A 144,179-nucleotide genomic window follows, 5' to 3' on the forward strand; every position below is an offset into this window, starting at 1 on the left:
ATTACAAAGAAACTGAGCCATGTGACACTACAACCAATACAAAAACATTGGTTGTTAATATAGTCTAATGATTATAGAAATGGAGTTTCAGTCAGCATACAGATTATAAACTCCTATCCAAGACTCACAGTATTTTATATTTAAATCAGAATCCTCCCAATCTTACCTTATCAACAAAATTCTTGACCTATTTTTAGCTTCAGTACACAGATACTGCTTCAAGCAACATCCTTGTTTCTTAAGCTCTGTTCTATTAGCAAATACCAGAAAACAAAACAAGAAAATATGATGTTTCTAATGGGGCATTTCAACCAAGTAGGGGGTGAAAGCACAACACTGGTAAATCTAGCTATCAGGATTAAGCTAATTTAGGGAAAATTCAACCTTATAGTGAACAAATCAAAAGGTATATTTCAGTCCACTTATTTTTTAAAAAAGTATAAAAAACCCAGTTTCCAAATGCTACAAAAGTATAACACTCCATATTTTTTTAAAGGCTTTAAAAAATAAATTTAAAAAGTATTACTACCCTAGCTTCCAAATGTAGGGTCTTATTTAAAATGAGATCACAAACTTTAGTGAGAACTCACATATTCCTCTGCAGAGTCAGAAATCCAAATATAACATCAATTGGGCAAAGAGGTAAATTAGTAAGTATAATCCATAATAAATGAAAAGCAAAACTAGACTTTTTGATCACAAGGCCAAAAAATTTTTTTCCCAAGTTATCCACAAACTGGAATCAAAGACAAAAATTTTGGCTTTCAACGTCTATCATACTCTTGTAATGGTAAAAATGATTTGGCAGGTTAAGGATAGGTTTCTAATCATCCTATCTTCTACTTAACACCATTTACCAAAATACTGCACTGCGTTAAGGGAATTATCTCAATGGCAACGAAAAAGAGATCTTAACACTAATAACTTCTGGGTCCCTCCGAAAATATCAGTGAATCTAGAGCTTATGCAGTTTAAGGAAATTTTGTGGATTTCCACCCCTCAATCCTGACAGCTGGGGTGTGCACATCCGATCTGAATACTTTGTTAGGCATACAGGAACCGAATTTCTGACACTGCAGGTAACTCCTGCACAAACTCTTCTTTCAACTTCTGGCATCTGGTCAAGTACCCATCCCTAGTCCACATGCCCTAGAAAAACACAGGAACCAGTTCTAGGACGTGGTTATCCACCTAGCACCCCACGCTCCGCCCCGAGACTACTCGCCTCTCGCCCTAGCTCAGCCCACCCCGGCCTGCCCAGCCCAGCGGAGCCGGACCCAGCCTACTACAGTCCTACTGCTCCGGCTCTCCGAACTTCCCCCGCCCACTCCGTCCACGAGAACTGGACCCCGTCCCTCCCGCGCCGCGCTCCACCAATCAGCAGCCACCTCGTCCAGGATCCAGTCTCCTACGATACCCTTTCAAAAAGTCAGCTTACACCTCCCGCCTCAGTCCCGCCCCTTTCCTACCTCCCCGCCCCTCTGGCCCCTCCCACCTCCCCAACTACCGGTTCCTCTCCTCCCCTCCCGCTGCCCCCTCCCGCTCCCAGGCTTCGCCCCGCCCCACCCGGGACAGAGCACTCGCTCTCTTCTCGCGAGATCTGAGCGTCCCCCGCAGCGGCCGCTAGCTTCCCCTTCTCGTCCTCCCACCCCCCTCCTCCCAATCTCTCCACTCTCCGGCTCTCTTCCCTCCCTCCTCCCCCCTCCACCCTCTGGGCCGGATCTCGTCTCGCTGAGGCGGAGGAGGAGAAGGAGGAGGAGGAGGACGTTCGGCCTGCGCAGTGAGATGTTTGTCCGTCGCCGCCGCCGCCGCCATCGCGGAGGAGCGCGATAAAGGGAGCCGAGCCGGGCGTGAGGGGCATCCCGTGGAGCCGCCGCGCCAGCGCAGCCCCCCAGCCAAGCACGAGCCGCCGGAACCCGAGCCGCCACCGCCGCGGCCGCCCAGGGGCCGGCCAGGTCCCCAGCCCAGCCCGGGGGCCGCGCCGCCGCCCCCAGCGTCGCCCCTCGCTTGCCCGCCCGCCTTAAATGTGACACCGGCGCCTCGGAGTGCGACCCGAAGCCGCCGCCGGGGAGGGGACGAGCACCATGTCGAATCTGAGCAAAGGCACGGGCAGCCGGAAGGACACCAAGATGCGGATCCGGGCCTTTCCGGTGAGTCTCTTCTCGGCGCCTGGGACCCCGGGTTAGGGGCCCGGCCGAGAGCCGCACGCGAGGCCCGGGCTGAACTCCCCCAACAGGCCGCAGGCCCGGCCTCCCCTCCCCCACGCCGCCGGCCGCGGGGCGCTAGCCTTCCCGGCAACTGGGCGGCGCGGGGCCCCGGCGCGGCCGCCCTCCCGGGCCGTTCCCCGCGCCCGTCGCCCGAGTCTGGCGCCGCTCCCCCGCCCCGGAGCTGCGCCTCCGGTCGCCCTGCGGGCGTCGGCTGCGGCCGGGGCCCCTTCGCTGGTCCCAGAACCTCCCCACGCTCCTGGGGTGTAGGCCCAACCCCTAGTACTCCGCTCCCGCTCGGTTCCCGGGACTCCCAGCCCTGCAGGGATGGGGACTGTCCAAGTCCTCCTTGTATGGGGCGTGTGTGTAACTTCTCACGTGGGGTTTCGCTGCGGTTGAAAAAATCACCCATCCTAAAAGATGACCAGCCCAACGATGAAGGGGACTGTCCTCTCCCGTTCTCCCCCTCCTCAGGAAGGGCTATGCCATCCACCTGCTCCCCATGCAGTGACAGTGGTTCCACGTAATGCCCCATACTAATATACCAACAACGTCCTGTGTGTTTACAGCATCTTTTATCCACAAGCTTCCAAAGCACTTTACAAACTCTCTTGTGCAGGAATTGCCTTGCCAATCAAGGGGAAATAAGAGAAAACAAATTGGACGATTGGTTCTCCATTTCTTAGCCATGGAATCCCAAAAGAATGAGTAGTCACCACCCTGAGTTGCTTTACTCTTAGGGACAGCAAACGTAGTCTGTTTAGAAACTTTTTCTTTTTTAGCATTACGTTGAGTCATACTCTTGCAGTGTTTAGTATATAGGGTATAACTTTGGATGTCATATCTGATTCAGATAGCCAATGGCAAACAATTAAAGTGTACTGTTGGAACAGAGGAACTGGACACACTTGCTCATGTCGCTACAGTAACAGGTATATGTCAAGATAGACAAACTACCAATGGAACAGAAGATTTTAAAACAGTAAAACTAGAGAAAGATCTTGGGTTTCCTTTCTTAGAATCACAAACACAGTATATCATGCGAGGAGGGAAAAGAGGGTTTGTATTCACTTCATGAAGCATGCTTTTTCTAAAGTGTAGTTTGCACTTTAGAGGGAAGACTTATTAATATAATTGTCCTAGTTGAGTGAGAAAGCGACCCAGAGAACTTGAGGACCTCTCTGAATTCTTAAAATGTAGAAGGAAATACACCTTATGCAGAACTCTGAAGTTGTAATAACATAAATATTAATATCAATGTGAAGAGTCTTCAGGCTTTATGTAAATAAATGTAGGATATACTCAGGAGAATTAAATGTTTTGATGCTCATTAAAGGGATATTATATTTTTGAAGTTTTTATTCCTAAGTAATCATGAGAAAGTACGAAGAAAGTGAGAAATGTTGACAGAAGAGAACTGATGAACTTCATGTGCACGTTTTTCCTTATAATGAAACAATGAACTGGGTTTATGAATTTGTGAGTAATGTTAGTTCTCCTGCTAAACCAGTGCTGAATATTTTTAGCAGAATCTAGAATTACTCAGAATTTTAAATAGTTTAATACAAGAATTTTTAAAGAAAAATTAGCCATTCTTAAAGTCTGAGTTCTTCGAATTCACATTATTACTAAAATGTGGAGTAGTTCACATCTGACATCAGCTTACTTACGTGGATATTCTGATTAACCAGTTGTACCTTTATGTGTAGTCAACTCTTTGCTCTCTTGGTTTTGCCTGTTCCTACCTGTTCTTCCATTCCTTCATTCATTCAACAAATATTACTGACGACTGTGTGCCAGGCACTGTCCTAGGATCTTGGGATATATCGGTATAGTTTGAAAGACCAGTATCCCTCCTTTCTGGATCTTGTATTGTTGGGAGGAAGTGGTTGGAGAGAATTTCATTATTCCTTTAGCTGAAGAGTATAATAGTATGCTACTGAAACTGATTTTTTTTTAAGCAGCATTATGTTCATGAGCTAATTTAGATCCTTTCTGTCTATAACTTGTTGCCCTCTAAGTTTTTCTAAAATCCTTAAATGAAGTTTGTTAAGTGGCTAGTGTTTGATATTCAGTACTTAATATCTGCTAATTTTTAAAAGCATTAAGATTTTTTTTATTTCTTAAGTATTAACATCACTCATAAGTAGTTCCTACTGAAAAGAACCATTATATTTTTTAATGTATAAATTTTAAAGTCATAGTTCTTTGATCCTTCATTAAGGATGGATACATACCTCAGTGGTGTGGTATTTCACTGATGAATTTGGTAACTGAGTGCTTCTAGAACTTCAGAATTTTTTTTTTCTTCCAGGTTAGAAGTCTTTTACAGAACTATAGTCTGCATGGATTGCTAGTCAGAAGTAGTAAATGCATATTATTCCATAAAGAAAATACTGTGTTTATATGTACTCTTGTGTGCATACTTAAAACTATTGTATTTTACATTACCATTTGAGATAGACAGTTACTCTAAGGGAAGTTACAATGTAATCGAAAGCCTCAAGTGCTCTTTTCAGAGTGTGTTTTATAAAATTGATGTGTAAAAAGTATAAAAATATGTTTCGGGATTGTTTTGTTTTCATTGCAAAATAGTAAGTGAAGGTACAGGATATTTTGTAAATGTGTAAACCTACTCCAGCTATAGTCCCATCAGTAAAATCAGTTTCTGAGAAATTGGTTCTTTTTAAGGTGGGAAACAATGAAGAGCTTTCTGTACTTACAGATGGGTGATGGAGGAAATATTTATTCCAGTTTGTAAACTTCCCTGCAGTGGACAAAATACATATCATTTCACATCCTTTGGGGGTTTTTGGTACTCAGAGTAACAGCAAGGGCCACAAAACTCTTTTAAGGAAGAAGTCTGTGGTTGGGAAACTTCTGGAAACGATATGGATTTGGACCAAAGAATGCTGCCCCCGGAAGTTCCTGGTCCTCTTTCCTTGCTGTTGCCGTGTGTCTCACTCCTGAGCTTTTATTCCACTATGTAGGATTAGTTGCTGTCAGGTGAACCTTTTGTCCTTATCTTTGAAAAGCCATTACTCACCATCTGTACTGTCCACTGTTTGTCCACATGGGCTTGAAAAGCCTGATTGGTTTGGAGGGGATATGGTTGAATGGAAATACTGGTCTCCTCTGATTTGCCTTCTTGGCTGAGCCTTCAGAGTTTAGGAGACGTGTTATGAAAGTGATTGTCTTTAGAGTGTGATCTGGAAATGGTTTCAATTATTGGTTTATAGAAGCATGCTAAATCATGATAATGAATCTCTGGTTGTGATGTCCACTCCATAGTTCTAGCTGAGCTTCACAGAGCACCACCTGTGTGGCGTGAACAGTTGCTGATGTAGAAGTTATTAGATGGAACCCGCAAAATGACTGAGATTAGAAAGAGATGAATTTTAAGATCATTTGTGATGTACTTAAATACTTAAGAGCACAAGAATTTAACGACAAATGGGGACAGTTAATGTTTTGTTTTGTTTTGTTTTCCTGGCTATAGTGATATTTGCTAGATATGGGGGAACAGCTTTGATCTTCAAAATAGGTTTCTCTTACTTAGGGAAAGTAGTTGTTGCCTAGAACTAGATGGACTGTACACATAGAGAAAGGCTGAATAATAGTTTTGGAAATCACACAGGGCGGGGAATTAACTATAGGTTTGTTTTTCATTCTCTGGTATTTTGTTACAGAGATGTTATGGAGTAAGATATAACATTCATTAAAGTGTTGCTTTCGCTTAGACTGATTTTGTTCTATTTAATGGTTTTAGGACAGTCAGCTGTGTTGTAGCTGTTAGTACCTCTCAGGCTTTAGAAGTTTAAAAATAAAAAGATAAAGTAGTTACCTATAGAAGTGTTTATTTTGCGTTATCTCCCTAGAAAGTTCACAGGAGCCAAGAAAATTATTACTGCCAAATTATTAGTACTAAAGTTACTGAATTTGAAACACTTTTAGTAGTATAGAATATAATGTGAGAATTTGGCCTTTTAAATAATACACTAGTCACAAAGTCAGTTCTTTCAAACAAAATAGAGAAAGTGTCATTTGTTTGTACATCATTCATTCATTAAATGTAGCTAAGTAATAATAGCATTTCTCTATTTCAACAATATATAATTAAGACTAGAAAAAGTAGTATTTCTTCCCTTTGTGTTATAAATTGGGAAACCTTAGAGATAATTTTTTGCTGTTATCTTTATTCAAGAGTATCTGGGTGTTAACAGTTTTGTTAGATTTTTATAAAAGTTATTGGACAATTTGTAGTTTTAAATAATGGAACTTTGAAAATAGTTCTTGTTTGTCCATTGTAAAGTCAGCAAAAAAAGTAAAAGTGCTACTAGTAAGAAATCACTGAGATAAAACATGAAGTACAGTTAGTGTCTTTCTATTGTGGAAACTATTCAGTAGTAGTCTGTCAAAGCTATGAATTCATTTTAGTAGCTTTTCTAATTAGAAAAGTGATGCATATTCATGATAGAAAATTTAATAAATATCTAAACTTATAAGTAAGGAAATAAATATCACCTGTAACCCTACCACTTGGAAATAAGCCATATTAACATTTTGATGTGTTTCCTTTTAATCTTTCATAAATGTGTAAGCACACAGTAAAATTGAGGTACGACCTTTTCATATGCTGCGTTTTAAAAAATATATAGTATCTCACTGTACATTCATTTCCATGTTAAATATATTGAAAACATGATTTTGAATGACTGGGTAATACTCTCCAGTACCTTGGCTTATACATTTCCCTACTGACAGGTATTTTGATTGATTCCAGTGAATTCGTATTTTCTCTATTATAAAGAATGCAACTGTGACTATTTAAGCACATAAATATTTGAGCCCATCCATGATTATGGAATTACTGGGCTCGACATAATCGATACATATTACCAAATGGACCTCCAGAAAGGTAGGAGTAATAATAATACCACTCACCGAATGCTTATCATATACCATACACTTGTTCTCTGTACTTTGCATGTATAAACTAATTTCATTTGCACAACTCTATAGAATACTACTATTATCATCTTTCTTACCTAAGAGCCCTTGAAAGGTTAAGTAGTTTGCTTAAGATCCCTTTGCTTGTAAGTGGCAGAACTAGGTTCTTTCTAACCTAGGCAGTCTGGCTCTAAAGTGAATGCTTTAAGAATTAATTACATCTCTCAGGCTTGTATCAGTAATGTCTACCATGTAGCAGTGTCTTAGCTAACATATCTTTAATTTTATAGGTGAAAAAAATTGTACTTCAATGCTTTATTTTGCATTTCTTTGCCTACTTGAAAGAGTAAAACTATGGATAGTCTGTAGGGAATTTTCATTTAGTTTTACATTAGAGTATTCAACATATGTTTTAGAAGTATGACTAAAAAGTAAAGAGACTGAGAGCATAATAGTTAAGAGGGTGGGCTCTGGACTGTCAGAGTTTGAATGTCAGCTCCACCTCTTTCTTGTTGTGTTATCTTTAACAAGTTACTTAACACTTCTAGCCTCAGTTTTCTCCTCTGTAAAATTAGAATATTTATAAGACCTATCTTACAGGGCTGTTGTGAGATTAAAAAAAAAAAAGTATTAGAACAGGACCTAGCACACAATTAACTATTGTTATACCAACATTTAGCCATGATTATGCCACAATTTATATATTAAAATTGAATGTTATTTTTGTAACTTTATTTACTGTACAGTTATTTTAGTGATGCCGCCATTTTTGGTGCTTACATTTTTAGAACTTAGATTCTGAAAAGCTTACAGAATCAATCTGTGAACCACATTAAGAACTCAGTGTCAGAGGATATAGGTTTGGTACCACTGGGGTGCTTCGAAAGCATGCCACTGGCTCTTGGGTGGGGGGTAGATTCAAAAGAGAAGATCCAATAGTGATTATCACATAATCATTAGAATAAGTATGTAATCTTTCTGGGGTAACTTTATTGAAGGAGTAAACACTCATTGGTGTGTACATTCTAATATCTACATTAAGTGTTTATCTAAAAATACATTTTGTTTTTATTTCCTTCCTTTTTTTCTTCCACCCTCTTTTTTGTTTCACTCATGAACTAGGCTGTGCTCCCTGCGCAAAGCTTATACCAGACACCCTTTTGAACCTCGAAGTACTTAGCATATAGTATTAGACACAGTGTGGGTGGTTAGTGAATGATCGATTAAATGAGAAACTAGTCCTTTAAGACAAACCATTGAACTCTTTTCAGCTGTAAGTGAAGTCTTAATTTGTAGGTCATTAATGATCATGTGGCTCTTCCCTTAAAGGTTACTCAGCCTAATCTCCTGAAACTGTAATGACTTGAAAGTAAAGGTAGTATGTACTGGCAGTAACCTTGGATTTGCGTGTCAGAAGACTTAATCTCTGGCCTAGTCTTTTCTGTTTACTAGCTGTACTCTACATTTTATTCCTTCCACCATGACACCTTCCTCCCAGCCTGTTAACTATACATGGTGATCCCCTACTTCCATTGCAGGTTGACTACCCTGTATCATCAGCCTGTTCTGTGAATTCTTTTCATCTGAAATTTACCTTTGCCCTGAGGATACAGGCTTATATTCTTGAATTGAGGTGTCTTTTTTCCTTATAATCCTTGAATCACTGGGCCCAGATGCCATTTATTGCCACATTTATGATCCTTTTGTGTCTTGGGCGCTTGTGAACTATTCTTTTGAGTGCTTCTTGTGACCATCTCCTAAGTTCATACACGTGCTCCCTCAGTCACTGAAGACTTCAATACCTTATTCACAGACATTCTCTCTAGCTTAACTTGTAACTTTATCCAATGCATGTGGGCAGAGTCATTCTTTTATTCATTCTAAAGTGTATTTATTGTGTGTTCCTACTAGAGGTCTGGCACGAAATATACAGTGATGATCAAACAGATCTGGCCTCTTCAGTGATCTACAGTGATCTTCACTTTGTGTTGGAGCTTGTCATCCCGCTACTTTAGAAATCTTAAACTTCAATATTACATTGTATACTAGCTCCTTCATTTATTAGATGTAGGACTTGAACAAGTCACTTAACTTCTGCCTGTTTTGTTTTCTCTTTTGTAAAAGGGAGAAAACAATATAATACCTACCTCATAAGATGGTTGTAAGGATAGAGTTAATACATATAAAGCTCTTAGTGTCAGGCACATAGTAAGCATTATAAATAAATACAAGCTGTTATTATTTATTCTATCCTACTTGTTGCTTGTTTCCTTCTCACATTAAATGTGCTCTTGGATTTCAAGAAGACCACTTTCATTCTCCCAGGCTGTGGCGCCTGTTGCTAGTTGCCCCTTCTTTCCTACTGCCTCCCCAGAGCAAGGCCAGAAATATCAGCAAAAAGCATCTTGAACCATTCCATTCATCTCCCTTCACTGCTCATATTTTTTAGACTATTGTGCACTCCCGGAGAAAATTCCAAGACTGTGGTCTCTAAGCTAGCTGGACTCTCAGTGCCTCTGGGCGATATTTTTGTGTCCCTGGTAAACTCCCTCTCCCCTTTCCTGCATGAGCTATTTCAGACTTTAATCACTGTCCTTAAGCTCTTTATTGAGAATTCTCTTATCTCTCTTTTTCAGGAAACTTAACTACTAAAGTTATCTTGTGTAAGTTCCTTCAGCTTGCTTCTCTTTCAGTTATATTCATTAACCTGTATCTTTACTCATTCTCAACTCCTTCCCTTGGGTCTCAGAGAAGGAAGATGTTCCTTTTTCTGTCTTCCCTACCATGGTAACTACCATACCATCTCCCTTCATAGCCAAAATTCTTCAAATAGTCAGTATCTCCTTTATTAGAACATGATTTTCTTTAGAGGAGGCAGCAGGTCTTTTTGTATTGATCTTTGTCAGTGCTGCACAGTAGTAGCCAACAATGTTGAATGAATAAACTGACAAGACTCTGGTTTGTTTTCTCATCCTTAAGATGGGAACTATGGCAATCTTTCTCACAGGTTAATTGTGAGGGTTAAAAGAAATAATGTCAGAAAGTGCTTGCTAATAAACAGTGGCATCATTGAGACAGTTAAAATGATTTTCTAATCATAAAGTTAGTATTTTCAAGTAAAAGTAATATGTTTCATGTAGGACATTTATTTTCAAACTTGTATAGGGTCTCCAGGACCCAGGAGGCCTAGGAGGAGTGGAGTAGGTATCTTCAGAAGTTTCCCTCTCTAGTCATTTAGAACAGTTTGTACATTGTTCTATGTGTAGAAGATTTCTTTTTTAAAAAGTTCTCTATTGCTTTAAAATCAGTCATTAGTCCAGCCTTTTTAAAGTTGAGGAGAGTCCTACTTTCCCATGTTGGTAACATTAACCAACTGGGAAATTGAGAACTGATCCTGTAGTTGTTGTAACCACTAATCCAGAGCTTTTGCTACTAGAAGAGCTTTTGCTCTTTATTTTTTTAAGTCAATTTTAAAGTTGAAAATTAAGTAAAATTTCTTAATTTGACTTCCATTTATCTAGTGATCATTGAGAAAGGAATGGACCTGAATTTGCTCTTTAAATGAGAAAGGTTACTGCTAAGCAAATGAATAAAGACTTCAAAGGGATATCTTTTACCTACTTTAAGAAAATACAAGATTCCTTAGAGACGGTTTTCTATAAAAGCAAGCCGTCATTGCTAAGAGGAATGCTTTAACGTACTGATTGCAAGTCATCCTTATCTAAAGCAGCTCTTAACGGAGCAACACTTAGCCTCTTCTATTTGCCCTGTCCTCTTGAAAGTAATCATGAAAAATTCTTTTTCTCCTTCCCTTTTCAATTTATTTAATAGTATGAGAAGTTGCTTTATAAGATGAGTAACTACAACTTGTTCAGTGTCTACCTCGTGTTAGGCTCTTTGAACTATAATTATCTCAAATTCTCAGAACACTCTTTAGATGTTACTTCTGTTTTAACTCTATCCTGGGGCTCAGAGAGACATAGTAAAATATGTGTATTACATATATACCTATGGAAGGGCAGAGCTGGAATTCAGATCCCAGGTGTATCTGTCTCAAAAATTCATGTTCTTTTCATTACACCACACTGCCTTAATTATATTCCGTTAAGAATTTGCTAGATTCTGAAATATTTACTTTCATAATAGGAATATATTGGAAAGTTAATTCTAAGCTTGCCGTTTAAATGATTACCCAGGGGCAGATCCAGGGCCCCTGAAGCTTGTACACTGCAGTACTCTTTATAAAAAGGATTCAAAATTAGTTTCCAGATCTTGGAAGGAGCTTTTGCAAGCTTTAAACCTCACTAGATTCAAAGTATATGCACCTCTCATAAGAGAATACAAGTTATAAAAACTTTGAATCGATGGATGCCTATGTTGTTCAGTAAAATTTGAATATATAAATTGCTTAAGGGGGTCATAGTGTGTATTGACTTGAATAAAGCAGTCAGAATCATAATCAATAGGAAAGATATATTAGTTGACGTATTTCTAAGTTAACACTTCCCTTTTTAAGTTAAAGACTAATAGTACACATTTTTAAACTTTTTTCAATTAGAAATTTATCTTGTTAAATATATGTTTAGGGCCTCCCTGGTGGTGCAGTGGTTGAGAGTCCGCCTGCCGATGCAGGGGACACGGGTTTGTGCCCCGGTCTGGGAAGATCCCACATGCCGCAGAGCGGCTGGGCCCGTGAGCCATGGCCGCTGAGCCCCCGCGTCCGGAGCGGGGGAGGCCACAACAGTGAGAGGCCCACATACCGCAAAAAAAAAAAAAAATATATATATATATATATATATGTTTAGAAAAAAGTGATTTTATGTCTTTCAGAATGTATTAAGAAGTAGTAGATTCAACAATGAAATGAATTTTGAAGTACAAAGATCAGGTAGTTTAAAATAAGCAAATGAGACATGAAAGAAGTGTATTATTTTTGATGAACGTTATCATTAGCCAAAAAAACAAGTAATTTATTTGCTCCTATTTGTTTTCCTATTTAATTTTTAAAAGCCAGAAAGGACTTTAGAGAGAATACGTTCTAATCTTATTTAATACATGGGGAAGTGGAGAACTCCAGAGGGTGATTTTACCCAAAGGATACTTATGGCTTGAATTTATGGAAGAACATGACTAGAAGCCTGATTTCTGGTTAAAAGCTCTCTCCTCTAGACCAAACTGAAATAAGCGTAATAATTCAGTGTTAATATTAGCCTGTTAATTATAAATTGATTTTGTAATATCAGACACTCAGGTGATTTGAGTTGACATGGTGTAACGGAAGGGTCCTTAGCTCAGGACACATGGATTCCTTCATTGCTCTAACTAGCTGAGTGATCTTGAATAAGCTACTTAGCTTCAGTTTCTTCATTTGTAAAATGAAGAGATTTTAATTTGGGGTTTTCTTAGACTCATTTCCACTCTTAAAATTTCAGTCTAGAAAGCGAATGCTGGTGTGTTCTCCTTTGCTCTAAAACATTTTGTGATGTTGCAAATGTCACCTCTTTAAAGCCTTAGAATTTTCTTTAGAATAAGAATGGTATATTTCAGTGGTGATGATTAAATGCTGATATGAAGCAGTGGAAAAGTTAGCTATGTTCTTACATGCTTCTTTTTGTGTAAGTTGGTAGTTTTAGAGAAATTTTGAGATTTGATATCAGATTTTTGTAATAATTTTATGTTATAGGCCTTTTGCTGTCATATCACATTTAGTTTATGGTTAGGTTCATTCAAAGACAGAGCAGTTTGTGGCAATTTGTATTGTTTTACATGTTTTTTTCTCTTTGGAGTGTGTGTAGCTGATTCTGGTATAAACTACTTTGTTACTGTCCAACAGTTCTATACATCTTTACACTTTATCATAGTTTTAGAAAAACTGGGTTTATCCATTTCAAAAATAAAAAACCATAGCAATGTAAGCTAAATAGAAGAAAGTATTGTCATTTTTTATTAAAATTCATAGTTTTAGATTGTAGGATAGAAATATGGAACTCAAACATGCACTTAGATATGAAGTATTTTTTGTCTGTAGCATTACTACTACTACTTTGAGATTCCATCCAAAAATATATGATTCTTGCTTTTCTATTATTTTTGTTTTCCAGATGAATGTTTAAGAGCTAGTTTATACACGAGCCCTTACTATTATTGGGATTTAATAGTATATTGAGAAATACAGCAAATGTTTTTATAATTTTAAAGTGTTGATCTTAGAGACATAATAACTAATCTTCATAATAGGGAGAGTCTCTATGTTTGAAGAGTTCTAGTCAAGATGATTATTGTATTCTCTGGATAAAACGTATTTCAGGGTGCCAATAGCATCTCTTTATATCAGCGAAAATAGCACCAATAGGACAGTGACAAACTTCTTGACTCAGAGAGAATACTTACGATTGCATATTATTTTTTGTGGTCATCATCAGACTATGAAATGTTACATATACATTTTTCACATATGTAAAGATCATTCACAGAGATATAGTTGTTAGAATATTGTTAGTACTCTTTTTTTTTTTTTTTTTTTTTGCGGGCCTCTCACTGTTGTGGCCTCTCCCGTTGTGGAGCACAGGCTCCGGACATGCAGGCTCAGCGGCCATGGCTAACGGGCCCAGCCGCTCCGCGGCATGCGGGATCTTCCTGGACTGGGGCACGAACCTGTGTCCCCTGCATCGTCAGGCGGACTCTCAACCACTTCGCCACCAGGGAAGCCCTATTGTTAGTACTTTTAAGTCAGTTGTGACTTAACTGGACTTTAACAGGCTAATGTGAAAGCTTGAACTTTGTCTTTGAAAGAAATTGTTCCAAATTTTTAAATTGATTTTTGAACAGCCTACTCATGTTCAGAACTGAAATGCAGATTATAATTGAACCGTCTATTGATGATTTAACTTTCTCATTGTAAATGTTACTGTTCTGTAATTTAGTGATATTAGAGGCCAGTTGAGTGTAGCTCAGCCTTAATTTGTGATTTCATAGCATTTTCCCAGGCTACTGTGCTTTTCTAATTGATAATTGTCATTATCAGTCATTACTTTTGGCAGCACAATTCCAGCACAGAAGGCTGTATGTTTCTTCCTTGTAGTAAAGAAAAAGAAATTTATTGAGCAAGTGATGGGTGTCGGATGCTTTCACAAACTTTCTTAATTGCCACACAATACACCATCTTCTCCCATTTCTCTTGTTACAAGCAGATGAGGAAAGTGAAGTTTGGAAAGTTAAATAACTTGCCCAAAATCAGAATGTGTCCCACTGGGCTGTTTCCTCAAAGCTTGGATCTTTGGCTGTCTTTTGATGGTTGAGGATGTTTAAAGATTAACTAATGAATAAATGGGATTATTGGAGACCTCATAAGTCATTGTGTAGCCATTGGTCATCAGATAGGTTCATCATCATTACTAACTCTAACGGGACTGCATTCAAAATCATCTAAGAATCATAACATGTATTAAAGAGGATACAATAAAATTAGGGAACAGAGACTTGATATTAGTCTAAGGTGCTTATAACCTGGGAGGGAACTTCCTTACAAAATTTATGGCTTAATTGTATTTATCTAGAATATTGCCATCCCTCAGATATTTGTACCAAAGCAACTATTTTGAGGCTGAAGCTCAAAATTAAGATCAAGCATTTTTCCTTGTTTATTTTTTTCTAGCTGTGTCATTCTGAATTGCCTGGAATTTCAAATTCTCACCCTTTTCCCCCACCCACCCTGTTCTAAATTTCTTGTAGAAAATTATTCACAGGGGACTAAAGACTTTTTGTCCTTTGTATGTAGTGGATGTGAAGAGTACAGTTCTCTTCCTTTTAGTTTTAATTGGCTCATGCTGTAGTTCTCCAGCTCTCAGTAATTACAGAACCTTCAAGATGTGTAAGTGTATAATAGACTGACATCCTTTTAAATGCAGCATTTTGAAGGTTTATGTTTTTGTATCTTTTAAAGTAATGTAGATGAAAAACCAGAGATGTTTGTGAAAGAAAATAAAGATTGTTAGTGTTATTTTTGTTATTGATACTTACTAACGAGGGGATTATAATCCTGGATTGGGGACAGGGAAGTGGGCAAAAGTCACTTTTAAAAAATAAAGTCTTGATTTGGTTTCTGAGAGGTCTCACTAAACCATGGACATTTAAGAATACTCAATTATATTCTTCCTTTGAAAAAGAGCTTTTGTTTCTTTTCTTGCTAAATGAATTTACTTTGCTGAACACTTTGTAACTTGAGCTTGTTGGGGAAAGATGCAGTATATATCTAAAATAAGCAGACATTAAATGTTTGTGTATATATGTAAGTGTGCATTTTATCATTTTATTGTTTTGCTGAAGCATTGTTACCAGATCCCTTCCTGACTGTATTTGTAGTTATTGCAACCTGAGTAAGTCAGTTTCATCAATGGGATTAAAATCCTGCTCAAATACTTTGGAATATTACTTTAAAGTGTTAGGGCTTTTAAATGACTCTGAGTGAAGTCTAGACTGATGTTCTTAATGGTTAACATTGATGACATTAGAGTTTATCATCTAGTCCTTTTAACTTTCATTGACAGTTAATGTTGTATTCTGTATCAAGGATGGGTGAGAAATTCACCCATCAATTCATCAGTAATGTAATTATTTTGCCACTGTTGTTAACATGTTCATTTGATGCCAGGACCAAAGCGGGTATGTAGCAATATGTACTTGAAGCCTGTTTCCTTGGGTGTATTGTTTTTGGACTTATTTGATTTAGGGAAAGACTGTAACTTGTAGATCTCCTCCTGAATGGCCTTTTTTTATCTACTATTTTCCTCCTAGTTAACATTTAGTAATAAAGTTAATGATTAAGCAGCCTTTTGAAGCATTTAGTTAGGTGAATGTGAAAATACTACTTGATATATGAAATTTGAGAGTCTTTTGCTTGTACATTATTGTACTTTATTTCTGTTTGGAAAATATATTTTTATTTTAAAATTACATTAATCGTTATATAAACACATTACATTATTTTTCAGTATCATTGTGCTTAGTAATTCAAATGTTCATGTTTTCAAAATTGCATTGGTATAACATAGGTAAAACAACATTCCCCAGACATTTGTTTATGGCCTTCTAAGTAACATTTGAAGAAAAATGCACAATGCCTCGACTATCTCATAGTCTAATGGAGGAAAAAGATTCACAAACAGATAATTATGCAGCAGTATGGTAGTGTAGTGATAGATATAACCTGAGTATTATGAAAGAGCGGAGGAAGAGTTGTTAGCTTTGCTTGAGGAGGTCAGGGAAGGATTTTTGGAGGATGTGACACCTGAGCTGTGTTCAGAAGCTATGTAAAGAATCAAAGAGGCAGAAGAGGGGTGTATAAAGAAGACATGAGAGGGTGGTGTGTGGAGGGGAGGTGTGACAGTGGACAGGAATAACCACTGGTTTAATGTTGCCAGGAAGTGAATGTAAGATAGGTAGTAGTTAGTGAAAGATGAAGTTAGAGAAGTAGGCATAGACCGACTAGATCATGAAGTGTTATGTTCCCTTTTAAAGCGCACCCCCCCCCCCCAGTTGCTAATGAGAGGTAGGTTTTGAACAGGGGCGTGATGCTGATGTGGTTATTTTAATGATTTTGAGGAAGATGGATTCCAAGAGGTTTTTAGAGTTCATGGTGGCTGGAAGGCTGTTGCAGTAATCTAGATGAAAGTTTTAGGGCAACAGTATTCAGGATGAAAGATTGGGAGCATATTTGAGAAATCTCTTGGGCCTGATGTTGGTAGCACTTGATGATTGGATGAGAAAGGGATGAGAGAGGAAAGAAGAAAAGTTAAGGCTTACGCTTCTAGCTTGTATAACTAGGTGGTTTGTGTTGCCGCTACTGAATTAGAGAATACAGAAAAAAGATTTGGGTGTGTTTGGAGAGTGAGTTTACCAGAAATTTTGGACATGATAAGTTTGATATGTGTCTGGAAAATTTGGTTGGGCATATCCAGCAGGTGGTTGAATACAGTAGTTAAGGCTTTGGGGAACTTCTGGGCTGGCAGTATAGATTTGGGAGCAATTAACATGTAAGCCACTAATTTATCTTCTTTGAGATGAGGACCAAACTTCTTGGGAAATCTGATAAGAGCTAGTGACCCACCATCTAGAAAAGAAGTGCATACATATTATATTTGCAAAATTTCATATGCAGTTTTAGGAGGCTCCAGAATCCCTTGCCAATCTAGAGCCTTGTAAATTTTAGAACCCTAGAAGTATATATAGTAGTTGTAACTATGATAATGAATGGAAATGCAGCCAGTGTAGAGTGAAAAGAAGAACCAAGGACAGAGCTCTGGGGATGAAAATGATTTAAATGACACTGGAAGAATAGGAGATATGAAGTAGGGGAATATTGTTTCTGAAGGAAGGCTACATTTTACTGACTTTCATTTAGCATAGTTGTCCTCTTAAGGTACTTTTGTTTTAGCTGTTTATTTGCTAAGCCTAAAAACTGTATTTTTTTTCCTGACATTTGATGCCCATAGATGAGAGTTCAAGAGATTCTGTCACTGTTATTCAGCCTGTGAGGGATTATACCGTAGTCCCTTGGGATCCGTGGGGGATTGGTTATAGGGCCTCTTCAGATACCAAGATCTGAGGATGCTCCAGTCCCTTACATAAAATGGCACAGTACAGTCAACCCTGTATCTGCGAGGTCCATGGATATGGAGGGCTGACTGTACTGTGCCCTAGGCTGGGCTGAATTCTACTGACATTTGCATTTAATCCTTATGATAGTCTTTTGAGATAGGTATTGTTATTAAACCCACTTTTTTTTTTTTACAAGTGAGGAAATAAATGTTTAGAAGAATTAAGTAATTTGCCCAAGGTTGCGTGGCTTATGAATTTAGCAGAGCCGTGATGCAAATCCAGGCCTGTCAGACAGCAAAATCTATATTCTCTACTAATATACTGTACTGTGTTTACCAAGATAATCAGTGATTATACTGTAATATTACTTTACCCTATTAGCACGGTGGGATGGGAGGTGAGTTCAGTGGTTTGTACTGGATTTGAGAATATGAATTCCGATTCCAGCTCTGTGATTTTGGGTAAGTCATTTAATCTCTCTCGGTCTATTTTGTTCTCCTTTGTTTGAATATTTTTATACCTGAGCAATCACCAGAAGAAACATTTTTGCTCTCTGTCTTCATTTCTATCTATAAAGCACAAATACTGAGGAAAATACTACATACCATTTTGGATTTTAAAATAACCCTTGATTTATATATGTGAGAAATGATTCTTTTATTACAGTGTAAGAGTATTTGTACAATATTTGAAGCCTCTTAGTTTATATCTTTAAAATACTTTAGTTTCTAATAGAAAATTTAGTAATTCATGCTGAATAGAGACTTTTTTTATGTTTTCTAGCTTTCATGGGATCTTATGTTACAGAGCCTGAAAAGATCATTTTAAGTTTTTGGTCAACTATTAGCAGTATAGTTATCTCTGGAGTTTTTAGTCAGCATTAACTTTACTCTTTTTTGAAATTGGTTTGAACGTTCTGCTTTATATGTTCGTTATTTAACCGCAGGGATGGTGCCTTAGCCTGCTTTATTGTAACCTCTACATATGCTGTCAGCAAACTAAAACCACATTGCACATACATGGAGTATTTGAAGCCATCATTATCACGTTGTCTTGTGGGCTTTATTTGTGGAAAGTTGTAAATAGCTACATCTTATTTATATTTTATATGGATGGCATCCTCTGTATGAGAATATCTGATAAAAATAGGTAGTAGTTTAGATGTAAGGGTGAATTCTCTTAAGGCCATTTCAGAGAAGTCTCTGCTAGACCTGGATTTGAATAATATTTGAGTAACAGGAAAGAATTTGTTTTCTGAAGAGTTCCTTTTTAAGCTCTCCAGAAAAGAATAATAAGACTCAGTTTGAGTCACCTGCTTAAGAATCCTCTTGATTGGGAGTTGAGCTTGTTTGACTGAATGAACTGTTTTGCCTACCTACTTCTTCCTCTTTCACATTCATACTCATTGTACAGGACTTGGAGAGGATTCTTTTTTTTTTTTTTTAACCACTTTATTGAGGTAAGCTGTACATATTTAATGTATGCAACTTGACGAGTTTGGAGGTAAGTATTCATTTGTGAAGCCATCACAATCTGTGCAATAAACATATCCATCACCTCCAAAAGTTTCTAGCTGGAGAGGATTTTTTTAGCTCAGTATCTTTTATCTATTTCAGGTCAGAAGTGTGCATGAATCTGATGAGTAATTGATGCATTGTTTCCCTGGTTGTGAACTTGGAACTTGTAGGTTTTTTGAGCATGAAGAGGGCTGCTTAGTCAGAGATTAGAAGAAAATCAATCAGCAGGTGTAAGTGCTTGTTATATGCCAGGTATTATTTTAGTGGCTGAGGTTATTCAGCAGTGAAGAAAATCCCTACCTTCATGGAGCTGACATTTGACTGGAAGGAGAGAGGCCAGGAAAAGAAATAATGTGAGGTTGGAATTTGAGGGTCACTAGTAGGAGGAGGCTGCTGTTGTAAATAGAGTAGCTAGTTAAAGCTTTATTTTAAGGCGACAGTTGAGAAGAGTTTTGAGGTTGATCAGTGAATGAGCCACTTAGATATCTTGGGGAAGAGCATTCCAGACAGAGTGAGTAGCAAATACCAACTTGAAGTGAACTTGTTTGCCATATTCCAAGGAGTAACAAGGAGGCTGGTGGGGCTGGAGCAGAGAGAGCAAGGAGGAAGAATAGATGAAGTCAGAGAGATTATCAGGTTGAATAAGGCTTTGTAGAATAGCATAAGGACTCTGACTTTAAGTCCAAGAGAAATGAGAAGTCACTGAGGGTTGTGAGCTGCTGAGTGACATGATTTGGTTTATGTTTTCAGAAGGTCACTCTGATTGCTCTATGATATTGGGCCAAGAGCAGAAACAAAGACCAGTTAGGAGGCTGTTGTAATAAATCTGAGAGATAATGGTGGTTTAGGAGCAGTGGAAGCAATGAGGAATTAGGTTCTGGGTACATTTTGAAGGTAGAGACAACAGAATTGCCTTTTGTTTTACAAGTGAGGTGAGAGACTATAGAGGACTTGATTACAAACTTTTTGGCCTTAGCAACTGGAAGGATGGAGTGGATATCTGCTCAGTTGGAGAAGATTGCAGGGGAAGCCAACTTAGGGGAAAAGATTAGGCTTTCTGTTCTAGACTTGATTGAGATGCCTAGTAGATTTTCAAGTAGAAATATTGAGTAGGTAGCTGAACATAAGACTGTGGTACTAAGGTGGTGAGGGCCCCAAACAGGATATATAAATTTTGAGGTTAACTTAAAGCCATGAGACCAGATGAGTTAACTTCACCTAAAAACCGAACGTGGATAGGTAAGAGGTTCAGACAAGAGGTTGGAGGTTGTGGTGATGAGTAAGAAGCAGTAAGCAGGCTGACAAATAGGAGCAAGTGGAATAGGAAGAAAAACAAGAGATTGTAGTGCTTGGAGGGCAGGTGAGGAATCTGTATCAAGTGGTAGGAGTGATCAGCTCTTTGAATTAACTGCCAGAAAGGTCAAGTAAGATGAGAAGTGAGACTTTGTTAGATTTAGCAGTGAGGAAGTCACTGGTGACCTTCTCAAGAGTAGTTTCTGTGAAATGGTAGAGATGAAAGCCTTATTGGAGTGGATTCAAGATACAACGGGAAAAATGTGACTTGGAGACAGTGAGTATAGAAGTCTTCTCCGTAGCCCTGTGATTTTGTTGTAAATGAAAAAGAGAAAAATTATGTGGTGCTGGAGTAATATGTGGGGTTGTGAGGATTTGTTTGTTTGTTTTTTTTCAAGATGGGAAACTGAGGATATTAAATGCAGGTGGAAATTACCTAGCAGGGAGGAAAATTTTGATGATGCTGGGAAGGGAGATTGCTGAAGGGAGGTCCTTGAATAGGTGAGTTGGGATGGAACTAGAGCAATACTTGATAAACTTCATTTTGTATAGGTATCACCTGGGGTTCTTGTTAAAATGCAGATATGGTTCTGTAGGTCTGGGATGGGGCCTGAAATTCTGCATTTCTAACAAGTCCCTAGATGATGTCTGTGTTTCTGGTCCCTGTGCTATAATTGGAGTATAAGAACTTGGCACTTCAAGCACAAGAACTAGCAGGTTATATTGGTATACAATCAAATAGGTTAGTGGATATGGCCAGAGTTTGTGCAGTGTCTCATCAGGTTATTTCTGTTTTTTCAGTGGAACAGGAAGCAATTCATTATCCTAGAGTGGATGGAGGAGATGGTGTAAAATCATCTAGGAAAGTAGAGTCCGTCTAGAAAAGTAGGATTGTGGGGTTGTACTAAGGGCCGACTTGTGGTTAGTGGTTATGAATTTAAATTCAGATGGATTGAATATGGTTGTATGTGTGTTATTCTGTAGTTGCTTTCAGCTGTGTGGGTGCATGTGAGGCGTAGGTGGGCAGTTGGTGTTTAGAATGGCAAGTATTTTGGAGGGGGGGAAGGGGGCAAGTTATTTATGGGTGTATCCAAGGTGCTTAGAAATGATGGACCATGGAATCTAAAGTGGGGAAGGAGGAAAATGAGAGAATGCTAGGTTAAACAAAGAAAATGTGTGGTTTTATTGTTTTTTAATGACAGATCTCCTCATCTTTAATTTGCTAAGGAGCTCTGCACATCTTCAGGAGAGGAAAATAGTGTTCATGTCCCCAATTTTGTTTCATCAAGGAACCCTTTCTGTCTCTCTGAGCTTGTATTCTACTAAATAAACTTAGGGAAAATATGTCTTACACTTTTTGGCTAAAGCAAGTATTAACATCAGGGATTATGATTTTATTTAAAGTGGAGGGTTGTGCTGCAGATAAGAAAGGAGGGAGGTGTTAAAAGGATTTGTTAAAAATTGCTTCTATCAGCTCTAAAAACTATTTTAAAATGTATCCCTTTATTTCTGTTAAAATAGATCGTTAACATCCTTGTAAGTCATGCAGATTTATAATCATAGCCATATAATAAAATATTTACTATATGGACAAATACAGAAAGATTTTCAACCATTGGTTTTTTTTTTTTTTTTTTTTTTTTTTTGTCTCTTTCTCTCTTTTGGATATTACAGATGACCATGGATGAAAAATATGTAAACAGCATTTGGGACCTTCTGAAAAATGCAATTCAAGAAATCCAGCGTAAGAATAACAGTGGTCTTAGTTTTGAGGAGCTCTATAGAAATGCATATACAATGGTTTTGCATAAACATGGAGAAAAGCTCTACACTGGACTAAGAGAAGTTGTTACCGAACATCTCATAAATAAGGTATCCAACTTTAAAGGACTGTTGCTAACTATATTGAATCTAGAAGTATTATTTTTAAAGGTTCCCGGAAGCCTATAGAAATAATAATCAATTAGTAGCTATATTATGAAACGTCACTTAAAACTTATAATCAGCTAAACCAGAATTTTTGATAATTGAGAGAAGGTGAAGTTTGTGATCTTTGATAGATATAATCTTGGAAGCAAACTTTTAAATTACATATGCTTGTTTATTAATATGTTAATTACAGATCATTATTTCTTTCTTTAAAATGCTTAATCAATCAGACCATTTTAGCTTTCTCTTCTTTCTCTATATATTTGAAAATAATAAGACTACATTGTTTAAAAAATATTGTCTAAGTCTTTTCACCAAATGAAATTAACTTTATATAAAATTTTTAAGATAAATTAGTGTTGGACTGTTAACATCATAAAATGGTTCTTTGGTTCCAAAAAGATGTATTTGTTTTTTTAGAGCAAATGTTTTTATAAAGCAGACTCTTCCACTGAAAGTATGTCTTGCTTTAAGATTGTCAGATAAGATGTAAAATACCACAGATAAATAAAAACTTCTCAGAGTTTTTGTGTGGTATTAAGGTATTTGTTTTTTAAATTTTATTTTGAAAAAAATGGAAAGTTGCATCAATAGTACAGTGATTTACCAGTTGTCAACATTTTGCCACATTTTAGCCAGTCTTTCTATTGGTACTTGTTATTACTGTTACTGGTATTATTATTATTGCTCGACAGTTAAGAGAATACGTTTTAGATTCATTTACTCTTAAATACTTTGGAATGTTTCTCCTAAGAACAAGGAAATTCTCTCACTTAACCAAAGAACAATGTTCAAAATCAGGCAGTTTAATATAAAACTGTTATCTAATATGGTCCACATTCAAATTCACCAGTTGTCCTGTGTGGAGGTGATGTCATTTATAGCAGTTTGTTTTCGGATCCAGGATCTAATCCAGGATCACACACTCAATTCCTCAGCCTTTCTTTGTCTTTCAGCACATTGACATTTTTGAAGAGTATAGGTCAGTTGTTTTGTAGATTGTCCCTCAGTTTTTGGTTTGTCTGATTGTTTCCTCATGACTAGTTTCAGGTTATGCATTTTTGGCAGGAATAATACATAAGTGATGTTGTGTCATCAGTGCATCACATCAGGAGGCACATGATGTCAGTTTATCCCATTATTGGTGATGTTAACTTTGATCACTTGGTGTCCGCCAGATTTCTCCACTGTGAAGGTACCTTTTTTCCCTTTGTAATTCATAAGTAATTTGTTCAGATATATTTTGAGACTGTATAAATATCCTGTTCCCCAAGAAACTTTCATGTGATGGTTTTAGCATCCATTGATGATTCTTGCATGAATCATTATTGCTACGATGGTTACAAAATAGTCACTTTCTATTTCTACTCTTCCTTCTGTAATTCTTTTCTCTTAAACGGGATTACATGAGCAGGTAGCTAGTATCTCATGAAGCAAGGTGATTATGTTCTTCATGCATTCAACAGTTTTTTGTTAAGTGCCTGCCATGTACAGCTTTCTAAGAAAATCTAGTAGATGCAAAGAGATATAATGCTGTCCCTTCCTAGGTTTGTTTTTGCTTTTATTCTGATGGAGAGATGATACACACATTTAGGTAACAGTGTCAGGCATTATATAATTCAATGGCAAATGAGTTGTATAGGCAATAAATGGCTTAGGAATTCAAATGAGGAGAGATTACCCTGGGCTGTAAGATTTCATGGGAGAGGATGAAATTGAACTGAGCCATGAAAAATTTGGGATATAAGTGAACAATGTGGAAGGTGTTCCAGGATGGCAGATGTCACATGATTATACAGAAGTAAACTTGGGTGATAAGTAGAGTTTGACTGAGGTGTATAATAATTTATGGGGATTAGTGGGGTATAGTGTTGCGAAGTTGGTTTGGGCACAGATTGGAGAACTTCAGTGCCAAGCTAAGGAACTTGGACTTCACAGTGGAGGTTTATCGGAGGTTTTTAAGTGGATGATAATGTGACAAAATATTTTAAGAAGAATAAGATGAGAATGATATAAATGTAAAATGGGGGGGATGTGTGCTCTAAACAGGAGAAGACCTTGAAAACTCTGCGTTAAGGTGATAGTCTAGAAATGAGTGGATGATGTCAGAAATTCTGAAGACCAGGTAGAATTCGGTTACTAGGAGAATTATGGTGCCACCAATAGAATTATTGTGAGCTTATAGTGGAAAACTTATTTGGAATGCGTAGAGGAGATGACAGATTCTGTTTTAGGTTATGTTGGAAATTTTTATGGTTAGAAAGCACCTTAAAAATCATTTTACATGCGATAAAATTTGAGTGTGAGATTGTAATAAGATGTCCAAGTAAAAATATGATGTGTTTGGAGATATACAGGCTCAGAGCTTGGGCAGGAACTCAGAACTGGAAATCAAGATCTGACATTTGGTAGCATGTACTGAGGAATATGTGTTGGAGTGCAGAAAATGAAAATCCCAGAGCCAAGGGATGTCATCTTCAAAAGCAAACTATGGTAAATAGGTGTGGGAAATGAAGACTAATTTAAGAAACTTGACATCAAAAGAAGGAAGAGAAATAGAGTGGGGGAGTTTTGCTTAAAGCTGTTGAAGAGGAGAAGATTGGAGCAACTGAATTTTGGGGTATGGAGAGAGTGTGGAATTGAACAGTGGAGAAGTGAAGGTAGAAGAGGGGCATGTTCTCATTTGCCAGAGGTTCTATGCGGTGTGATAATAATATCCTCAGCTAACTCTTATTTAGCATTTACTATGTGCTAGGTCCACTTCTAGTGCTTTTAGATGTGTTCACTCGCATAATGGTCACAACCCAATGAGCCAGATACTACTATTATCTCCATTTGAAAGTGAAGAAGCAGAGGGCACAGAATTGGTGATTTGTCCAGATGCATGTAGCTAGTAAGTGGCCTAGCTGGAACAGTATTGAAGCAGTGCGGCTTCAGGCTGAGTCCTTAACTTTTCTATAAATCTGCTCCTGAGGCATAATGAATGGATCAAGATGCAGTAAATATATGCTGAAATTGAGGGTGCATGTGGGGTTTTAGGGAAATCGGTTCAGTTTTTGTAAAGCTATAGTCCTTTAAACTTTAGTTCTTGGTTTATTTATAATTAAAATGAAGGAGTTGGCAGTAATAGCTTTGAGATCCTTTAGTTCTAAGACTACCATGAATCTAATAATTAAGCAGTGCAAGTTCTGAAAATGAGATGAAGAGACTTGGAGTAGCTCCTGTGGGGAATATACTAAGGAACTGGCAAGTGAGGAAAGAGATAGCTCAGTAGGAGTTGGCCTGAATGTGTGATTTATCGTGTTTTTGTTTTTTTTCTTAAGCAGCGCTTTGCAGCTTGGGCACAGATGCAGAAACAAACGTTTGTAGTTATTTGGTTTGGTTGAGAATTGGCTCTTTCAAAAAGTGAAGAGTGGAGGGGAAGCCAGAGTGTGAGGTCAGTGTTGATGTGATTGATATTTGGACTCAAACATGGTTAGGTAGAAATTGAAGTCATGTGAACAATAACTCCATGGTAACTGTAAGAGCTTCAGCATTTTGTAAGTCTCTTAAAGTGGTCCCATATCTAAGATTAACTATCATTTCAAAATATAGGCATTTCCCTATAATATATTCCAGAGAACATGTATTCAAGTTGGTTATGCTAAAGAATTACAAAGTGTATATGCTAAACTTTTATTTCTCTTACAGATGTTAATGATATATCAACAGCATCTGAAAATGTTCTTTAATTTTTTTTTTCTTTCACAAATACTCATTTGACCACCTTAAGCTAGTCAATTTCTGACTAGGGGATGTACCATTGTCAGCATATCTAATGATTGATTTCTTTATTTAAATTGAATTAAGTTTTTGAACCTCTGCTAGTATCTATGCTTTCATTTTTGTGTTTTCCATTGATCTTATTTCATTTTTACTCTTATAAGACACTTTAAAAAGTCATACAAATATGGTACTGTCTGAAAGGGACACTGTTAAAGGAAGTCTATTAACTGACAGGGCCATCATACAGTAGACCAAAATGTTTGTCCCCTGATGTCGGAAGTCTCCATTTTTTACCAGATGGGACTTAGGGATGTTTTTGATCTAATGTGCAGAAATATAGTTTGCATGGAAATCAATATTGCCTGTCTCTACATTGCACCTTCTGACTGGAAGGTAAGAGAATGGTTTAGGGTTCTGTGGTATCAAAGTAACTGTCTCAATCTCACAGAATATATCCCTTTTTATGGTTCTGAAAGCATTCCTGTATGGTCCACTCCTCATTTTTTTGTTTACTATGCTTTTAGCAGTTAACTGAACTGCCTAAGTAATAATATATTTTTTAAAGCAAAGTTATTTTCCACTGAAGTGAACTTTTTAGTGCTATGGTATATACAGACAGCCAGGACCTATCTTTTCACATTGAAGAATTCAGAGGAAATACAGTTTTTTCATGCAATCAGAGTTTGTTGGTACTCCGATTTCAAGATGAGAATAGTGAACATTTTGAGGAACATTTTTGGTAAAGCAGAGTGGTATAAATTATAAGAGGGCAGCTGATGGGAGGATAGTTCTTTGCAATGAAAGTAGCTGATTATTGGCTTTGGAAATAAGTTTACAGAATTGAAGCAGGCATAGAAAAGCTAAATGCTGTTTCTCTTTCTTAGTAGTATATTCTTCCTATCTCTAGAAGAATGTTTCCCCAAGAAACTGAGACCCAAAGGAATTGAGTAAATTTCTCAAGACCACAAAGCAAAACTTAGGGTGTGATGTGGCCTTTGTGCCTTGTCATTAAAAAAAAATTCTTGTCTTATTTAGTAAATATGAAGACATTTCAGAATTCACAGGGATTGTTTTCTTCTAAGTAAAATACCTTTAAAAGTATGGTTATGTTGGAGAAGAAAAGTTCTGCTACTTTCCAGTTTTACGGATTTTTAAATTACAGGTCATTTTGTCAGAGCCTCAAAAGTATCCCTGTAAGATTTATCATCCCAGAATTTAACATTCAAAAGTATTTATTATCTGCTAGGCTGTAGCTCTGGTGTAAGAAATATATTGATAAATAGGTTGCATCTGATCCCTGCATTCATGGAACAGATAAACAAGTAAACAAGTGTTTAGTTATAAAAAGTAATGAAGAAAACAGGATACAGTGATAGGGAAAAATGATGAGAGCAACTGCATAGGCCAGGGTAGGGTTGTTTGAGAAAGTGGTGATGTTTAAACTGGGACTTGAAGGATGAGAAGGTGCTCATGAGAAAAGTGGGTTGAAGAGCATGGTAGGCAAAGGGAATGGTTATGGAACATTTTTTTCTATAAAGGGCCAGATAGCCAACATTTCCAGCTTTCTGAGCCATATGTTCTCTGTCGCAGCTCCTCAACCCCTCTGTTGTAGCGCGAGAGCAACAATAGACTACGCACAATGAACAGGCACAGCTGTATTTCGATACAGCTTTATTTTTAAAAGACAGAAGGACTTCCTTTGCCCGTACCTGGACTAGAGAAATTTGGAGGGGGGGGGCATGTCGTGAACAGGGAATTAAGAGTTGGCGGGGAAGAATGGAACAAGATGCGTTTGGAGAGAAAAGTGGAAGCTGCATCATGCCAGGCCTTGAAGCCATGCGATAAGGGGGTCATACTTATTATATGTACTGTAGGTAGCCATTCAAGATTTTAAGCAAGACAGTGATATGATCCGATGTAGTTTTTTTTTTTTTTTTTTTTTTTGGCGGTACGCAGGCCTCTCACTGTTGTGGCCTCTCCTGTCGTGGAGCACAGGCTCCGGACGCGCAGGCTCAGCGGCCATGGCTCATGCGCCCAGCCGCTCCGCGGCATGTGGGATCTTCCCGGATCAGGGCACGAACCCGTGTCCCCTGCATCGGCAGGCAGACTCTCAACCACTGCGCCACCAGGGATGCCCTGATCTAGATTTTTAAAATATTACTCCGGTCTCTATGTGGTGAATAAGCTACAGGGCCCAAGAGTTGAAGTGGGGGCAATAGGATAGAATAATCCAGTAATTCAGATGAAGGATAGTGGTGATTTATACCAGTCTAGTGACACTGGGGATAGAGAAAAGTTTTCAGATTCAAGATTTATTTTGGATGTAGGAAGCTTGTTAACTGTGGTTAGGTTGATTGTATGGAATGAGGAAGAGGGAAGAATCCAAGATGACTTCTAGGATTTTGGCTTTTGAACAACTAGGAGTTTCCATTTTTTGGTATAGATTTGGGGTAGAAAAAGAAGCTCCATTTGGCAGGTTAATTTTAAGATGCCAATGAAATGAGATATGTAAATCTAGTTCTCTTGAGAAGTTTGGACTGGAAGTGTAAATTTGGGAATTGTGAGCATATAGATGATACTTAAAGCCCTGGAAGTAGATGAAATCACACAGGAAAAAAAAAAAAGAAGAGGGCCCTAGGTTGAACCCTGAGGAACTTAAACATTTCAGGTAGATTGAGGATTGCAGTGGAGACTGAAAAATGGCCAGAGTTAGTGGTACGTTAAGACTCAGCTCTAACCTTGAATTATAAAATAATTTAATTTTGACCTTTATTTAGCAGGGTTTTGGTTTTCACAGTGTGTGTGTGCGTGTGTGTGTTAAAAGACCATTTTAAATTCAAAAATAGTGCTAATCAGGGACTTCGCTGGCAGTCCGGTGCTTAAGACTTCGCCTTCCAGTGCAGGGTTGTGGGTTCGATCCCTGGTTAGGGAGCTAAGCTCTCATATACCTCGTGGCCAAAAACCAAAAAAACATAAAACAGAAGCAGTATTGTAACAAATTGAATAAAGACTTTAAAAATGGTCCACATTAAAAAAAAAATCTTCAAAAATAGTGCTGATCGGTTCTGTTACTTGAGGGCAGGGTTAGGTTAGGGTGGAGCCATCTTTTTTTATGTTCCCCCCCCCACAGCTTTATTGAGATATAACTGGCCAAATTGTCAGATATGTAAAGTGTTTTGTTTGTTTTTTTGGAGTCATCTCCTTTTAGAAGATTCCTATTTGGGATTCAAACTTAATAGAAATTCTCTAAGCTCATAGTAAAGTAACGGAGGACTTGTCTTTTTTTTCTACACACTGCTAAGTACTCCATAATAATAAGAAATAATAATATCAATAGAAGTAATAATAGGAGTTTAATAATAAAGAAATTAGAAGTAGATGCAGTGGAAGAAGTACTAGATAGAAAGTAGGGAGAGTTAGGCTTTAGGCCTGATTCTACCATTAACAATCTTGAACAGATTACTAGATTTTTCTGGACTTCAGTTTATTAATGTATAAAATGAGATTGGGATTGGTTTTGTTAAGCCTCAATGGGCATTAAAATTGTATAATGACTAAGACTTAGGAAAATCATGGTTTTTGCAGTTACCATTGTCCTTTCATGTGCCATAATATGTGTTCAGAAGTTTTTTCATTTTTGTTTCTTAAAGTCAGGGGAGAAACTTTCTTTGGTTTTAATGTGGCAAGAACTTTATTATCCCAATTTTGTGATGATTAACAGGTTTCTTAGATTTGACTGGTGCTTAATTTCCCCTTTTCTTTCAAATTATTAGTCTATAGAAATAACTAAATAATGTGGCAGTCTCATAAGTTAGCTTATAAAAGCTAATTCCTGTACTTTGAAAGTTTGTTCTCCTCTTAGAAAAATAGTTGGACAAAAAAGATGTTGACTTCTTAACTCTAGTAGAAACAGTTTATTATTGCTAAAAAGAATATTTATTCCAGTGGTTTTCAAAGTCTTTCTTTCCATCTTGTTCTTCAAATAACATCTTACTTTGAATGTGAGGAAGGCAGAATAAGAGGAGCTTCATCCTCCTCACTTTACATTCATTCAGAAAACTGCCTATTGAGGACCTGTTACGTGCCAGGCACTAGGCTAGTAAGCATTTGTGTTACATCAAAGATGCCTGTCTTTCTGGAACTTATATTACGGACTTACATACTTGAATCTGTGCCTTGTAATCCTGATCAGTTCTCAGCACTTTGCTTTCCAGGTAGGAAAAATGAAGCCTTGAAGGGAAATTTCAATTTTTAAGTGACTTTCTTGTTGAGTATTTTTTTTGTAAAGTCTCCTTGTAGAATAACATCCTACCATTTGTATTTTGTATGTAGGGTCAATGATGTTTCTATGTAAACTACTTGTTCAGTATATTAATTTTTCTCCCCATTTTTAGAGGGAGAATGGGAAGAACCAGAGTTTTAAGTATTATGCTTATTCATAGTTATATTTAGATGTTTCTGTAGTAGTACTAATTGCCTGAGGGAATGAAGTCGGTAATTTTATGGTAAGCTCTGGACTATTTTGTAGACCAGTTATTTAAACAGATTTAGCTTTTATAATAAAGCTTTTTTAGTGCTTTTCCTTTCTTTCTAGGGAAATGTGAATGAATGTAGAGACTTTTAAAATGGCATTTATGTACAACACATAACATAAATACAGTGATTGCAGTTAATTACGAAGGACATTGATAGAAACACTAAGGACTAAGATTTTCATTAGCAAAGACAGATTCACTTTAGAGGCCCACAGATACTGAGTCTCTCCTGTGTTTTATCCACCAAAAAATAATTAAGACACCATGTGCCTATCAGCAAGAAACCTCCCGATTTTAGTGAGGGAATCAGATTTGAAGGGGAATTACTTTGCCTGAAGAATTCAGGACAAAGGAGAAAGAGGAGGTCACTTTTGATGAGCCTTAAAGGATTATGAAAGATTCATCATGTAAACAAATGCAAAAGATAGTCTCAGTAGGGAAAATCGCATGAGTAAAAAAGGCAGGTAGGTATGAGCATTGTGTGGTGGACCAGTATAAGTGTGAATGGAACATAAAGGACTTCGCATGCATTTGTAGGAAGCGAGAATGGTAAAGTTAGTTGGACTAACATTGTAGGGGATTAGGCTTTTATTCTGTGGGTGGTAGGAGCTGTTGTGTTTTAATTTTAAAAAAGAAACGGATTGAAACGGAAAAGATGGAGTAAAAAGTTTAGTAGGAGTGCCATTTTCAGTGCTTCTTTGCTACTTTCATTCTCCTGCCATCTTGTCTTGTCCTTTTTCCTAATTTAAAGTTGTTGGAAGAAACTAAGAACCCATTACATTGAATATTGGAGCAGCTTAAGGTGATGACAGGAGTCAGAAAGAAGACGGAGGCTCTCAGCTAGGTATACAAACCCTTAAGGAATATGATTTGGAAGAGTAACTTGAATATAAATAGGATAATCCCAAAAGAGAAAGAGATTGTTAGGGATAAAGTGAGGAAAAAGGGCTATTAGAGAGTCAGAAAGATAGCAATCATAGAATATGAGGGGCTTAGGAAATTGAGTAGTTTCTGCTTTGAAAAGATGGAAAGAGAAATGATGTTGGGGAAGAGCCAAGTTTAGAGTGTTATTTAGCAAGTTCACCCATGTTCCATACCAGCTGTTCCCACTTAAATTGTGGAATAGACTGTAAGCACTGTGAGAGCAGGTACTGCTCTCTATTTAGTATCTGGTGATGTTCTTTTAACATTTATTAAGCTGAGACCTGTTTCATTCATTTTTGTGTCTCCTGCTCTTCATATTTGCTCTCCGTAATTGTCTATTGAAATGAATCTCTAAGAATAATACTAACAGTCAAGTGGAAACCATCATGGTTTATATCCATGAACTGCCGAGATCTGTTTTGTCTTCTGTATGTGGGGTAATACTTCTGCCTACCCAAGTTAATTACTCCTGGATCTAACCACTTTAAGCAGAGTGTGTTTCACCATTTAAAAGCACAGTGTAGTTTTGGGGCTGTATACCTCTGATTTCTTGAGGCTGGAGCCTGTCAGTCTGTTAGGAACCAGATTGTGTGATCTTGTGGAACTGAGTTTTTTCCCTCCATGGTATTCAGGAGAACAAAAAGACTAGTTGCCATATTGCCATGCTTTGTATATATTTTACTGTTTATTATGTCAGTGTCCCTGTTGTTCAGAGTTTAACTATGGTATTAATGCTATAATGTACTTGATGCCTTTTTTTTTTTTTTTTGGCGGTACGTGGGCCTCTCACTGTTGTGGCCTCTCCTGTTGTGGAGCACAGGCTCCGGACGCACAGGCTCAGCGGCCATGGCTCACGGGCCCAGCCGCTCCGCGGCATGTGGGATCTTCCCGGACCGGGGCACGAATCCGTGTCCCCTGCATCGGCAGGCGGACTCCCAAGCACTGCGCCACTAGGGAAGCCCTACTTGATGCTTTTAATGTATCTCTTACTGTCTTAACCATTGGGAATGAAGTACTTTACAAATGATTATCATATTGTCCTTCTGTGGTATACTGCTTTTTTATTTCTGTTTTCCTTTCCAACCATTAGGTAAAAAGCTACCATTTTTCATGATACTACTTTGTCCTTAAATCCTGATTTTCCAAGTTGTGTTACTTTTTTAAGAAGTTCAAAAGAATATTTGAACTAAGAATGTATTTTTTAAAATCCCAAATTTGGATGTTTTTATTTTCTTTAACATGTAGCAAATTTTCTTTATGAAACTATGAAAATCCATTGTCCTAATTGCCATCATGTGCCCCTGCTTTGAACCTCACAACTTCTTTAGTACTGTTCATTGGATTTCACTTTGTGTTGAGGCCATATGAATGCCAATATTAGGCTCCTGTTTCCTCCCCTCCTTTATACAGATGGTAAAGTGACCGCATTTTGTATTCTCCATGGTGCCTAGCACCCTGCTTCACTTTTTGGAAGTAATCATTAAATATTTGAACTGTCAGTTCAGGGAAAGATGTTTATGTATCCTTTTGAATTAAGAGCTTCGTTTTGGACACTTTGTGAAATTCTTAAACCTATGTCACTAACTATGTATACATTAGTAAACGTATTTATAGAAGAATCTTCTGACAGCAGTCAAGAAAAACGTTTTCCCTGTAGTGGCTATCCTTAGTTTTGTTAATGATACTGGTATGATTCCTTTGATCAAGATGGCCACCTTTATTCTAAAAATTAGTGAAAATAATGAAAACAGTACTGTCAATGTAAAAAATATGAAGAGGGCAGTGAATTTTATTCCATTCAGGAATCTCTTGTCATTAGTGAATTCTTAGAAAGTTTAAAATATCTACAAAAGTTAAGGTTAGCTCTCCTAACCTTTAGTAGGAGTTTGCTTTGAAATACAAAAATCTTAAGGTTGTTATATGTATTACGAGATAGCAACATCTATTCACCAAACTTAATGGAGGTTGGCTCCATTACGAACTTCTCAAAGTATGAAGTAAAAGAATTCCTTCTAGTTGTGGAGAAATTTCTGTTCTTTAGAGGAAGGAAAGCAAGAATCAAGTGGAAATTGAGAGTTTAGAAAATACTGTATAAAATATGTGAATATATAGGTATATGTGTTTTATTTATGTTGCTTGTTTCAGAAAATTTAAGGCACTTATGAATTTTCTGAGTATCTTGTTAAAATGCAGATTATGATTCAGTGGGTCCGGCTCACCAATGATGATGATGATGATATTGACCATGATTCTGCTCTGTGCATACCACACTCTGAGTAGCAAGATTCAAATATGTATATGAATAATTTTATGAATATGTAATACAAGTAATATTATAATAGAAGCAAATACTTATACAGCATTTACTGTGGGCTAGGCACTGTTCTAAGTATTTTGTGTATACTAATTTTATCTACACAACAGCTCCTTGAAGTAGGTGCTATTTCTGTTTTTATAAAAACTGATACGTAGAGAAATTAAGTAAGTTGCTCAAGGTCACACATCTGCTAAATGTGTGTCTGTGATTTGAATCAGGCAGATGGGCTTTTTAGCATTTGTATTCCTGTGCTGCCACTATTCACCATGTAATCTTTTAAATCAAGAATTCTCGGCATAACGGGAAGAGCTGTGGAGCTTTTTTCAAAGGATGTGTCGGATTAGGAGACATATCCTCTACACTCCATGGCTTGGCTTCCATTGAGATTTACTTATACAGTAAGCCACTTTTATTGATAGATTTATGTCACATCACTTTGGTGTGATGAAGTGAAAAATATTTTGAGATCTTCAGGAATTATTCTTTAATGGCATTTCTAGGAAAAACAGGGTTTATATAACTGGTAAAATTTGTAAAGTGACAAGTCCCCAGATCACATATGCAGGGCTCTGAAAAATTCAAATGTTGTGAGAACTTACATGCTATTTTTGATCATGGTAAATGTTGCATATTTATGTAAATACTCTGGTTTCATCAGGTGCGACAAGCAGTATGTTTTAGAATTTAGAGCCAAGAACCATACTTAGCAAGTATCCAGTGGCTGTCTCAGTTACAGGCACACCTTGTTGTGTTTAGCTTTACTGCACTTAGCAGGTAACTTCTTTTTTTTTTTTTTCCCACAAATTGAAGGTTTGTGGCAACCCCCTGTTGAGCAAGTAGGTCAGGCACCATTTTTTCAACAGCATTTGCTCACTTCATGTGTCTTTCACATTTTGGTAATTTTTGCAGTATTTCATACTTTTTCATTATTATTATATTTGTTTTGGTGATCTGTGATCGGTGATCTTTGATGTTGCTGTTATAGTTTTGGGGTGGGAGGCACAAACTGTGCCCAAATAATATGGCGAACTTAGTTAATAAATGTTGTGTGTGTTCTGACTGCTCCACTGATCAGCTGCTCCCCTGTCTCTTTCCCTCTCCTTGGGCCTCTATTCCCTGAGACGTAACAATATTGAAATTAGGCAGGGCTTCCCTGGTGTCGCAGTTGTTGAGAGTCCGCCTGCCAATGCAGGGGACATGGGTTCGTGCCCCGGTCCGGGAAGATCCCACATGCCGCGGAGCGGCTGGGCCCATGAGCCATGGCCGCTGAGCCTGCGCATCCGGAGCCTGTGCTCCACAACGGGAGAGGTCACAGCAGTGAGAGGCCCGCGTACCGCAAAAAAAAAAAAAAAAAGAGGCAAATTAATAACCCTAATAATGGCCTCAAGTATTCAAGTGAGTGGAAGAATGGCGTGTCTCACTTTAAATCAAAAGCTAGAAGTGGGGCTTCCCTGGTGGCGCAGTGGTTGAGAGTCCGCCTGCCGATGCAGGGGACACGGGTTCGTGCCCCGGTCTGGGAAGATCCCACATGCCGCGGAGCGGCTGGGCCCGTGAGCCATGGCCGCTGGGCCTGTGCGTCCGGAGCCTGTGCTCCGCAACGGGAGAGGCCACAACAGTGAGAGGCCCACATAACGCAAAAAAAAAAAAAAAAAAGCTAGAAGTGATTAAGCTTTAGTGATGAAGGCATGTTGAAAGTTGAAATAGGCTGAAAGCTAGGCCTCTTGTACCAAACAGCCAAGTTGTAGATGCAAAGGAAAAGTTCTTGAAGGAAATTAAAAGTGCTTCTCCAGTGAACACATGAATGATAAGAAAGTGAAATAGCCTTATTGCTGATACGGAGAATGTTTGAGTGGTCTGGATCGAAGATCACACCAGGAACAACAGCATTCCCCCAAACCAAAGCCTAATCCTGAGCTAGGCCCTAACTCTCTTCAGTTCTGTGAAGGCTGCGAGAGGTGAGGAAGCTGCAGAAGAAAAGTTGAAGGCCAGCAGAGGTGGGTTTGGAGGTTTACGGAAGGGAGCTGTCTCCGTAACATACAAGTGCAAGGTGAAGCAGCAAGTGCTGATGTACAGACTATCAGGTAATCCAGAAGATTTTCAGTGTAGACAGAACAGCTTTCTATTTGAAGAACATGTCATCTAGGACTTCTATAGCTAGAGAGGAGAAGTCAGCACCTATCTTCAAAGTTTCAAAGGATTGGCTGACTCTTGTTAGGGTTTAATGCAGCTGGTGACTTTAAGTTGAAGCCAGCACTCATTTACCATTCTGAAAACCCTAAGCCCCTTAAGAACTATGCTAAATCTACTCTGCCTGTGCTCTATAAATGGAACAACACAGCTTGGATGTCAGTATGTCTGTTTACAGCGTGGTTTACTGAATATTTTAAACCCACCGTTGAGACCTACTGCTCAGAAAAGAAAGATTCCTTTCAAAGTATTATTGTTCCTTGACAGTGCACCTGGTCACCCAAGAGCTCTGATGGTGATCTACAGACGATTAATGTTGTTTTCATGCCTGCTCACACAACATCCATTCTGCAGTCCATGGATCCAAAGAGTAGTTTCAACTTTCAAGTCTATTTATTTAAGAAACACATTTCATAAGGCTATAGCTGCCATGGATAGTGATTTCTCTGATGGATCTGGGCAAAGTCAAATGAAAACCTCCTGCAAAGGATTCACCATTCTAGATGTCATTAAGAACATTCATGATTTGTGGAAAGAGGTCAAAATATCCATGCTAACAGGACTTTGGAAGAAGTTGATTCCAGCCCTCACGGATGACTTTGAGGGGCTCAAAGGGTGGAAGAGGTAACTTCAGATGTGGTGGAAGTAGCAGAAGAACTAAAATTAGAAGTGGAACCTGAAGATGTGACTGAATTGCTGTAATCTCTAAACAAAATATTAATGGATGAAGAGTTGTTTCTTATGGATGAGGAAAGAAAGTGGTTTCTTAAGATGGAATGTACTCCTGGTAAAGATTCTGTGAAGGTTGTTAATGTGACAACAAAGGATTTAGACTATTACGTAAACTTAGTTGATAAAGTAGTAGCAGGGTTTGAAAGGACTGACCCCACTTTTGGAAGAAGTTCTACTGTTGGTAAAATGCTGTGAACAGCACTGCATGCTACAGAGAAATCATTCTTGAAACAAGGAAGAGTCGATTGATGCAGCAACTTCATTGTCATCTTATTTGAAGAAATTGCCACGGCCGCCCCCGCCAGCCTTCATCGAAACCACCACCCTGATCAGTCAGCAGCCGTCAACACCAAGGCGAGATCTTCCACCAGCAAAAGATTATGACTCCCTGAAGGCTCAGGTGATGGTTAGCATTTCTTAGCAACAAAGTATTTTTAAATTAAGATATGCACATTATTTATTTAGACATTTATTTAGTCTATTGCACACTTAATAGACTACTGTATAATGTAAACATAACTTTTATATGCACTGGGAAACCGAAAAATTCATGTGACTTGCTTTATTGCGATATTCGCGTTATTGCAGTGGTTTGGAACCAAACCCACAACATCTTCGAGGTGTGCCTGTATTTTTAAAATAGTGGAAAACCCCACTTTTAAAATCACACAAAACCAATATAAATCATATTTAATCAGGGGAAACAGTGCCCGCCCTGGAGTGGTACTGAGACATCTTAGTGGAGCATTGCATGAGTGCCATCGGATCTAATCAACCCCAGCCATATTACAGGGAAGAGGAGCTGCAGACTGTATAAGTCAAAGTCAAAAGTCCTAATTAGTAACTGCCCTTGGTAACTGTCTGCAAATACTAATTTTTTTAACGTCTTTATTGGAGTATAATTGCTTTACAATGGTGTGTTAGTTTCTGCTTTATAACAAAGTGAATCAGCTATACATATACATACATCCCCATATCTCCTCCTTCTTGCATCTCCCTCCCTCCTACCCTCCCTGTCCCACCCCTCTAGGTGGTCACAAAGCACTGAGCTGATCTCCCTGTGCTATGTGGCTGCTTCCCAGTAGCTATCTGTTTTACATTTGGTAGTGTATATATGTCCATGCCACTCTCTCACTTTGTCCCAGCTTACCCTTCCCCCTCCCGTGTCCTCAAGTCCATTTGCAAATAGTAATTTGATTGTTTTAGCTCCTGAGTAAACATTACAATACTACAGATTTCTAAGAGGTTGCACCTCTTAACATTATATCAGTAGTATCTCTGTGATTCTTTTAAATGTTCGTTTTTTAGCATGTGTGCTAGATTATGCACCATTTTATGTTTTTAATACATGGTGTATATTTAAGTGCAAAATAATGCTAAATACAAATATCTGTATTTACAGAGATTTATCTGTGTTGGAATTAAGTATTGTCCTGAGTTTTAAGACTTTCTAAGAAGGAAGTCCGTATCATCATTAATTATATGGCTCAGTTCTGGTTTCAGTAAACTTTAGAATTAAAATCTTTATAATTAGTTTTAGCTGATAAATTTCTTTGTGTTACCTAGATATTAGGATTGGCTTGCTGGGACTTTGCCCCAGGCATTTAAATTTAGGTGAAAAAATTTTAATTAATGATTAAAAATAAATGTGTGTATGTTAGAGGGTGGGGGGATACTGTGTAGATTATTAATATCCTTCAACTCTCCATCCAGCCAAGAGCTGCTGCCCCAAGGTCAGCCTCCTTGTCATCCTTGTAGCTCCCAGTCATGCTCATGGCTGCTGGCCTCTCCTGTCATCCCCTTTCCCATCCTTCTCGCCCTCCCTTTGCCAGAGTAATTTGATTGATTTGAGGATGTATTTCTTGCAACTTGGATGTTAATTTATCAGTCAACAGGTGTTATTATTGATACAACATTGAAAAATAAAGGTGGTTTTTTTTTTGATTTAGTAATCTACTTTAATCTTTGCTAAATGTGTAATAAAAAGGACAGGGAAAGCTCTATTCACAGAAATGGAGGATGTAGTATGTCAATTTGAATTATTGCAGAGGCCTTTGTAAGGTTGGTATACTCAAAATAACAATTCTTCATTGTTTGGCACTCAGGTTGCTTTTATGAATAAAAATTGTGGCATCATAGCTTACATTTATAATATAATAAAACAGGACCCAATTTGAGAATCATAATTACTGCAAATTTTAAAAAGTCAATATACAATAAAATTAACCTTTCATGTACAGGTCTATGAATTTTAGCACATTTATAGATTTATGTAACTGCTATCACAGTCAATATAGAACATCCTTCACCCCAGAATATTTGTTTTCCCTTTATAGTGACATCCTTCTCCCACCCCAATACCTGGCAATAACTGATCTCTTCTGTCACTGTAGTTTTGTTTCCTCAAGAATGTCCTGTAAGTGGAATCATACAGTTTGTAGCCTTTGAGACTAACTTCTTTCATTCACATAATTATTTTGCAATTGAGCCAATCTGTTGTATATATCAATAGTTTGTTCCTTGTTATTGCTGAGTGATATTCTGATATATAAATGTATCAGTTTGCTTATCCATTTACCTGTTTACTTGTTGCAAGACATTTGGGTTGTATACAGTTTCTTCTGATTATGAATAGAGTTACTATGAACATTTGTGTACAGCTTTTTGTGTGAATATAAGTTTTCATTTCTCTAGGATAAATTCCTAGGAGTGGGATTGCTGGGTCACGTGTAAGTGTATGGTTTACTTCATAACATACTGCCAAACTGTTTTCTGGTAGGGCTGTACCATTTTGCATTCCCACCAGCAATGTATGAGAGTTCTAGTTGCTCAGAATCTTCACTTGGTATTGTCAGTATATTTTATTTTAGCCATTCTAATGGGTGTGTGTAGTGGTGTCTCATCACGGTTTTAATTTGCATTTCCTTAATGGCTGATGTTGGTGAACATCTTTTCATGTGTAGAATTGTCTGTTCGAGTCTTTTGCCCATTTTAAAATTCTGTTGTTTGCTTTCTTTACTGAGTTGTGAGAGTTTTTTTGTTTGTTTGTTTGTTTTTATTCTGGGTACAAGTCATTTAATATTTTCTCCCAGTCTATAGTTTGTCTTTTTATTGTTTTAACAGTACCTGCAGAACAAAAGCTTTTAATTTTGATGGGAGTCCAGTTTATCATTTTTTTCTTTTATAGTTCATGCTTTGTGGGTGTTAGGTTGGAAATTGCTTAAATCTCAGATGACATTGTGTCTTTCTTATATTTCATTCTGCTATACACTTTTTCTTTGAATTATTACAGTGCTTTGGAAATGAAATGATATAGCTAGAAACTTTTCTCCTAAAGTAAAGTTTAATGTTGAATGTTAATGGATGGCTTAAAAATATCAGGACTCAGAACCACATCAGTATGATTATTATTATAACTATATAAAAACATATTCATATTGAGGAAATTCTGCAAAGGGAAGGAACAGAAATGGCTAGTGTGGTTCTTTTAAGTCAGTGGTTTCCTAATCCTGGCTATTGTATCAGAATAATTGGGGTAGCTTTAAAAAGAAAAATACCCAGATTCTCTTTCTTTTGATCAGTTTTTTTTAGATCAGTAAATTGGTGGGCCCTCCAATTTTTTTTAATAGACTTTATTTTTAGAGCAGTTTTTGATTCACAGCAAAATTGAGCAGAAGGTACAGCGATTTCCAGTATGCCCCCTGACACATGTACAGCCTCCCCTACTATAAGCATCCCATACCAGAGTGGCGCATTTGTTAAAATAATGAACCTACACTGACATATCATTATCACCCAAAGTCCATAGTTTACGTTAGAGGGTCATTCTTGGTGGTGTTTATTCTATGCATTTTGACAAATGTGTAATGAAATACCATTATAGTACCATACAGAATATTTTCACTGCCGTAAAAATCTGTGCTCTGCCTGTTCATTTATTTATTTATTTATTTATTTATTTATTTATTTTGTGGTACGCGGGTCTCTCACTGTTGTGGCCTCTCCCGTTGCGGAGCACAGGCTCTGGACGCGCAGGCTCAGCGGCCATGGCTCACGGGCCCAGCCGCTCCGCGGCATGTGGGATCTTCCCGGACCGGGGCACGAACCCGTGTCCCCTGCATCGGCAGGCGGACTCTCAACCACTGCGCCACCAGGGAGCCCTCTGCCTGTTCATTTCTGTTCCACCCTAATCCCTAGCAACCACTGATCTTTTTTAGTTTCATTAGTTTTTCCTTTTCAAGAATGTCATATGGTTGGAATCATGTGGCACGTAGCCTTTTCAGATTGTCTTCTTTCACTTTGTAATATGTACTTAAGGTTCCTGTGTGTCTTTTCATGGCTTGATAGCTTATTTCTTTCTAGTGCTGAATGATACTCCATTGTCTGGATGTACCACAGTTTATTTGTTCACCTACTAAAGGACAGCTTGGTTGCTTCTAAGTTTTGGCAGTTATGAATAAAGCTGCTGTAAACATCAGTGTGGGGGTTTTATGTGGACATAAATTGTCAACTCCTTTGGTATTTATTCCAGGGAGCATAATTTTCTGTATCATATAGTAAGAGTATGTCTGGTTTTGTAAGAAGCTGCCAAACTCTCTTCCAAAATGACTTAGCATTTTGCATTCCTACCAACAGTGACTGAGGGTACCTCTTGCTCTGCATCCTCACCAGATTTGGTGATGTCGTTGTTTTGGGTTTTGGCCATTCTAATAGATGTGTAGTGGTATCCCATTGTTATTTTAATCTGCAGTTCCTTACCGGTCAGATGTTGGACATCTTTTTATATGCTTATTTGCCATCTGGATATCTTTTTGGTGAGGTGTCCAGGTCTTTTGCCAGTTTTTAAAAATTGGGTTGTTTGTTTTCTTATTGTCGAGTTTTATCAATTCTTTGTGTATTTTGGATAACAGTCCTTTTTCAGATTTGTGTGTCTTTTGTAAATATTTTCTCCCATTCTGTGTCTTATCTTCTTATTCTCTTGATTGAAATCTATTAGTCTCCATGGGATTCTATTTATTTGCCAAGTTTGTGATCTACTGTTTTAAATTACTGTGTCTTGCTTTATCCTTTGCAAGGCTAGATGTCTTGCATAGCCATCAGTTTTCAGCTACTCGTTTATCCTCTTTGTCACAGCTGGTCCATCCTGCTCTCAACTTCCATGGTTCTTCATCGTTTCACTCTTCAAATTCCAGCTCTTCATCTGGATAATCTTCATGTAGATTTTCTAAAGTAATGATGCTGGTCGTACTTGATCTGCAGGTCCCTTTGGTTCTGGTACCACCTCTCATCAGGGTTGCCTTTGCTGGTGCAAAGATTAATCATGTTACAACACACAGTTCCCACTTCCTATTTCAAGTTTTCTGTATTTTTATGTTAATAATTTGTAAAATAAAGGTTAAATCTTTTTTTCACTTTATGTGTATTTTGCTTTATATGCGAACTTAATCTTCTTTTGAAAAGCCTGTTTTGATCTTCATAAAGATTGAATTTTCACCTCATTCCTACCATTTTGTTGTATATGTTTGAACAAATATGAATTCACTTTTCATGTATCAGCGTATGAAGATATTTTTCTGGGGCAGTTTTAGAGGAACAGTTTTTTGCTCATAAAGTGATCTGAATAATTAAGAGATGATTGCAGCAAGTGTGCCTAAGGGTATTTATCTTTCATCTTTTAGTCCTGTCCGTGTGTGTAATCTTTCAAAAATAAATATAGCAAAATTAACAGTTTATAGCAGCTTATTTTCTGCTAAGTAAAATTCACTGTTACTGATTTGTCAGCATAATTTTTTGAAGTATAATGCAAATAAAGCAATTTTATCATTTATGACATGTTGTGCTGGTTGATCGCATTTTAATTTTGTTGAAAGGCAGGTATCCTATACTTGTTGCTCTGTTTTAGTGTATAAATCATTGATTTTAGAAAATATGCCTTATTTTATAACTTTTAAAATTTAATTGGTAAATTTTTCATTTATCCAACAAATATACCAAGCATATTCTTCCATTCCAAAATCAGGGTGACTTTAATACAGTTAACATATAACTTGATTTTATAACAAAGGGGGTATATAGAAGTTCACTTAAGTCCTTACAAATAATTAATTCCTAGATATGGTGTTTGGAATATATAATTTAATTTTTGTTATGTGGTACAGTTTCTCTAGTATTGTCATGATTTTGATTTAATTCCTACTCAAAGTTTATTGGTTCAGTGAAAGAATATGAAGGTTGAAGAATTTTGTAAATAGGTACATTTTCAACTTGCTGTGTTTTTGTTTTTGTTTTTAGTGTTAGCTACCTTGGGAACTTGCATATGATGAGTGGTAGACTTAATGAGTTGAAATAATTGGTATATTACCACTTTGCATGAAAGTGTTTGTTTAACACAGTGCTGTCAACTAACTGACATGGATGTTTATCACTTTTGATGTAGTCAGCATATTTATGGAGTAATCTCTGGGTGATATATTTGAAGTCAAGGAGCTGAGTCTGAACAAAAGATTATATAATAAAATTCTAAATTACGTGGTATAGGCTAGTGGTTTTCATACTGTATGCTTAGTAGAATAGATTTATTGTCCCATCACTAAAATCTCTCACTGACTTCTTTTCCTCTATAAATAAGAAAATACATAGTTTTCTCAACTTCAACTTACTCTCCCAAGTGTTGAGAGTAATGTGTTACGTGTATTTTTTTTTAATCTTTGGCACTTCGAACCACTTTATTCTAGTTCTAATATACAGTGACATTTTATTTACATGTATTTATAATTTGGGTTTACAGGTGTCTATATATCTCAACACACATATTAAATAATTTGTTTCTCAGAGAACACCATGACTTCAGATTCTCCCCAACCTGAAAAAGTTGAACCACTACTGCAGATTATCTATAGTGAAGAATGTTTAGAGATAGAAGATGTCTCTTTAAGCCGGAGTTATTGAGAGTTGAGCTAGACCATGGAGGATTGGTTGGATTTGAATAACTGCATAGGTTGGCAGTATAGTCCCAAAGTGTTGTAGGAACTTAGAGGACAAACACACTACTTTTTCATGACAAAGCTAGAACCAGAGTCTAGATTCTATTTCCTAGTCAAATAATCTTTCAGTTGGACTGATAACATAGCAGGAAAAAGTAGTGGTCAGTAACCTCATATTGGAGAAGGTGTCAATATGCTTGTGGACTGTGAAATTCCTGAGTTCTTATCAGGATTGCATTAGGAAGGCATTTCAGACTGAAAGGAACTTTATGTGCAAAGGCAGATATCCTGAAAGAGCTTACCTTGTTAGAGGTGGATCACGGTATTGGAGGGTGGGGATGAAATAAAGGGTCTTTTATATGCCAGGCACTGTTCTAGATGTGGAAGGTACACATGGAAAAGACAGACTCCCTGCTACTGTGGAGCTTACATTTTAGTAGGAGAAATCATAAACATAAATATGTAATATACTAGTAATTAGTGATGAGTACTTGAGGAAAAATAAAGTGTAGGGTAAAGGAATAGAGATAGACGTTACTGAAATAGGGTGTCAGGGAAGACCTTTTTGTGGAGGTGAAACTTGAGCAGAAAAAAAGGCAGGGAGTGAGGTATGTGAACCAGCGCAGAGGAGAGGGCAGAGCACATTTGCTGTATGCAGCTCCATGGTAGCTGGAGTGCATTAAGTTAATAGTTTATGCTCACTGAGTGTTTACTGAGTGCCAGACCCTGTTCTACCTGTATTACTAGTGGTAATTCAATCCTTAAAACAATCCTATAAAATGGATACTATTTCACATTTGAGGAAACTGAAGCACAGAGATTAAATACTTTACCCAAGGTTGCACAGCTAGTCGGCGAGCTGGGATTCAAGCCCAGGTAGTTTGACTCCAAAATTAGTGTTTTCGACCATTCTTCAAAGATGGGGGAGGGGAAGTGTAGTAGGAAATTTAATTGGAGCAATAGCCTGGGGCCAGTTCTGTGGGGCCTTTGTGGTTCCTTTACAAAGTATTTAGGATTTTATGCTGACAGTGAGGTTAAGTCATTGGCGGGTTGAGAAATGCCCAAGAGGTTGCTTTATGATTCTGCAGGTCAAGAGATGGGTCTGGACTATACAAAACACATTTGTTAGTTATCTGTATATAGGTTGTATTATAGCTTAAAGTATTTCTACTGGTCTACAACATGTTTCTTTGATCTAAAATCGAAGATTCCACTTCATTATTTTGTTGAACAGATATGTGCATGTATACATATGAGTGCGCGCGTGCTTGTGTAGAAACAAACTAATGAAATTTTCTGTTAATAGGTGCGAGAAGATGTACTAAATTCATTGAATAACAACTTTCTTCAAACGCTAAATCAAGCTTGGAACGATCATCAGACAGCTATGGTGATGATTAGAGACATACTAATGTATATGGTAAGTAGAGCTTTGTTGTTTTTCCTTTAAGTTAAGCATTTCAAAACACAGTGTCTTTTTCTGTCACATTTATTTGGATAGTACAACTCAGTGTGGAAAGCTTTTTTTCTTTTCTTTTTTTTTTAAATACTATTTCCTTCATAAGGGCCAACCTTAGCTTATATGAGTAAAATCTTAGTTGCTCCTGTACTTAATGATTAGAATGGAAAACTGAAAGGGAAAGATTTAATATTTTTCTAAATATCTAGCACTTATGCTTCAATATGTGAAATACTGAAAAGGCCATTTCTTCTTGAGTAAGGGTGATTGAGTGACAACATGAGAGATGAAAGCTGAATATTCATTCTCTTGCAAGTTTTTAAACCCTAATGTCCTTATATCTTCAGTTACAGGGGATGTCATATTAATACAAATATATTTGTAATAGCTGCCATCTATCACTCCTAATAATAAATCTCTCCCAATCTTACAAGGACTGTAAGTCCTTTCAGTATATATATAAATTCTTCAGATATGTATTGCCTTTTTCACCTAGTATTACTGTTTTTTAATCATTCAAGAAAAATATCTTGTTCATCAAAACAATTTGGAAAACATGGACCTGAGGTAGGCTGTTTAATAGCTTTCAAGGAGATTAAACTCTCAGGGTTTTTTTAACTTTAGTATGATTATTAAGATTCATCAAGCTTAATTATTGTGTCTGCAAAATCATCAAGCCCAATAACTTGTTACTTCATTGTTTATGTTTGAGAATTGGACATAATGATTTTCTTCTAAGATTTTACTCTCTGCTTTTCGAATTTTTATTTTCAGTTTCTTTAGTTTTGATTATTAGTTGTAATGGTGAGAGCGTGTCCTGGTTTCTTTTACTTGGTAGAATAAAGCAGTGTTTGGAAAGAATTTCCAATGAGAGCAAACAGCTGTAAAGTTTTTTGTTCTGCTGAGTGAATTCAATCAGACCTATTACCCCAGGTTTTATAGGGCTTAGTGGCAAGAGGGTCAAGGAGAAGCTACTTCATTTTTCAGGGTTTTGATGAAACGTTTAACAAATTATTTAGCCTTTCTGAGCTTCATTTTCCTCTTCAGGATATAGATTCATTTTATGTTGATATTTTGAGGTAAATGTGATAGCATGTGAAAACATATAATGTCTGGGATGTAAATGTGAAATAAGTTAACTTACTGCTGTCCTCTTTAAGTTTTGGATTTGGTGAGTCTTTAAATTCCAACACAAACCCTGAGATAGAAAATTACTTGAGATTTCATGGTCCATCACTTTATTGATAAAAGGAGTATTTTAAAATTATTTATATACTTTTTATACCATGCTGTTTTTAAAATTTCTGTTTTATTTCAGCACACACACATACCACTTTTTTTGTTGGCTGGGGGGGCAAATGAAATCTCAGACCTTGAATCCTGGCTGTTACGTGACCATAGTCAAGGAACTAATTATCATTCCTCAGCTTCCTCATTTATAAAATGAAAATAATATTGTGCTGATTGGGTAGAGTAGCCATGAGGCTTAAAGGAGCCGCTCCTTTCATATGAAGCACCTATATGGCCTGGACTATAGTAATTGCTCAGTAAAAATTAACTAGTATTAATATTTCCCACGATCTTTTCATCAAACCCAGCTGGTAGTACCACAACCCTAGATAAACCCAGCAACTTGCCTTTCCTGGGCTTCTGCTGGTAGAAACCCCACTTGGGAAACCTCACACAGGGTAGCTCAGTGCCACTATTTGTCCATTTTCACAAACCTCTAGTCAGCCCTCCACACTGCTCAGTAGTCTCATTCTTTCTCTATTCAGCTCATTCCACCACTTTGAAGGAGTTATTTCTCTTCAAACCTCCAGCTATCCTGCTGGTCCCCTTACTCTTACAGTCTTGCCTTCTGCCTCTCAGAGAGAAGGAGAAAGCATCAGATGGAAGCTGGGTTCATCTCTTGCCTCTGAATCTACAGGTTTCCCTCTACTTTCTCCCCTTTTGTTTTTCTCTTTTTCCCTCCCATTTTAATGGAGGGCAGTGTTTCCTCACCTATCAAATGCCATTTCTTCACCTGTGCTAAGAATCTCATTTCTTTCTGCTTTGTCAAAAAACAGAATTATTTTCAGGTTCTGCCTTTTTACTGGTCTTACTCATCAGCATTAGACACATTCAGGTCACTGGTATCCTCAAAATAAAATCCTACTACATTTTCGGTTGGACCCCTGCACTGCTTCCCAGGGTCTCTCATTGCCATGCACAGCTAAATGTCTCATAGGAAATGTTGACACTTGCTATCTCTTTTTTCTCATCTTTTATTCATCTTGAATATGTTTTAGTCACGCTTCTATCTCAACTCTTCTATTCATTCTTGCTCTTACTAGGATCACCGCGTCTACGCATCTCTGAAAGCAAAGCTCACTGCTAATCCTCATGCTCCTTGACTTTTCCAGCAGCATTGGCACAGTTGACTACCTTTTCGTCTTCTAACACGTTGGGTTCTTAATTTCTGTGACCAAACACTCCCTTGGTATGCCTCCTACCTTTCTGTTTCTTCTCAGTCACTCTTCCTTCTCCTCTGCCCTTTAAAAGAGAGGCATTCTTGAGGCTTAGTCCTAGGCTTCCTTCTCCTGGTACCTGTTATTTGCTTACCTTAGCTCTCTGTTGTGCCTCTGTGCAGGTGATTCCCACATTATGTCTCCAGCCTCATTTTCTGAGCTTCAGACTCGTAAATTCATTTATCTAGTTGGTGGCTCCCTTCATTGTCTGAGAGGTACTTCAAACTTGGCATTTCCAAATGAGCTCATAATCAGTGTCATTCCATCTGATCATGACAGAAACCTGGGAATTATTCTTGTCAGTTTCTCCTCCCTCTCTCCCTACATCATGTATTTCTAGAACCTGAAATTTCTCTGTTTTCGTATCTACTACCTAAGACCAAAGCACCTTCATTTCTTAGTAACTAGTCATATAACATTCACTGTGCTCCCCTCTATCCTCTTTTTTATATTGCTCTAGAATTATTACTTTAAAGCACATGATTATGTTACTGCCCTGCTGAAGTCCTTCTCTCTCATCTCGGAATTTTCACACGTCTTCTGTCTGGATATGTTTCCAGAATGTTTCCTCCCTTTATGTAATTTTTTTCCTATTTATCCTTTAAGTCTTAGCTTAAATTTCTGGTAAGCTTTCCCTGACTCATGCTGTGTACTGCACACTGGCACCAGCTGCTGTCACTGTACTCAGTACTACTACTTTTGTAGCATTTATCATTATTAACAACTGTTTAGTGCCTCGTTTCCTCACTAGACTGAACTTTATTGGGGCGGGGATGTCTGTGTCACCACTGTGTCTCCAACAACTAGCACAACTCCCTGCACAAACAAGGCACTCACATACATCTTTGAATTAATATACACATTCTTTTTTAATATATCATGCTTTTTTCAAAATGCTTATTAAAATATGCAGTTATAGATTCAGAAAGAAATTTAAATGTTGATAAGGTATCTTCATGTTCTATAAGGTAGACTTCTTTCATCCTTCATTCTCTTTATTTTTCCTTTTTATGTGTAGTATTCTGGGCTTAGTTAAATAAGTGCTTTTAAAAATTAAGGTAAAATTTATATACATTGAAATGTGCAAAACTGAAGTATATAAAGTTATTTTTGACACATGTGTGCTCCTTTGTAACCAGTACTTCAGTCAATATAAATAAATGCTTTTAATTTTCCAAAGATCAAAAAAAAATTTTCTGGGGCTTCCCTGGTGGCGCAGTGGTTGAGAGTCTGCCTGCCGATGCAGGGGACACGGGTTCGTGCCCCAGTCCGGGAAGATCCCACATGCCGCGGAGCGGCTGGGTCTGTGAGCCATGGCCACTGAGCCTGTGCGTCCGGAGCCTGTGCTCCACAACGGGAGAGGCCACAACAGTGAGAGGCCCGCATACCGCAAAAAAAAAAAAAAAAAAAAAAAAATTCTGTTGACATCTGCATTATTTTCTGTGAAGATTTTTACCCTCAATTCAGACTTATCAGATCACTTTACCTGCTTAGATAAGACATGCACCTGAGGTGTGCAGGTTTCTAGACAGATTTCTCTTTCCTATGAATTCTGACTCTAACTGTTGGAATTTTAGATCTCAGGCTCAGAGGGAGGAGAGAAGATGCTACACTGTCTTCCCACCTCCCTCCTACTCAGCTAGTTGACTTTTTCTCTAACAAGGAGGCGTCTGTATTTAAAATGCCCTGCGTGAGCCTCAGTGTATATAGATAGCATGGGACACACTGACTCTTGAAAGTGGAAGTGGAATCAATCACAGGTTACGTGGAGGCAGCCGTTGGTCACAATTTGTCCCCACTCACTTTGTTGTTGGCAGGTTCAGCGTTCCAGAAAGAAAAGTGTACATGTCTCTAGATGGAACATGTGATCTATACCCCTTTCTGACATTTGAGACTTGCATTATGTATTTTGCCCCTGAAGGTGCTGGAGTTTGTAATCTCTGCTTTGTTTGTTTCTTATTTTTAATTCATTCTTTTCTTTAAGAAAAGTTAACATGTTAAACTTTTAAGATTGGTTTGAGCCTACTTAGTATAAGTTTCCTTTTCAATTTTTTAATTGTTTAAAAGATGAATGATTGGGGAAAGATCTGATTATTTTATGGAGAAAATGTGTTATAGGTTATATAATAGCTTTATCAGAATAATCCACAGGTATATTAATATTCAGTTCATTTCCCTCCCCCCCTTAAACTATAAAATGAATACAGTATCAAGGGAGAGTTAAATTTATGGATGGTATTCTGTAGGTTACTTTTGAGCAATTAGAATTAATGTCAAAAGATATAGGAAAGCATTTCCTGTTGTGATATGTAGGCTAATAGAAGGTTAATAGAGGAATTTTCTGCATAAAACTGGTTATTTTCAAAGATATTTTCATGTTTTTACTTGAATTTATCTATATTCCCAGTCATTTTCACAAATAACAAAGATATAGTACGATTGCAGGTTATCCTTAAAGACTAGAGGCTATAAATTCAAAGTCCTGGGGTGGAGAGTTGACCCAGGAGAGGAGGGTCACCTCTTCTTTGAGCTCTATGGGAAGTCATCAAGGATGGTGGGTGAAGAGGTGAAGTGGGATGTAGCAGCAACTTTGTGACGAGGAAAGAAGCTGAGGAACTCTTCTGATGCTCTTGGTCTCCTTAATAAAGTAGAAGGCGGGACCATCAGTTATGGGTGACAGAAGCATGTCAGGTGTTGAGGAGTGTGGTAGACTGAGTAATGGGCCCCCAGATATGCCCATGACTAACCTCTGGAACCTAGGGATTGTTACCTTATATGGCAAAAGGAACTTTGCAGATGTGATTAGGTTGAGGATCATGAGATGTTGTTTTCCTAGGTTACCCTGGTGGGCCCAGTAGAAGTGCAGGGTCTTTATAAGAGGGTCGCAGGAGGGTCAGAGTAAGAGAAGTCAGTATGATGACAGAGGCAGAGATTGGCGTGATAACGCTTTGAAGATGGAAAAGGGGCTATAGCCAGGGAATACAGGTGGCTACTGGAAGCTGAAAAAGACAAGGAAGTGGATTCCCCCCTCAGAGCCTCCAGAAAGAACCAGCCCTGTCGACATCTTGATTTATCCTAGTGAAACTGTTTTCAGTCTTCTCAACTGTAGAACTGTTAGAGAATAAGTAAGGTACTAAAGTTGCGGTAATTTCTTCAGCAATGATAGGAAACTAACACATGGGGGAAGTTTGGAATATCCCCTGTGCTGGGGTCAACTATCTATAAATAAATAAGTGGATCATCTGTAATTGTGAGGGGATAATTTAGGGTAAGTTGGCACAAATTTTGTATAGCGGAGGCAGTCAGCAGCATTTGTACTTTTTTCGGAGGTACTTAAGCAGTCTCAGAGAAGAATATTCAAAAACTAAGGAAAACCTACTGATATAATTTGGCTTATTCGGTATGGGGAAGAATTCTAATAAGATAGTAGCATTGTTAAAATTGTTGATCGTGGAGCTGTGCTGTTTAATAAGCAGGCAAGTGAATCACAAGGTCCCAGGAAACAGAAGTATTAGGTGTCAGGTATCAGTAGACCTGGAGGTCCAGTTAGAATGCGGAGCAGTTGAAGTGTAACCGAGGAGAGGCGGGAGGAAAGAGGGTCTGTAATACCAGGGACACTTGATGTCTTCTATGATGAGTCTCAAGATTTGTCCATATCAATATGTGGGTAAAGGGAATCCTGATAATATGGGAGATGAAAATTCAGGCATCTGTAAGGAGTGTGTCAGATTGGTCATTATTATGAAAGTTGCAGTTACCAAAGGTAATAGATGTCAAGGCGTAGAGTTGAGAGAAATAATGTAAGCTGCTTGCTGAAGCTACCAAGGATTTGTATGTCCTTGGAGATCAGAAGACAGGATGAGAACATGGAGATGACAGAATCTGTGAGTCTGTTTTTTCTCGTAGATGTTGATACTGTTAGTTCCAAAAAATACTTCTTTACTGTATTCTAGATTGCACATTGAGAAAAGTTTGAAAATAGCTGTATTCTGGAAGAACATAGGTAGGTTGCTTAAGAGTCTTCTTGGTACTTTCTGTTTTCAAAATAACATCTTAGAAGAAAATAGGATCCAGTGGCTTTGGGACTGTTAAGCTTCACACTTGTTCAATATATTTACTTACTGCTTTTGCAAGAAAGGTCTGTGCAAGACAGGTTCCCCATATGTGCTCTAGTGTTTGCATTTGTGACTGACAGTATAATACCTTGGCATCTTTTTATGGTTAGGTCAAAAGCCAGGTACTAGGCCTTTATGTAAAAATAAAACTAGGGCAACATCATAAATACTGTAAAGGTTAAGAGTATTGTGCTTGATAATTAGGATTTCTTCCTTGCCGTCCATTTTAGCTCCTCTTTCAAACAAATTAATAGAACCATAAACACCTTGATTACTATGCCCTATGAACTGTTTCTGTGTACTGATTATGTAGCAGTCTATGACTGAGTTTAGGGAGGCAAGTATTAATTCAGCCAGAGGTAGGCCCTGTGGTGGTGCAGTCATATCTTGCTGTAGGAAAGGAAATGAAACTTTTGTCCGTAAAGGGGACTGGTCCCCATATATATACGTGTGTGTGTGTGTGTGTGTGTGTGTGTGTGTGTGTGTGTGTGTGTATGATAATTTTGTGTAATATCATATATATATATGATAATTTATTTACACAGAGTTGAGCCAACATTCATTCACCTTTGTGCTTATGTGGATAAATTCATTCATTCAGCAGGTATCCAATGACGGTGTATTATGTATCAGACACTATATTCTAAACAACTGTGTTCATTTTTCCAGTTTCTTCTATCACTGGGCAGTTTTATGATGTGGACATCCCATTTGGGCAGATAATCCTGGTTTCCCAAGCCTAATTTAAGAACAGTGATTTTATCAATGATCCATCCAGATGTAAGCTATCAAAGCATATTAGAACTCTTTAGTATTGTTTCTTTTCTCATTTTCTATTTTGAATTTGATAATAAAATTCTCATGGAAGAAGTGACTTTCTAAGGCTTTAGATACCTAATTGTCATCAGAAGTTATTTAAAACCATCATTATTAGAACACTTAGAAACTCAGCAAAAATATTAGATACTGTAGCAATTATTCTAACCACTTGATAGTATATTAGCCTTAAACTAATTTGAAAGTCCTCTTCAGTTTTTTTAGAAACACTTTTGTTGATATATAACATAAATTAAACTACACAATTGTTTTTTGCCCGTTTTTTTTTAAATGTGGGTTTTCTGGGGTTTGTTTTTTTTAGTAATTTGTGAGAGTTCTTTATATGTTCTGGACAAATGTTCTTTGTCAAATAATATATGTATTGTGAGGTAGTGTCTTCCATTTTGGGCTTGCCTTTTCTCTTAGTGGTGTCTTTGAAGAGAAGTTTTTAATTTCAGTTAATTTCAGTTTTTCAATCTGCAATTGTTGGATAAAGTGTTGTAAACATACCAGTTAGTCAGATTTACTAATCAAGTTCAGATCTTCCATGTCTTTACTAAACTTTTTGTCTGCTTGTTCTATCAACTACCAAGAAATATTAAAATCTTCAGATTTGATTTGTTTGTTTATTGTTTTAGTTTATATATTTTGAGGTTTTGTTACAAAGTGAATATCAGTTTAGGGTTTTATCTTACTATTGAATCGACTTTTTTATTTTTCTGAAATATCCTTCTTTATCACTAGTAATACTTCTTGCTTAAAGACTACTTTGTCTAGTGTTACTATATGAGCTTTCTTACAATTAATGTTTGCATGGCAAACTTCATCTCATCCTTTTCTTTCCACCTTTTTGTGTCCTTATATTTAAGGTGTGTCACTTGTAAGTACCATATAATAACATGCTTTTTAACCTATCTGATAATCTTTGTTTTTAAATTGAAGCATATAATTCATTTACATTTAATGTGATTACTGATGTATTTGGGTTTATATTTCCCATCCTACTGTTTTGTTTTTTTCCTGTTTGTCTTATCTGTTCTTTTGATTTTTTTCAGCTTTCTTTCCTCCTTTTAGGTGAATCAAGTATGCTTTATTATCCTATCCCCTTCCCCCACTAGCTGTTATTTATATATACATTTATTATTATTATTTTAAGGATTACCTTAGAGATTACAACATAGATCCTTGACTTATAGTTTACCTTATATTAGTTTTTTTTTTTTTTAAACCACTTTTGGATAGTATCAGAGTCTTAGAATACTTTGACTTCCTGGGGCTTTTCCCCCTTAGTTTTTAGACATTTGATCCTGGGGTGCTTGTTTTGTTTTGATGCGGGGACAGGCCTGGTAATTTTTCCAACATTGTGTATGAAAAATTGTGGAGGCCCTGGATGATGATGTTTTCCTTCATAGGATCAAAGATCACTGTGATCTAGTTGAAGCTGGCTTTTAGGCTTTGTTAAGGTTGATCTATTTTAGTTTGCCTTTTTTTCCAGGGCATGTTTTTTACACACAGGAAATAACCCCTTCTGGGGTCTCAGTTAAAAGCCTGAGTTGTTTACTGGTTCACTCTACACAGTTACTGTGCCTTGAGATACCAGCTTTTGTCTCTCTCTACTGCAAGTCTGCCAGCAGTCTCTGTTCAGCTCTTTAGTCTCCCAGTGCTGCTTTCTATTTGGTATTCTGGTGTCTCATCCACGCTTAGGTGATGTGTCAGTAAACATCTCAGTGAAAATTGCTTGCAGAATTTCTGGCTCTTCTTTACATTTCTCTCTTCTTCAGACTTGTGCTGCGTAAGTCTTAGCTGCTTGATAGCCAGCCCACCTGTGACTTTCTGCTTGGCCTCTTTCCAGTCCTCCAAATACAGCAAATGACCCAAGGGAACGAGTGAAGGTGAACGTAGGGCTCCTCTCAGTATACTTGTCTTTTCTCCAGAATCCGGGCCCCGCAAGTCCAGGTTGCTTTTGGTGCTCTTTGATGCTTTTAAACAGTATTTGTTCGTTTGTTTTAATTGTTGTAAAACGCACATAACATAAAATTTATTATCTTAATCATTTTAAAGTGTACAGTTAGTTCAGTGGTGTTAAGTACATTTATACTGTTGCACAGCCATCACCTCCATTCATTTCCAGAATTTTCATCTTGCAAAACTAAAACTTGACACCCTCTAAATGATAACTCCCCATTCCCCACTCCCTGGTCACCGCCATTGTACTTTCTGTATGAATTAGACCACTCTAGCTAGCTACCTCATATAAGTGGAATCATAGAGTATCCGTCCTTTTGCAACTCAAGTTTCATCCATGTTGTAGCCTGAGTCTGCATTCCCTTCCTTAACAGATTCGTGGTTACCAGAGGGAAAGGGAGATGGGGGCAGGGCAAGGTGGGTAAAAAGGAGGTTGGCTGTATGACGACAGAAACTAAACATTTGGTGGTGAGCACGTTGTAGTGTATACAGAAGTCATAATATAATGTTGTACACATGAAATGTACGTAATGTTATAAACCAATGTTGCATCAGTTTTTAAAATTGCCCCTCTTTTTCAGGCTGAATAATATTCAGTTGTATGGCTATACCACATTTGCTTATCCATTCATCTGTCAGTGGTCACTTGGCGTGTTTCCATCCTTTGGCTATTTTGAATAATGCTGCTATGAACATGGGTGTATGAATATTTCTTTAAGACCCTTCTTTTGACTCTTTTGAGTATAAACCTAGATGGTAGAATTGCTAGATCATATGGTAATTCTGTTTTTATTTATATTTATTTATTTACCCTTTTTATTCAAAATTTTTTTTTATTTTTAAAAAATTTATTTAATTATTTTATTTATTTGGTTGCGCCGGGTCTTAGTTGCAGCATGCGGGCTCCTGCCGCTTTTCTAGTCTCTTTTTTTAAAAAAAAGATAAACGAAAACAGTTATAGATCTTCTTGCCTTGAGGACAAGAAAGTGAAAGAAGAATTATTTAAGTTTAATTAAGCTCCTTGACAGTGTGCTTCATAAACCAACTTTCAGAGCTATTCACTTCAATTTAAACAGTGGTCTTTGCCTAAATAAATAGCTACCATTGGTCATAAGTGGAATCAAGGAGGGAAGTGTAGATAAATGAGTACTAATCCATAACTGCCCTTAGTTCATTAGTGGTGTTGTTAAAAGTACTGAACTGCTGGTATTTGAAGCAAAAATTTTATAACAAACTCCCTCAAAAAATAATTGAGACAAAGGACTATTGCATTTATATTTGTAGTACTGAGTGTTCAGAGTTGAATGTAACCCAAAGGTTAGTTTTAGAATTTGCTTCCCAAATACCTATTTAATCTTACAAGAAAACATTCTTCAAATGAGATACTAGATATGAGTGATATTGATGAAAGAGCTTATAATTTGTCCTTTCCTTGGGTGCATCATTGATTCCTATGCCCAGTACACATTTATCCTAGTTTGCTTTTTCGTGATACAATGACTGTTGGTTAAAAATGTTTCCCGAACCATTTCTTGTGGATAAAGTAGTAAGAGTTATTTTTTGAGGTTCATTATCAAATTTTTGTTGTTTTATTTTTATTTAAATACCACTCCCTGAGTCATGAAGCTTTTTAGCCCACTTAAACAGTCACTCCTTGACTTTGCACAGGTTTAGCTTTCATAAAATCTATATTTTCTCATAGTGTGTCTTGACACACCTAAGAATACTTTTGCATGCTGAGTTTGATCTCTCATATATTAGTTAAATATTTAGGTATCTTGGTGGATTAGGTGTCTTGGTGAAGCCATCAGTTAAGGGGAAAAGGTTTGCTTTGCCTAGGAATAGCATCTCCCAAGAGGGAACCATAAACAGAGATTTTAAATGTAATTTTATCTCTGTAGTTAGGAAACTCACATCCCTTAAGTAAAGCTAATGTTTGATCCAGACGTGAGGCTTTCAAATGGATTTTTCAGAACATTTTATATTTAAAATGCCTGTATTTTGGCTTTCAAAAGGCAAATAGAAGCAACCACCAACTTTCTATCTCTGCTGAGTTCTCTTCAATAGTTAAATGACTAATGTTGGACTCATACAAACTACCTTTTGGTCAAATTAAATATTCACATAGAAAGGTATACAAAATAAAAAGTTCTCCAGTGATTTAAATGATTAGAGCTAAATTGATATTGTATTACATAAAATTAACCACTTATTTTTTTAACAAAGAGAGATTCCTGTTAGAATCTATTATGAAAGGCTGTTGTGTACCCACAGGCTGAATTCCTTCTGGTAGTGCTGATAAACAGTAAACAGCAGATTTAGCGTGTTCATTCAGCAAATAATCACGTGCAGATCACAAGTTTATTGTGAATATGTGCCTGCATTAGTTTAATGTACGCACACATAAACACTCAGATGTATGTATGTATAGCTTTTATTTTACTTGATGGTAATTAATCATATGTACCAAACAATATAAATGACTATTTGGTATTACTCATTTAAGTAGCTATACTCATGTTTGCAGGTTTGCCCTTCTCTATTTATTAGCTCTCTGGTATCTATAATCATATTTCAGGGTTAACAGCTTTTCTTAATATTATGTCATTTAATTATAATCATTATACACCTTGACAGTCTCACATTAAAAGACAAGGGTTTGGCTTTTATCCTACAACATCTGTACTTCCCTTATCTCCAGTCATCCTCCATGGATGTAAATTTTCTATGCTTTGCTCAGATACTCCAACCATGTGTTCCCATCATACCTGGCTTCTTTTACTCTGAAACATTGTTCTCTCCCATATGCATTATGCCTGCAGAACTCATCAGCTGCACCTGGCTCTCTTTCTGTCTTTTTGCCACAGGGCTTAAGATAGCAGATATTATAGGCCAATACGGTTATAGACTCACCTGCTTTGGTAGTGATAGCATCACTGTGTTTAGGATTGAGAAGAGAGTAACCCAGGCCAGGGGAGACTGATAACAGAAAGGGAAGGAGTAATATTGAAATGTGTCTTGATCCCTAGTGTATGTTAATTTTTTTTTTTTTTTTTTTTTTGCGGTACACGGGCCTCTCACTGTTGTGGCCTCTCCCGTTGCGGAGCACAGGCTCCGGACGCGCAGGCTCAGCAGCCATGGCTCACGGGCCCATCCGCTCCGTGGCACGTGGGATCTTCCCGGACCGGGGCACGAACCCGTGTCCCCTGCATCGGCAGGCAGACTCTCAACCACTGTGCCACCAGGGAAGCCCTTATTTTTGATCAGAGAGTTTAGCTTCAAAGGAAATCAGAGTTTTAGAGACTGTCTTTACCAGCCCTTTATGTTACCCGGAACTGGAGTGGGTAAATGACTTACTCAGGGTCATACCACCAGTTAATGGTAGAGCCGGAGATAATCCGAAAAATTCTGTAACTGACACGTCCACTTTAGAAAACAATTTGGCAATTTTCATATAGCTCAATAGTACTTCTACTCATAGAAATCCATCCAAGAGAAATGAAAGCATACGTCCAACAAGAAGATTGTACCCAAGTGTTCATAGCAACATTACTCATAGTAGGCTGGAAACGGCCAGTAAACTGGAAACAGCCCCAAATATCCATCAGCTGATAAATGGATAAGCTAAATGTGGCATATCCAATACAATGGAATACTTCAGCCCAAGAAAGGAATGAAATACTAATATATGTTATATTAATGAACCTTAGCAACTTTACGCTTGATGAAAAATCAGACACAAAAGATTACATGTTCTGTGATTCCACTTATGTGAAATGTCCAGGAAAGGAAATGTATAGAAAGAGTAAGCAGAGGTGCTGGAAGTGAAGATTGACTGCGGAAGGGCTGGAGGGATTTTTTTCTTTTCCTTTTTCCTTTTTCTTTCTTTTTTTTGAGTGATGGAAGTATATTCTAGAACTGGATTGTGGCAGTGACTACACAATATAGAAATTTACTGTAAATTATTGAACCATGCTCTTAAAATGAGTGAATTTTACAGCATATAACTGCAATAAAGCCAAAAGGGGAAAACTTTAAACATTTTTCACTTTAACACTCTTATAAACGTTTACTCTGAAGATTACGTTGCATGTGTCTTTTGTTCTGTAATTCTTAAAAGTAGTTGCCTTTCACCAAAAACAATAAAATCTGACTTGGTTCTTTGACATTTCTCTTAGCCTAAATTAAGAACATTTGGTTTCCTAAGAAAGAGGTTAGTGTCTTAGTAGACATATGTTAAGTTGGCTTATATCATATGTATGTGATGTTATATATCCCCCACAAGATGTGCTGAATGTCACAGAGGCATATCGTACAGTTGAAACTTAACAGTACCTGCCCGAATTAACAGTACTTTCTGTTCTAGCTGTGAAACAGCGTGATTGATACAAAGTTCTCTCAGTGCTGTTCCACTACTTTTCAGTGTATCTTCTCTGTTTTGCTCTTGTCAGTTGAGCTTTGCTTACTGAGAGTCAGTTGTATTTGTTTTCAAGCCTGTTTATGCTAGTTGTACTTCTTGTTATTACATCATTTTTTATTGTGTAAGTCAATAGAAGTACGAAAAACAAATTTGTTATTTGGCAAACTAGATTGAATGTTTTGCAAAGACTTGACAAAGGGAAATCACTAAATATTGGGTAATTTGGTAATTTAAAAGACTGGAGTGGAAATTGTAAAAATCTAGAAGGCCATTTACATTGCTTCACAGTTGTCTCTGGTCATTAGCCATCTTAATGAAACTGAACGTAGACAGGCTAGACATTTATGATGTATGGGTATATGTGAGAAAGACAGCGTTGACTTCTAATCACAGGACTCATGATCAAAGAAAAAGTCTTTATCTCAGTGAATGCTTATATGTTTTAAATTAAAATGTTTAAGGTGCTGGTGGTGTGTGTGTGTGTCTGTTTAATAGTTTTCCTCTTTTACCACTTTAGCTAGCTTGTTACTGGTTTTGATTGCATTGGGTAAGAGTGATTCTGTATTCGGTACAGAATCTGTACCATAGAAACTTATAATCAAAATTGTAAAAATCAAATTTATAAATAATTTACTCAGTAATTGGAGTGATTATTTTCTCATTGCTTTATAAATTATTAGATTTATGCCAGTTTTTATTGAATGTGTTTTGTTTTATGCTGAAAAGTAAGCCAGAATCAGGATGGTAGTGGAGGGTGGGGAGTGTTGGACCTGAAGGTCATGAGAGTAAAGAGTAGCTTCAGTACATAGAAAACAGTGAGGCCATCAAAAAGGAGGAGGGATGCGGTCAGGGCAAAACTCAGAATTTAAGATCTTGAGGAAGGAAGTGTGAAATTCAAGAATTTATTGAAGAAGTCATCAATGAAAATTTTGAACTTAACTGAAGTTGCTGTCAGGATTTGAAAAATGTGATATAAAATGTAGAAAGTGAGCACCAACAATGCTAATAAAAGAGGAGCTTTCCTTGTAGCCATTAGGTATGTACCATTGTGTGAGATGAATGAAAGTTGGAGGATAGTGTCTGTGAAGAGAGTGCTCCTCATGGAGAATTTAGAAAGGTGATCAGGACCATTTAATACTAATATGGTAGAACTTCTGTTCATGTTTACCTTGTATTTTATTTGGTGTTGCTTGTATTAACAGTGTTCCTTTAAAAGTTCAGAGATCACAGTTTGCAGTGAGTCTTACTGTTTTTGGATTACAAATGCCTTTAAGAATCTGGTGAAAGCTACGGACTCTTTCCAGAATACTTACGTATGAACAAACACACAATAATTTAAAAATTTGGGGAAGTTCACAGACCCGCCAAAGCCCGGAGAGGTCCTGGTTAAGAACAGAAAGGAATTCTGTTACTAATCCTTTTGTGAATTAAGAACAGTAGTTTTATTTCAGTGTATTTTGGTGTAAATACAGATTTTAAAATATTTCACAAAATAGGACTTTTATGGCCAGTAATTCTGGATTATCTGTACTCTTATTAAGTGAGACACCAGTAATCATGTTGGTAAGAACTTGAAAGTTAGTTGACTACCAGTAAATAATCTGAAATGGCAGTAGCTAGGGGTGTTTTAATTATGTAATACTGAATGCTGCTCTGTTATAAGCATTAGAACCTTTTAACATTTACCAGTACACAGTCAGCTTAAGTCACATGCATCTGTATTTCATTCAGCTCTCAATTTTACTTAAAGAATATGGTCTTCAGGTACAGTATTTAAGAAAATAAGAACCATATTTGTGCATGGTATGGCTTTGGGAGAAAGGAAGTTCTGCCTGCCTTGCTGTCTACCTTTCTCCTCTGCTTTCTGCTGACTTGCCTCTCTCCCTGGGTGGGGTGCTTGCTTTTTTCCTCCCTTTTTCTTAGGGTAAATGGGCAACCGCCTATAGCCATTGTTTCAGTAGCAATTGTAAATTGTAAGGACTTACTATATATAACTTTTATATAACTTGGGAGGTACTAGAAAATTCCATGTTGCTTGAAGTGTTTCTCACCTGCAAAATTGACCACTTTTGGAATTTTATTTCCTTTATTATTGTAACTCAAAAGGATTATTTTTATGTTCGCAAGAGTTATACTAATGTTTATATTATGATTTTGCTTTAACTGCAGGACCGTGTGTACGTACAACAAAATAATGTGGAGAATGTCTACAATTTGGGATTAATTATTTTTCGAGATCAAGTTGTACGTTATGGGTGTATTAGGGATCACCTACGACAAACGCTGTTGGATATGATTGCCAGAGAGCGGAAAGGAGAAGTTGTAGACCGGTATAATAATCTTTTTACTCTTTGGGTTTTGGTTTTTACTGGTTATATCTTGAGAACCGATTCACTGTCTTAAGTTTATTAAAGTAAATTAAAGTTTGATTGTCCAGCATTTTATGAAAATACTCAAAAACCTTATATCACAGTTAACAAAGTTAGCTAGATTGTAACTAAAAAGCACACATTTATTTTTAGAAGAAACCATCCTAAGCTTTTATTGAATATACTTTTAAAAAGCAAATCAGCCATTAGTCTTCTTTGATTTCTTATGTATTTTTTTTATGCTGGCTTTTTTTTTTTTTTTTTTTGCTATTTGATAATATATTTTTTTCTTCTTTAAAAGGGCTTTTGGCTAGCATTTATTTTTAAGGTCTTTGAAGAAAAAAATGTTGAACGTAGTCTAAAATGACTAAGAACTCTTGTAGTCCTTTTGTTAAGTCATATTCCACCCCCCCAAACATTGTTGCCATTTTTTTGACACTGCAGCCAGAGTGGCTCGAAACATGCAAGACTGCTCTCTTTGCTGCTTTGTATTCAAAGCAGCTGTTAGAGGAAGACTTGTAAAGTTCTTTTTATTTCAGCTTTGGTGCTTGGTCAGGATTGCCCAAAAGCCATTTGGTGCAAAAAAATTATATTGCCTAAGAGTAACTGCGTTGTACCCATGTCAAGTGCTGTAGACTCCCTCTCTCCTCCCTGCTTCCTGATAGGCTGTTTATTCTTTTTGTGCTTTTATTTTATTTTATTTTATTTTTTTCGGTACTCGGGCCTCTCGCTGTTGTGGCCTCTCCCGTTGCGGAGCACAGGCTCCGGACGCGCAGGCTCAGCGGCCATGGCTCACGGGCCCAGCCGCTCCGTGGCATGTGGGATCCTCCCGGACCGGGGCACGAAACCGTGTCCCCTGCATCGGCAGGCGGACTCTCAACCACTGCACCACCAGGGAAGCCCTCTTTTTGTGCTTTTAAATACACAGGAATATTTAGTCATTTTAAACATATTTTCTTCAAAACTCCTAAGTTACAACAGCATGAGAACAACTTGAGATAAATAGCTGTGCAGTCAAGATATGCTTTCCAATTAAAATTACTCTAAATCCTTATGTTATAAATTAGTTGCTTATGGGAGGTTGGTCACTTTGGTTAAAAAAAGTAGCTCTGGAAGTCTTTCTAGCTACTTCTGCTGCATCTTTTACATGAATCTTTAATGTGTTTTTATTATCAAGTGGTTTAACTTCTTTTGACAGAGGCGCAATAAGAAATGCTTGCCAGATGTTAATGATTTTAGGTCTCGAAGGACGATCGGTCTATGAAGAAGATTTTGAGGCTCCTTTTTTGGAAATGTCTGCAGAGTTTTTTCAGGTAATCAGTGAAGATATAAATAAATACTCTTTTAAGATGTTCTTAAAATTACCGAATATAGTTAGTAATTTAAGCATTTTGACCTTTTTGTACTGAGGCCTTTTGGGGAAGAGGGTGCAAATTACACCCTTCAGCACACCCACCCCACAGTCTCACAGTCCAGTGAAGGAACTGTCCGAAAATAAGTCGAAGGGGTTGGACTTACACACGTGATTGTTCAAAAATTATATGCATAAAACATCTAAACTTAGAAATAACCTTAAATTGTAGTATATTTATATGTTACTAATTATTTACCATAGAGTCACAGGCAGTACATCACCAACGAAGTTTCACTATTCAGGCTTTTTGGTAATATAAGTTACTAGTAAAATAAATATAGATATATGCATGATCCCATAAGGCATATATATGTCTTAAGAGCTGTTGATTATGAAATTAAAAGTCAGTAAGTACAGTTGATAAAAATTTGCAGCAGTATATACAACCCCAAATCAACTACGTTGCTGAAAGTAAAGCTAAACCGGTACTATTTTGTAATGAAATGATAATAACAATGACTGAGTACTATGACAAATGATAAGACAATATTTATAAGGTCAGGATAATAGGGCATTCTTCCTGAAAGCCTCAACTCTCTGAGCAATTTATAGTAGGAGCTTTGTAGTGTTGCTAAAGTAGACTTTACTGGTCAAGTTTAGTAATAACCTTTTAAAGAACGAAATGAATAGAACGTTACAATAGCTCTACAGTACATCATTTGTAGAAGCCATTGGATGAGTATAGAAGTAGACTCGGTGGGTTTCGGTGTCTTTTGGATTGGCGTAACCCCCAGGCCACTTTTCAAAAATCAGCCTGTAGCCATCAGGAAGTTTTGTGTGGCCTGTACTGGTGAGCCTGGACCATACTTCATGAACTATTAATTTTATAATGTAGGAAACAGGCTTTATTTTCTGGTAACACAGCAACTACTTCTAGATATTTTTGGCAACGTTTTTGACGTTTGCATTTGTTTTAATTACCTTCATTACAGTATAGAAATACCAGTAGATGGTTAATTGTCAGGATCCCAAAGTGTGTTGCAGTGGCATATGTATACATCTGTGTGTATATATAAAATACAGTTTTAACAGTGAAGTGACGGTCTCACCAAGATTTTTGTTTGGTGTGTTAATGTTTATTCTTAGAAACTTGATTATTTTAAACTGCTTTTTTTTTTAACATCTTTATTGGAGTATAATTGCTTTACAATGTTGTGTTAGTTTCTGTTGTACAACACAGTGAATCAGCTATACGTATACATATATCCCCATATCCCCTCCCTCTTGAGCCTGCCTCCCACCCCTCTAGGTGGTCACAGAGCATCGAGCTGAGCTCCCTGTGCTATGCGGCAGCTTCCCACTAGCCATCCATTGTACATTTGGTATAAGCTACTTTTTATTAAGAGAATGGGAAATGTTATTAAATTTTGTACATAATTTATATTACTACATCGTCTATTATGTAATTCTTAGATATATTTGTTAATTTTACTATGAGATTGAAGTCAATTGAGCCAACATTTAAAATTTACTGGAATTTCTCTAAGGCTGGTGTTAGAAGACAAGATTAATAGTTACTCAAAAGCTCTATTTCTCAAACTTTATATATATTCCTTTGAGAGCGGGAGTGGGGTGGCAGGAGGACTTTAGTAACTACCAGTATGCCAGCAAAACTGTATGATAAACATGATGAATCTTTTTAGGCATAATTTTACAATAAAACAAATCAAAGAAGAATTTCCCACTCTCACTTGGGGTCAGATGCTTCATTCTATACTTTTGATCTTCACTGGCGTGTGCTTACTTTTTCTGCTATTTGGAATACACTGGCAAAGTCTGAAAAACGCTGCTTAAGGATAATGTATTAATTAATTCTTATGTAAGTAATGCTTTAAAGGGTATAATTCGGACTATATGAATATATATATATATATATAATAAGACAGTATATAAAATGTTAATAGTGCTTGGGATATTTAGTTTGGTTTATGAGAAACTGTAGAAACCCAGTTAAAAGCAGAAGCACATTTTGCTTCTGTGTTTTTAAAAAAAAAAAAAAAAAATCATGCTTCTTATTTGCAGATGGAAAGCCAGAAATTTTTAGCAGAAAACAGTGCTTCAGTATATATAAAGAAAGTAGAAGCTAGAATTAATGAAGAAATAGAACGAGTGATGCACTGCCTTGACAAATCAACTGAAGAGCCAATTGTAAAGGTGGTTGAGAGGGAACTCATTTCCAAGCACATGAAAACTATAGTAGAAATGGAGAATTCGGGGCTAGTACATATGTTGAAAAACGGAAAGACAGAAGGTAAGTGTTAGCAGTTGAAAAATAATTAAATTCTTATAGTTCTTCCAGGTTCTCAGTATTTTTTTTTCCTATTGTAGTTTATGAATGTCAGTGTTCAAGAAGTTGTGGTGTTTGTCATTAATTTATCACTGTTGTTACTTTACACATATTAATGAGGATTTTAGATATTCCTAGTGAATCAAGTGGCTTTTTTTCTTCTTTCATCTTAAGTCTCCTCACTTTTTGTTTTTCCAAAAGGTAAGTTTAGGGACTTCCCTGGCGGTCCAGTGGTTAAGACCCCGTGCTTCTACTGCAGAGGGCACAGGTTCAATCCCTGGTTGGAGAACTAAGATCCCACAAGCCACATGGCGCACCAAAGGGGGAAAAAAAATAGAGTAGAGGAGAAAATAAAAGAGCTTAAAAAAAAGATGATTAATATTATTTATAAGGTCAATGATCTCCTCACCTATTCCTGTACTTTATATTTCTATATCAGGGTGTTTAGACTCTTCTTTCCCACACACTCTCCTGTAGTTTTTGTGATTCTTTTATAATCTGAAGTTCCAATCTTAAAATTTTTGTAAGCATTTCTTTGGGAGTTAGTTGTGGTAAGGGTACCAAAAATGCAAAAATATGTGTCTCCATGTTGACATATTTAGATAAATTAGTAGATTGGATATCTTGTTATAGAATGAAAGAGGAGAAAGGAGAATTGCTTAAAAGTAAACATGTTGGAGATAACTGTAACATTTACTCCTCTTGGCTATTTACCTGATTTCCCTAAAATGTTATTTTGTAACAAGTACTCTAGGAGAAATTGTAAAGAATAGTCATGTTGTCCTCCTCCTTAATTTCTGAAGGTTTTCTTTAAAACTATGACTGGATCAGTCACTGATATGGTATTAAAAAATAAACAAATTTGGTGCTCTTAGATGAAGTCTTAGCAATATTTTAGCCATGTATTTCTTATAAAATAAATACATATTGCCTGTTGGGTCATGACATAGGTAGGGAATGGAAAAAAAAATTTTTTAAGTTAATAATTTAAAAGAGAGGAGGATGTAAGAGAAGGGAAAACAAAGATGGTAGGCAGAGAGGGTGTTCCATTCTTTCTCTAGTGGAATCTTTGCCTTGTGTTTTCAAATGGTTATATTTCTATATATGTGCTAAGTTCCTAAAAAGTTGTATGTAAATTTGTTGTTTTTATTAAACTAGAGAAAGTTACTTTTTAAAAGACCCTTCTGGTAAACCTTTTTTTATAAAAGCAAAAAGCAAAACAAAAATGATTTTTAAAGGTGTTTATCATGTTTTCTAAAATAAGCTGCTCCTGGATGCCTATGGTCTGTCAGGGATTGGCAAGCTTTTTTTGTAAAAGGCCAGATAATAAATATTTTAGTTGTTTAGTTGTTTGGACCAGACAGTAAGGTACTCATCTCTGCTGTAATAAGTAAGCATAGAAAATAACATAGAAAGTAAGCATAGAAAATAACACAAACGAATTAAACTTGACTGTGTTCCTGTAAAACTTTGATTTTTATTTTTCAAACATTTAAAAATGTGAAAACCATTCTTAGTTTGTGAGGTATACAAAAACAAGCAGCGGGCTGTAGTTAGTCCATGGGCTGTAGTTGGTCCATGGGCTATAGTTTGATGACCCTGATCATGATCCCTGGCAGATAGGACTTTATGAAAAGCATTTTCCTTTACTTAAAATGAGAATCTATCCTTTTTTTTAAAAAACAAATTTATTTATTTTTGTCTGCATTGGGTCTTCGTTGCTGTGCGCAGGCTTTCTCTCGTCGTGGTGAGTGGGGGCTACTCTTCATTGCGGTGCGCGGGCTTCTCATTGCGGTGGCTTCTCTTGTTGCGGAGCCCGGGCTCTAGGCTCGCGGGCTCAGTAGTTTTGACCCGCGGGCTCTAGAGCACAGGCTCAGTAGTTGTGGCTTTCCACTAGAAACCTAATTGCAGAATATCTTTAATTATGCTAGGCCCTGCTTGTGAGCAGTATGTCAAGAATATGTCAGAGACACAGCTTCACCATTATGAAGCCAAATATCTCATAAATCAGAAAGTGAAAAAGTTTTTTCCCACCATGAATGGAGGATGAGTTGGATTGATAATTAAATGCAGATAACATTATGAAATTAAGTTTGAATGGTATCATTTTATTGTTTCATGAAGTGTATATAGAAATAATGATATCTAATTTTTGAATGATGCATATTTTTCATTTTCTCTTTCACATTCTCCACTAAGCCATACATTTATATACAGTGAATTACATATAATGAAATTGTATTAATTTACATACTGTTAAATATACATGTGACTAAGCAAAACTGTAACAACATAGGAACAAAGTAGACAAAGTTGGGAACTATTTGATATGCCAAGTTTACTGTAGTATATATGTTCATAAATTATTGTGTTTGTTTTTAACATGGGAAACTTGGTTGTAATTTATAACAAATGTGAGAAACTGTAAGATTTGCTGTGTGTAGATTATTTGGGACATACATTATTGATGAAAGCACTTTTTAATGAAATTTGCTTTTGAAAGTCATTGAAACAAATTTTGAAGCCCTTTTTGTAAAACTTGTGTCCAGGTATCTTTAAAATACATACAACTTCAGTTTTAAGATCTAAGTTGCTCTTATAAATGTAGACCAGGGTGGGCAAATTATAGCCTGTCTGCCAAATCTGGCCCACTATCAGTTTGTTTGAAAAAAAAAAAAATCAAAAGAGTAATATTTCATTACACATGAAAATTATATAAATTTTAGATCTCAGTGTCCATAAATCAAGTTTTATTGGAACACAGTCATGCCCATTCATTTATGTATTATCTGCAGCTTCTTTATGGCTACAGTGGCAAAATCGAGTAGTTGTAAATGAGACCATATGGTCCACAAGTTTAAAATATTTACTCTCTGGTGCTTTACAGAAAACAGTTTTCCAGCCACTGATCTAGAAACTGCTGTACTAACTCCATATTTAAAAGTTCTCAATCATAAAGCCTTTTTATTATCATTGTAAAGTTTTGACACTATAGCCTCCCAGTAAATTCTTATTTCATAGATAAATTAGACGTATGGAAAAGCAGTATTTTAACTCCACATTTTAATCTTGTAAAAAGTAGAGTCCAGAGTTTTCCTTCTAAATAAAAACGATGTAGTGAGATAAACCAATTTTTAAAATATACATATTGGCTTAGGTCAACACCTGGGAAATATTAGGAATTGCTCTGAGGAAAATATTAAATAATAGGAATTTATGCTGTAAATTTCACATGAATTTTACCATGATGTATAATGAAATAAATCCTAGTATATTTAATTTTATTTTGTTCAATTTTATTTTGTTGTCATGGTTGTCATTTGAACTTTTGAGATAGATATACTTAAAAATTATTTGTAAGACTTTAATTGGTTTTTAAATTTCTTCCTTATTACATTAACTGCCAATTATACCACAGTTAAAGTTATCCTTTTGATAGTTGTTTTGCAGTATTAACTAGATTCTAGATTAGAATTATATAGGCTAAATTATGTAGGAACTCAAAACTTCAGTTTTCATTTTTTGTGACTATTATGCTGTTTGGACATCTCTTCCATGTAAACTAAAATTTGCTATGACATGTTACTGATGCTTTTAAAGTATCTCATCTGTAAGACGTATCTTGTAAATTGCAATAATAACCATTAACTAGCTTTTTTTCCCCTGTTTTCCTGGGTTTTTTTTTTTTTTTTTAATAGTTTTTCATGTGGTCAGCAAATGATCATAATGGAGAAATAAGCTTCTTTAAGTATCGCAAATCAGCATGAACAGAGATTCAAATTTATTTTCTTAATTTTTAATGTAGCCAATTTGTGTGTTCGTTCTGATTGCAGACCTTGCTTGCATGTACAAGTTATTTAGTCGTGTGCCAAATGGTTTGAAAACGATGTGTGAGTGTATGAGTTCCTACTTGAGGGAACAAGGCAAAGCCCTTGTTTCTGAGGAAGGAGAAGGAAAGAATCCTGTTGACTATATCCAGGTAAGTAAATACAGAAGATTCTCTTTATCATAAAGTAATTTTGACAAGTGCTAAAAAGTTCACTTTTACAAAGCTATGTAGTATGTATTTCTGACTTAATTCTTCCAATGGTAAATTAATATGTAATTATCCTAAATATTTTAGAATTTTGGAAAGCATGTACATTTATATCAGGGATACAAACTCAGCCACTTCTTTTCATTTATTAGCTTGTCTGATGAAGAAGTCTTTATTTAAATAGTCTCAAAAATGAAAGTTCTTTCTACTTTTTTGTATCTTTAGTGTTCATATACTACCTTAGTGTGTTCAAGAAAAAATAACTGTGTTTTAGTGACTTTTTGGTTCAAGATATTTTGCTTTCAAGCAGTACAACAAATACATTATGCACTCAAGTTTTTCATATTTTAATAAGCTTTCTCTATGTATTTTTAAAGCTAATTTTCTCTCAGGCTCACCCATTCAGTCAAGATAGAGGAAGGTGGGGAGAAAAAGTGAGGAGAATCTTTGGTTCATCTTTAATAGAATAATACATAAATGGAAGGTAGAGTACTCTCTCTCCACTGACATTTTTAACAGGCTCAGATACAGGCTTGAAAATAGCAATATAGAATCTGTAAGTTTAACACTGAATGCGTACATTTATTACCAGCAGAGTTAAACATGTGTAGTTACACATGTATTGTTTATAGAAAAGTTATTATAATGTATCCTAAGTTTCTTTGTTTTTATTTGGAAGGGCTTATTGGATCTGAAGAGTAGGTTTGATCGCTTCCTCCAGGAATCGTTTAATAACGACCGGCTCTTTAAACAAACTATTGCGGGTGACTTTGAGTATTTTCTCAACCTCAACTCCAGGTCCCCTGAATACCTCTCATTATTTATTGATGATAAGCTGAAAAAGGGAGTCAAAGGGGTAAGTATTAATGCATTTGAAAATATCTTAAGTTTTATTTGTAGATATAAAATTAGGAAATAAAATATAAAATAAGGGAATTTTGTAGATATACAATTAAACAGTCCTCCTTTGCTGTGCTTAAACGTGCACTGTGATATTTGAAAGGATTGTTTCAAGTATTTGAAATGGTCAAAAGTACTTTGACATTTCATTGAATGTAACGGGCATCAAAAACAACTACACATCCATAGACTTGAGATTGTGAGGGTTAGATATGCTATAGAGATAATAAGGAACTAGAAAACCGCTATCCATGTGGCACATAGAATGTTGCTTGCTGTCACCTGGTTCTGGGGGTTATGTATCAAACAATACTTGAGTGCCAAAAATTTGAAGGCACAGACTAGAATAGGTATCAGAAAATAGTTTGAAAGCATATATGGAAGCTCAGTTTCAAGCCTTTATAATATATCTGGGATCTTGGAAGCTCACTACAGCACAGAAAATCAAAATAAGCAGATTGTGATCACAAGTAAATTGGTCTTCTTGACTTCGTCTTGGGATTTGTGAGACAGAAGGGCAAAGCAACAAATAGGTAGCTATAACAAAGAAACAAATAAGAGGAAAATTACTAAGGGCACCAAATAGAAAATACACAGCTGAGTAGTCTACCATAGTTTTTTTTTTTTTTTTTTTTTTTTCTGTACTCGGGCTTCTCACTGTTGTGGCCTCTCCCGCTGTGGAGCACAGGCTCCGGATGCGCGGGCTCAGCGGCCATGGCTCCCGGGCCCAGCCGCTCCTCGGCATGTGGGATCCTCCCGGACCGGGGCACGAACCCATGTCCCCCGCATCGGCAGGTGGACTCCCAACCACTGTGCTACCAGGGAAGCCCCATAGTTTTTAATATAAACTTAATGCAACCTGCCACAGTATCACCTTGCCCTTATTTAAAAGATTAGGGGCAAGAGGCCTTTTTACTTTTGGAATTATAACAAATTATTACCGTTCTGGTTGCACAATTTAGATTTTGAATGAGCATATATAAAAATACCTGTCTTTTGGCCATGTAAGTTTCTGCCTAGATACTATGCAAGGGCATGGTAAAATTCTTTTATGTGATTAAAATTTCATTTCTTCTGTTCTCAGTCATCCTTTAATCCAGCCATGTATCACTTCATGCCTCCCTTTCAGAGGTAGCCCACTGGGGAGTGGAACTCCATTCCAGCCCCTGATTAATGCTGCACTAGATGAGGATTTAAGAGTCTGCTACTAGATAAAGTAGGAGGCACTTCCTCTCACTAGATCCCTCCTTCTGACATATCTCAACCAGATGTTTATGTTTGTTATCAAACAGTGTTTTTAAACTATTGATGAACTGTGATGCTGTTTTTGTAGAACTAAAATTGTGTAATTGTTAAATTGTCTTTTCAATGGTTTGCAGCTAACAGAACAAGAAGTAGAAACAATATTGGATAAGGCAATGGTCCTTTTTAGGTTTATGCAAGAAAAAGATGTATTTGAACGTTACTATAAACAACACTTGGCAAGGAGACTTCTCACAAATAAAAGTGTTTCTGATGACTCTGAAAAAAATATGATTTCTAAGTTAAAGGTAAGGTGTATTTAAGATGGAATAGAGTGCACGTAACTAACGATTATCACATAATTGAGCACCAGCAACATGTGACTGGGCAGTACTTAATTGATTTAAAATACTTATTTCTATAAATTAATAAAACTAGATTTTTTTTTTTTGAGCAGGCTGTACTTAGATTTGTTCAAGTTCTGGGACATTCACAGTGTGCTGGAATTTCTCTTGGTGTGGCAGATACATTCATTCATGGAGATCTGGGGGAGGATTAGTACAAGGGAAACAATAAAGGGAATATCACCATACAGTTTTGTTTCACAAAGTGTGGTCCACAGACTACTTGTACCCATATCGCCTGATATGGGTGTTTCTTGCTGAAAACATAAGAGTTCTGAGCAGTACCTTCAGTGAGGTTTATGGGAATCTCAGAGAGAGTCTGGGAATTTGTATTTTAAAATAAAATTCCTGGATTAATCTTTTTTTTTTTTTTTTTTTTTTTTTTTTTTTTTTTTTTTTTGAGGTACACGGGCCTCTCACTGTTGTGGCCTCTCCCGTTGCCGAGCACAGGCTCCAGACGCGCAGGCTCAGCGGCCATGGCTCACGGGCCCAGCCGCTCCGCGGCATGTGGGATCTTCCCGGACCGGGGCACGAACCCGCGTCCCCTGCATCGGCAGGCGGACTCTCAACCACTGCGCCACCAGGGAAGCCCCCTGGATTAATCTTAATCACACTGAAGTTGGTATCCACAGACATAGAACAACTGTTGGAAAGATTTAGGAAGGATGACAGTAACATGGAAGAGTTTCTTTGTACATTTTCTAATAGTAAAATCCATAATTTATTTGTATATATTTGTTTTTCCTCTACAGACTGAATGTGGATGTCAATTCACATCAAAACTGGAAGGAATGTTCAGGGATATGAGCATCTCAAACACAACTATGGATGAGTTCAGGCAACATCTACAGGCCACTGGGGTAAGATTCTTCATTAATTTCTACTTATATAAATGTGTTTATGTGAAGTCTTTTGTAGTGGGCATTTTCATCCAATCAGATACTGAATTGCTGATGTTATTTATTTTTTTTTAAACTTTTATTGGAGTCTAGTTGATTTACAATGTTATATTAGTTTCAGGTGTACAGCAAAGTGAATCAGTTGTACATACCGTATATCCACTCTTTTTTTTTTAGATTCTTTTCCCATATAGGCCATTACAGAGTACTGAGTAGAGTTCCCTGTGCTATGCAGCAGATTCTTATTAGTTATCTATTTTATATACAGTAGTGTGTATATGTCAATCTCAATCTCTCACTTTATCCATCCCCCCACCCCATGTCATTTCTTTAAATGCCATTAGTGACAACATACGTATTGCCTGTGAGTGCTTTAAAAATTATTTCTCCCATATAACCTCTTTTTCTAACTATTAATCTTAAAATATTTTTTCTTATAAAACTTAGTTTGTCTTCCCCACTTGAAGGAATATACTAAAAATTTAATAAATAGTGATTCTGCTGTTATAACCATTTTTAGGTTAGGGAAAGAATACCAGGCTTAGGCAAGCTTACTGGGTTTTAATGCTCTTCCTTTTACTTTACCCCAGGATGGTGCTATCTTAGAATTGTTACCTGATTTTCCTGTACGTCAGTATTCTTATTCATCTGAAATGTCAGGATAAATGGGCCTGACATCCTCAGGGTCGGTGGAGGGTGAACTGAGTATAAAAACACTGATGCTAGTGTGTTATAAATGTGGTTTTGTATTGTGATTCCCAGAAGGCAGTAAGCTGCAACGTATAGGGCCTTGGAGTCCAGTGGGGTTTTGTGAAGATTCAGTGGGGTTTAATGAAGTTCAGAATTTTCCCTTCTCTCTTCTTTTTTTAAACTGTTTTTCAACTGTAACTTTAAGTTTAGAGAACTCCACATTTTTTCTTTAATGTTTTCTCTCTCAACTGACCGTGTACTACTTCATAATTAAGACATGTCACAACCATTAAAAAAAAAATTGGAGGTCTTTTCTTTGATATTTAAATATAAGATCATCACCTCTACTGGTCCCATAGGTCTCATCACAAACAAAACAAAAATTTATATATATTAAGACATTCTGACTCAGAGGGACTTCAGTTTCCTCTTTGTTATAAATAGTTGTGTGATTTGCCTCGGGTGTTTACAGTGGAGAAAGGCTGAGAGCAGGAAAGATAGACTCTGTGATAAATAGAAATTTGAGTGGGCAGGGGCTGAATAATGTGATAGATGTTTTTCTCTCTTAGATTGTTCATGGATTTGTGCTTCATTCTGTCTAATGCATTGATAAAATCATATTTTCATATGGTACATTTTTTGTTTTGTTTTTCTTCCACTAGTGTTACACATATTAAGAGCTATAAGGAGATAACCTGGTCTGAATAAATGCTGTATTGAAACCATGTAAAGGAATGTTCCTGGATGGGTCCAGAACCCTTACTATTTTTTTAGCTAACTACCTTATCTGTGGTAGTTGAAGGCCTTTTGATAAGAAAATTACGGCCTTTATTGACTCTCGACCACTCTGTTGCACTTATTTCATTTAAAAAAGAGGGAATGATGGTTCAACATGATCATTTTATCAGATTGTTTGCTTTTGTTATTTTCTGTTGTTATGAAGTTTGTGCACTTTGTATTCTTTCATTTTGATGATTCAGATATAACCTGCACTTTATGGTGGAATATTTGTTTCATAATTTGTTAACCCAGTAAGTAGAGTACTTATCAAGATGCTCAGAGTTATATATCTGCTAATCTGGTTGCAGCTTTCACTTTGTAAGGCCATTATTTGCATGCAATTATTGCCTATTTTGTAATTGTTTAAACTAAGGATCTTAAGCATTTATGTCTCCTAAGCCTTAATCTTCATTAGAAAGATTTGATGAAAAGTGACAGAGGAATCAAAACAAATCTTGAACTTGCTGAAATCTTGGAACCCTTTTAAAACATCATCAATCCTCAGATAATTCTCTGTAACTTTCTTAAAGGTTCTTGGCCTGTTTAAATATACCAAGAGAATGACTCTTCTGTTTCCTTTCAGAAGTCATATTAACAAGTACTTTTCTTAAAATGCTAAATACTTGTGGTATATTATATTTAGATAAGTCATATTTATTATGCTGAGGGAAATTTAAGTGTTTGTGCATTTTTTCCTGTGTTTTACTTTTTTAATGGGGATAGGAACAGGAAAACCACCTTGCTATCATATTTCTGTTTATTTATATCAGCAAATCATACCACATCCAGACAGACATTTCTGGTACCTCTGTTTCTGTGTACTTGTCCCTGTCATGTGCTATCTTGGAAAATAAGCTGAATGGCTTAAAAATATTACTAAGAGGGGCTTCCCTGGTGGTGTAGTGGTTGAGAGTCCGCCTGCCAATGCAGGGGACACAGGTTCGTGCCCCAGTCTGGGAAGATCCCACATGCCGCGGAGCAGCTGGGCCCGTGAGCCATGGCCGCTGAGCCTGCGCGTCCGGAGCCTGTGCTCCGCAACGGGGGAGGCCACAACAGTGAGAGGCCTGCGTACCACAAAAAAAATATATATATATATTACTAAGAGAGCTAGAAAGAAAAGGTCCAAACCATTAGAGTAATAGTTCCTTGAGGTTCTTTTTCTTTTTCCTTTTTTTAAAAAATAAATTTATTTATTTTATTTATTTATTTTTGGCTGTATTGGGTCTTTGTTGCTGTGCGCGGGCTTTCTCTAGTTGTGGTGAGCCAGGGGCTACTCTTCGTTGCAGTGCGCAGGCTTCTCATTGCGGTGGCTTCTCTTGTTGCGGAGCACAGGCTCTAGAGCGCAGGCTCAGTAGTTGTGGCGCACGGACTTAGTTGGTCCGCAGCATGTGGGATCTTCCCGGCCCAGGGCTCGAACCCATGCCCCCTGCATTGGCAGGCGGATTCTTAACCACTGTGCCACCAGGGAAGCCCTCTTTTTCTTTTTTTTAATTTAACAAATAACTCATTGTTTCTGTGCCAAGCGTTGTTCTAGGCACTGGTTATACAGCAGAGAATAGACAAAAATCCCTGCCATGTTGGAGCTTACTTTCCAATCTGGGAGACAGATGATCAACAAGATAAGTAATTACATAGCACCTTAGCTGGTGATAGGAGATATAGAGGAAATCTGTAGCAAGGAAGAGTGGTCGAGGAAGGCCTCCTTTAAAAAATGACATTTTGAGGAAAGACTTGAAGATTAAGGAGCAAGACTTGTGGAGATATGGGAAAAGAGATGAAAGACTTCATTGTCTTGGGTGGATTGAACCAAGTTGTGACCCCCTTCCCAATTACAAGTGTACAAAGAGTTCTCAGCCCCTTCTCCATTCATCATCTAAGTAAGAGTCTGCTGTGATCATCTCTCCTATGTGTCATGTAAGATTTCTGGATTCAATTTCTTTAAAATAGAGTAAATCATTTATTAGATATTTATGAAGAAATCTGAGTGTGGAATATTCTTCTTGATATTCATAAACTCATTTTTCTCTTTAAAGAATTTCTATCACTAAATCATCCAGGTTACATAAAAATTGAATAATGGTTTAAAACAAGCTGTGAATATTAAAAATAAAGATAATATTTCCCCCTTTAGAATTTCTGTTGATGTGTTTTATTTTTGTTTTCTTAAAATTGTAATTTATTTAAAAAGAAGAAATATCTAATTGTGATGGTAATGCTAGCATATATTTTGTAGAGGTAGTCAAACATTATGCAAATGCTTATAGAGCATCTGCTGTGTAGAACTGGATCTAGTGTCCTATGCAGAGGTTGTTAGAATGTGAGCTACATGTGAAAACTTGGAGGTTTTGGTCAGTATAGTTGAAATGTGACTGGGATATTAGAAATGTGTTGTTGCTGTGTTAAGATGGTAAAAATGTTTAAAAGCTGAGATGAAAGGTATTATTCTAGAATTTTCCCTAAAATGATACTGATAATGGCCCCTTGACATTTTATCTGAAAAAAATCTTGAGGGCCAAAAACTCTGTACTTTTCAATGACACCAGTAAGACTTTGTTCATATGCTAGGAACTTTGATCAGTATTGTAAATTCAGCATCTTAAGCAATAATTACAAATGTGCCAGGATAGTTAAAATTAGGAAAACATTGGATGAGTGTAACTTTTAAGAAGATATGTTTTATTTGCTGGATGTTGGATATGGAGATAACTACTTTGATAACTCTAACACAGTGTCTGTATGGAACAGATAACACATCCTAACTAATTAGGGGGGAACATTTTCTTCTCTTTTCCACAGGTATCTTTAGGTGGTGTTGATCTCACAGTTCGGGTGCTCACAACAGGTTATTGGCCCACTCAGTCAGCCACACCAAAGTGCAACATCCCACCAGCACCAAGACATGCTTTTGAGATATTCAGAAGGTAAATGTAGATCAAATTTTATATTTCTAAGTACAGATTGTCCAGAATTTAGATAAATTTGAGCATTCAGTAGTGTCCCCAATTGAAGGGGAATATACTCCATTTTTTAAATCCCACATTATCCTTTATGCATTTAATATGTAAGGATGAATTGCATAAACTTTTCAGAGGAATATCAGTGTGCTTTCTTCAGCATTAGTGCATGGTTAGGAGTATATTTTGTATTGTTGATGTCTGATACTAGCTTGGGGTGACTTGCTTATTGGGTTCCCTATGGAGAAAGGTGGTCATATAAACAGCGGTGGCTGAGCAGCAGCCAGGGGCAAATAAATGTACTGGTAGAAAGTACTTAGTGTACTACCTTTATCACTTAATATCTAGCTAAGTTTCTTAGGTCTGTTTCCCACCCAGCCACCCCCACCCCTTATTTAGGGCTTCTTTTCTGTAAAAAAAAATTGGAACGGAACTTGATTCCTAAGGTTTTGTTTAGCTTTTGAAGTCTCCCTTACATATATGTTTGTTAAGGGTTGGTAGTTTATAATTTCAAATATATAAATTACATGATTCTCAAAAACCTGGTTTGATTTGCTGAAGGTTTTACTTAGCCAAACACAGTGGTCGACAGCTCACACTCCAACATCATATGGGTTCTGCAGATCTCAATGCCACCTTTTATGGACCAGTTAAAAAGGTAAATATTAATAGTTTGAAGGTATTTTTATTAAGTAACTTAAAATTAGTCTACGGAAGTGATTTGTGATTTTTGTTGACTTGGATAAATTATTTCTTTTATTTCCTTACCTGTTTCAAATATTAAAAAGAGGGAAACTTCGGCTTTGATTTATTGATTTCTGTTCCCTTAGTTGCTAACTTCATTTGACAATGTGAAGACTATACCAGTAGCCTTCCTTGTGGAATAAATAATATAATTACATGTTTTATTTATAAGATTAGATTTGAGATAATATTGCATAAAATAATGGATTTGAGGGCATAAAAAGCCATGAGTCCCTTTTTAAAATTCTCAGTCTCCTATAATCCTTATTTCCAATAAATTGAAACCGGGAAAGCTAACACTTAAGATTTGTGAAAATGTACAAAATGTTGCTAAAGTGATTATTTAAAAATTAACAATACACTAGAAAAGTGCCTTCATTTAAAGAAGCAATTGCTTTTTTATATGTAAAATAGTGAGGTTTAGAGTAATAATTTACTTTCATTGCTTGGTATAAATCAAATCAGGGTCATTTGGCTTCAAATGGCAAAATAATAAAAAGCTTCTAAAAAAACATTAAGAATACCTAAGTTGTCATCTTGGCAGCAAATAACAGTTTCATTCAATATTTTAATTAAAATCTTTTTTGTCACTGTAACACCAAAGTTTTTTTTTTTAATATTGTTGAAGATGCCTATATACATGTTCTAATTTTTATACTTAATTGAAGTGGGAAATAGTCGTTAGAGTTCAGTTAGTTGAATAATGTTTGACACTATTGTATATTTAACTGTAAGTGGGAAGGTCAAGGATACATACTAAAGAACTCAGCTTTTAATTATTGCTTTCTTGTTTCTGTTTTAAAGGAGAGGTTTTTTTCCCTAAATAATCATGTTATCTTTTGAGGTTTTATTAAACAGATCAGTAGGTTTTAAAAACATAATTCATATGTTAATTATTGAGGACTGAATTTCTACTTTGTACTTCTAAATCATAGAGCAGGAATAGGCTTTAAGGATGGCAGAGGTTTTTTTCTCCCCATCCTATGCTATTATTTGAACTCTTACCATGATCAGACCACACAGAAAGAAACCTAATACTATTTTAGGGTAGTAGTATAATGGCAGTAGCATCTTTATAAGTCCATTATTATCCCATTGTGTACTGTTAACATAATTCTAGTTATAAATATAAGGAATTACTCATTACTTGCTCAGATACATTAAAATATTCATAATGGAAAAAAAATGGGACAGTCCTAAATAAAGACTTTGTGTGCATGTATACATACATATTTACACGTACACTTTTAAAATAACATTTCCTTTTTATATAGGAATGAGTTTATATCATTTTGTTAAGGAGAGGTTGGGCATTACAGAACTTATTTTTCAAATATACTGTTAAAGTTACTAGGAGATAATTATATCTTGTTTCTATTTTTATATTTAAAAAATTAAACAGGAAGATGGATCTGAAGTTGGTGTTGGAGGGGCACAAGTAACTGGCTCTAATACGCGGAAGCATATATTGCAAGTCTCCACTTTCCAGATGACCATATTAATGCTCTTCAACAATAGAGAAAAATACACATTTGAGGTATGGGCTGGTTATGTGAATTTTAACCAATTGTATTGTTTCAGATTCTCACCTGGCATTTGGGTTGTTCTCAGATTTAGACTGTAGTGAATAGAGCTGTATGTTTAACTTTTTAAAGAAGTTGCCAAACTGCATCCCGAAGTGATTTTTACCATTTTACATTCCTGCCAGCAGTGTAGGAGAGTTCTAGTTGCCCCACATCCTCTCCAAAATTTAGTATTGTCAGTCTTTTAAATTTTAGCCATTTTAGCTGGTGTGTAATTGTACCTATACATTGTGGATTTAATTTCTTTCCTTGACTAATAATAATGACATTGAGCATTTTTTATTTGTTCATATGCCACTTCTATGTCTTGTTTGGTGAATTCTTTGTTCATATCTTTATCAGGTTTTTTAAAAGTTCTTTACAAATTCTGGATACAAATCCGTCGTCAAATCTATGTTCTGTGAATATTTTCTCACAGTCTGTCACTTGCCTTTTCATTTTCTTAATGTTATATTCTGAAGAGCAGAACTTTTTAATATTGATGAAGTCCAGTGGCCACTTCTTTACGTTTATGGTTCATGCTTTTGATATCCTATCTAAGAAATTATTGGCTATCCCAAGTTTGCAAAGATTTTCTAAGTGATTTATAGTTTTAGCTTTTACATTTAGTCCTATGATCAATTTCAAGTTAATTTTTTTGGTATGGTTAGAGGTAAGGATTATTTCCTCCCCACACATAGGTATTCAGTTGTTCATTTCAGCATCATTTGTCAAAAACACTAGTCTTTTCCCATTGAATTACTTTGAGCCCTTTATTTAAAAAAAAAAAAATTCAGTTGACCATATATATGTGGGTCTATTTCTGCACACTCTGATCTATTTCATTAATTTCTATGTCTATCCTTATGCTAATTTTACACTATTTTGATAGTGTCAACTTTCTTTTTTTTTCTTAGAGTAACTATATATATATTATAATATACTTCTTCTTTCTCCCATTAAGTCATGATTTGATTGAATTAAATTCATTTAGTCTTTTCCCATACCTTTGATGAGTAGGTTGGAGTTGAAATGAAGATTGTATGATTTTTAATAAGTTTAAATTAAAGATAAAGAATATTTTAAAAAGCTGTAGAATTATAGCCATATTTATACTTAACTGAAAATCAATTTTCAGACATAGGTGAATGAATATAGGAAGAAAGAAGTTTAAGTTTGAAATGAAGAGCAAGATTAAATTCTAGGCCTGTTTTAATACTCATCTCCATATTCCCTTTTTGTGACGATGATATAGTTAAGGGATGACTGTTTTTATGTGATACACCTCAAGGAAAGATTTTGAAACGTAAGTGTTTTATTTTTAGGTTAGTGGCTAAGGCAAGAGGTTTTGCTCTTATAAATTTCCAGGCGTGTTTTTACCTAGGGAATAACTTGAATTTTCAAGCACAAGTTAAATGTGATTGAGTTCTAAAGAATATTGATTAAGTAAGTATTGAGTACCTTACCCAAACATTGTAAGCCTTTTCAGACAGGTGGAATTGAATTATCTTTAACAGCTTGGATGTTTTAATCTGCTGTTCTCATGGATAATATATTTGAAACAAAATAAGCTACTTGATAAATGCTGCAGTTGGTTTTCAGAGTCCTACTTTATAAAGAGCTGGCAAAAATAATGGGATAAACAAAAACATAAATTGATCTTCTTAAGCCATTATTGGAATTGCTAGTAATTTTAATGGTTCAAGCTTCCTTTTCTCGTCCCAGTCAGCTTGCAATCAGTGAGGCTAGTGAGCAGTGATTTAGGTAGAAGGTAAAATTAAGTAGAAAATTCCTGTAATATTTTAAATTTTAGCTAAGTCACAAACCAGAAGCCTGAGCGTAAGTAAGTAAAATGCCATTCCTATGGCTCCAGAACCTTCTGACTGTTTGCATCTCAAACGGGGGAATAGTGAAAAGGCACATGAAGTTTTTTGTCTTTACTCCCACTATGTGCTTATAGTCAGTCTGCCGCATAAGTTTTATTTGACATCTCTTTTACAGAAATCGCCACAAATTAGAGGAGACAGTTAAAAGTATTTAACTATAGTAATTACTAAAGGAAGCTGATCTCTTATCTTTGAATATTCTTCCTTTCTAAGTTCAGTAAGATGGTGTATTCATTATTTAATGCTACACAACAGGTCTCAAATTCATGTTTTAAAACAACCACTAACAGCTTATTATCTTTCGTGGTATTTGTGGGTTGGGGATTCAGGAGGGGCTTTCTGGGTGGTTCTGGCTTGGACTCGTTCGTGAGGTTACATTAAGATGTCAGCTGGGGCTTCAGTTGTCTACTGTTTGTCTAGGGCTGGAAAATGCTTTTGGTATGTGCCTTCTTCCACGTGGCTGGCAAGTTTGTTTTGGCTGTTGGTAAGAGGTCTTAGTTTCTCTCCACATAGGCTTTACCAAACATGGCTGTTTGATTGTCCTTGCCTCCTGGTGGCTAACTTTCCCTAGAGCAAGCGATCCAAGAGACCCAGGCAGAACCTGCAGTGCCTTTATGACCCAGCCTTGGACGTCACGTATCGTCACTTCCTTATTTTGTGGGTCACTCAAGTCAGCCCTGATGCAGTGAGGGGACCACACAAGGTTAAAACATACCAGGATCATTGTGGGCCATCTTGGAAACTGCCTACAAAAGGTGACATTTATTGTAGTGTCACATTTAATCTATAGTAGTCAGGCTGCTCAGGCTTTTTCCTCTTTTTATATAGTTTTTGGAATGAAGTCCGTATTGTGACTTAGAACAGCTAAAATACAGAAATACATATAGTGGTAATCTGTACCTTGGATTTTTAGTAATAGCATTTAATTTTTGAAAGAGGTATGGATATTAATACATATTTTTCTGAATGTTCTTTATTATACTTTTCAGAAATTTCTGAGAATGAGTCTGAAATATAAAAGCTAATTGTAGACAGTAGCAAAATTAATGTCAGACAGAATTTGAATAGAAAACCATTAAACAACAGTGGTAATTGATATTTCATCGAGAACTTATGACATTAATGTGACATAACAATATACGAAGGAAAATGGTTCGAAGTACAAGGGGAAATAGATAATTCCACAGTTACAGAAATCCCTCACAAATGTACTGATTGACTATACTATAAAAAAGAGGGATATAGAAGATTTGAATAACACAATTAGCAAATTAAAATTCAAAGCTATACAGGGAACTTTGAACTCAGAAAGCAAAATACACAAATTGTTCTTGGGAAATATCTGAGGCTGGCATAACCTTATTACTAAAACTGAACAAGGAAAATACAAAAAAGGAAGGAAAGCTATAGGTTATTCAAAATAAATACACAAATCTTAAGTAAAATATTATTAGCAAGTTATATTCAGCAGTCTATTGAAATAATAATCCACTCTGTCCAAACAGGGTTTACTCCTGGAATACAAAGAAGGAATTTGTTAACAGATAGTTACTGAGATTTTAAAGTAATAATAAAATTAACTGATCACCTGCTATATTACCAGACATCATTTCAAGGAGAAAGTCAATGATTTCCACAAATGTGCAAAAAGCACACGAGAAAAGTCAGTCCCCACTTCTTATTTCCAGATGGGGGACTCTTAGCCACCTAAGAATAGAATGAAATGCCTAATGGCATATGGGTGTATCTAATGAGAGACCTAAGCTTTAAATAAGAGACCTGAGCAAACAGTAATTAGTAGTAAAATGTTAGACACCTTCCCATTAAGGTTAGGAACAATTTAGGATACCTGCCTTTACTGCTACTATCCAGTCTTATTCTGCAGGTCCTAATTAACACACTAGGAAAGAAAAAGGAATGAAATTTATAAATATCAGGAGTTGACAAAGTTTGTAGATAGTATGATTGTCAGCTATAATAATCAACTGAGAAATGAGAGTTTGGTTGAAAAGTTTTTCTATAAATCATACTTACTATAAGTCAGCTTTTCTCTACATCAGAATTAATCTGAAAATGACATGAGGAAAAGGATGTTTTAATAGGAATCACAATCTTTCTAGGAATCATCCTAACACAAAAAGTAGAAGACTTACACGAAAAAGGCAATAAAAGAAAAGAATATGGAAGGGTAAATGTACCTGAAAGGGAAAGCTATGTGTTATAAAGGAGTTTTTTGTTTTTTTTTTAAGTCACCTATAAATTCAGTGAAATGTCAGTCCAAATCTGCGGAAGATTTCTTTTCTGTGAAACTTGACAGGCTGATCCCAGAATTCACCTGGGCAAGAAAATGCACAAGAATAGGCAAAGAGGGGCAGGGATTTGGGAGATGGGAAGGCCCAGTAAGAGGGAAAGGAGTATGTCTTAATACCCAGACATACCTCAAAGTTAAAATTGTTTTTAACATGTGTAGACAAATAGGTCATTTGAACAAAATAGGGAGTCCAGAAACAGATTAGTATATACAGAGGTGTTTGGAATGCGATATATTTACCATTTCTAATAAATTAAAATAACTGCTACTTCATTTGTGGGAATGGAAGGAGAGTAGTATGGCGAACTTAGTTCCGTATGTCATATCAAATGTAAAATCAAAATCAAATTCCAGATAGATGTAAGCACAAATCTATAAATGTAATAGAAAAAACAGAATATTTTGATAAGTGTGATATAAGGCCTTTTTTCAAGCCTGTTACATAAACCACAAAGAAAAAGACTGACAGATTTAACCAAGTAAAAAGTAATAAAACATGTAAATGATGAAATAAGTTAAAAGAGAAGATAAAGAGTCTAGGAGAAATTTACAGCAAGTAAGAGTATTGAAAACTGTAATACGTAAAGAGCACCAGTAAATCAATACAAAAACAGTTGAATAGAAAAACGTGGAAGAAATACAAATAGATAAAGCACAGAAGAAGAGTTACAGATACCTTGTAAACATAAAAAGATGTTTTTTTCTCCTATTGGTTATAGAAGTACAAATTAAAATAATGAGATACCATTTTTAGCCCAATAGATGGGCAAAAGAAAATGACAGTTCTGTGTTTGAGGTAGAGAGAATGAATACTTATAACTGCTGTGAAGTTAAATAGTTAAGAAACTTGAAAGGCAGTTTGTCACTGTCTGTCAAATATAAAATCTTTATAACTCTGAGGAAACAAGTACATTTCTAGAAATATGCTTCAGAAACCTAGCTCTTGTACGCAGGCAGAAATGCATACTCCATCACAAAATTGGATACAATCTCAATCTCCATATTGTGAGAGAGCAGTACTATGGAGTTGCCTGTGTCTTTAACGTCATTATGCAACCATGCAAAATCATCAAGAAATTAATGGAAGAATTCATATGGTGTGATCCTGTTTATATTTAACACTAATACTAGTGTATAGGTAAGTATGTTAATGTACATACATGTATATGTGTATTTGTATTCATGTGTGTGTGTGTGTGTATATATATACGTAGATGTATTTTAAAAAATGGCATAGAAGGATGAACATTGAATTGCAGTACAGACAGTTCCTGACTTATGGTGGTTTGACTTAAGTTTTTTCAACTTTATGATGGCACAAAGCAGTACGCATTCGGTTGAGGCTGTACTTTGAATTTTGATCTTTTCCCAGGCTGGGATCAGCAAGCTGCAGCTCTCAGCTAGGTGATCACAAGAGTAAACAACTGATACACCTACCACCATTCTGTACCCATACAACCATTCTGCTTTTTACTTTTAGTACAATATTCAATAATTACATGAGATATTCAACACTATTATAAAAAATAGGCTTTGTGTTAGATGATTTTGCCCAACTATAGGCTAAGGTACGTGTTCTGAGCGTGTTTAAGGCGAGCTAGGCTCAGCTAGGATGTTCAGTAGGTTACACGCATTAGATGCATTTTCAGCTTGTTCAGTGCTGTGAGGTTATTAGGACATAACCCCGTTGTGATTTGAAGAAGATCTGTAGCTACCTCTAGGAATGATGTGTAGTTGTTAAAATACCACCTAAGAAGGTATTTCCGGTTCTTTGACTATGGTTAAACAATAATACATGTAAATAAATCACTTTTAGCATGTACATAGTAAATACAGTTAACATTCTAATTAATAGCACCTATTTAATTTGCTGGGATTAACATTTATATGTCTAAAGTATGTAGACATACTGAGATCATTTGAAGCAAGGGAATATGCATCATCATCACTAAAGGTCACATTTCTTTCAGTCTGACCTGACAGTCCTTTAGAAAAGCCTAAACTGTTCCTCAGAGACTTGTGAAAGGGAGAACAACTCTTCCCAGATCAGTTACATACTCTGAATAACACCATCTTTATGCCCACTCTTCCTGAGCTCCTTTTGAGAAAAAAACAGCTTTACACAGTGAATCAAAATGATGTATCCTGATAGGAAGATTTGCTGCACCATACAGTACCTGTAGATGTGAAGGGACTAAATCATATACATGTACAATTCTCTTACTGTCCCATTGACATACAAAGAATATAATGAATTTAAAAGTTACAGATTCACTCTTTTCCTGAACTGCTTGTTTTTCCAGTATTACATTTTATTCATGCCATAATAATGTAGCAAAAATTACCACCACTTCAAAACATATTTCATATTGCTTTTCATATTTAGTATTAATTATCAAGTATTTAATTTTTTTTTAATTTGGTTATACAGGCAGTAAAAATGGTCAACTTGGATTGTAAAGTTTGATACTATGATAGAAGACCTTAGGTCAGGCTTACTTTGCTTATTTCTAGGAAAGAAGTTGCTAAGCAAAAGAGTAATATGGATAAACTTGAGAGGAAGATTGTAGAGTATTTCTAAAATTAGCAATCATATGTTGATTAACACTTTGCTTTTTACCTAAATATTAAAGCAGGTCCCTTAATAATCTCTGCTGGATGACATTCTTAGACTATGCTTTATAACTCTGAAACAAAAAGTACATGTCTTTTCAGTATTTTGTAATTTGAACTACCTTTTTCTATAATTCGTTCAAATAAGAGATTTTAGAGTCATAATAGGAAGTTCTTTGTTGTAAATTATTTAATGGAATTACCTCTCTAATTACTGCTTGGTCAATTTTACTTACTAATTAATCTTTCAAAAAGTCTAATTATGTTAATCTGATGAAATTTCAGGAAATCCAACAAGAGACAGATATCCCTGAAAGAGAACTTGTTAGAGCCCTGCAGTCCCTCGCCTGTGGTAAACCAACACAGCGGGTTCTCACAAAGGAACCCAAGTCAAAGGAAATAGAAAATGGTCACATATTTACAGTTAATGATCAGTTCACATCCAAACTACACAGAGTCAAGATTCAAACAGGTATCTGGAATTATATTTCTCTCTCTAAAAAAATTATATATATTTCTTCTTTCTAAAAAAATTCTTAATTGTTGGATTTCTATTTTTTAAAAAGTAATGCTCTTCTGGTGCTGCATGACATACAGGCTTAAGAAATAAAGCACTTTTATTGATATGTGTTCCTGTCAAAATGCAGTTGAATCCAAGTACAGTAAGCATTTTAAAAAGTCATTCATAATGTGAACAAGTATTTATTTCCATATGGTTTTCAACAAGTGAAATATAATTTTATGAACATATTAGTACTTATAATTGTTTTTAACTGGTTTAACTAATAGTCATTGATGTCTATTTTAAAACATTTACAAATTTCTCAACATTGGGAGTTACCTACTTAAAATTTAATCTTTAAATGCAACTATTTATATTTGATAAATTCTAAGTTTCAAAATTTAAAAACCCATATTCTCTCTCTAACTGAAAACCAGTGATGACCCTGTTGTGAACAGATTTTGGTACAGCTTTTTTTTAGGTTGATGGTAAACGTCCTACTTATTGTATATTTAGCAATGTAAGGTGTATATTTTCTATGCATTTAAGGAGTAAAAAAGGCACTTCACCTTTGCTGATTTTTAAAACTCTAATGTAGCTTGCTATCTGGTTTCAAAACTAGTATTAGGTAAGCTTCCCAGTGGTAGTTTATCCATTACAGCTAATATATCTGTACAGTAAGATTAACTTTTTAAATGACTACAATTTTCTGATTTGAAAATGGTTTTACATTATGTATTAATAAAAGATAAAGTCTTTTTTAAATTATTTTATTTTTTTAAAATTATTTAATGTTACATATACAATTGATTGCCGGAATATATTGATTCAAGAACTTTTTATATACACTTTTGTTTTTCTTTTTGACCCTAATTGGGTATTCTTTTCAAAGCAGGGTGGTCTCTCTTTACAATCTTGACTACTTTGTCCCATCATTGCAAACCTTATCATTGTATCTTATCTTCATCACCAAAATTGATCCATATCTTTGGGACACAGATGTATATTAAAAATAAAACAGAACTGTGCTAAGGAGGGTCATGGAATAAAATTTCTTCTTCTCCCAGTACAAGACATATGACTTTGTAGTTTTGGGCAGAAATGGGTTTTGGATATCAGGACTTACTTGAATCTCAGATTTGGAGGATATATGGTGATACATATCTGAAATACCTAACCTCACCCTGCTTTATCCTAAAAAAATAAGTGTCTTTGTAATGCAGGATTCCATCATGCCCTGCAAATATTGTCAGATATTATTGTGATTATCAAAAAAATAGTCTTCTTCATAGATTGTTAATTTTTGGTGTTAAGTGTGTGTGTATAGTATTTTAGATCTGATTAAAATAGGAATAGTTATACATGATGAAGAATTTGACTCGATGACCTTTTAAAGTTCTTTTCAGCTGTAAAATTCTGTAAAGAAAAATGTTTTTCATTTTGAAATGGTGCTTAGATTATCTTGGCTCTTACTGATACTTTGTAGAAGTTAAAATTTTCTCTCTAGTAATAAGTATTGTGACCATATAGTTTTTTTTTAAAGTTGTCAAAATACATGTTTGCCTTTTTGAGAAAGTACTCAGGCTTGTAATCAAATATTCAGAGAGGCTGATCTTACCTACTTATGCTGCTTTTTACCGTGGTCAGTAATAGACATTCAAGCAAAAACTGAAAAGCATTTACTCAAATAACACAACCTTTGAAAAGAATTAGATTTGTTGTATTTTACAGTGATTTCTATAGTTGACAGCCTTCCCCACCACCAGCACTCACCTTCTCTGTCCCTTTCCTCCTAATTCATCTAGATACTTAGGTACCCACCTACACAGCACATACCCTTGTTCTGCTCTTCTTAAATGCAGAGAGTATTGTGCTAGGCTCTGGGAGTGAGCTCCTGCCCTCACATTTTTAAAAACATCATAATTCAGTGTGTATCACCACAATCTTCCCATTTATCTTGGAGTATATTAATTTAGGTGACCAAATTTAGATGAACCAAGTGGATTGTTAAAAAGTTGTTTATTTCCCTCCACCATTTTATTTTATATATTTTCACATCTGCAGGAAAAGTGAAAAACGCTCTAATAGATAATCGTTAAAATTTTGCCACATTTGCTCAAGCACCCTTATTTCCACCCTCGCACTCTCCCTCTCCTCCCTTCATATATGTATATATTTCCTACAGCATTTTTAAAAATAGCTCTTTATTGGAGTATAATTGCTTCACAATACTGTGTTAGTTTCTGTTGCACAAGAAAGTGAATTAGCCGTGTCCCCATATCCCCTCCCTTTTGAGCCTCCCTGCCATCCTCTCTATCCCACGTCTCTAGGTCATTGCAAAGCACTAAGCCCATCTCCCTGTGCTATGCAGCTGCTTCCCATCAGCCAACTATTTTACATTCGGTAGTGTATGTATGTCGATGCTACTCTCACTTCGCCCCAGTTTCGCCCTCCCACCCCATGTCCTCAAGTCCATTTTCTATGTCTACCTCTTTTTTATAGATTCCACATATATGTGTTAATATATGATATTTGTTTTTCTCTTTCTGATTTACTTCACTCTGTGTGACAGACTCTGAGTCCATCCACCTCACTACAAATAACTCCAGTTTTCTTTTTATGGCTGAGTAATATTCCATTGTATATAAGTGCCACATCTTTTTTATCCATTCATCTGTCATTGGACATATAGGTTGGTTCCATGTCCTGGCTATTGTAAATAGTGCTGCAGTGAACATTGTGGTACATGTCTCTTTCTGAATTATGGTTTTCCCAGGGTATATGCCCAGTGGGATTGTTGGGTCATATGGTAATTCTAGTTTTAGTTTTTTAAGGAACCTCCATACTGTTTTCCATAGTGGTTGTATCAGTTTACATTCCCACCAACAGTGCAGGAGAGTTCCCTTTTCGCCACACCCTTTCCAGCATTTATTGTTTCTAGATTTTTTGATAACGGCCATTCTGACCAACGTGAGGTTATACCTCATTGTAGCTTTGATTTGCATTTCTCTAATAATTAGTGATATTGAGCATCTTTTCATGTGCCTCTTGGCCATCTGTGTGTCTTCCTTTGTGAAGTGTCTATTTAGGTCTTCCAGCCATTTTTAAACTGGATTGTTTTGTTTTTTTGATATTGAGCTCCATGAGCTGTTTGTATATTTTGGAGATTAATCCTTTGTTGTTTCACTTGCAAATATTTTCTCCCATTCTGAGGGTTGTCTTTTTGTCTTGTTTATGGTTTAAAAGCAAAAGCTTTTAAGTTTAATTAAGTCCCATTTGTTTATTTTTGCTTTTATTTCCCTTACTCTAGAAGGTAGGTCAAAAAAGATCTTGCTGTGGTTTATGTCAAAGAGTGTTTTTCCTATGTTTTCCCCTAAGAGTTTTATAGTGTCTGGTCTTACATTTAAATCTTTAACCCATTTGGAGTTTATTTTTGTGTATGGTGTTAGGTAGTGTTCTAATTTAATACTTTTACATGTAGCTGTCCAGTTTTCCCAGCACCACTTATTGAAGAGGCTGTCTTTTCTCCATTGTATGTTCTTGCCTCCTTTGTCGTAAATTAGTTGACCATATGTGCGTGGGTTTATCTCTGGGCATTCTGTCCCGTACCATTGATCTGTATTTCTGTTTTTGTGCCACTACCGTACTGTCTTGATTACTGTAGCTTTGTGGTGTAGTTTGAAGTCGGGGAGCCTGATGCCTCCAACTCCGTTTTTCTTTCTCAAGATGCTTTGGCTATTCGGGGTCTTTTGTGTTTCCATACGAATTGTAAACTTTTTTGTTCTAATTCCGTGAAGAATGCCGTTGGTAGTTTGATAGGGATTGCATTGAATCTGTAGATTGCTTTGGGTAGTATAGTCATTTTCACAGTATTGATTCTTCCAACCCAAGAACATGATATATTTCTCCATCTGTTTATGTCATCTTTGATTTCTTTCATAAGTGTTTTATAGTTTTCTGAGTACAAGTCTTTTGCCTCCTTAGGCAGGTTTATTCCTAGGTATTTTATTCTTTTTGTTGCAGTGGTAAATGGGAGTGTTTCCTTAATTTCTCTTTCTGATTTTTCATTGTTGGTGTATAGGAATGCCAGAGATTTCTGTGCGTTAATTAATTTTGTATCCTGCAACCTTACCAAATTCATTGATTAGTTCTAGTAGTTTTCTGGTGGCGTCTTTAGGATTTTCTACATATAAATAATATCATGTCATCGGCCAACAGTGACACTTTTACTTCTTCTTTTCCAATTTGTATTCCTTCTATTTCTTTTTCTTCTCTGATTGCTGTGGCTAGGACTTCCAAAACTGTGTTGAATAGTAGTGGCGAGAGTGAACATCCTTGTCGTGTTCCTGGTCTTAGTGGAAATGCTTTCAGTTTTTCATCATTGAGTATGATGCTTGCTGTGGGTTTGTCATATATGGCCTTGATTATGTTGAGGTAGGTACCCTCTATGCCCATTTTCTGGAGAGTTTTTGTCATAAATGGGTGTTGAATTTTGTCACAAGCTTTTTCTGCATCTATTGAGATCATATGGTTCTTATTCCTTAATTTGCTAATGTGGTGTATCACATTGATTGATTTGCATATATTGAAGAATCCTTGCATCCCTGGGAGAATTCCCACTTAATCATGGTGAATGGTCCTTTTAATGTGCTTTTCGATTCTGTTTGCTAGTATTTTGTTGAGGTTTTTTCCATCTGTGTTCATCAGTGATACTGGTCTATAATTTTCCTTTTTTGTGATATCTTTTTCTGGTTTTGGTATCAGGATGATGGTGGCTTCGTAGAATAAATTTGGAAGTGTTTCTCCCTATGCAATTTTTTGCAAGAGTTTGAGAAGGATGGGTGTTAGCTCTTCTCTAAATGTTTGATAGAATTCGCCTGTGAAGCCATCTGGTCCTGGACTTCTGTTTGTTGGAAGATTTTTAATTATGGTTTCAATTTCATTACTTGTGATACATCTGTTTATATTTTCTAATTCTTCCTGGCTCAGTCTTGGAAAATTGTACCTTTCCAAGAATTTGTCCATTTCTTCATGGTTGTCCATTTTATTGGCATATAGTTGTTTGCAGTAGTCTCTTAAAATTCTTTGTATTTCTGCAGTGTCAGTTGTGATTTCTCCTTTTTCATTTCTAATTTTATTGATCTGTGTCCTCTCCCTTTTTTTCTTGTTGAGTTTGGCTAAAGGTTTATCAGTTTTGTTTATCTTCTCAATGAACCAGCTTTTACTTTTATTGATCTTTGCTATTGTTTTCTTTGTTTGTATTTCATTTATTTCTGCTTTGATCTTTATGATTTCTTTCCTTCTACTGATTTTGGGTTTTCTTTGTTCTTCTTTCTCTAGTTGTTTTAAGTGTAGGGTCAGATTGTTTATTTGAAATTTTTCTTGTTTCTTGAGGTGAGATTGTATTGCTATAAACTTCCCTCTTAGAACTGCTTTTGCTGAATCCCATAGGTTTTGGGGTCGTCGTGTTTTCATTGTCATTTGTTTTAGGTATTTTTTGATCTCTTTGATTTCTTCAGCGATCTCTTGGTTATTTAGTAGTGCACTGTTTAGCCTCCATGTATTTGTTTTTTACAGTTTTTTTTCCTGTAATTGATTTCCAGTCTCATAGCATTGTGGTCAGAAAAGATGCTTGATACAATTTCAATATTCTTAAGTTTTTCAAGGCTTTATTTGTGACCCAAGATGTGATCTATCCTGGAGAATGTTCCTTGTGCACTTGAGAAGAAAGTGTATTCTGCCACTTTTGGGTAGAATGTTCTATAAATATCGATTAGATCTATGTGGTCCCTTGTGTCATTTAAAGGTTGTGTTTCCTTATTTATTCTCTGTTTGGATGATCTGTCCATTGGTATAAATGAGGTGTTAAAGTCCCCTACTATTACTGTGTTTTTGTCAATTTCTCCTTTCATGGTTGTTAGCATTTGCCTTACGTATTGAGGTGCTACTGTGTTGGTGCCTAAACATTTATAATTATTGTGTCTTCTTCTTGGATTGATCCTTTGATCATTATGTAGTGTCCCTCCTTATCTCTTATAACAGTCTTTATTTTAAAGTCTATTTTATCTGATACAAGTATTGCAACTTCAGCTTTCTTTCCATTTGCATGGAATATCTTTTTCCATTCCTTCAGTTTCAGTCTGTATGTGTCCCTAGGTCTGAAATGGGTCTCTTCTAGACAGCATTTTTTGTATCCATTCAGCAAGTCTGTGTCTTTTGGTTGGAGCATTTAATCCATTCACGTTGAAGGTAATCAATATGTATGTTCCTATTACCATTTTCTTAATTGTTTTGGGTTTGTTTTTGTGGGTCTTTTTCTTCTCTTGTGTTTCCCCCTTAGAGAAGTTTCTTGAGCGTTTGTTGTAAAGCTGGTTTGGTGGTGCTGAATTCTCTTAGCTTTTGCTTGTCTGAAAAGCTTTTGACTTCTCCCTCGAATCTTAATGACATCCTTGCTGGGTAGAGTAATCTTGGTTGTAGGTTTTTCTCTTTCATCACTTTAAGTGCCACTCCCTTGTGGCCTGCAGAGTTTCCACTGAAAAATCAGCTGATAACCTTATGGGGATTCCTTTGTATGTTATTTCTTGTTTTCCCTTGCTGCTTTTAATATTTTTTCTTTGAATTTAATTTTTTTTACTTTGATTAATATGTGTCTTGGTGTGTTTTTCCTAGGGTTTATCCTGTATGGGACTCTGTGCTTCCTGGACTTGGGTGACTATTTCCTTTCCCATGTTAGGGAAGTTTTCAATTATAATCTCTTCAAATATTTTCTCAGACTCTTTCTTTTTCTCTTCTTTTTCTGGGACCCCTCTAATTTGAATGTTGGTGCGTTTAGTGTTGTCCCGGTGGTCTCTGAGATTGTCTTCAATTCTTTTCACTCTTTTTTCTTTATTCTGCTCCTCGGCAGTTATTTCCACCATTTTGACTTCCAGCTCACTGATTTGTTCTTCTGCCTCGGTTATTCTGTTATTGTTTCCTTCTAGTGTAATTTTCATTTCAGTTATTATGTTGTTCATCTCTGTTTGTTCTTTAGTTCTTCTAGATCTTTGTTAAACATTTCTTGTTTGTTCTCAATCTGTACCTCCATTCTATTTCTGAGATTCTGGATCATCTTTGCTATCATTATTCTGAATTCTTTTTCAGGTAGATTGCCTATTTCCTCTTAATTTATTTGGCCTTGTAGGTTTTTACCTTACTCCTTCATCCATGACATGTTTTTTGCTATCTCTTTTTTTTTTTTTTTTTTTTTTTAATGAGTGGGATTGTGTTCCTACCTTACTGGTTGTTTGTCTTGAAGCTTCCAGCACTGGAGTTTGTAGGCTTATTGGGTAGAGCTGGATCTTCGTGCTGAGCTGAGGACCTCTGTGAGTCCTCACTCTGATGAATATTCCCTGGGGTCTGAGGTTCTCTGTTAGTCCAGTGGTTTGGACTTGGAGTTCCTACCGCAGGAGCTTCCGCCCAACCCCAGGCTCATGAACCAAGATCCTACAAGCTGCCTGGGGCAGCAAAAAAAAAAAAGAACAGTAACAAAGTAAAAAATAAAATTAGATTAGAAAACTAACAGATATGTTAGGAAGAATATAAAAATATAGATGAATCAACAACCAGAAGGTACATCAGATCAGTACCACAATAGTAAAAAAAAAAGAAAAGAAAAAGAAAAAGGGGGAGGGGCCTTGGCTGTGGAGGGGGTGCTTAAGCAAGGGAGAGGTTTGGGTGGTGGGCGGGGCCTATGCACAGGACCCACAGGGCTGGAAAAGGCCCTGGGGGCTGTGGAGGGTGGAGCTTAGGCTCAAGGAACAGAAGGGGCCCAGGCGTGCCCCCCACCCCTGGTCTCAGAGGGCAGGGGACCTCACCTAGGGGCTCAGCAGGCTTCCTGGGCTCGAGTGGTGGGGCAGATGCCCTCCTCTCCTCTCCTGCGCCCCTGGTCTAGGAGGGCCCCTCCTGATCTCCTGGGCCTCCCTCCTGTGCCCCCAAGGACCTACGTGGCCTGGAGGGGACTTTTACAGGGCAGGGGACTGGCCTGGGAGCTCAGCAGGCTCCTTTCCCACTCTTCCTGGTGAGTCCCTCCTGCCTGTGTCTCCTGATCTACCCAGCCTCAGGGGTGCCGATCCTGTCTGGCCTCCACTTCTCCTCCCTCCTCAGTCCCCCTGTGTCCTACCAGTTCACTTTGCAGTTCCTCCCGTCTCCTTGGGCATGAGAGTCACCCACCAGCAGCCGGCAGCTGCCCTAGTTGTGGGGAGACGCTAACTCCGCATCTTTCCACACTGCCATCTTGACTCCACCTCCTTTCCTACAGCCTTTTAACTTAATTTGCAAACATTATAACACTTCCCACTTAAATACTTGAGCATATACCTACCTCAGAATTATATCACACCCCAAAAAATTAATAATTCCAAACATCTGTATATCACCCATATTTACATTCCACAGTTGTCTCAAAAATGCCTTTCATATCTTATTTTTTGGATCCAGGATTCAGTCAAGGGTTCCACATTACATTGATTTTAATGTTTCTTTAGTTCTATTTTAGTTCTGTTCAATCTAATCCAGTGTCTCTTTTTTTTCCCCTTATGACATTGAATTTTTGAAGAAAAGCATTTTTCTTCTTTAGTTGAGCATTTTATTCTAATTTTACTCTTTTTTATTAAGGTATTGATTAACTTGGGAGAAGACACTGAAAGCAGAATTCTTAACCAAGGGATTCTAATTAGAAACAGCTGAATGAATATGCACACCAAAATGATCTTCTAAATTGTACAGTCTGCTATCTCCTGGTTGTGCCCAGGCCTAAGTCAGCAATGTTGCATATGGTTCTTTGTAATTTTACAGTTTCTCCTTCCAGAAACTTCACATCTATCTCCTATTGATGACCAAATAAACAAAAAAAAAATCTTTCTCTGCTGCTTCAATTAGAGCAAAGTTATAAGAGAAAGGGACTTTTATACTTAGTTCTTTAGCAGTTGCCTTGAAGACTATAGGGAATAACATAAGACTTCTAAAGAGTGGAATATCACTAGTTTCCATTAGTGATATTGAGATTATGACATTTAATAATTACTAAGATACATGACAAGAAATTGTTGAATAATTGATGAGAGGTACAAAAGAATTGTTACGGAGTTTGGTTAGGTGACATTCTAGTGGTACTTTAAATTTTTTATCTAGCTAACTAAATCTTGGCAATACATGTTCTTTCCTCCTCTTAAAGTCCCCACATTTCTCCTGTTTGAGATGCTTTTGGTGAGGTTTAACTTGGATGCACGGTGGTAAAATACTAGTTAACCTCTGGAAGTCACAAGCAATGAAAATTATTTACTGATAATTTTACTGCTAAATATATCCAGCTAGTGTTCTTCTAGGAAAGGAATCATTGAATTCTATAAAAAATAAAATTGGTTTTATTAACTCTGTAAAATTAAACTCCTAATATTTAAAAAGAATAATTTAGAATTGAAGAATTTTTATATCACTACTTGTTAATTATTTAAATATTTATTAAAGTAAATGTTGAATTAGGCACTTTTTGAGTGTTTAATTAATAAGTATGTGTGTGGTGTATATTCAGAGGTTGACATTGATTTCTCTCTTGATAATAGTAAATTATATTAAGTTTGCTTATAAACATTTTCCCTTACCTTTGAAATTTACATCATAATCACATGGTAAATGTCTTTATTTCTCTTTTAGTTGCTGCCAAACAAGGTGAATCTGACCCAGAAAGGAAAGAAACAAGGCAGAAAGTAGATGACGACAGAAAACATGAGATAGAAGCTGCTATAGTGCGGATAATGAAATCTAGGAAGAAGATGCAGCACAATGTGTTAGTAGCAGAGGTGAGGACACTTCCAGACTGGATTAATGTAGAAAAGACAAAATTACTTTAACTATTTAAATTTAGGAAAGTACTGTATTCAGCTAATTTAAAATACAATCTTAAAATTAGAAAACTGTAGTCAAATAACACATTATTAAAAGCATGGTACTTGCTTGATAGTTAAACATAGCAAGGCATCAAAATATGTGCACACTTTAAGAAACTAATATGTTTGTAATGAAGATAATAATAGAATATTGTCACATGAAGAATAAAGAAAAAACTTTTCACTGCTATTTAGTACTTTGATGTAAAACAAACTACCTGTACTTCTAAAAATTAATGGCTTATTTATGGAGTACATACATACTAAAAGGAAACTAAGGAGGGGAAGACCATTGTGAAGCCATTGAAATAGTGAGGAACGAGGTGATTAGAGCTAAATAAAGCATTGGTTGAAGATAGAGAGCTGAATGAAGTCACATAGGAAGTGAAATTGACAGCATTTATTGACTGATCATGGGAAATGAGAAGGAGGAGTGGAGGATGACTCTGAGGTCCTTAGCTTGCTTGGCTAGATAGAGGTTGGTTTCTTTAACTGAAAAGGGAGGGGCAGTGTGCTGCTGTGTTCCACAGGTCAGCTAATATCACTTTTTATAAGTTGACTTCATATCACAAGGCAGAGGAAGAGAATTGTAGGTGAGTGGTCAGTCAGTAATTTAAGAAATCATTAAAAAACCAAAACAAACCTTTAAGACATGTTGGCAATTAGGTGACTGGTTAGTTTTCCCATTTTCATTGGACTGGTAAGAATAGACATTTGATGGCAGTGCCTTGAGAAGTAAATGGAGGTGAAACCACCAAGTGAGTGGTTTCTCCTTTGAGGTGTTGGCTTCTGGGAAGGGCACAGAGAGCAATACTAGAGGATTAAGTGTTGAGTTGAGGGCTTCTGGGTACTGTTTTTCTAGATGGGAAGACATTGAGTTATATTTATATTCTAAGGATAGGAAGAGATGCTTAAAAACAAAAGGGAAGAAAAATGAGATGAGGGGATACTTGATGTACTCAAGTCTAGAAAAAGAAAGGCAAGAGGGTTGTATAGAGAACACAGGTAGGTGGTAGATGTGTTAACAGGGATGCTACCAAATACCTTTCCTGAGAACCCAGGGCTGGGTGCAGGGGTGGTTTGAATGAAGCATGGAAACAAGCATGGACAAATGGATAAATGTAAGTTGTGGGAGTTTGAGGAATTTCAAACTGAAATGGCCTCTTTTCTTATGTAAAACAGGATGGGATGTGAGGTTATGGTGCTTGAGAACTTGCTGACCTTGAATGCTGTAAATTTGTGTTATCAGCCTAAACCAGAGATTGGCAACCTTTTTTTAAATGCCCAGTTGCAGCATGAAAGCACCCGTAGATAACAAGTGAGTGTGCTGTGTTCCAGGAGGGATTACAACAGGCAGCAGGCTGTATTTGCCTGTGGACCCCAGGTCTACACAAAAGGTGTAAAAACAACAACTTTACTCAGTAAAGAACCGAGTAGTGGATTTTGGGTGGTGTAGTAAATGTAGAATGGGTGCTTATGGAACAGAACCAAAGGAGTCAGGGAGTTGAAGGTACTGTTGGGGGTGCAGCTCAGGTGATCTTTTATGAAGGAAGGAGGTGAGGTCAGAAGAAGTTATTGATAGCTTAGAAGAAAGGGCCAGAGGATTGATCCAGGGTCTCCGGTGGGTTGAGAACAAATTTGTTGATACTGGAGTGATAATATTAGAAGAGTGATAGATTTTAGTTGGTGAGTGGAGTGCTGACGTTTCCGATTTTGAAGCGTTAATAATCCATTGTAGCCTTCGAAATGAACTGATCCAACACGAGTAAAAGAAAAGCTGTCTTATGGCTAGATGAGTGATCTGCAAGATCACTAAGTGGATTAGTGAGAAAAGCATGGGCTTCAGGGGCAGGAGGATGTAGATTCTCATCTCTTCTGGCCCTGTCTACTACTTGTTCATATCATTTTTCCTTTCTGGCTTATTTTCCTCATTTGTAAAACGAGACAACCTACTTTGCAGGGTTAAGAGCATTAAATAAATACATATAAACAAAATTGACTGATACATAGTGCATAGTCAGATTTCGGCTACTGCTGTAGTTACTGTTTTATTATTATTACCGATGTCACAATACCTAGAATCCTGACAGCTGTTGGAGAAAAGAATACCAACAGTAGCACTTAACTATGGACTGGGCATTATTCTAAAGCATCACATCTGTTAACTCATTTAATATACACAACAACTTCATGAGGTTAAGTAACTTTCCCAAGGGCCCAGAGCTAGTAAGTCGGAGAGCTGGGATTTGAATCCAGGCAAGTCTGAGTCCCGAGTTTGTGCTTTTAAACACATTATGCTACCCAAATTCTGTGAATTGGGAGAGTAACCCAGAAGTCATTAGATTATAGCTTCAAAATGGGTTAAACTATACGGTGGTATAAATTCATACTAGTATATTTCAACTAATTCATCTACTAATCCACTTTAGCATTCACATTCTGATGTGAGGAGGTATGTTCTAGCCATACATTGCATTTTCAAATAGAATCCTTTTTAATTAATCAAATTAGTAAAGTTTGAGCTGAGTCTTAAAATGACATATCAGTTCTACTCAAAGATAAGAATTTTTGTGTGTTTATATAGAAATGTTTTTTGTTTTTTAATTTTCTGGCAGGAATTAGCGTTGTTTTTTTTTTTAACCTTCTCTTTTAGGTAACTCAGCAGTTGAAGGCTCGATTCTTACCAAGTCCAGTTGTTATTAAAAAACGTATCGAAGGACTCATTGAGAGAGAATATTTGGCACGAACACCTGAGGATCGCAAAGTATACACATATGTAGCATAAAATGCATTCAGAAACTTGATTTATTATTGGACTGTACTCTTCGCATGGACTGGGAAGTTCTTTTAAATCATTAAATATTAAGACGACCATCTCTTCTATTAAATTACAGTACATGTTTTAGACCATTCAGATCAAGCCTTTACTCCCTTTGAGAGTTTTCAACATCAGTTGATTGAGCTTCAGGCTTTACAACGTTTATCCCCGTAGAGATCATCTTTACAGTTCCTCGGGAAAATGTGAATGTGCCGCGTTTTGTTTTCAATACTGTATGAAAACAGGAAAAAATAAAACAAAATTTAGAAAATACAGCTCATTAAAATAAAATTGTTGGATTTCATTTCCCCAGGTCTTCAGTGTTCATGTAAATGTGTTTTTGTAGTGTTGCTTAGCACTTTGCACATTGTATAAGTTGGGTAACAAAAATGGTAAAAGAAATGACACAATTCCCAATTATCTCGCTCTGCTTAAGGCATTTCTTTAGCTCGTCTTGTTTAATTCAAAGGTTTGATAAATATACAGAGACCCAAGCATAAAATTTGAGCATGCTTTATTCTACCACTTGCACTTACTAATTCTAATAGCCTAATGACCAGGAACCTTTGTTTTGGGCTCAGTATACACCCTGGTTTGATTTTTCCCTACTGTAATTTGAGATGTCGCAAATTCTTACAATGATTAGGTTTTGTTCTGCATTATCTCTAGAGAAAGAAAATATTTTAGTATGTATAAATTGTACAATAATTTTTTGCTGTTGTACTCACTGCTAATAGTGGATTGTATAGGGCAGTGTTTTTATTTCATTTATTGTAGACAAAAATAAATTAGTATACACATACTCACTAATTCAGGTGTGTCAGAGCACAAAGTTGGCAGCTGGTTGTATTTAATTCAGCCCCTCTGAAAAGCACATACAGTCTACACTTTGTTTCTAAATATCTTAGGTTCACCCTCTCTTAAATATATATTTTGGTGAAGCTGGGATGCACTGTTAATTTTCTGTTTCAAAATGCATTCTAAAGATGCAATAAATATGATTACCTTAATATTTTTTAATAAGATCTTTAGTTCTTGCAGCTGCGTTTTGGAAAGTGATTAAGCAATATTTTTCAAACCTGATGATTCTTGGATCATTCTTAGCTATTGTCCTCCAAAGAGTCATCGTTTCATGTTTTCAAAAGATGTGCTTTGTGCTGAAGATTCATGTCAGTTATCCTGTGCTTCCAACTTTCACCAATATTTTTTACCTGATTGATCTGCCAAGGATTATAGTTTGCTTTATTTTAACTTCAGAGTATTTTTATCTTCAGTTTTATTTAATTTTGTTTCATTTTGTTTTCATAAGACAATGTTTCAGATATGTAATTGGGGCAAACCACTATAGATTTCTGTTGATAGAAAAATGACATGTTACTAATAAGTTCAAGTAACCAACTGACTATGATATTGTTGATACATTTATTAGAATGTATGTGTCTCAGAAGATGGTATCTGTTTAAATTTATGGTCAAGTTACAACTGAATTCTAATATGGATTAAAAACTCCACATAAATATTTTTCCCCATGCGTCTTGGGTTATAATTTTCCTTTAAGACTTGCAAATATGCTCTTCCTACATTTGATTTTGTCTCCATCTGTCCTGTAGAATTATAAGCCTTATGCTCTTAATCTCTGTTTTCCACTTTTACGTGATGCAATTAAGATACAAATGAAAAGCGTAATGAACATTATTCTCAGGATACTTTCACCATACTTGAGTGATAGTAGGTCAGGTGTAACAAGGAAAGCTGAAGGGTTTCCCTTTCTGATTTTACACAACTGGAATTTCTTTAATGACAGGGTGTTTACCTACAGGAAAATACTGGTTATTTCACGTTTCATAATTTGTTTCTTAACTTGACAATCTGAGCGTTCTGTTTCCCAAGGTGTTGTATATATCATTTAATTGGTATACATAGAACACTTCGGGAAAGAGAACACTCAGATTGTCAAGGTAATAAACATGAAAGATGTAAAAACTTCCATTTGAAATCTAAGTGAGACATTAAAACAAAAATTTAAGTGCTGGTTTGAACTATTAAAGGTCAGTCAAGTTAAATTTATGTCATTGTCTCAAGGGTGGATGTACAAATCACATCTAGAATTCAGAGACATACTTGTTAGTTTTGGAGAACAGGTTTGATATTTATGCTTCTAAATGCTTGTAAATATATTAAAACATTTCTGAATTGCAGTTGTATGGTGGGCGAAGGCAGCCATTCGCATTCAATTGCATTTCAGTCAGTTGCAGTTGAGTAAGTGGTCGCAAAATGATGCTGCATTGAAAAACAAAATTGGATCACCTAACATGTTTTATATGTTTTAGCGCATGTAGCGCATTTCATTTTAGCTCATTAAGCCCATAGTGATACATTTTGACCTTGCTTTCTTTTCAACAAGAGATCATTCATGCCGTTTTTCTTCATTTTTTAATGTCTTAATCTCAAAGAATAATGCATCCTAACCATTCATTTAATCCTGTTGATGTGAATAGATTTTGGTGATTTACTTTAAGAATTTTAAAGAGGATGGATGCATAGTTTTCCAACTGCAAAAATGATGTACTCTTTGTTCACTTGTTAAATTGTAATTCTCTGCTATCATTTTTGAATCCAGGACAGTGTTTATTTTGAATTGTTATATAGTTATATTATTTAAAGATTGAAAATTCATTGCAATTAGGGAACACACAGCCTCACAAAATAAACTGTGGTTGTGATTGTAAGGTTCTTTATGTCAATGAGTTTTAAAAGGGGATGGGGAAGGGGTGCATGTCTTGCTAAAGGATATGTTAGAATCATGTGAGTAGCACTGTAAATATAGACATGTACCACCCCCAAACTCCAAGATGCTGGTACACTTTCTTGACAAAGAACTTGTCATAGTGAAGCGCTGTTGACGTTCCATCCCTCAGTGTGTATGTTGGGTAGCAAGAAAGGCTTAGGTGGCAACCAAGTGATCTTACAATTATGCCTCCATCCCTAGGAGACAAGTTGGCATGATCTCAGCCTTCTAAATATTTAGTTCCTAATTTTGGAAAATAACTGTAGTGTGTTAAATCCAGATAATGCTGGGGTTTTTTTTTTGTTTACAGTTTTAAATACTCATTTTGAATAAGTATTAGAGGGTTATATCTACCTGCTTACTGTAACTTAAGACTCAATTTTTATAGCCTTGTTTTTCACATGGTATCTGATGAATACTATTAGTTTGTTTCAGTCTGGGGAGGAAAGCTGTCACCTATCAAAATTGTAGATCGTGTATTCTATAAGGTGCATATAGTCAGTCAATAAGTGTTTTGTACTCTTGATAAGAATGTTAAAACATTTCAGGTTAGCAAAATAACATAAATCATTTCTATTCCCAAAAGCAGAAACAATAGAAATGTTAAACAGTGACAACATACGTACTTATTATCATGTGCCAGACACTGTTTCTGAGTGCTTTTTATGTGTATTTCATTTAGTCGTCACATGGGCTCTATGAGATGAGAACTGTTAATTATACCAGCGTTGCCCAAGGTTGCTACTAGGAAATGGCAGAGCCAGGAGCTGGACCTAGGTTTTTTTTGTTTTTTTTTTTTTAAGATGTTGGGCTAGGAGTTTATTAATTTATTAATTTATTTTTGCCGTGTTGGGTCTTCATTTCTGTGCGAGGGCTTTCTCTAGTTGTGGCAAGCGGGGGCCACTCTTCATCGCAGTGCGCGGACCTCTTACTCTCGCGGCCTCTCTTGTTGCAGAGCACAGGCTCCAGACGCGCAGGCTCAGTAGTTGTGGCTCACGGGCCTAGTTGCTCCGTGGCATGTGGGATCCTCCCAGACCAGGGCTCGAACCCGTGTCCCCTGCATTAGCAGGCAGATTCTCAACCACTGTGCCACCAGGGAAGCCCTGGACCTAGGTTTGATCGTATGGCTCCTAGCTTATCTTCCATATTGCAGATTGGCATCATTTTCTATTTATAAATTTATCATTTACTTTGTATCTCATTCACATGAAAAAGAACTTATGGCAAGCTAAAGATAATACACGAAGCATCTCAATATGGAACTTAAGACGTTTTTATTGCCTTTATATTACTTGCTGATCACAGTTTTTAGTGGGAAGGGATACAGGGAAGGTAAAGGCCACTATTCTGGAGTCTTAGTGAATGTCTTACATACTTTAATGGGTAACATGGATAGATGCTTTATTTAAATTCAAATCTTGGGTTTTAAGAAACAGTTTACTTACTGCATGCCTTTCCTATACCACATCATTTATTTAGCCAGAAGTAAGAGAAGACCTAAGAATGACTGAATTTAACAAGTAATGATACAGAGATTGGTCATGAAGCTAACTTAGGGAAACATGAATAGCTAGAACAACTTGAAAGCCCATTTAATAATTGTAGAAATAGCAAATTTGTAAATGGGTCATTTAAGTGATTTGATCCTTAGTATTAGGGTCTAAGGTGAACCTCCAGTAAGCCATGCCAGGATAACTCTGCGTGTGAGGAGCTCACAGTAATCTTAGGAACATTTTAGTCACGACGAAATTGTCAAAGTTCAGTGTTCAGGTAAAGTACAGTTCAAATAATACACGAAACTTTAGGAATTTTTACAGTGTGGGAAAATTAAAATTCTAAGTCTTAAAATTCTTTCTGCAGTTGTGATTCTTGAATAAATGCCTCAGCACAATGTTTGGCATGTGGTGGGTGTAGGCACTCAGTAAATCTCAGATGAATGTGCTTAACGATCACGAAGTGATTCGGAAGAAAGTCTTAAAAAAATTGAACTTCATAAATTAAAATTTGTACTGCGTTATCAGGAGTATGACAATATTCATGGAGTAAGGATTATATTTTTTGAGTTTTATAAATGGAAATCACTTGATCGGTTTTTAACTAGGTAAAAAGTGGAAGTGTAGGCCAACTGCTGGGTTGCTCCAGATTGTATTAAATGCTGATTTTAAAGCCCTCTTGACTCACAGCATCACATGGAAAAACTCAGACTAGTGATATAAAAATTCATGATCCCACTTAGAGCTAATGGGGTACAGGAATTTGGGCACAGGTCTGTGTGATTCCAAAACCTGTGCTTCTCTAATTAGTGTTAATGTGTCCCCAGTTGTTTTGGCAGATGATTGGCAAAACTTTCTGAACTGAATTTGCATCTGAAAGGTGATTTTCTTGGTGAGTATTACGGTGAAGGTTTGTGTTGATTTTTTTTTTAGAAAGTGTTCTTTGGAGAATTTGATACTGTGAAACTTGTGTAGAACCTGCACAAGAGAAAAATTGGCAATATTAGCTGTGCATATCACTGTATGTAGTATATGTGAATTATTTTGTTTATAGTAAGTTTATAGAACTGATGTCAGATAACAGTATCTGTAGAATTAATCTTTTATTTCCTACATGATGCTATCCTCTGTATTAAAAAAAATAACCACTAGACTGATTTTTTTTTTAATGGAATGCAATTGTAAGCAGAAAGAGACAAAACTTACCTAAAGGGCATGGAATCAAGTGAGGAGAAGGATGAAATCTGCATTTTGTTCCAGTGTGTAGCTCTAGCAATAGGCAACCAATGTATGTAACTATGAAATAGACTCTGTCAAAAGCCTGTTGCAACTTCTACATCTGAATGAAGGGGGTGGGGTGGGAGGAGAATGCCCTTAAGTAAAAAAGTCTATACATATTGGGTTGGCCAGAAAGTTCGTTCAGATTTTTCCGTAAGATGTTACAGTACTATGTTTATAGTATCACTTTTTAAAAAATTCCCCCTCTTAGGTTTGGCTGCAAAGGTGTTTTGCAGTACTCCTAAGAAAAGCAAAGTTACTATCTTCTGACGGAAATTAGTATTATCCAAATTTGTAGTAAGGCATCTAATCCACCCAACTGACTTGAGCTGATTAGAAAATAATGCAATCCATTCTCAAAGGAGTGACAGGTTGCAGTAGCTTTTAAAAGCTGTTCCAGGGGCCTCCCTGGTGGCGCAGTGGTTGAGAGTCCGCCTGCCAATGCAGGGGATACGGGTTCGTGCCCCGGTCCGGGAGGATCCCATATGCCGCGGAGCGGCTGGGCCCGTGAGCCATGGCCGCTGAGCCTGCGCATCCGGAGCCTGCGCATCCGGAGCCTGTGCTCCGCAACGGGAGAGGCCACAACAGTGAGAGGCCCGCGTACCGGAAAAAAAAAAAAAAAAAAGCTGTTCCAAAAGAGAAGTGACAAGTGCTTTGGTGTTTTAAAACCTAGAAGTATACCAGAATTTCTTAAGGAAGCTTTAAAACCAAACAAAAACATAATGCCTGTTGTAGATTATGATTTAGTAGGTCTGAGCTGATTCTTCTGTGCAGCTAAATTCGGGAACCATTGCTTTAGATTACATGTGTTATAATAAAGTATATAAGTTCCCAGTTTTCCTAATTGAAGAGAACATTCATTTGATATGGTGTGCAAGTTATGAGATGCTCTTATACATCTTACATGCACTTACTAAACCTCAGCTAGTTATGGCAACATGTTGGTCAAGTCAAGTGGTTTGATTACCAAGTGGACCAGTTAATTTCAAGCTACTCATGGTCACAGATCACAGTATTAATCACAACCAATCAGTTGTCATTAGTGGATCCTCCTAAATGCAGTGGGGTGGGGGTGTGTGTGGCTGGATCAGTAATATTGTCCTCATAGTCAAAGGGAAACCTGTGGTCTTAGAATTTTAATTAGGCATTTCCACTGGGAGAAATTAAATTTAGAAACCAAGTGTTCAAGGCCCAGTGACCTCCATCCCATTAGTATGAGTTTAGATAGCAACGTAAAAGAGTGATTCTAAGAAAAAAGTCAGTGCCCACTGAACTGATTTGGTTTTTTTCTCCCATAAAGAACCATTGGTTTTGAATCAATTTAATGAGATCTGGGTGACAAAAAAATCGGTATGTTTGTTGCCAGCCTTGTAAGATCATAAACAAGTGTAAACCATAGTTTTGGCCATTATCAGTGTAATCCAAATGGTGCAAAGTATTTGCAGGGAGAGTTAGTCTGGTTTGAGGATCATCCACTTAATCTGACAGGAGGTAACTCCCTTAAGGCCACAGTAATTGCTGCTTCAACCCAAGTATGGATACACAGCATATTAATGTTTACTTATCTTTCTAATGTTTACTTCTCCGTTGGCCTCAACCAGGAATCCAGTGGTAGAACTAGGTGACAAATGGCATTACTGCTCCTGAGGGAGATTTTTCTCTTTGTAGCTTTACTTAGAAAATTTGGAATTAGAATTTATCAAAGGAGCAGCTGCTGGCATGCTTTCACCGTAATAGCTCTTAGCGTGATACCTGTCACTTAGTTTTCCAATGCTAACTTCATTCCACCCCTTAATAACAGCATTCACTTATGAGACAATGGGTAGGGTCCTCCCCGTTCTGTATAGTTAATAGCCCTGCTTATGAACCTAGGCTGCTGTATTAGCCTCATTATATCATGCTCTGATCAACTGAGCCCATTACCTAGAAACTTTGATTTATATACTAAGCCAGTTCATACTGTTCTCCCCTTGCTTTTGAACTAGTGTATCTTGAAATAAAAGGCTTAATTATCTATTATGAACTTCCTACAATCCTTCCTTAAAAGTCCCATATTTCCTACTTTGCAATAAGACCGAAAAGTGAGTTGCTTAAACAGTTATGTACAATACAATCAAATTACTGAAATCCAGTGTTTTTTTAATTGGAGTATAATTGGTTTACAATGTGTTAGTTTCAGGTGTACAGCAAAGTGAATCAGTTATATTTACGCATATTTCTACTTTTTTTTTTAGATTATTTTCCCATATAGGCCATTAGAGTATTGAGTAGAGTTCCCTGTGCTATACTGTAGTTTCTTATTATGAAAGCCAGTTTTGTATAAATGTTTTTGCACATGTATATATGTATGTACAGTAGACCTTTGAACAATGAGGAGTTTGGGGTGCTGATAACCCTCTCCTACCCCACCCCACCCCCAGTCGAAAATCAGTGTATAACTTTAGTTGACCCCTTGTATCTGCAGTTCTGCATCAGAAGATTCAACCAACTATGGATCATGTACTGTAGTACATATTTATTGAAGGAAATTCTGTGTTTAAGTGGATCTGTGCAGCTTAAACCTGTGTTGTTCAAAGGTCAACTGTATGTGTGTGTGTGTGTGTGTGTGTGCATGCCCATGGGTTTGGGTATGCACATTTGTGTGTGTGTGTGTGCACGCACATGGATTTCGGTATGTGTGTGTGCCCATGGGTTTGGGTGTGCACATTTGTGTGTGCATGATGAGTGACATTAGATCTTAAAATTAGGTATCGGGTAGATGGTAATTTCTGTTATAAATTACTAGACTATATAATTTATCAAATGGCAAACCACATAGTAATAAAGTGAGTTTAGACCCAATTTACTTTACTACCTTTGCTAAGAAACAGTGTATTATTAAATATCAGTAAAATTCTGTTAGGCAAAAAATGTATGCATACATATAAGCCTGCATAGAAGGAATGCTAGGAAATTTGTTGACTAATAAATATTAAAGTTGTATTCATATGAAGTTAACTTCACATGGTTAAGTGTGTATTATCAGATATTGTGATGTAAATAATTTCCTTCTTTGGTAAACAATGTACATACTAGAAAAGCAAAAACAAAAAATGTCTACATATATACAAAAATGCTGCATTGGTCTAGCACAGCCAAAGATTTACATGATTTATATTCTTTTTGTAATTTCTGGTGTCAGCTTTCTGCAACTGTGTTACACATGTATGCACCTTTTTTGAGAAGAGGTGAGTGAATATATAATATGATCTCATGATTCTGGGCATCAACTATAGTAAAGTTTTGTGCCTTTTGTCTGGGGCTTGTCTGTGGCCTCCCTCCAAGTCTGGCGGAGTCTGGCTGCAAGTTGCCTTCTTGTTCAGTATGCTTGCCTCTAACAGCCTCGTTGCTTCTCCTATGCTACAGACGGAAACAAAATAACTGCAGTGGTGCAACTGCTATTCAGAAGTAAAGGAGACTAAGATACAAGGAGGGAAGGAATAAAAGGGCCTGGCTTTGTGAGAGTTTGCAGGGCAACTTGGGTTTGGATTCTGAAGGGTAGGGGAAATCTAACCTCCAGAATAATGGCGTGTAATTGCATAATGTAAAATTGCCTCTACATTGACTTCTAGTTCTTTAAGTTTGTCAGTCCAGATTTACTAAAAACGAAACAAACTTTCTTGAAAAAGGAGTGAAGAAGTTAAAAGGGGACCGTGGAGGATTGGGTGACAATAGCAAATCCCATTACTGAATTCACTCAAGACAGAGTGTGTGCAGACAACTTATAAGATGTGCGTATTTTTGGAAGCTGCCAACATTAGCGATGGGAACTCCCATGATCCACAGGTGGAATTTGGGTGTTGCTGTTAAATGAACATTCCCAATCTGTTACCTAGTTTGTGTATCATATGTAACCTACTACATTTAAAGAATATGAATGTAATGAAATTTAGTTAACTTATATTGACTAATATAGTTTTGCATAGAATTCATTTGTTTATGTTATGTATCTTTAAATATTAACCATACTTAGTATGTATCTTCACACCTATTTAGGTATATATCTTCTCTGTGCCCTGTAGAGTTTTATTTAGGCACCGGCGACTCAGCAGTGAACAAAATAGACAAAAAACCTTGCCTTCAGGAAGAGTACACTGAGGAGAATTGCCAAATATAATGAATTATATAACATAAAAAATGTGACAAGAACTGTGAGGAAAAAATAAAAGCAGCTCAAGGGCACGAGGAGTGGCATGGTGGAAGGTGGTTAGGTCCTAATTCTGGATAGGATGATCAGCGTAAGTCTGTCTTATTTAGAAGGTCACGTTTGAGCTAGTAGGATTTGGAAGAAATGAAGGAGCAAGCAAGCCGTGTCTGTGTCAAGAAAGAATGTCCCAGGCAGAGAAATAAGACAGTTGAAAGACCTGATTAAAGTGTTAAAGCAACAGAGATGGAGCTGACATTGCTAGTGCAGAGTCGGGGAGGGAGAGAGCGAAGTGGGAGGTAAGAGGGGACGGATGATGGTGGAGGACTCTGCAGGCTTTGGAGAAGACTGGCTTTTACTCCAAGTGGAATGGAGAACCATTGAGCGGGTTAAACAGAGGAATGACACCCTCTAACTCATCCTTTGGAAAGACCACTCTAGCGGCTGTGTTCTGTGGCTACTGCAATACCCCGAGGTGGGAGATGAGAGCTTGGACCAGGGTGGTGGAAGTGGATGCAGAAAAGTGATGAGATTCTGCATATATTTTACAAGCAGAATGTGATTGATAGGATGTGGGCAGTGAAAGAGATGACACCAAGGCATTTGGTCTGAGAAACAGAAGACAGATTTGCCATTACCTAATAGGGGGAGAAGGTGAATAGAGTAGTTTTCTTTTTTCATTTTTTTAGATTTTTGACATATTTATTATTTTTTATTAATAACCTTTATTTTTTAGAGCAGTTTTAAGTTCACAACAAAACTGATCATTTTATTTTCAGGGAGGGGTGAGTTGAGTTCAGTTTAGAGCCTGTTAAGTTTCAGTGTCTAGCAGACAACCAAGTGTATACATCGAGTAAGCGGTTAGATATACATCTGCAGTTTAGGGCAGGGCTGTGGGGGTGGAAATAATAAATTTCAAAGTTGTCAGTAGGTAGACGGTATTTAAAGCCATGAGACTGGAAGAACATACCAAGGACATGTGTCAGTTATCCACGTGATGCCTCTCAGCTCCAAATGCACCCTTCATCTGTGCAAATGGACCTGTGCCCTTTAAACAGTTCTCCTTTGCCCACTGACACGTTGTTAAACTCTGTCAGTAGAAGGTATTGATGGGACATTGCAGGGGAAAAAGTTTTCTGTCCTGGGTCTAGTGGTTCACGCACCAGGATCTAGGACAGGGCCCTTTTCTTTGGTCCACTGCTCAGCTTGCACTGTTTACCAGTGCTAGGTGCCCACAGGGTGTAGCTCTCTCGAGCATTTAGCCACCACCCTCAGTGCTTTCTTAAGCCCTTGACTCAGGCTTAGCAGCTTGGCTGGGAACCCCAGACAATGTGGACCTGCACTGCATCCAAGATCGCTATCCCTCACCCTCTCCTCAGGCCCCAACGCCCAAGCAGGCCAAGAGGCCTTAATAAACCAGCCATTTGACTTTCATCCCACGCAGCTTTCTAACCATCTGGGCCAAGCCATGCACAGAAGTTCACAATGGCTCTCTAGCCCCTGGTTCCAGCAGTGCCTGCGGTGGGGCGCCAATGCCCTCTGCACACCCAATTCCCTCTGTACAACCAGCACCCTCTGTACAACCAACCCCTCTGTACAGCCAGCACCATCTGCACAACCAACCCCTCTGTACAACCAACCCCTCTGTAGAGCCAGCCCCCTCTGTACAACCAACCCCTCTGTGCAACCAGCCCCCTCTGCACAACCAACCCCTCTGTACAACCAACCCCTCTGTACAACCAACTCCTCTGTACAACCAGCCCCCTCTGCACAACCAACACCTCTGTACAACCAACCCCTCTGTACAAGCAACCCCTCTGTACAGCCAGCCCCCTCTGTACAACCAACCCCTCTGTGCAACCAACCCCTCTGTACAGCCAGCCCTCTCTGCACAACCAACTCCTCTGTACAGCCAGCCCCCTCTGCACAGCCAATCCCTCTGTGCAACTAACCCCTCTGTACAGCCAGCCCCCTCTGTACAACCAACCCCTTTGTACAACCAACCCCTCTGTGCAACCAGCCCCCTCGGTACAACCAACCCCCTCTGTACAGCCAGCCCACCCTGCACAACCAGCACCCTCTGTACAACTAACCCTTCTGTACAACCAATTCCCTCTGTTAACCCACTGAATCCTCTGCTCACCTACATCCTGGGTTTTGTTCCTCATGGCCTTTCCAGCATGGACACTGTCAGTTCCGAAAGTCCTTGTACCTGCAGCCACACAACTCTCTCCGCACACCTGCCATCAGCCTTGGCTTGCCTGCCTCCCAGCGGGTTGTTCCTGCTTGCCGGGTGATGGTGGGTCAGGAGATTCTCCTCCTTCCAGTGGACTGCACCTGCACCTTCTTCGATTGTCCTTCTAACACTCTTCGTCAACCCTAGGTGCCCATTAGGTTCTCTTGCAATCTTCACAACTTTCCCCAAATAGCTTAATAATTCCTTATTTTAAACTTCCCCTGTTTAAATTACTGTGTGGTATCTGTCACCTGATTGTACTTGGACTGATACCAGAGTTAAGAGTAAAGAGAGAAGAGGTTTAAGGATTTGAGCTCTGAGTCACCTCACCATTAAGAAGTTGGGAAGAGGGTCTAGGAAATGAGAGTGTAAACAAGTGGCCAGGGAAGAAGAAAAGCCAAAAGAATATGTCATTGCATCATAGAAGCCAAGTAAAGAACATGTTTATAAAGGAAGAAATCATGTGGTATATATACAATAGAGTACTACTCAGCCATAAAAAAGAAGGAAATTTTGCCATTTGCAACAAAATGGATGGACTTTGGGGGTATTATGCTAAGTGAAACAAGTCAGACAGAGAAAGATAAATACTGTATGATATCACTTATATGTGGAAGCTAAAAAATAAAACAAACTAGTGAATATAAGAAAAAAGAAGCAGACATTATATAGAGAACAAACTAGTGGTTACCAATGGAGAGAGGGAAGGGTGAAAGGGCTTTATAGGGGTAGAGGATTAAGAGGTACAAACTATTAGTTATAAAATAAGCTGCAAGGATATACTGTAAAACAGGGGGAATATAGCCAATATTTTATAATAACTATAAATGGAGTATAACCTTTAAAATTGTGAATCACTATATTGTACACCTGTAACATATATAATATTGTACAGCAAATATAATTCAATACAAAAATTCTAAAAAAAGGGAAGTAATCAACAATTTTAAAAACAGCTGGGTATTCATGTGTGAGGAGAATTGAGAATAAAACACAGGATGTAGCAACATGCAGATCATCAGTAACCTTCACAAAAAGCAGAAAACTTAGAATATAGAGTTCATCTACCAACCTCCTACCCAAAGCATCCTTGACAGATCTTTCACCCATACAGAACCTCCCAAGTTTTCTTGGAATATCATTATTTATTAAGTCATTGTATTTATGAACTTTAGGGCTTTATAGTATTTAAAAAATAATTAGAAGCATCAGTTACTGTAAGCACTGAAAGCATAGAATATTGAGACGTCTTCCCATACTTCTCCTTATGTATTAAGTTAATTAATATTTATTGAGCACATATTGTGTGGCAGGTATTGGTCTAGGAACTGGGATATGGCATTGAAATAGGGAAGCAAAGTGTTCTCCATTATGGAGCTTACATTTGGTGGGAGAAACAGATAATAAACTAGTAAACAAATACCTAAACTATGTTTCCAGAACCATATATGCAGTGGAAAAAAAAATAGAGTGACAGGAATAGTAGGGAGTTGAATTATATCAGTGGTTGGAAAATTTCTCTCCAAAGAAATAGCATTTGAGCTAAGACCTCAATACAGAGAGAGATGAACAACAATCTTGGAAAAAAGTATTTTAGGTGGAGTGTATGACAAATAAAAAGGATCAGAGAGGAGAAGCTTTATGGATTCAAGGGACAAGAGGAGAGCAAGTAACTGAAGCACAGTGTGAAATCTGGGAGAGAAGTAGAAGATAATGTAAAAAAGATAGGCAAGGCAAGGGGACTTCCAGTTTCAGGCATGATGGAGTAACAGTGATGAGATTTACACTCTAGCCCTAAATTCAGAGCTGTGATCCCTGAGAAAAGGGGAAAAAACCAAGGTAATCCCTACAATTGCACTAGGTTCTTATGGGGATACAGTTTCCAGGCTGACGTATAGGGAGGGATCAACCCACTCAGCCTAGCAGCCTTTCTAAGTTGAAGAATCCAAGATCAGAGTTTAGGGAGGTAAAAGACTGGCTACAATTTGTGGGTTGTAGTCCAGAGAGAAGACAACTGCACCAAGAGAGAACCCTGGACACCGGCAGACGTGTCCTCTCAAGTCTTTGGCTGAGTATTGAGGTGAGCGTTCATGAGAGGAAATACCCACGGCCAAGGAAAGATCCACCAGAAAGGACAAGGCAGAACAGTCCTGAAGCCCATGCAGGACTGGGAATAATCTGTGCCCCCATCAGCCAAGTGGAAAAGTCTCACAAAACACAGGGCACTGGGTACAATCCTCAGAAGGGTATCAATGTAGTAGTGAAGCAAAATTAGCTGTAGACAAAGACCTACACCAACAAACATCAAAGCAAACCTCAAAAGAATCCAACTGAGTCCAAGTATCTTAACTGTGAACCAGTATTTAAAGGAATACAACAAAATCCTGAAGTCAACAAATAAAGTTCACAGCATCTGACATCCAATAAAAAGATTACGAGACATGCAAGGAGTGGAATATGATCTATAAGTGGTAGAAAAATAAAAGAAACTGACCCACAGTGCAGAGATGATGTAACTAGGAGACAAGGACTTTAAAACAGCTACAATAAATGCACCCCACATATTCAACAGTGAGAGAAAAACAAGATTGTAAAAGAGGAGAGAAGTGGAAGATGTAAAAAAGATTCCAATGGAACTTTTAGAGATGAAAAATACAACGTTTGAAGTGAAGAACATACTGGATGAGATTAAAGCAGATTAGACACCAACTTGAAGACAGCAATAGACACTATCCAAAAAGAAACACAGAGAAACTAAAAACAAAAGAACAACAAAAAATATAGCATCAACAACTTGTGGGACAATATTAAGTGGTCTAACATATGTGTAATTGAAATCCCAGTGGGAGAGGAAGGGGAGAGGGAAAAATATTTGACCAAATAATGGACAAAATTTCTCATAATTCCATGAAGATTACAAATCAGTGGTTGGAAAACTATGACTCATGGACCAACTATGGCCTGGTGCCTACTTTTGTAAATAAGGTTTTGTTGGAACAGAACTGTGCTCATTTATGTGTCATTTATGTATTATGGCTGTCTTTAAGTAGTTGTGATGGAAAGTATGGGGTTCAAAGCCTAAAATATTTACTATCTAGCCCTTTACAGAAAAAAAAATTGCCAGGGGATTGGGGGAGGAGATTAACTGTAAAATACCAGGAGGGAATTTTGAGGGTGATGGTATTGTTCTACATAATGAGTGTGGTGGTCATTACATGACTGTATATATTTGTCAAAACTCACTGAATTGGACCCTTAAAACTGGTAAATTTTATTGTATGTAAATTGTACTTCAATAAATCTAATTTTAAAAATATGATAGGTTAGAAATAGTTCAACATCTTTGTAGACCTTGAGAAGTTTGGCTTACACTTTAAACATAATCAGTGGAAAGCCAGTGGAGATTTTTCATCAGAGGAGGGATAATTTGATTGAAAAGTTTTAAATAAATTGTTACTTTAGCAACACAGTGGTGACTGAGAGACAGGAGCCTGATTTAAAGGGTTTTGCAGCATGGGCATACCTCATTTTATTGCACTTCACAGATATTGCAGTTTTTACAGATTGAAGTTTTGTGACAACCCTGAGTTGTCAGAAGATAGTTAGCATTTTTAGCAATGAAGTATTTTTTAATGAAGGTATGTACATTGGGTTTTTTAGACATAATACTATTGCACACTTACTAGACTACAGTATCGTGTAAACACAATTTTTATATGCACTGGGAAACTAAAAAATTAATGTGACTTTCTTATTGCAGTAGTCTAGAACCAAACCTGAAATATCTCCAAGGTGTGCCTGTAATCTCCTTAAGAGATCATGGTAGCTTTTGAACAAGGATGATGAAAGTAAAGATTGAAAATGAGATGGATTGGGGATTTGTTTTTGAGGTAGAACCAACAATCCTGCTGATTGAATGTGGAAGCTAAACCTGGACCCAAACAGGACTTCAGGGTTTGGGCAGAGGGGTGGGTAGAGGTGCTCTTTACTGGGATGGGAAAGATGGGGAGGAAGGCAAAGCCCAGAATGAAAAAAACAACTCTTGTTTGACTCATCATGCATATTCCAGATAAACTGAACCATATGTTTTACATACACAATCTTTTTATGCTTACAGTTGAATTCAGGACTTACTTACGTGGCAATAAGATGAAGTTCACTTTCACAATGGTGTAATGTTTTTAATGAGAAATAAGCATTTGACAATTGTATAAAATATAAAGATGCTTTTCTTAGATCTAGTTTATCATTGTAAACTCTTGCTTAATTCCTCCTCCTAGAATACAATTAAAATTATTTTGAAGCAAAATTAAAATATCAGTGAGGAGGCACTTTGAATGGTAATTCCACTCATTACAAAAATAATCAGTAATGGGAGTAAATAAAATAATTATACTGTCTTAATTCTCAGCAATTCACTTCCCTTTTCACACCTTCATTTCCCTATTTCCCAAAATGCCTTATTCCTCCAAAGATTCTGATAAACTTTACCATTCACACGTTCATTTTCTAGCATACTATGAAGTGTGCTAAATTGTATTTGGAAAAATAATTGACCCAAACCTGTGCTTTTTACTTTCAGTCATAAAAAGAATTTTCTGATGAGCTAAATACATAATATATATCTTACTAATTATCATGATTTTGACTTTACTTTGTGAAGATCAATACCAGCCAATTAAATTCTTCATGTTCAGAGGCATCTCCCCTTTGTATTTTCACTCTTTGAAAATGAATTCTGCCTTTCTATCCAGCCTTCTCCCAGCTCCCCTCTCCACAAAAAATGTTCACCTCTTTACCTGTTTTCTTCAGGCTGTGGTCACACATACACGTGAAGAAAAGTGGGACTGAGAATATTAGTTCCAAGTCTGCTGGTGTCTGGAAGTAGCAGCCACCTGAAGAAAGGGCCCCTGATGGACTGAGTGTGTGAGGTTCACCCAGACTGGCTCTGACTTGAATCCTTTGGTTCCTTTTCTGAGTCAGATGCATCCCTTCTTCCTATGAGTTTCCAGTTTTGCTCCTATTATACATCTGATTTAACTCTCCCAACACAGTTTCCTTCCAGACCTGAACTCTGACTTGCTACTACTCTCCTTTCTTCTACCTGTTTCGCTTGAGGTTATGGACATTTCCCTGATCTCCAGTGAAGATGATGCTTCTCAGGGGAGAGCGCTCCTTTACAGAGTGTGCCAACACACTGGATATGTCCAGCCTCTCCAGACAGAAACGAAATGGGGATTTGACCCCAGTGTAAAGGGCACAATTGCCAAATATAGTCTCCTGGCCTCCAGTACATGGGATCTGTCTCATTTAACTCATCCACTAATTAGCATTTTCCTTTGAAAATTCTGATTTACACACTGTCAGGAACATTTGCATTTTTCTTAATTTTAATCTAAGTCCAACCATTAAAAATCCACTCCTTTTGGTTAGATGTGTGTTGTTTCCCAAGACTCCTGGATAACCGCCAGTCCTCCCCAAGTAGACTTTCAATTTTCCTGGAGCCCCCAGATTGACTGGACATATTTTCATACTCATACACACACACAAGTCCTTTTGTTGTTATTGTTGTTTGTTTTCTTTTTTTTCGTACATGTCAATCCCAAACTCCCAATCTATCCCTCCCCACCACCGTTCCCCCCTGGTAACCATAAGTTCGTACTCTAAGTCTGTGAGTCTGTTTCTGTTTTGTGAATAAGTTCATTTGTATCATTTTTTTAGATTCCACATATAAGCAATATCATGATATTTGTCTTTGTCTGACTTACTTCATTTAGTATAATAATCTTTAGGTCCATCCATGTTGCTGCAAATGACATTATTTCATTCTTTTTAATGGCTGAGTAATATTCCATTGTGTGTATATATATATATATATATATATATATATATATATATATATATATATACATACCACATCTTTATACATTCATCTGGTGATGGACATTTAGGTTGTTTCATGTCTTGGCTATTGTAAACAGTGCTGCATTGAACATTGGAGTGCATGTATACTTTCGAACCAAGTTTTTCTCTGGTTATATGCCCAGGAGTGGGATTGCTGGGTCGTATGGTAGTTCTATTTTTAGTTTTTTAGGGAACCTCCATACTGTTCTCCATAGTGGCTGTATCAATTTACATTCCCACCAACAGTGCAAGAGGGTTCCCTTTTCTCCACACCTTCCCCAGCATTTATTGTTTGTAGGTTTTTCGATGATGGCCATTCTGACTAGTGTGAGATGATATTTTATTGTAGTTTTGATTTGCATTTCTGTTGTTTGTTTTCTTAATTTCAAATCAATTTGTTCCAGAATGAAAACTACTACTAAGTGGATTCTCTTTCCCTGAATGTATGTTTCCTATTGCTGTTGTAATAAATTACCACAAACATAATGGCCTAAATTTATTATCTTACAGTTCTGAAAGTCACATGTCCAAAATCAGTCTCTTGGGTCTAAAGTCAAAGTAACAGCAGGGTTGGTTTCCTTGGAGGCACTAGGGAAGGATCCATTTCTTCGCCTTCGCTAGCTCCCTGAGGCTGCTACATTCCTGGGCTCCTGGCCTCTTCTTCCATTTTCAAAGCTAGCAGCGTAGCATCTTCTCTCCTTCTCCCCCACTGCTTCTGTCTCCACATCACCTTCTCTCTGACCCTGACCCTCCTGCTTCCCTCTTACAAGGACACTATAATCACATCGGACCTATCCTGATGACCCAGGATAATCTTCCCTCTCAAGAGTTTTAACTTAATCACATCCGCAGGGTCCCTTTTGCCTTATAAGGTAACATATTCACAGGTCTCAGGGATTCGGGTGTGGACATCTGGGGAGAAAGGAGCATTATTCAGCCTGCCAGACCAAGTAAACTAATTATTTTCTCATTTTCTTCAAAACAAAAATTATAATTAGTTAAATGAGCCATAGGTCAAGATTTATTTTCTTTATGGATAGAAGCCCAAGGAGTTTAATGACCTCTACACAGTCGTGTGATGAGAATCGACTGGCACAAAATCAAGGCACATCAATCTGAGATCAGCCGGTGGATCGCCTTCAATTTTTTGTCACATTGACCAGTTTCTTTTCTTCTGTTACTTCATAACATAGAACATTATTCCTAAATTATTAACAGGCCATCCTTTAATCTGGCTGTACAATTTGTTTGAAGAAGGCTGTGTAAAAGCGTTTTGCCAGTAGAAAACTCACGTGAAGTTGAGGGCCGATAGTATAATTTGACATCTTAATTCTTCTCATGCTGGTGGCAGCGTATTTGACAATTTATCATCCTTGGGTTTGAAATACCAAAAGTAATTGGAAGAATGGGTACAGAATGAGGTTGATTTAGCTAGTAGCTATCGAGAATCCACTACAGGGACTTCCCTGGTGGTCCGGTGGTTAAGACTCCATGCTTCCACCGCAGTGGGTGCAGCTTCAATCCCTGGTCAGGGAACTAAAGATTCTGCATGCCTTGCTTTGCAACCCAAAAAATAAAATAAAATAAGATGGTTAATGAAAAACAATCCACTACATGCAAGGCACTTAACCGACCACCTTAAAGAACATGCTTTCCAAATGGAGAGGCAAGACCATCACGTGAATACTCAGCAATGTGGCACACAGGTGCTATTGAGGAAAGAACCATCCCGCCCAGAAAGACTTCACATTGCCCCTCATGCCTTCAATATTTCATTGGAACCTGCTTTCACTTGGGAAATTATGAGGAGTAGGAAGTGGATGGGAAGGTATAGTGTTTTTTTTTTAATTAATAGACTAATGTTTAGAGCAGTTTTAGGTTTACAGAATATTTAGCAGAAAGTACAGAGAGTTCTCACATACCCCATCTCTCTCCTGCTTGCAGTTCCCCTACATCTTGAGTTACTGTGGTACATATGAACCAATGGGAACACACTGTTATTAACTAAATGTCCTTCACTCTTTGTGCCATACAGTTCTATGGGTTTTGACAAATGCCTAATGTCATGTATCCACCATTACAGTATCATACAGAGTAGTTTCATTCTGTATTCATTCATTCATTCATAAATCCCTTGTTTTCCACTTTTTCATTCCTTCCCGCCTCCTCTCAGATCTCTGACAGACACTGATCATTTTAGTCTACATATGGGTCTGCCTTTTCCAAAACGTCACATAATTGGAATCATATAGCCTGTAGTCTTTTCAGACTGGCTTTATTCACTTGGTAATAAGTATTTAAGGTTCCTCCTTGTCTTTCTGTGGCTTGATAACTCATTTCTTTCATCACAGAATAATATTCCATTGTAGGGATGTAGTACAGTTTATCTATTAAAGGACATCTTTTGGTTGTTTCCAAGTTTTTCCGATTATGGATAAAGCTGCTATAAATATGCGTGTGCAGATTTGTGTGGACCTAGTTTTCAGCTCCTCTGGGTAAATACCAAGGGTTCTGGATCATAGGTGGTGACCATGTTTAGCTTTGTAAGAATCTGTCAAACCGTCTTCCAAAGTGTACCATTTTGCATTCCCACCAAAAATGAATGGGAGTTCTTGTTGCTCCACATCCTCACTGGTATTTGCTCTTGTCAGTTTTTGGATTTTAGCAGTTCTAATAGGTGTGTAGTGGTACCTCATTGTTATTAAATTTGCACTTGCTTAATGACATATGATGTTGAGCATCTTTTCATATGCTTATCTGCCATCTGTGTATTTTCTTTATTGAGGAGTCTGTTCAGATATTACCCATCTAAAAAATGGGTTGTTTTCTTATTGTTGAGTTTTAAGAGTTATTTATATATTTTGGCTATAAGTTCTTTATTAGATATGTGCTTTGCAACTCCTTTCTCCTAGTCTGTGGCTTGTTTTTTCATTATTTTAGTCATGTGTTTTGCAGAGCTGAAGTTGTTTTTTTTTTGTCTTTTAATTTTTTCTTTTTTTATTGAAGTATAGTTATATACAATATTATATGTTACAGGTGTACAGTATAGGGATTCACAATTTTTAAAGGTTATATTCCATTTATAGTTATTATATTATAAAATATTGGCTATATTGCCTGTGTTGTAAAGTATATCCTTGTAAGCTTATTTTATACATAATATTGGATTGGCCAAAAAGTTTGTTCGGTTAGCGAACACATTGTTCAATAAAATTTTGGGTGAAAATTTAAAATGTGTCTTTTTTTTTTTTTTTTTTTTTTTTTTTTTGCGGTACGCAGGCCTCTCACTGTTGTGGCCTCTCCCGTTGCGGAGCACAGGCTCCGGAAGCGCAGGCTCAGCGGCCATGGCTCACGGGCCCAGCTGCTCCACGGCATGTGGGATCTTCCTGGACTGCGGCACGAACCCGTGTCCCCTGCATCGGCAGGTGGACTCTCAACCACTGCGCCACCAGGGAAGCCCCCTAAAATGTGTCTTTTATTTTTACTTAAAACTGAATGAACTTTTTGGCCAACCCAATAGTTCATACCTCTTAATATCCTGCCCCTATATTACCCCTCTCCCCTCCCTTTCTTTACTGTTAACCACTAATTTGTTCTCTATATCTGTGTCTTTTTCTTTTTTGTTATATTTATTAGTTTGTTGTATTTTTTAGATTCTACATATAAGTGATATCATACAGTAGTTGTCTTTCTCTGTCAGACTTATTTCACTTAGCATAATGCCCTCCAAGTCCATCCATGTTGTTGCAAATGGCAAAATTTCCTTCTTTTTTATGGCTGAGTGATATTCCATAGTGTATGTGTGTGTGTACATATATATATATATATATACATAGATATACCACATCTTCTTTATCCATTCATCAGCAGAGCAGAAATTTAAAATCTTAATGCATCCAACTCATCAATTTTTGTTTGAATTTTTCATTTAAAAATTCATCACTGAACCCAAGGTTATGTAGATTTTCTCCTATGGTGTCTTCTAAAAGTATTATAGTTTTGTGTTTTATATTTAGGTATATGACCCATTTGAGCTAATTTTTATGAAAGGTGCAAGGTCCATGTCTAGATTCACTTTTTTTTTACACATGGATGTACGGCTCCAGCACTATTTGTTTAAAAGACTATCTTTTTTCCATTGAATTGCCTTTGCTCCTTTGTCAAAAATTAGTTGAGTATATTTGTGTGAGTCTATTTATGGGCTCTCTTTCTGTTCTATTGATCTATTTGTCTATTCTTTCACCAATATCATGCTGACTAAATTATTGTAGCTTTTTAGTAAGTCTTGAAGTCAGGTAGTGTCAGGCCTCTAACTAGAATGTATAGTTTTTAATATAGCCCTCACCTGCTTCCATGAAATATGTTTTTTTTAGACGAAGTTCTTTCCTGGAAATTTAAATTTTTTTTCTATATTTGTGAATACCGTCCTGTTACATTTCATTACAGCTCCAAATTGTAGGGGATTTTCTTTCCAAACTCATTCACATGCAGAACAATTTGATAGGTATCAATAGGCTTTGAGTAGGAAATGATTATTACCTAGTAAGGGAAACAAGGATCTCCTCTTTCCAAACTATGTTTGCATAAAATGGATTATTACACTGAAGGTGGATGCTCAAATCCCTCCTACCACAACTGTTAATTATCAGGTACTTGTGGACAAAAGTGCAGCCTAAGAACATGCTCTCTGTCTTTGATCTTCATCCCGTGCCTAGTTCCTCACACAGGTGTCTCAACTAATGTGGAAAAAAAAGCTCTCTCATCACTGACAGCTGGAGATGGGTACCATCTGCAACTCTGGTGCCATAGGTGTCAACTGAAACAATACAAATGAGACTGGAGAATTTGCCAGTGGTTATTTTGCAGCAAGAAACTCACATATCAAGTGAATTCTCTCTGGCCATTGTGGGAAAAGAATAACCTCTGCTGGCTTCCTAAACTCAGGAGGATCACCTTTAACTTTTAAGAGATAAAATTACCCCAACATCTTCCCTGCACCTAAGCTGGAGTCTCCTGCAGTGAAACTGACATGGATACTAACAGAGCCCATGTCTCCATCCATACAATCGGGCTCCACTATCACAGGTGAAAATGGAGACAGACAGCAATGTGGATCTTGAGCAACAGCAGCCACTTGAAAATATGATGCCAAATCGAATAGTTGATAAATGCTCCCAGTAAGATAGAATTAACGCAGAAAACAGAAGAGAATTTAACAATATTTAAACATGTATTTTCACATTGATTTCAGGGCTACTGCCACAATAAATAAATCTTGCCATAAAATAGGACTAACAACAAAAATAAGAAATAATTCTTTCAAATGAAAAAAACATAACTGTCAAAAAATTTTAACTTATTAAAAACATTGATGAAAAGAACATTCCCCAAAATGGAAATAATGATTTATAAGGGTAAATAACTCATTCAGAGTACAGAGCAAAAAGACCAAGAAAAATATTTTATAAAAGGAAAGATGAGACATGAAAATAGAGCAAAGAGACCCCATATTCATGAAATAGGAATGCTAGGAAACAATCAAGCAGATGGAGGATAAGCCAAAAAATAAAAACAAAAACAAAAGCAAAACAGAAAAAATACCCAAAGGAAATTTCTCCAAGTTTAAGAATCATATGAATTCCAATTCAAAATGCCTCACAAATGTTTGGCAGGATTATTGAAAAAATTGAAACAAATTGAAAAATGCATTTGATTTCTAAGGATAAAATAAGCATTTTCCAATATAAATACAAAATATAGTTTGTGAAGGAAAGAGATTGCTGACATCAGAATTCTCATTTGCAATACCAAATGCCAAGCACAACGTGGAGCAACGTTAGCAAATTTCTGAGGAAATAACATTTTCTGAGAGTTCCATATACCAGACAAACGGTGGGTCATCTCTGAAGGCAAAAGAAAGACATTTTTCAGACCAGCCACGTAACTTTCTAGAAAGAATTGCTTTGAAATTCTCCAGCCAAATGTAAACATGAATCTGAATTTGAAAACACAGGGAAATGAAAACATAATATCCAACAAATAGTGATGAGCAATGAAACTCAGGCTCCACACCAGACCTAGTGAATCAGAATTTTCGGTTTAGCAAGATTCCCAGGTGAGAAGCTGTGCTCGTTTTTTGTTTTTTATTTTATTTTATTTTATTTTTGGCTGCGTTGGGTCTTTGTTGCTGTGCAGGCTTTCTCTAGTTGTGGTGAACGGGGGCTACTCTTCGTTGTGGTGCACGGGCCTCTCATTGTGGTGGCTTCTCCTGTTGTGGAGCACGGGTTCTAGGTGCGTGGGCTTCAGTAGTTGTGGCACGTGGGCTCAGTAGTTGTGGCTTGAGGACTCTAGAGCGCTGGCTCAGTAGTTGTGGCACATGGGCTTAGTTGCTCCGCGGCATGTGGGATCTTCCCAGACCAGGGCTCGAACCCATGTCTTCTTCATTGGCAGGAGGATTCTTAACCACTGTGCCACCAGGGAAGTCCAGAAGCTGTGCTCTTAAAATAATTCTGAACACCCTTACAACCGCCAACTGCTGAGGAGTGGGAAAATTTTTAAATTTTAGTCCCGCTTAGTTTGATTCCAATTTGTTTAAAACAATAATTTAAACAATCTCTAGGTTTAACGCAGTTTATTGGAGGGGGAGGGGTTGATGGCAGTCTTGTGGTTTCTCACTTCCCCCCCCCCTTCTTTCTAACATGGTATCTGGAACATGGGGTGGGGTCAACTGGGTCTCATGTTATTTGAGGGTAAATGGAACCCCCTGATCTCAAGTTGGTCCTTGGTTGTGCACTTGGGTCTGCTGAGAGGTGAATGGTCCCCTCTTCCTCTGGGCTTCCTGCTAGTGTCTGCCTCTGGAGGTGATGAATTCACAGTGTGTTCTTTCTAGGATCCATCAGGGCCCAGCTGCCCCCTCCCTCATGCCTCATCAACCTCCCTTCAATGTTCACGGAGGCTGGGACCCTCACACACATCTGCTATCCCAGCTTTAGCTTAAGCAATCCTTTGTCCTTACCTGCTGGCTGTCAGCTCAGCAACCCTCACCTCCAAGGATGTGAACTGAAATTGGGGCCACAGATTTAGATCCTCCCATCGTGTAACTACACTACCTTCCCTTGTTAGACCAGGGCTGCCCTGCACCTCAGGCTCCTTCCACAGTCCCAGGTGGAAATAGAAGAAGCCTCATCATCATCTTAGCACAAGTTTCCCTCAACAAACCAAGGCTCCAGGAGAAACCAGGACATACACGGGACTCCCTCTTCCCACGACACTGTCTCCCATGGCCTCTTTGTCTTGCTTTCCAGACACCTCCCCAGGACCAGCAGGGACTAACTCCCTTTTTCTCCCTCTGTTTAATATCCTCCACCTTAACGATTCCAAATTCTTGGCTAGTCCCTATTGGCAGACAAAATTATTTTCTATGAACTTTGGGAGAAATACTGCTTTGTGGTTCACGCCTAGCATTGGATCTATTAAATAGAAGCAAAGGAATTTAGACATTTCTTTTTTTTCAACTGACTTTCAGGCACATTTACCTATTGTCTTCCTGCAAAATGCCATTTAAATATCAGAAACTGAAAACTCTTTGTTCATCATTACATTTATTCTCTACAAATGAATCTTAATAATTTTCATTTTCTAACATCTCTTGGCGGCAGATGAACACCTTGGCCTTATATATGTAGAAAAAGCGTTTTTATGCATATAAATATTTTTTAAAACGTTATATCCATTATGCTACATAAACTGTAAGGTTAAGTCTACACAGTTTTCATAAGGTAGTTATAAAGTTTATAGGTGGTAAAAATAATTTTAAAAATAGAGTGGCATAATATAAAAAATAAGCAAAAATTTTAGTAAAATGTTTAGAGTTCTGCTTTTTCTGATGGCCGGTGAAGCAAGATTAGACATTAGCAAACAGAAAGATAACAAAATTAATCCCATTTGGAAACTTCAGACTGCTCTTCTAAATAATTCCTATCAGGAAATCAAAATTGAAAGTATAAGCTCTTTAGAACTGAGTGACATTGGGAATACTGAATATCAATAACTATGGAATTTGGCCACAATCACACACTGAAGAAAATTCAGGATTCAGTGCTTTTATTATTAAATGAGACTAAACATTCAATTCAAGCACGTAATAAAAATAACCACACAGGGCTTCCCTAGTTGCACAGTAGTTGAGAGTCCGCCTGCTGATGCAGGGGTCACGGGTTCGTGCCCCGGTCCGGGAAGATCCCACGTGCCGCAGAGCGGCTGGGCCCATGAGCCATGGCCGCTGAGCCCGCACATCCGGATCCTGTGCTCCGCAACAGGAGAGGCCACAACAGTGAGAGGCCCGCGTACCGCAAAAAAATAAATCAATCAACAAACAAACAAATAAATAAATAACCACACAACAAATCTAAGGAAAGGAAAAGGATATAATAAATATAAAACTAGAAATTAATTGATAGGCAAGCAAACGTAGGAATAATGGATAAAACTAAGAGTTTGGGGAGTTCTCAAGTTCATTTGAAAGAACAAATAGAGACCACTAATTAAAGATGCCAGATTGAACGCATGTATTTAACCTCCACTCCCTCCTGAAATCCTATAAAAATGAAAATAAAGGTGTTTTTCTTTGTCTGATTTTTGCACAGATTCTCAAGGTCAGAGAAGGCAGGAGAAAGCAATAACCAATGTTAGGATCTGCAAAGCAGATGGATAATGGCAGCTGACTTAGCAGTTCCTAGAAAGCTGAATCCTAAATCTGGCAGTAGAAAAAAATCAAGAAGCAATCTGACTTAACACTACAGACTTTTCAAAGTCTCAGGAATTGGATGTATCCGGGACCTATGAAAGTGGATGAAGAGGTGAAGCCAAAAACTGGAGAGAATGGGTTTCTTATCTGTTTAAGTTAGAATTTCAGTATGGTCTCCACCAACTCCACAGTCTTTTTACTGGCTCTCTCCCACCCCCAAAATTGGACTGGAGTTGTTTGTTTTCCTGGAGAGAACAAAACAGAAGTTACCAGAACAAGTTGAGGATGAGGATGTTTTGCGGAAAACAGTGAGGGTAAATGAAATTTGACACACTGAAGATAAGACTTGTAAACTTCTTCCCCAACAGAGCCCCCAGAATGCTGGCAGCCAGGCCAATATACTCCAGGCAGAATGGACTGGCTTCCTCCAGGCAGAAAAACGTGCAGACTAAAGGAAGAGACACAAAGATATTGATGTCAGGGGTGACTTAAAGAAATAGCCCAGTCAGAGCTTCTCAAGGTGAAACCCAGGCTCGGCAAGACTGACACTTGCATTCAGAGCTTCCAATCTGCTTTTTGTTTATATATCCTAACAGCCAAAGAGAAGCATATAATATGAGAAACCAAGACAAACAGGGAAAAGTTACTTGGAAATCACAGAGAGACTCTCCAGGGAGAAGGAAATTTCAAAAGAACTATCAAATCTTCAGAGGGCTAAGAGAAGATACAGTATAAACAGAGTATGAACAGAATGCTCTAAGAATAAAAGTATTGAGAGAGTAAAGAAGGACTCTTAGAAATTAAAAATATCACAGAAGTGAAAGACTTGAGAGAAGGATTAGAAGATACAGTTGAGGAAATCTACTGGAAAGTAGGAAGAAAATAGTAGAGAAAAGATGATTGGAGGACTGGTCCAGGAGGTGGCGTATCCAAAATAAGAGGAGCTCCAGAATGGGAAAGCAGAAACAAACAAACAAAAATGGAGGGGAATACCATCAGAGAAAAAAATCAAAGACATTTTCCTAAGACTGGATGATACACCTTTTCTGGAATGGGCTTACCAATTGCTCAGAACAGATCCAATCCAAAGTATATCATCATATAATTTGAACAGACTTATCACTAGAATCTACAATAATAATAATAAAAAAACTCCCTACAAACAAAAGTCCAGGACCAGATGGCTTCATAGGCGAATTCTACCAAACATACAATGAAGACTTAAACCAGTCCTGTTCAAACCCTTCCAGAAGATTGAAGAGGAGAGAATACTCCCAAAGACATTCTATGAAGTCACCATCACCTTAATACCAAAGCCAAACAAAGACACCACCAAAAAGAAAATTATAGGCCAATATCTTTGATGAATATAGATGCAAAAATTCTCAACAAAATATTAGCAAACCGAACTCAACAACACATAAAAAAGATCATACACCACAACCAAGTGGGATTCATCGCAGAGTCACAAGGATGGTTCAACATAACAAATCAATCAATGTGATACACCACAAAAACAAAAGAAAAGACAAAAACCACATGATCATCTCAATGTATACAGAAAAAGCAATAGATAAAATTCAAAGTATATCATCATGAAATGAAATTGCAGAATACTAAGAACAAAGAAAAGAGCCCACAAGCCTCCAGAGAAAGAGAAAGTTTTCACACAAACATCAGAATGAATTCTATTTCTTGACAGCAACATTGGAAGTTAGAAGACAATAAAGAAGTGTATTCCAAATTCACAGAAGAAAATTTTCCAATGAACGTGAGAAAAGCTACACAATATCAGCAATAAAAAAGGAAAATTAAAACATCAATGCCTATTTTCCATTTTTATAAAGGAAGAAGTAAAAAATATTGATATTGTTCAGTGTTGGTAAAAATATAGGAAAACAGGGACTTCCCTGGTGGTCCATTGGTTAGGACTCCGTGTTTCCACTGCAGGGGGCGTGGGTTCGATCCCTGGTTCGGGGAACTAAGATCCCACATGCCATGTGGAGCAGCCAAAAAAAAAAAAAAAAAAAAAAAAGAAGGAACACAGCTCAGTGTGCAGTTGTTTGGAATAACTAAAATACATCAAGATCCACCCTTACCTGCAGGAAGTACTGAAGGTCATTCTGGTGTCAAGCTATCTTATTCTGGGTCTGATATGGGACATAGGAGTTAGAAAATCAAAGCACTTAATTCATTCATTATTTATCCAACAAACCTGATGTGTTTCATACTTTTATTGTATTAGGAGTGGCCTGATATAAAAAAAATAAACAAAAACTTTTGCAAGGATTATGCACAAGTTTGTGAGGATGAATAAGAGTCAGTCTCACCCTCAAGGAAGTCATGAGGTTCCTGTGATTTTTGGCTTCACTTAATCTGTAAAATGAAGGCACTGGACTTGGATGACTCAGTTTCTAAAGTGCCTTCCAGCCTATAATGTTATATTCTTCAATAGCTAAAGTATGTTTTGTAGGTGCTATACACCAATAAAACTTTTGCATCACTATGGCGTGAAGAAACCATGTTTATATTATTCTGACTCATAGTCAGTCGGGCTCTAGGTGGTACAATAGAGTCCAAGTGATTCACATTTTAGTTGTTCCTTGAAAAGGTAAGTTTATGTAAAAATTCTGACATCCGTGGTTTGAGGGGAAAAAGACAGTTTTTTTTCCCCAGGAATCCCCTAAAGTCCATATGATGCTGACCTCCTCAAAATAATGGAGCATATCCAGTTAAAATTCCAGAATCAAGGCAATTTCAGTATTTGATCACCTATTCTAAGTCCAATGGAAACATACCAAAGAAAATGAATAGCAAACTTCTTTTTTATAAGTTCAGAAGTGTTCCTTGCTGGCACATTTTAAAAAGGGATTCTAACATGAAACTAAAATATGTCTGAGAATTAAGTAAACGTGTTTAATGGAGGAAGAAAACCTCCTAGGTATTTTAACAAATGATGAAGCTGTATTGTAAATAAAAGCTTATTTAAGATAATTTTAGGTCACATCTAAAATAAACAAAATTAAAATCCAATTATTATATTAAATATCCAAAAATTGGCAAGACTGAAGATTTTGAAATTTACATTTTATATGTTCATAATGTTAGTTATGGAATAAGCACATCATTTCATAAATATAGAAAGAGGAAAGGGGTTGCCTTATTTGGGAGAAAAATTACTCTTTCTGGTAGTGATTTTCAATGTGTCATCTATTAGCTGCCTCTCTCAGAATTACTTGTGATGTTTGCTAAAAAAAAGCCCTGCTGTCTGCACTTCTCCCGATATCACTGAATCAGAATCTCTGAAAGGTGGACCTGGGAATTTTCATACTTCACAATATCCACAAAGCTTTCTGTCTCACACTAACATTTGAAAATATGGTCTTAGAAAGCTATTAAAGTTTGTATGTAAATGTCATGAGCATCTGGCATTTGTATATATTAGAGTTTGTATGTACATGTCATTTTTTAAATGGAGATATTTTTGAGTCATAATCCTGTATAAAAGTTTGTGTATTGTATTTTACATTTAATAATTTCTCTTAGGCCATTATTTCAAGCCATCAAAAATAATGTGTATATATATGTGTGTGCATGTGTATGTATTTATGTGTGTGTATATGTGTGTATATATAAGTATACACACACACACACAATAAATATTCACCAAGTTTCTTATGCTGCCATAAAGTTTTGTTAGGAGCTTGAGTGGTTATGAGTGAGCCTGTCTAGTAGAGAACAAAGTATATCAAGGGAAGAGAGTATGAGAGAAGGGTTGGAACCAAGAACCTCATCTTGGCTGCTATAGTAGACTGAATTGCAGATTTGCCTCGGGGATGCCACACTCTGTTTCTTCACATTCATGTGAAATATGGAGAAGGCTGGGGCAAGAATATGCAGCCCTTCACATGAGCGAAGCAGGCAGATTTTCTTGAATTCCAGAAATATGGTGGTTAAAACAGAGGGAATGATGGTGGGACTGGCAGACTGAAAGCCCGTGATTTAACATGGCAGATAATAAGAAGCCACTGAAGTTTCTAAGTGAAACATCAGACAGATCCTGGAAGAAAAATGGATAAGTAAGTTTAAATTAATTAGGAAAAAAAAAGATTAAGTGCCCTTTAACAATTACCATTAAAATTAATCAAAGTATCGTTTGTAGAAATGCTATTTGGATTTTTCCAAAGCATTTTGGTTCTAGACTATCACAGCTCTCGCCACTCTTACACGATTCACTCTTACTCCCTCTAATTACGCTCTCCAGTTAAAAATATAGCATATCAGGACCAGTTGCTGATTTTAAACTCTTAAACTTTAAGTTAACTGCATAAAAAAGTAGAGGAAAAATTTAAATTTGTGTAATATTTTATGTTTTAAAGTAATGAATTTCTCTGTACAATGTCTCAAATAATATATAACGCAAATGGTTTTCTACTTAAAACACAGAAATTATACATGAATTCACTTGAAGATTAATATTTTCCACCATTGAGTCTTGTCAACGGATATTTAATTTTAATTAAAAATAGCTCCTTATAGCATTGTTGAGTTTTTGCTACATCTTTGGAAAGTAAGAGTGAATTATGGAAAGAGCAAGTTATTAATTTACAAACCACGTTTCAGTGTGACCTCAGGCCAGACAGAAGTGTAATCTATGTTAAGCCTTATGTATGGAAGGTCTGGCCAAACTGATTGGCCCAATCAAGCTCCCGCTCTGGGTTTCACGTGTGTGTGTGTGTGTGTGTGTGTGTGTGTGTGTGTGTGTGTGTGTATTTTGCCAACACTTGAGTTCATAGGCATTTGGTGGAGGCTGCCTTTTCCAGCTTCACCACACTTGGCACCATGATCTATTGTCAGATATGGGGTTACCTGACACATTTACGTGACCTGTCTGGCCTCTGAAAGCATTTGAATTGGTAACTCCTGATAAGATCTATTCCAACTCTAAAAATTGTAATAAATAAACACTTGCTGAATCCACCAGGGGTCAGCACACCAAGCATATCACTCCAACGTCAATATGAGTTGAACCAAGAAAAAAATTATAAAGATTAGAAAAACTAAATACTTTTTGAAACTTGCATATGTCCATAATTATTTTTTTCCCCTTTCAAGCAAGTTGCCTCACTTGCTTGCTTTGTACTGCTTTGATCCTGCCCTCTGAGGATCAGGAACTCAACAGCCATCAACTCTGATTTCTAGTCAAGATGACTCCGTAAGTTAGCCTTTCAGCTCGTCCCCCTTGCTCCAAACCCGTAGCAATGACAGATAGGTCACAAAAAGAGAAAACCATTAAGATGGACTCTGGATCAAAAACAAAACAGGTTATTTCATGGACCAAAAATGGATCAGAAATGCAATACCACACAAAGACCTTCATTAAAATAATTATCAAAGGATATACTTTATTGGAAGAAAAATGAGCCTACAGGAAAAGTATGGAATACAAAAAACAGGGGAAACACAGAAATTGATAAAATATAAGCAAATGGGGCTTCCCTGGTGGCACAGTGGTTGAGAATCTGCCTGCTAATGCAGGGGACACGGGTTCGAGCCCTGGTCTGGGAAGATCCCACATGCCGCGGAGCAACTAGGCCCGTGAGCCACAACTACTGAGCCTGCGCGTCTGGAGCCTCTGCTCCGCAACAAGAGAGGCCGCGATAGTGAGAGGCCCGCACACCGCGATGAAGAGTGACCCCCGCTTGCCACAACTAGAGAAAACCCTCACACAGAAACGAAGACCCAACACAGCCCAAAATAAATAAAAAAAAAAAAAAAAAAAAAATATAAGCAAATGTTTATAAACTATTAACTGTAAAAAAAAATCTCAATTTTTCTTTGTTTTGTTTCAAGAAGTACAAAACTAAAACTCTAGATAACAATAAATTGAAGAGGTGATGCCAATGGGCAGATAAAGTGTGCTAAAGGCTTTTGGCTATTGTTGTTCAGGACAAAAACAAAATTACTGAGCATTTTGGATTATTTAGAAAACTGTGTGGTCTAATATGTATGTTAAAAAACTAAAGGCAAATAGTCAAAATATAAAAACACTATCAGTAGCTTCCTAACCATAAAGGGGAGAAATATAGAAAACTTTACTAGTTCAAGAAAATTCAGGAAAGGGGGAAGAAAAGAAAAAGATAAGTGAAGGTGAACAGAAAATCAAAACTAAGAGAGTAGAAATAATTTTTAAATCAATCAATAATCAAAAAATGGAAAATAGAATAAACTCAATATAAAAAAGATAATATGATTAAATCAAATTTTAAAAACTAGGTATAGTCTTCTTATAAAAGATACAAATAAAATAAAACCACCCATATAAGCTTTTCAGCTGAAGGGATGGGAAAACTTGTCCCATACAAATGATAAAAACAATAACCCTAAGAATAGCAATATCAATTTCAGACAAAATACAATTTATGGCAAAAACATGGATAAAGAAGGAAAGAACTTAGTAATAAGAGGACTATATAGTACCCATGAACTCCTATGTACCTAAAAAAAAAATGCCTTAAAATCTAGAAGGCAAAATTAACCTACATAAAGAAAATAGACAAACCTATAATTATATTGGGGGATTTTAACACATGTCTATAAGATCCTGATTAGTCACATAATGAAAAAAAGTGTGAGGGTATGGAAATAAAAAATAAAAATAACAAGTTTGATGTAATGGATTATTTTCAAAAAATCTTCAAAAATTGACAACATAATAGGTAATAAGGTCTAAACAAATTAAAAAATATATAGAAAATAGACCACATTCATTCTCTGGCTATACTGTAATTATATGAGAACTCAAGAATAAAATAATAGCAAAATTAATAAGTAAACAATAACCAAAAGTACTAATAAAATAATAAATAATGTACATACACTTTTGGAAATTCTTCAATGCATTCCTGAATAATTTCTAAATTAATTTAAAAAGAGATCACAATGGAAATTGCAGCATATTTAAGACCAGAGTGATAATACGTTTGTTACATATCAAAATTAGTTGAATGCAGCAAAAAGAATTAGAAACACATTTTGTAGCCTTAACTTTATGTTTTAAAGAAAATTTGAAAACAAATGAGTAATACAGCACTTAACTCAATTAGTTAGCAGAAAAATAAAGTAAATATAAAGAGAGTAAAAGGAAGAAATTTTAAATAATAGGAGCAGAAAGAAACAGTGAGTATCAACAAAATCAGAAGCTAGTTTTCTTGGCTAAACTAAGAAGATGGAAAACAATAAAAGAGAGTAAATGTATACATATACACACACACAATCAATATTAGGAATAAAAAAAGAACACAGCTATAGATTTAATGGAAATTTTCAAAATCACACATGAACATTAAAATCTTTGATGAACTAAAAAAAACTTTGATAAAAGATTTACTTTTCTAAAAAAAAAATATGAATGTCAAAAACTGAGTCAAGAAGACAGAACTTCTGAATAAACCAATAGCCATGGCAGAAATTAAATTAGTAATCAAAAGGTTCTCCTGGCATTCTCCTCCACCCGCTCAAAAAAACACCAGGCCAGCTGATTATACTGGGGGTGGGATGGGAGGGTGGTCTTACTAAATTTTCAAGGAGCATTTATTCTATTTTAAACAATTTCAGGGGAAAAAAAGAGAAGGAAATTATCTAGCTAATTTTATGAGACTAATATAGCCTTGGTACCAAGACACGACAAGAACAGTACAAGAAAAGAAAGGCATAGGCAAAGTACAAGTATGATTTAGATGCAAAAATCCTAATTAAAATACCAGCAGATTGAATTCAGAATTAGATATATGTAAGAGGCCAAAGTGGAAACTTAAAAATGCCTTTTTTGACCTGGCCTCAGAGGTCACATCCCACTGTTTTCTCCTGGTCACGCTCACCGGCCCTGATTCACTGCCTGAGTCGCTTACACCGGGCGCATTATGACAGGAGCAAGGAACACTGAGGGCCACCTTGGGACTGGCTACTACAACCAAGTGCCATTTTGGAAATTGAAGAATTACATAGCATATTAGTTTGTCTAAGAAGTGTTACTGTAAAGTGTTTGATTTTTTTTTAAGTCCGGTATTTGTTTAATCCGTATCTGACATGGGATCCTTTTATTCACCTAACACCTATTGATTCCCACGTAGTGCACTTTAAGAAATCTGCTTTCAGCTTTTTAGTTGAAGGGAGAATTAAAGGACCCAGTGTTCATAGCACCTTAGAAATCCGACAACCTTTTGTAAAATATCTTCCTTTCGAATTTTTTCAGTGTTTGGCATGTAATGGAACATCTGATTCGTTTTTGGAGGCTCAGCAGTGAAAGCCCGATCTTAAGCTTCCCTTTCTGTTCCGGTGTAGGTGGGCTCATCTCTTTAAAGTCAAGGTTGCACAGATTCTCTAGCTCCCAGGTGTAAGCACAGGTCTGAAGGGGGCACTGGGGGAAGCCTTCCCCGGGGCTTCTGGAAATGGGTGGAAGGAAGGTAGAGTCAGAAACTCCTAAGTCCCTTTCAGCTCCTAAGATTCCATGATTCCGACTTCAGTTATGCCTTTGGGTTCTCCCTTCCCACTCCTGGCCTCTTGCTTGTTCGTCAACAAAAGGTATCAGCACTTTGAAACACACGCTGGGTGGTCCTTCCTTTACCGCACGATGTCACTCTAAGAAAATTAATAACCCCCAGTGAGCCTGGCCGCGGGTTTTATATGTGGAAGATTCCCAAGACTTATCCCCATGAAACATGTTGTTCTAGAGGAGAGGAAGGTCACAGCCAAAGTGGCATGAGAAAGGAAAGGGGTGCTACACGCGGTGAGTCAGAAAATAATCATTATGAAAGGAAAAAGGCGGGTCAAATGAAAATACTACGCTCCGCCTCAGGGAGTAGGGGTTTCATCCTTCGGACTCCCGCCTCCGGGAAGCCTTCCGGGATAGCGCCGCCTCCCTGCGGCCCCATCAGGGCCCGGATGGATCAGGTCCCCGGCGGCCTCGGATCGGCGTGGCCTGGCTCTCGGTCTCGCTCCGAGCTAGGGCGCAGGCTCAGGGAGGGGGGTCCCGGCAGCCGCAGGCGGCGACCACGAACGGGCGCAGGGACCTGGGCGCTGGTTCTAGTCCGGCGACGACCGGGCGGAACGGCTCGAGGGGGACCGAGGAGACCGCAGAGCGACGGCGGCGGCGGCTGCCCCAGCGGATCCGGCGGAGGGGAGGTTCTCGCCGCCCTCTGGTCCCGGGGGTTTGTCGGCGGCTTCCACTTGGCCGGGGCGGACCGGCAGGGCGGGGTGCTGGAGTGGCGTGGCCCGAGCCTGGGCGGGCGGGAGGCCGAAGTCCTTGTCCCGCCTACGGTGAGACTTCCGCGGGCACCGATGGGACGCGCGTCTCCGGACTCGGCGCGCGGGAGAGACGGGCAGGAGATGGGCTGGGGGGGTCCTGGCCTGGCTTCACCTCCGACTGCGGCCTGCGAGATGCCCGGGGCGTCGGCTTCTTTTTCCTTCCTCTCGGTCGCTGACTGTGGGTCCGGGGTCTCTGACTTTGTCTGATTGCCCAGTTATTCTGATTCCTGAATCATGACTTGGTGCCCTTTCTTTGGCTTCGCATTTTGAATTCTCCTGACATCCATCTCCCCTGAGCTCAACCCCCATCCTCATCTTTAACAGTACAGGGAGGTCACAGTTGTGCCTTACGCAAAGACCCGTCCAGCCTCCGCCCGGACCCCCTCTCTAAGTCCATCATGAAAAGATCCAGAAGCAGGGTTAGAGACCAGGTCCTCTATAAGTGGGTTTTCAAACTGGGCCCCGTGATCACCCGACCCCATCCATCTCCTTTGGACGGGAGTTTGTGGAAATCCACCCTTTGGCCCATTCCTATTTTTTTTCCCCTTGTGGTTATGATTGTTTTCTCCTGGATACTGAAAAGCTGTTTCCTTACTTCTTCCCTTTGTACTAAAAGGTGAGTGGTGATACGAGCGCTATTGATAAAGGAAAAGAGGTGCGAGGGTGGGTGGCGGGGAGGGAGACCACAGGGATGAGAATGAAAGGCCAGCGGTGCAGGTGCACCACCTGGGCTGGAAGAGAACGTGCAGCTTCAAGTAACTGCAGTACCTGGGTGATGTTTCTCCTCTCCCGTTTCTAACTTGGGGTGATCATGTCTTGCTCCATAGGGGCTACCTTGTTATGGGTTACTTATGTAATGACGAGCCAATGAAAAGAAAAAGTCAATGGTGACTTTGCCATCTGCTTTTGCCAAATTAATACCTCAGAGGATAAAGGCTCAAGTTAGAGGGGACCTGCCCCCAGGTAGCCTCCATAACTGTGTGGAGAGATAGGAAGTAAACTGTAGAAATAGCCCACCTGTTTGAATCTTGACACTAATCAACAAGATTCAAATGCGTGGGTTAAGTAGCCACAGACAGTCCGTAGACCAGACCATGAGCCAGCAAACAAAATGCATAAGAGTATGTCACAGCTTTAAGCTGAAGAGGACTGGGCAAAAGAAAAAGAAAAACGAGGAGAAAAAACCGAAAGCATCAAGAGTTAAACTGAGAAGTGAAGAAGGTGATTATGGGTAAAACTAGTTCAAGAATTATCACTTTAATGAATTGGATAGTTGCTCGCCAGCCAAAGATGGGAAATGTTTGTGGTTTCAATAATGAATCCTACAAAGTATTTTCTAGACTGAGGGTATTTTAATCCCACCCCTCTCTTCTTTGCAATAGGACCTAACAGGGGAACATGGCAGGGTCAAAATGTATCACTTTGAATCCTAACTCAGGCCCTTCCAGGCTGCGTTACCCGGTGTGTGTGTGTGTGTGTGTGTGTGTGTGTGTGTGTGTGTGTGTGTGTGTGTGGTGGGAGGAGTTACCTCTCAGAGCCTCTGCTGGTTCATTAGCCAAATAGGATTGTGCGGGAATTAGATGATAAACAGTGAACAGTGCCTCTGTACACCTGGTAGCTGCTATCAACAAATATAATAGCCATTACTAAAAATCACAGTTCATAATAATAAACTATTTTGGTAGGCTTTAATAGGCACTCATGGCTTTAATAGGCACTCATTACGTGTTTTTAAAGAATAAATGAATGCCCCTAATTTATAAGTAATACTGTTCTATGTCTTGTGTTTAGTCACAGACTTCCTGTTTTACCCTGAAGGCAATATTACACAAACTAAAATACTGGCATTTACTTAATTTTGATTTGCTCTTTCTAAGAATAATAGAAAAATGTACAGACTGTGGCATAAAGAAGCTGGTTCACCTCTGTAATCAAAGGTATGATCAGTTAAACAGAACAAAAGAATGAGAAAGGGGAGCACAGGACTGCGTGGAGGCAACAGCTTGTCACCCTAATTCCATGTTGACTTCAGGGGTTTCCCAATTTGTCTGTCATTCTCAAGGTCAATTTCTAGCTTTCCCAGGATTCAAAGGCACTTTGGAAGGTTAGTAGAAGATATTCTTCTTGCCCCTGGAATCCTTACATCTCAGGGGCTTTTGGGGAGAGAGGAGAATAATTAAATAGTAAGTAAATTAATAGTGCTCGCATTCTGCTGTCAGGGGTCATACAATGAGATTTACATTACAAAGGTGGAATTTACATGATAAAGAAGGACCTTAGGTGTTTTATAACTAAATCCTTTTAGGCAAAGGCTGGTAAAGACCTGCCTTGACTAACTAAATGTTCTTTATAAAGCATCCCAGTTCCAAATAAAACTAAGTGAACAGTGATATGATGAATGCTTTTTGGAGTAGATCTCCAAGGATTTGGAAGGTGTGAGGCCATGGCAGTGGTGGGGGCCAAGCTGGGTGGGATGTATGAACAAAAGCCTCTAAGACGAGGTGTGACCGTGGAGAAGGGTGTCCTTCCGTTATGTAACGGGAAGAGCCAAATCTGACTACGGATTGGATCTGTTTCTTTTACTTTAGCCTTTGCTTCCTGTCGCTTTTGTTCACCAAAAGGATACTGTCCATACATAATGGCCTGCCCTGGGGAACCCTGCCCCTCCGCCTGAATGTTAAACCAAAGTGCCTTTGTTCAGGGAAACATCCGGACCCTGTCCACCTGTGGATGGCTGCAAGAAAGAAGAAATTAACACATCCCCTCCCCGAGACTGGCCATTCCAGGGGATATTTGCAAAATGTATGGCTTTTTTACTTCACTTCCTCATCTCCTCCCTCTCTCTGTGCTATAAAAGAAACTGGCATCCAAACCCAGATAAGATGGTTATTTTGAGACTTTAGTCTGCCGTCTTCTCGGTCTGCAGGCTTTCCGAATAAAAGCGTCTTCCCTGCCTCAACACTTCGTCTCCGATTCATTGGCCTGTCATGCGGCGAGCAGAGCGAGCTTGGACTCGGTAACAGTTACGCGTCGCTGTATCTGGTGGCTGAGTGCTGGCGCGTAGAGGTGAGAGATGGGAGAGTTGCGCTGAGGATATAGGAATTCACTCACAAATGAAAAGGGGATGGGGGGAAAAGGCATGGCTGCTGTGAATAAACCTTACAGCAGGAATATTAGCGTGGTCAGGAGCACAGGGGAAAAAGAATGACAGAGCTCACAAGGAAGTTGGTGTGTCTTCGGTGGCAGCTCCAGAATTTGCAGGGTGGGGAGGCGATTGGGGGTAGCCACCTCCTTCGGGACACCTAAGAGTATTTGGAAGATCTCTGCAGGGCAAACACCGATTTTGCTTAGACTACATCTTCATTCAGAGTGGCTCGCTCTAGATTAAAGAGATAGGAGTAACTAACGCACTGCCCCTCCCAAGCACTGCTTTATTATTTAGATTGTTTGGATTTAAAGAAAAAAAAGGTAATTGCCCCAAAATGAGTTTTTGTTATAAAGATATTAAGGAAATTAGGGCCCTAGTTATCTCCCACAGAAACCCAGCAGCCCTCACAGAGACCAGCAAAGAATCACGGTCGGTGGCAGGGCAGGAAAAGACCCAGGACCCAGGCTCCTGCAGGAATCCTCCGTTACCTCTGGGGGGACTTGGGGTCTTTGTGTTCTTTTCCCACTGCTGCTGCTCGTCCAGGCGATCTGTCTTCCTTCCCAGGTCTCTCTGACATCAACTGTCTGTCTCCGTCTTGCCCAGTCACACCTCCCTGGAAAGAATACCCAGCTGCTCCAGTTTAGTCTCCATGAGGCCAGGAGAGGCTTGTTTGTCCCTCAGAGGTTGCAGGGAAGGGAATCACCCTGGAAGACTGCCTTTTAGAACCTTCTGGGGCTGCTCCTCAGCGTGGGGTATGTGGGAGGCACCTCCGGAGAAGGGGCCTTGGCCTCCCCAGGAAATACCCTGCTCTCCGTTCTGAGAGTGTGCTCAGATCCGCAGCATGAGGGCTGGGGAACGGGCCCGGGGTCCCTCAGTCTCAGAACCCACTGAATATGTGGGGAGGAAAAGGGCCTCAGAGGGTTTGAGAAAAAAATCTCATCGTAAAGGACAATAACCCTTTACACCATTGCTGGTGGGGCAATCAGCCTGTCTCGGAAAATGACAAAATGACAACACAACAACAGTCCGCTCTGATGGAGAGTTCCTACCTGCAGGAGGAATTTTCCCTGCTCAGGGCATCACACATATTCCCTCCATCCCCTCCATGTAATGAGGGAAGTGCTCCTGATATAACTGGTCACACTTTACCAATGAATCACCCTCTTCTATAGAACAAACCACCCCAAGACTTAGTGGACTTTCATTGTTTTATTTGTTCAGGTCTGGGGTGGGGGGGTGCGGCAGAGATCCAGGTAGAGATCAACAGGTTGGCACTTCTCTGCTCTATGATGTTAGGGACCTCAGCGGGGCTGGCTGATATGGCCGACACTGGCTGGGAATCTTTTTTATAATGATACCATCACTAAGCTGGGGCTGGAAAATCCAAAATAGCCTGAGTCACATGACTGCGGCCCTGGTGCCGGCTGTTGGCTGGGGGGGCTTGGGTTTCCCTCTGAGTGGTCGCCCTCTGTCTTTCTCCATGGTCCCTCATCCTTCAGTAGTCTAGCCTAACCTTCTTCACATAGTGGTTGGCTTCCAAAAGGGCAAACATGGAAGCTGCAAAGCCTCCTAAGGGAGAAGCCTGAAAGTCACATAGCATCACTTCTGCTGCACTCTCTGGGGCAAAGCAAGTCACAGGGATGGCTCGGGTTCCAGGAGAGAAGAGACGGAGCCGCTTGTGCACGTAGGGATGGGAGGACCATCTACCGCAGGATGTGAGCTCTCTGAAAATGGCAGAAATTGAGACCTTTTAAATTGAGACTGACCTTCAAGTTTATGCTTGAAACTGCCTCAGATGTCCCAGTAACAGGCCAGTCAGCACTGGACTTTTGTTTTGATTAGAAATGTTTTCTGTTGAGGTGAAATCTGCTCCCTGTTCCAGGGTCGTGATCTGAGCTTAGGCTCTTTAAACCTTCCTACTGTTATAAAATGCACTATTCTTCTTTTTCAAGGATTAGCTGATGATGATTCAGACAGAGGACCTCAGTGGTAAAGGACATATCCACCTTTCTGCTATAAAATCGTTCAGCCCTGGGGTGGTCACGGGACTACAGAGATCCACAGTGAAAGCCCTTAGAATACCCTCTCTCCATGATTCTGTCTCCCATAAAATGGTGATGCTCTCAGCACCCAATAATTATTTTTCTTCTTATCTCTCAACCTTTCATTCCAACTATTTACCCTTTTTCCACCTGGATTCAGTTAATGAACTATTATCCAAGAAAGACTTTTTTTTTTTTGTGGTACGCGGGCCTCTCACCGTTGTGGCCTCTCCCGTTGAGGAGCACAGGCTCTGGACGCGCAGGCTCAGCGGCCATGGCTCACGGGCCCAGCCGCTCCGTGGCATGTGGGATCCTCCCAGACCGGGGCACGAACCCATGTCCCCTGCATCGGCAGGCAGACTGTCAACCACAGCGCCACCAGGGAAGCCCCAAGAAAGACATTTTATAGAGTTGTACCTTTATCATTTTTGAAAAATATAAACTGTTTACTGAGAAACTCTCTGGAAAAGCTTGAGCCATCAGAATGCTTCGTGAAGGGCTCCTGGAGCTTGTATTTTTCTGGTTAACTGAATATTGAGCTCTCATCGTTTCAGCTCTTGTTGCAAAATTGTAGAAAATGTACTAATTGAATTGACTGCCTTTGCAACTATAGTACATGAAACACACCTGAATTTTGGTTCTCAAACAAACACCTCTATGCTCAATGTCAAGTTGATGAACATTCTTTTTTGGAGCGAGCTGTAGCAGAACCAAGCACCCGATCTAAATATGGAGTCCCCAGAAAGTGACTTTGTTGACAAAGTTTGAGAGTTTTAATACAACTTTCCTCTTTCAGATAAAATTAAATGCAGCCCCTCTTTTCAAAGAATGCTACCTACTTTGGAGATTTTACTATCAACGGAAACAAATACCTTCAAAAAATGAAGGGAAACTATTTTTTTCATTGGATCATGGAGAATTTTACTCTTGTTTCATCTGACTCTTCAAGAGGAAATCAGTAATTAGTATGGGGTTGGTTTGCATCAGCACGGAACCCCACTTCTTCCTAAAAGGAAGGCCTGAACAATAGGGGATATGAACTTTTATTGGGCTGTTATTACAATACATAGATATGTGTGTCCAGACACATTCTTTTTTAAACTTCCATTTCTGTTAAACTTTTTATCTCTCACACATTTCCCCGTCAGACTCTGGGTGCCCTCTGAAAGATAAGATTTGCATTAATAACTATAAAAGTAGTGCTAGGGCTGGGTGATATTTGTATTTGATTGGATAAAGTTGAACTTTGAATAAGAGTTATTTGATTTTTATTTTACGAAGAAACCCTTCCCAATACGGTGACATTAGTTGTCCAATCAGGTATGGTTTACAGGTTAAAAATTCCATATGTGTTTTCCAACTTACATGTAAAATCCGGAAGTGTGATAAATAGAGATAGTCTGCAGTTATAAAGTAGAACTCTTTCTGTAGTTAAAACAATATGTATGTATATATATTATGGATGTCACATCAAATCATCGCCCACAGCTGTCTCCGCTGTTTCCTTTGTGTTTGCCCTTTATAATTTCCTTTATGTTTGTTCATTTATTTATTTATTCACCAAGCTTTGAAAAACCTAGTGTATGCTGGGCACTGGAGATCTAAGGATGAACGGAGCTGTAGTCCTTCTCCTCTGGAGACAGACATTGAAAGGGAGTTGTAGCAATATGTCAAGTGCTATCACATAGATATGAACTTGGGGAGGCCTGGGGAAGTCAGAGAGGGCTTCTTGGAGAGAGAAGTGCTTATGCTGAATCTCTAAGAAAGAGCAGAAATTCACCAGGTACCAAGTGGGGGTGAGGGTTGGAGAAGGGCATTTAAGATGGAATTACCTGTGAAAAGGCAGAAAGAATGCAGCTTGTTGAGGAAGCTGCAGACAGCTGGGGGAGCTGGAGACCCTCCTCTTGGGAATTCTAACAGGGGTATTGGAAAGGTTGTTAGGGACAGGGTTATGGAGCCCCTCCATGCCAGGACCAGAAATTGGGGCTCTCTTTTGCAGGGCAGACAGTGGGCATCCTCAGTCTCTGTAAGTGAAAGCAGAGGAGGTGGTGGTAGGTGCGGAGGAGGGGGAGAAGAGGGAGAGAGCTGAAGCAGCAACAGAGAGGCACATAACACAGTGGGCAAAAGTCAGAAGCTGGTTGACACTCTAGTTCCAGCCACTCTGCCTTACTAGCTGTGCACACCTGAAACGAGTTACTTAACCTCTCTGTATTTCCATTTGCTCATCTTAAAATAAGGATAAAAATAGTGCCTACATTATAAAATTGTCAGGATGTTTGAATGCTTAATATATGTAGAACATTTAGAACAGTGTCCAATGTATCTTAGTAAATGGTTGCTTTTATTAATTGTAGTCAACAATGTGATCAAATATGAACTCAGAAAGCTCGCTTTGGTAGCACAGTAGAGAAGGGTTTAAGAGAGGGACTGATAAGAAAGTGTTTGAAGCTCACCAGAGGAGAGTGAAACCCACCTGGTGGTGAAATCCATCACAAGATTGATTCAAAAGATGTTTAAAAGATAAATTCTCCATGACTTGGCAATTGATAGGATGTGTAGAGGGAGGGTATGAATCATGGGTGATGCCCCAGCTTGCTGGCTTGGGAACCTGGCTGGGGGAGTGAGGTGTTCATACTGAGAAGAGGGATAGAGCAGGGAGTAATGAGAGGTGTTGGCATGTTGTACTGGAGGCGTTTGTGGGACATGCAAGTGGAGATGCTTGGCTGCATATGTGGATCAGGCCTAGGGACTTGGGTTTGGGACTCACCGCGGCATAGGTGGCAGGAGAAACCATGGATGGGGATGAGCTGGCTCAGGTCACATGTTCAGAGAGAGAAAGGGAGGAGGGACAGAGACCTGAGCAGAACCCCCTGGAGATCTGGGTCTGGAGGACTCTGGACCTTTCCTTTCTAGGGTGATGACAATGCTTTAGTGAGTCCAAGGTTGTCCTACTTGTGTTGGGAAGATCCATTAGGAGGCCAGCACGTCCGAGAGGGCAGTGGCTCCTGGGGACAGGGAGGGAGGAAGGAAGAAACAGCCACCCTGAAATGGTGGTTGTGGATGAAATTCAGTTTTGAGGAGCTCACAGAGGAACACCTATAGAACTGTTCTGAGGCACAGGGGCACAACGGCAATGTCAGCGTTAGAAGGACGATGTGAACAGCATGGATTGTGGGAATGGGAGCTAGATCCAGGCTGGAGTGCAGCTGCTTCTAAAAATAGCTGCTCTTAATTGAGCATTCACTGTATGCTGAGCCTCTCAGATGGATGTATTCATCCTCATGGCAACCTTGGAAGTGGGCCCTGGTATCATCTGCATTTCACCAGTTAAGAAGCAGTCTTAAAGAGATGACATTAGTTGCTTATGGTCACATAGTAGTAAGTGGCAGTGAAGGCTGTGAAGACCTGTCGAGTGTCTGCCTCTTGGGACTGCAGTTGTTGTTATAAGCATATGGGTCAGGCTTTCATCAGGAAACAGATGGTACCTTCAAACTGGGTAATTTGGGG

At 37.5% G+C, this 144,179-nt stretch overlaps 1 protein-coding gene across 2 annotated transcripts; it reads left to right on the forward strand.

Annotated features, from left to right (window-relative positions):
- Nucleotides 1-2,084: 2,084 nt before the first annotated feature.
- CUL3 (cullin 3) lies at nucleotides 2,085-99,852 on the forward strand (the record flags this gene model as incomplete). 2 transcript variants are annotated; one of them, XM_079710411.1, is made up of 16 exons in its annotated part: nucleotides 2,085-2,150; nucleotides 22,235-22,432; nucleotides 45,239-45,352; nucleotides 61,384-61,544; nucleotides 62,782-62,896; nucleotides 65,020-65,248; nucleotides 69,118-69,263; nucleotides 70,000-70,176; nucleotides 71,600-71,770; nucleotides 72,619-72,726; nucleotides 77,032-77,156; nucleotides 77,751-77,847; nucleotides 79,336-79,470; nucleotides 86,591-86,777; nucleotides 96,498-96,643; nucleotides 99,384-99,852. In XM_079710411.1, 16 exons carry the CDS (start codon nucleotides 2,085-2,087, stop codon nucleotides 99,513-99,515), a joined length of 2,307 nt encoding a protein of 768 aa, XP_079566537.1. In that variant the 3' UTR covers nucleotides 99,516-99,852. The 2 variants fall into 2 exon arrangements, with proteins under 2 accessions (XP_079566537.1, XP_079566538.1); XM_079710412.1 differs by lacking the exon at nucleotides 22,235-22,432.
- Nucleotides 99,853-144,179: the final 44,327 nt, after the last annotated feature.

This window comes from Hyperoodon ampullatus (assembly GCF_949752795.1).
Source record: "Hyperoodon ampullatus genome assembly, chromosome: 8".
NCBI classification, from domain to species: domain Eukaryota; kingdom Metazoa; phylum Chordata; class Mammalia; order Artiodactyla; family Ziphiidae; genus Hyperoodon; species Hyperoodon ampullatus.